Source organism: Varroa destructor, unplaced genomic scaffold, assembly GCF_002443255.2.
Source record: "Varroa destructor unplaced genomic scaffold, Vdes_3.0 BEIS01000001.1, whole genome shotgun sequence".
NCBI lineage: Eukaryota > Metazoa > Arthropoda > Arachnida > Mesostigmata > Varroidae > Varroa > Varroa destructor.
Window position 1 is genome coordinate 73063087 of NW_019211454.1, and position 144179 is coordinate 73207265.

At 42.2% G+C, this 144179-nt stretch overlaps 2 protein-coding genes and 4 long non-coding RNA genes across 9 annotated transcripts; 4 read left to right on the plus strand and 2 right to left on the minus strand.

Annotated features, from left to right (window-relative positions):
* Window positions 1-3737: 3737 nt before the first annotated feature.
* On the plus strand, window positions 3738-6768 carry LOC147759074 (uncharacterized). Its single transcript, XR_015329131.1, has 3 exons — window positions 3738-3817; window positions 5200-5735; window positions 6643-6768. It is a non-coding gene; the product is annotated as an uncharacterized LOC147759074 (long non-coding RNA).
* Window positions 6769-23280: 16512 nt separating this feature from the next.
* On the minus strand, window positions 23281-27234 carry LOC111243118 (uncharacterized). Its single transcript, XR_002670312.2, has 4 exons — window positions 26979-27234; window positions 26391-26622; window positions 24632-24996; window positions 23281-24376 (listed from the first exon to the last, which is right to left on the minus strand). It is a non-coding gene; the product is annotated as an uncharacterized LOC111243118 (long non-coding RNA).
* Window positions 27235-43259: 16025 nt separating this feature from the next.
* On the plus strand, window positions 43260-47319 carry LOC111243119 (uncharacterized). Its single transcript, XM_022788213.2, has 4 exons — window positions 43260-44520; window positions 45037-45260; window positions 45563-45701; window positions 45898-47319. The coding sequence occupies exons 1-4, from the start codon at window positions 44228-44230 to the stop codon at window positions 46409-46411; spliced, it is 1170 nt and encodes a 389-aa protein (XP_022643948.1). The 5' UTR covers window positions 43260-44227; the 3' UTR covers window positions 46412-47319.
* Window positions 47320-47622: 303 nt separating this feature from the next.
* On the plus strand, window positions 47623-93633 carry LOC147759075 (uncharacterized). 2 transcript variants are annotated; one of them, XR_015328541.1, is made up of 8 exons: window positions 47623-47843; window positions 55789-58869; window positions 59936-61643; window positions 61920-62052; window positions 66603-66659; window positions 83149-83606; window positions 83938-84471; window positions 93117-93633. It is a non-coding gene; the product is annotated as an uncharacterized LOC147759075 (long non-coding RNA). The 2 variants fall into 2 exon arrangements; XR_015328548.1 differs by lacking the exons at window positions 59936-61643; window positions 61920-62052.
* Window positions 93634-127354: 33721 nt separating this feature from the next.
* On the plus strand, window positions 127355-131255 carry LOC111242897 (uncharacterized). The gene is made up of 2 exons (XM_022787830.2): window positions 127355-129055; window positions 129702-131255. Exon 1 carries the CDS (start codon window positions 127472-127474, stop codon window positions 128930-128932), a length of 1461 nt encoding a protein of 486 aa, XP_022643565.1. The 5' UTR covers window positions 127355-127471; the 3' UTR covers window positions 128933-129055; window positions 129702-131255.
* Window positions 131256-137424: 6169 nt separating this feature from the next.
* LOC147759076 (uncharacterized) lies at window positions 137425-142335 on the minus strand. Of its 3 annotated transcripts, none has more exons than XR_015318953.1 (3): window positions 141707-142334; window positions 139723-139813; window positions 137425-139426 (listed from the first exon to the last, which is right to left on the minus strand). It is a non-coding gene; the product is annotated as an uncharacterized LOC147759076 (long non-coding RNA). The 3 variants fall into 3 exon arrangements; XR_015318951.1 differs by having other exon boundaries at window positions 137426-139426; window positions 139723-139846; window positions 141707-142333; XR_015318952.1 differs by lacking the exon at window positions 139723-139813 and having other exon boundaries at window positions 141707-142335.
* Between the last annotated feature and the right edge of the window lie 1844 nt (window positions 142336-144179).

The following is a 144179-nucleotide window of genomic DNA, read 5'->3' on the forward strand; positions in this document are numbered from 1 at the left end:
CATGCGGGAAGCGCAAAGCGACGTCGAATGTGGTGCCGCTCCAGTTTTTAGAGCTGAAGAAGCTATGAAACTTATGAGCCACAAACGGCGAGATCTTCAGCAGCTTAATGCATCCCAGGACGTCGTGTCCATTCATAACAGTCCCTTATGGCAGTGGACAGTTTTAGCAAAACTCTCCTAACCTTTTTTCGTTCAATATTTGTCTGAATCCCCATTCATATTTTTTAGAGTCCTCATAATAAGAAATTATCAGATAAATTTCGGCTGATTTTACTTTTGTCAAAAATAGCGTTTGTATTTATGTCGATAGTGTAACAAATTCCTAGCACGATCGCGCCTCGACGTAAATCTACAAAGCTCTGGATGTTCGTCGACGAAGTTTGTATCAAACTTGTTGTTTCGAGCTATCGGATTCTGAAAAACGTTAAACATGAAAAAAATGTTGGATTTTACTCGAACCTTTCTAATAGCGCCCTCCATGCAGAAGCAGACGGCTTCACGCCGTTAGCAGGGGAGATTATTTAGACTATTAGTGGGTCATAATGTGACGATATAAATGTTCCAGCAAAAACCGGCCCACTGTCAAGATGGATTCCAAAGCCATCTCCATTTCTGAACACGTCGAGTCTACCGCAGTCCGGTTGGAAATTTTTTTGCTCGATACTGAATAATCCTTGGCGTTTATTGTTTTTTGGCTTAAGCCAAACTTAGTGAGAATTTTCTTCACAGCGACGTCAATCCGTGATTGCACGAGATCGACTTCTGTGACCTTTTCCGCAGTTGTATACTCTACCTGAAGCCGAGCATTGACTTCAATGAAGTAATATTTGCCGTCTTCGTCCAGAAGAAGCAAAATTATGGCAGCATTCTTGTAACCAACGTGAGAACGTAGTTTTATAGTGTCGGCGTGCATTTCCTGCCGTACGCTCTATGGTGCATTCAGCGCGGGAGCGATTTCGATTAGTTTTTGATGCCTCCTCTGGACAGAGTAGTCTTGTTCGTATAAACGGACAACCAGGCCAGTTTTATCTTTTAGCAGCAGTATTATCATGTTCAATGAAGCGTTCGATAAGCATAGCTCTTCCACCGAATACGTTTTCAACTTTAAATACTAATTAGCTGAAGCTTTTTTAAACTCTCTCAAAATTTTTACAATGCCCATTGCTCAACCACCTCCGTTATAAGCCGCCTTTAACATGACGAGTAATGCCGTAAGTTTTAAAGAATTCGTTGGCTTGGACAGCATCCTTTACAGGCTGGTCTGTACCAGGTATTTTTAGATTCGATGGGGCATTTTCGCACTGTAATCTTGTCGGCCATTTATGCCCACACTGTCGCTTAAGTCCCGATAAAACGGATACCGTTCCTGATACACCCAACAGCAAAGTCAGGTCATCTTGATAAGCCATAGCCGAGGTGAATAGCGTCTACATCGTTCGTTTTAGCAATTCTGATATATTCGGGAATATTCAGGTACGCCTGAACAGGTAGAAGGTTTTGACCCATCAGATACGATCCATAGGCTTTTTGTCGATGTAGTTGCATTTTATCCTGTTCAGCAGTCAATCGGGTTTCCATCACCGAACACACAAAATACGCAAATAACAATTTCCCCACGGTTAACTATTAGGATTTCTTTAATAGCATGACTGAAGTCAAGAGTTGAACAAGTGCATATAAAAAGCTGTATGCGAATTACTATGCATACACAACTGCGTTATAATTGAACTATCATGACTGTTCGCTTTCTCTCACAAAGCGCCTCTCGTGCTTTAAACAGACTTCACGGAATAACTGTCGTCTTTGTAAAACCAGCCATTACTACACCTTAATTGCGTTAATCGTTGGTTGGGTTCACTTAACTTAGAACATATGTGACTAACTTAAACTTTCGACTAAAATCGACTACTGTGCCTGGCTAGGGATTCATAAGGTCTTCGGCTTTTTATGATACCCTTGGGATAGTCATTGATATTCAAAAGAGAGTGACTGGAGTCTTCAGTGATGTAGGCTATTTTCAGTTTGTCCTTTATGGCCTACGATCTAGTTTAGTATTTGATTTGACTAAGGGGATGCATTCGAGATTTGGTATATTCGCGGTCCAGCTGCATGTTAATGACACTCAAGTATTTTTAATACATCATTTATTAGCTGTCGAAGTTTGCATATTTGTTTAAATTTATGAACTTTACCTTAAACATCTGTGTACCCTTTGACGTTTCATATATGATAGAGCAAAATTTGTAATTTGTATTATGAAAAAAGAAACACACGTGTCTAAAGTATTACAATGATGTAGTTGGTTGTTTTATACGAACAAAAAGGGTTGTAAGAAGCGGCCGAATGATTCGTCTGATGGGAGTTCGGCCTTATAGATGACTTCAATAAAGATGGCGGATGTATAGAGCATGAGCCACATGAGATGCACATTCTACGTAGATCTCGTATCAATAAGGCTGAGCTAGGGATCTATTATGGGATTGCCTTCGTTTCCTGCTAAGTGGCTTATAATTTCTCTGAAACGTGAATTATAGGTCGTCACTGACAGCTCGGTTAAGGTAGCCAGCCACTCAGCGAAACGGTCAACGTGGACTGGTAAGACGGAAAAATACGTCCGCCAGAGTTGAATAATTAGCAGAGGCTTCCCGGAAGAAGGGCCAGATAATAAAAAGATTACCCGCAATTCACGAAGACTATGCATTTTAGTAGATGATATCTATATTTTACCAAACAATTCAACCAAAAAATGCAACATTAAGAAGTAACAACTTTACAAATTGTCAGGTCAACTACTTTATTGTATATAAGTTAAAATGGTTTTAATTTGACTTATTTATTGATTTTATATATTTATTTTAATTTGCCCCTTTTATGCAGAATCCTAAAGAGGCTCTACTCTTTTGTTGAGTTATGTCCGCAATTGTTGCCTGTGGTATCATTTAGAACATGTGCATTAATAATACAATTATGTCGCTTCGTTATAACGACGACCTGTTTGAAAGCAATAATCATACGTTGCCAACATACCTAATACAAATAACAGAAGGCCAGAATTTTGCGTCAGCCATAGCTCATATAACTATGTTAGTCCTGGCAGGTCAATTGTTCTTAGGTTCTAGTGACCTTTTCTGCTTATACGACTCGGTCAGTTACAGTTGAAGAAGGACGCTATAACGGCTCTTGGTATTGTTGCTTGATAGTCGTCCATGCATTACTTTAATGAATGAACGAATGAAAATACATAAACCACACAGGTTACGCGAGCACGCAAGCGGTCGTATCACATTGTTATTGTCCCATAATGCCTTAAGTCATAGATGCGTTTCTATATAAGTAAGTCAAACGTACGTGCGTTGACTGTTCATAAGTACACGCCCAACGCTAATTTTTATTATACACACCGCCAGTTAGTTGGGCAGCTCTATCTTGTTGCCCAATTGAGACCTTCCTATGCGCAGGCGGGGGGTGAGAATAGCAAAGTTCATTACAGAAGGAGATCATCGTCCAGCACAATAAAACAGGTTGGCTCGCCCGAACAAACGCTGGCAGTACACCTTTCTCAAACGACCCAATTGCTTATAACACACTTGCACGGTCCCTTCCTCAGGGAAGCAGTATAATATGCTGAATAATTGATACTAATTAGAACGTATAACAAACACATCGTCATGGAGTGGCTCAATGCTACGATGTTCACTAACAGTATTTGTTCTGTTTCTTTGGCCAAGGAAGCATTCGCGGCACATGTTGGATGGTCGCTCTCCTATATAAGAAAGAAGTTCGGATACGCTTGGCAAACTCTACGGCTACCTAAAAAGTAGGTGTTGACCTACTGAGAGCTGTTGTGCTCAACTGATTACTATCACCACCGAAAGCGGGTATTTTTTGATGACGATCTGACTGCCCATATCAGCGGTACATGTTTCGCTCACGAGAACTAGACATGAATAATACGCCATTGATATAGGATACACAGCCTGCTTGCATTAATGTGCACCATTCTGTACACGGATTCTGTACTAGAATTCCGACGTAGCCAGACCCTAATAAGCATAGGCCAATCAAGGCAGTCCGTCATTTTGTCCGTACCAGCAGAGCTCCTTAGACCTGTATATAGCAATTTTATTTGCATTATTACTATATTAGCATTTTATACTGTACCTAGATCATGCTCTTCAAATAATGGTCGTGCTTATTACTGTAAAGCGTTCAACCATGGAAAAGCCTTTTGTGTAGTACGTGCATAGTAAATGAGAGTTCATTGATGATACTGTTATGTATTTAGAGAATCTTATTTTTTATTAGGGTATTAATTTGCTCTTACAAGTTGGCTATTGTTTCCTGACGGGAAGCCCTTTGCGTGATGCTGCTACAACTCGACCCTTGAAATCCTAAATCTCAATTCTTTTAAATCGACCCAGGTGATAGCGTTATTAATTTAATTCCAGCATTTTTATTAGTAAAAACGATTAATACTAACTTTTTACGTTTTGCGTCAAAAATAATGTGTTTATATTGACTAATTATGTAGCATTTTCAGTAAGGACGTACTTGATCAATATGTTGCCACACCAACACTGGGATTTTATTTTTTTGCAAATTGGATTGCATCGCTGAAGTATTAGCTCGCATATCTTGTTAGACGAAATCATATGAGATCTCGTTCTAAGGTGCTTGCGAAGTTCTCCAACAATAGATGCTTCCTGGAACACTACAGAGTGAAGCCCGTACAAACACTCAGATTTAATTTATTCTTTAAGTTTATGAGATTGCTGCTGGAAAATTTCCTGTAAATACAGCACGAAATTGTTGCTGTATCTAGTCAATGTCTATCATGAAGATTTCTGGCCTTAAGTGATCGACTATTATTATTATCTTTAAACAAAGCTTAAACGATCTCTCACAAACTAGAGCAACGATAAACTCACATGCGTCCACTGTTATAAACCAGGTTGGGACACACATTTTTTAAGCATTCCGCCACTGTTCGTGCTACAAACTCCTTTTTAAAGAATAGATAATGATAGGCACCGTCTTTGCTTCAATATGATTAGTCATTATTATTGTTATTATTATTATTATTATTATTTAGCCTTATTCAGGAACTAGGCTACAAGTAGCGGCATGGCAACGCCAGCCGCCTTGAATTAGCTTCTCTTTGCCACTAATCCATCTCCAGGTGTTTCCCTCTAATTATAGGTGACGTCTGCGGCACGCTCATGGAGGCGGCACCACATTGTGAGATAGATGTTTTCCATGTACAACGCACGAAATGATGGCTGGAGCCCTGGTTTATGGTCACGCCAACACAACAATAAGTACTGATCATCTATGAACATGTGGTTTACATCGGAGTACCTTATATATTCTTCTGTCTCCTTCACCGCCTCGATCTCAGTCTTATATTGTTGAGTAGCAGCTCTACACCTGAGCGACGCGGGGATGTGTACGCCCCGACAATTCCTGCCTGATAGCTAAGGGAGATGAGGAAGCCTTCCAAAGTATAACTGCAGGGATGCCCGCCAGCAACAGGGTGTTATAGCGAACTGCTTCCTCTAGAATAGAAACACTGTATAAAAAAGCTCAGCGCATTAGATAGATTGGAACTGCACGGTTTCTAATTAGGATATGAACTCGATAGATTAGTATAGGATGTTTTTCAATAGTTGTAGATAGAGAGGAATAACGAAGTGTGATCTTATCTCGGAACGTAGCCACAGGGGCCGCCGTCGCAGGTACCTTTGGGAGAAACACGTTCAATTTTTCTTTACATGATAGAAAATGAGCAAGTATTATGATCTATAACTATATCGAGGTAGCAGGTAGAGGACTGACTGGTCCATGGGTTGCTTGTGTCTTACCGTAATTTATGTGAAGTCAAAATAAATATGTGCGTACACTTTATTAGGAAATTATCTGTACAAAGATCGTGTGCGAGACACAAGATTCCTGGTCGTGGTGAAATATCATATTGGATAGAAAAAAGTGCTATAGTAATTATAAAATAGAACGGAAAAATATCTGATACTGCTTTTCTCGTAATAATTAACCATGCGTAGTATATAGTGCCTTTATTTTCATTTTCATCAGCATTACTTTTGTTGATTTCTATTTACTAATGTTTGGAGCGGTAACGTACTTTACCTCTAAATTTGCGTTCGCAAAACGACGAGTGACTAATGAGCTTCATTGCGTCTGTTTCGTAAGCGCTTCCATACGTGTGGGAATTCACGCACACGTTGGTTTTAATGGTTTTTCTTCAGGGATTTGGTTATCCATCACACAATATGCGAAAAGACAAGTCTGAGCAATCAGAGGAAACTTGATAAAATCAACTTCCAAAACAAGTAAATGGCCAGTTGACTAGCTTAGACTAAAAACCCGGTTTCGTAATGACGCAAAGTTTTATCGGTAATAAAAGCAATGCTGCATGTGAAGTTGTTGATTGACATACAATTAATTTTTTTTATACTTTGCAATATATATAGATACATAGTATACTCTATGATGATCAAAAGCTCTTTTGCTTTTATGTAGACGTTGTAGTGCCTTCTGAAAAAGCAGATTTTTCACTCTAACTCGCGACTATGACAATTACCTGCCCAGACCAACTAGCTTGTTCCGTTTTGATGCATCCACTAGCGGCGTCATACATAGGATCGTGCACAATCCGACGACCAAGTTTACGCACTGTGACATGCACAAGGTTGTATTTCGCAGCCATGAATTACTTGCATCACAGCTACTGCTGTCTAAGGCCGTGAACTCTCAGGAAGTACAGGGAACGCACGCGAGAATATAAGGAATCGGGAGTAAGGAATGGATCGTAATGAAAGCACTAGAATCCGTACATTAGCATCTTTCTTCAGTACCGTATAACTTTGCTACGTATCCACTGTTCCCGTTTTCGCGTAAACTGCAAATGAAGGTCAGGTCCACAATACAGCATTATATTATTGGGTATAACGGTGGGTGTTTCTATGGGGCATAGTGCGTGCAAACACCAGGAAAAGTGGAAGGGTCCAGAAGGCACTACCACCACTAATTCTGCGTTCATTGCAATCATGAGTACGTACTTAGTGGCTGGGAGCTACCATGCGTTTGCTCGCTAGTAGGGCGGGGGTGGACGCATACAGGGACGAGGTGGGGGCAAACATTTATCATGCTGCTGAAGGAGCACTCAGTGCTAGCTTTGACAACGTCTCAATCGGTCCACCTTTATGTGGGTATGTTGTAAAAATAAAGTTTGTCACTAGGGTCATGGGGCATAATGACAAATGTATGTACAAGGATATATATATATATATATATATATATATATATAAAGATATCCAAGATAGGCAGGCTAAGTAGAGTTTTTAGCTTCACTGCGAAAGTGGACTTTGCCTAGAAACGTGCGTTTACGTGCAGCACTTGGATTCATATTAAGTATTACTCGAACACATCTGGGTTATATGGGCGTACGTGTACGTGAACTTTGACTCAATTGTATTTACCTGAATTCCTCTCAGCAACTTCTTTCACTTTATTTAGTGTTGTCGCCTTAAGGCAACATAATACTTAAGTTATTTTAATCGATTTATTAAGTTGAAGTTTGGAGGGATTAAACATACCTTTTGTTGAAAGGTACCCTCTAGCTTTTCGGATTCAGAAATAAGTCCAAAGTGGGAAATCTTCTACGGTCGATTTTAATCAATACAACGGTAAAAAGAACTGAATGATTACAAGCACTCGTTTGGTTAATATTTGCTACAAATTTTATTAGAAAATTATGCTTAAAGAAAGACGTTAGTTTCAAAGTTGCAGCTCATAGAGGACACATCTGCTTGGGCGGACCATTTAGCGCGTCTCTAGTAGAGTTCCCGAGACAAATATTACGCGCCTCGAAAGGTACGTTACGAATATACTTATTTCGTATAGATGCTTCGATCGTTAAGAATTATTATCTTCATCTAAACTCTAATATGTGGGTTATTTTAGTTCAAGATTATAGATCATTGCTATTTTTACTATTAGAGGCCTATTTACGCGTAGCATCGACACGTAGTCACTTAAGGGTTGCATAGATCAATTCTTGTTATAATTAGTCTCAGGATTTGGTTCACTAAGTTAATTTTTCATCTCCAATAATTATTTTACAAGCGATCAGTATGAATATTAATTTATTTGCTGTAGAGAGTACATGCGAGTAGTACTTTGATCTTTTTCCTGAGGCATCATAATCATATTTTCGTCATATGCCATCGACCTTTAATAGGTATTTGCGCTCACCTTATCTTTTAGATTCCTCTTTTTGTCACAAACAGTTTTATAGTCTTCCAGAGGACTTATGTACCCTCTTGATATTTCGCTCACCTATATCTGCTGTTCTACTGACAGATCCAAATTTGATCACCGATAGCGGCGCTAATGGCGGTGTATACACCTAGACCAGGATCGATCAGGAATGAACAGTCATCTTATCGTTGTAGAGTAGCAGACGGAGTGTTCAGACTACCTACTCAAAAATGTACCCTTCCGTTTGCCCCTTCCCCTCAGTTTGTGGTCCGCAAGAGACACAGTGGCTCCTCAGATCCAAGATTATATAGCGGTTGGTTATTATGGTCTCTGTTGCCGCTAGAGATCGTCTCCAGTTTGAAGTACTGCCGCATAGGTTCCTCTTTGTAGCCATACAGTTTTCAGCACAGATCAGCCCTAACACCCACTAGCCATATGACAGCATTCTCCAGTTTTCCCTATCTACAGTTCGCAGCAAATCCTTGCACTTTTGTCGTAGTCAAGAACCTAAGACTTCACTCGCCGAGCTTGTAAGGGTGGTAGTACTTGAGTCCCGTCTCTACCCTTTCGCAGGACCTTTTCTCTTGGTTGTCTTCTCTCTATGAGCTCCCCCTCCTCAGAGGGTAGAATCAATAAATAGCTAATCTTCAATGCACCCACCCGCTTCATCCTACAGTGTTTGGCGAGGTTTCTTTCGACCGCCTGTCTAGGGGAAGCGTACATGGGTTCCGTCTAAGTCTCCGCTCACCAAGAAAGCAAGCATCTGCGGGTATGAAACACGCGGATTAGGGTTTGACTCCACGATCCACCTTGCAAATCTTTATCCCTGCCCCGCGTTTTGTTTTCCATCATGTTAGCTTACAATCAGCCTACTCTACAAAACACGGAGCTCGATATAAGTAGGCGAACGAAGAGTTTCAGTCGTCTGTGTTCTGTGCGCCTTAACGAGGCTCTATCCGTTTGTAGTCAACTTTAGGGATATAACAGTGGCCTATGATAGGCCATAGCCAAGGCTCGATTGTGTTAAAAGAGCAATCGGAATTATGCTCCTACCAGGTAGAAAAATCTATTTGTAGGAAGAAACTGGATTTAGGAATAAGCGTAGAAGTCTTGGAAGCAACAGCAGGACAGAGACAGCGGAAAGAATGGAGAACCGACCTAATTGATCTTGGTTAATTATTGATTAGGGATGAGCTCCAATGCAGTATTGTAACAGTACATAAAGCTAATTGAGGTTTTGAGCCGTTAATCTAATTTTCGTGGTTCGAGAACGAAGGACTCAAACTAAGGTTTACGGTCATGGAATATGATCTCTTAGTGATATGTGAAAATTACAAGTTGTACCACATGCACGACCTGAGACTTATTCTTCTAGTTGGCCTATAATTGACCTATCAAAATGTCCTGGAATGCAATCACTGATCAGGGTCGGACCAGCGAACGCAACAATGCATCTGGATACTTTCTTTTTATAACGTTACCTTATGTGCCGATCGGTCGCTGTACGCGAGCGTAATTTTAGTCAAAGCCAACCGTATCGAACAATCACAGCAAGAAACGTCTAAGTACACCGCAGTTATTTTTCGTCTGGAGATATGGTCCTTTTTATATTATATATATTTATACCTAATCGAGTCTCCGTATCGAGTAATCGTTCTCGACGACAGACCAACGGAAGACGCCTCACTGGCTTTTAATAAGCACCTTCTGCTGGGAAACTTACCGACGGAAGTCAACAAGACAATTTATTTAAGCGAGCGATGTCAAAGCCGCAAATTTTTTTTTAAATAGATACAAATGGGAGCGGACAAATTAAGGGCGCAGCTACCCCCGTTTACATTTATAGCGGGATACGCCATAAATATGTTAGGGTAATTTCGCATTGGCTTTCTACAATTTGTAGGAATTTTCACATAAGAAGCGAAAACAGCATTAAAACTTACTTTAGTGATGTTTTTATATCTGCTCTATGAAATGGTTGTCATTACTGTGAACCATCAACAACATTAGAGAATCGAGGCTTGGTTAGATTTTCATAACCGTAGCGTCGTGCGCGTCTCCGTATCGATGATATCCCCATCCGCTTAGTTAGCCTGTAATAATAATGGGGCAGAACAAATATATTAGCTCGATGTGTGATTGTCGGCGTTAAGAAGAACGACGCTTTGTCGTATTCGTATGAAACGGCTCGCAATCTTTTGCACTACGTAAAAACGTTTCCTTTTTTTTTTTTTTTTTTTAGTTTTCTTAACAACGTACAGTATTCGATTAAACTATAGCGTTTTTCCTTTTATACGCCTTTTAGGATCATTATTGGCATAGAAATAGAGCCAGCACTAAACGATCGCTGGATAGATAAGGGTACCAAGAATGGAAATGACCGATGATTTGTTACATCGCAAACTTGTTCAAACGCACCGCGCTCCTAAATTACTATTACAATATAACGACCCAGATGAAGTGTCAGTCTTTTAATAGAAAAGCATACGATGTATTTCATACCATGCCTATATAAGAATTCTAAGCGAAAACTTCCCAGAAGCTCTCTGACCGTTTGGACTTGAAAAATCAGTGGTGTGAAAATCGATCGAAATATCAGATTCGTTGGCAAAGTAGCGCATACAAATTGAAATACCCCAAGATGATGTTGATTTGTCTACTGTCACGTTTAAACGGGGTTAATTCATTGTGCCGGTGCTTTAGACGATGGTTTTACTGGCTCAGCAAAGGCCCGGATCGGTAATCCAATATCTGTAATCAATGGTTTTCTACGCAGCATTTACGATGCCTTTATGTAGCTATATATATGTAGATAAATATTGGAAAAACCGTACCCGAGTTTCGACACAAACTCGATACAGCGTACACGATAAATAATCATAAAACTCTTTTTTTTTTTTGGATCTGTTCTGCCATGAACAGGAAAAAGTACAACAATTATAGGCAGTCATTTTGCGAACCTACGTAAAATCTACATTGAGTTTTCAAAAAGGAGTGACGGTTTTAAGTCGAAATTAAAACGAATAGTTTTTTTTTTTTATTTCAAAACAACATTACTGGACTATATGGGGGTCATTTCGATCGACGATTTTTTTGTTGCATTTCTGGTAACAACATAGCTTCATTACGGTAGAAAATCCGTGATTTTTTGGCCGAACAATGCTTATAACTAATTCTTGCGTCTCTCCATGGAAACTGAGTTAATACCATTAAGGGGTATTGCGGATCAAAAACAAATGATGATAGTCTGACGATACAAGATCCAGGCCATACGGCGGATGCCTTGATATTTCCTATCTAAATTTTTTCAGTATTCATTGTGGAAGACAACGACCCACTCGTTTATCCACAATTGCTTGTTGAAATATTGTTAGTCGTTAGCAGTGAAGGCTCGAGTTAATCATTCCGTTATGCGGCACTAGCTCATAATGCACGATTCCTCTTCAGTCCCACCAAACGGATGGTATCACGTCCTTTTTGGCATCAGTCCGGGTTTCGTCACAGTCGTTTTTCCTTGTTTTGACCACAATCTTTTTTTGTTGCACGTTATTATCACTGTATGGTCCCTTTTTATTAACCGTGGCCAACCGCTCGATTTCGGTACGCTTCTCTGGAGCTTCGCAGATGGAAGTGCGATCGATTGAATTGCGTCAATTCGTATGTCTCATTCAACCGTCGGGCTTTGCAGCCAGCTTCCTTTAAACGCGTTAATACTGTTTAGTAGTTCTCCTAGTGACAGCCTTCTCCGGCCTCTCTTATATTTCACAATAATTCTCTCAGCTTTTTTCGAAATTAGTCGACCACTACATCTCTTGTATTGACACCTCTAGAACGAAAACAGCGGGACCCCTTCCGATAACACACTTTGACAATAGATAGCACCTAAACAGCACCTATGGCTGTATCGTGATGAAGTTATACAAGAATTACGATCTCTTGCGTACCTACTATTGCTAAATGACACCGACGTTAACTTGAGGCGACTCATATTATCTGAAATACATAGCTTTAAAGCCATCTAGCTAGAAAAATCGTTCATACTTTTTCTATATATATATATATATATATACATATATACTCCGATCCGAAGCCTTTTCATTCGTGAAAATATCTAAACTATTTTCTGAAGCTTGCGAGTTTCACTGGGACCATGAGACGTAAAGCAACGATCTATTTTTTTTCCATCACAATTTTATTTCAATTAACGCAACTAAAATAAACTATATTAAAAGTCTCCGTGAAGATTCTGCTATGACTGGATAGAACGTATTGCAGCTTAGTGAATGCAAAGATGACTTTTCGCCAAATGTCGGTTACTGTTGATTAATTTTCGTTCTGTCCCGTTTTCACTGCTAAGTGATTTTGAGAAATGAGAATGATTAAAGCCGAAAAGTCAATTTTTTTTCATCTAGTTATTCTGCGCACTTCTGTTAGCTATACATTTCAATTAATATTTGTATTACGTTACCTAATAGTGGCTTAAAGTGATAACCCGTAACTGTGACGTTATAATATGCATGCAGTACTGTTACCCGTATCAGAAATACGGTAGCTAATAGCGTGCTTTTATGCGTCACGTCTGCCCGTGGTCAAATGACAAACTTAGCACACCATGATCCCTTTGAAAAACTTAAAGAACACGTGGTACTCCTTAAAGCTATAACTCTATAGCGGTACCCCCGGGTCTGTCACCGGCATTAGTGTGTCTAAAATTCACAGCTCCCAAATGGAGGTCAATTTGAAGCCTTCTGACCTGATACCTGGGTCAGTGGACCAGTTCAGACTACAGTAGTCTACTTGACTTCTATGTGAATTTTATTTCTTTAGCGTATTTTCCAATTGCCTTATGGATAGTTTACCAGGACTTTCAGTAAAAGAAATCTCTTTGCTTTCAAATATTAGTAAGTTAATGAAATACTAAAAATTACAGGCTGCATGCCGTTACGCAGGCATGCAGAAGCATACCTGCGTAACGGACCCGTAACTGAGGAATGATACTACATGCTCTTATCTTAACCTTGCTGAGTGGGACAGGTGGCTTATTATACTCAAGAACTCTGTTGTGACATTTTGGTTTTTACGAGTGTATAGGTGGCTAGATATGGCTCGCGACAGTCGTCCATTGATGTAATGGACCAAGGAAGATTCGAAGTGTTTTCTCTGTATTTTTCATTCTAGATTCACTAAAAGACTCTTGACTCTATTGTGGATCCATCACGTCGTGTTTGAAATCCTTCGTTCATTTTATAATAATCTGTGTTGAACAGGCGAATCGGTGTTGCGAAATAGGCAGTCACGATTGGAAGCCACTCATCTTAGGTTATAGCTGTTTACGCAGAGACCGACAACGATTACTACGATCTGTCGATTTCTATTATCTATCTCTTAGTTCCATCTGATCAACGTCAACGTGCAAGGGACGCACAAACAGTTTTGGCAAGAAACGTATTGAAACATCGTTTCTCTTTACTTCTGAAACGCAACCGTCGGAACCGTGTGACGCTCAGCATACGGCTATCGGTGAGCATCGACTGCTCATTCAACAGTGTTGACCTCAAGTCTGCAGCAAGCGTTGAGTGAACCGCCAATGACTTGACGTTTCCAGATCAGACGCTGACAGCTGACGACACTTGCCGTCACTATGACTAAAACCTGTATTGACTGAACGAAGAATATTTTGCTCACTATCGTTTGAGGCCGAATGACTAACCGTTTCTGTCAGAAGCATCATCGCTAAAATACACCGTCACCACCGCCATTCATTAGCAGAGGAACTGGGCAACAACTTCCCCAGCAGTAATGGCGGGAAAATTTGGCTATAAAAAAAATCAACGTGTCTGTCTATTTTGATAGATTAGTCAAAAGTTACGATCATTTAACCGATCGTGCATGTACACAAACGACTGGACTATTAAAGTTCGCATTAAACCTTAAAATCTGCAATCAATCAACAACGCGACGTTGTTGCTTGCCAGCGAATCGACATCAAGATCTTAGGTTGCCATACGACCGACAGCACTAACTGTGACCAATTAGGAGAGCAATATACGACGAAATCTTCACTTCGCTGGGCAGTCGAGATGAGTGATTCCCTAGGGACGCGAATGCGGAGAACCTGAAAAAAGTGTTTTAGCAGAACCTGCAGAGATCAATGAAATGGATTGAAAATTTAGTCCGAAACTTTTCTGTTCAGGCTTACAGCCCGCCTTGAGTGACGAAGAGCACAACGATTTTCAATTTCTCGAGCTTTTCTTGTCGGCGATTTTCAGTGCCGATATATGTCTTTCTTGTCTCCCTCGGGCTGTCGCGCCGAGGCGGCTTCGACACGGAGATTAAGTTGAGTTACTCAGGATATATATTGTCTGCTTCGCGGTGCTTTTCGTCAGCAGTAACGGGGCATCGAATTTCCCGCAAGATCCACTGTCAATCGGAAGGATTTCTGATTCATCATTCAGGTTATCCTAAAAATACAGGGAAAAACATTAACCCATGACATTCTAAGGAAAAATAAATATTTGACCATCTGAATACCTGTGACAAATGTAACGGTTGACAACTTGTGGCTCTCTTGAAAATCGATTTGCTCGAAGTGTCAGAAATAGATTTAGACCGTACGAATCTCTTCGGGTCAATACTCGACATTTGTTTATCCAATCGATGCAGCATTTGTGTGTTTTGATGGAAGGCATATTCTGCCGTAGTGTGGACACTGGACTATTTGATCGTTCCTAGATGGCTACTAGATCTCAGTAAATTTATTGCAACTGTACAATAATAACATGTTACTTTACTCTTGTTCCCCTTGGGCTTGTCACTCTAACACACGTTTATCCCGATTTAGGCGGAATCCTCGCTCTCATTGTTACGTATAAGATTAGAATAAAATGTTTTCATTATATGTTTGCATTATTATGCAACGACAGGTATTGCGGGCCTGCTAAAATACCCCCCCGTGCGCCCCCACAACAATCTATGCGTATGGCCCTTGCAGTTGTCTTGCTCAGCAATTTTATCCAAAGGTTAAGCTTACTCGTAACTTCAACTGCTAGTAAAATTGAAAGGCGACTCGGCTAAAAGCGTAGGACGTGAAAGGGTTAATTAACGCGTACTGGTTAGAGCCTAAAAGCTACGATTTTGTGAATATAGCTGTTAGAAACGACAGGATATGAGTATCCCACGCAATCTGTGCCCAGTTAACTACCCAATAGTAAGACTTGATTAAGAATGTCTTTTATAGCTGAAGCAGACTGACGAAGTGGCATTTTGCCAAGGTTCTATGGGAAGCAATCGCTGCAGAACAGTCAACTGAATACAAACTGTTCTCGTTCATAAAATCTACGCAATAAGTGTAGTGTTGTACATAGATGCTTTTACAACTACCCTAAAGTGTTGCAGACTAGCCAATGTGGCTTGCGTCTATAAAATTTCATTAGAAATCCCTACTGTGACGCGCTTACGTTAAATATTCGAAAATTTTTTGTTAATTCTAACCTGAACAGAGTAGCTCGAACGTTTTGTACCCTATGGCACATTTTTCCTAACCTGTCATATAAATATAGGCATGGCCATTGCCCTTGTGCGACAGTAGACTTCGTGTGCGAATATCGTTGGGTTGCCGTCGTCATTGAGGTCTCAGTGTTTGTGCTGGTGCTTTACGGCAACCGGCCGACTGTCATAATCGTCATAAATTCTATAAGCACGCTTTGATTAAGTGTGATCGCTAACTCTCCAAAGACTGAATTCTGGGTATATTTCGGAGTCGTCTATGTCGGTTCCTCCCACGCTGCCTCTTTGCAATTTGCCTCTCCCTTAGAACGTTTGTTGGGCGCCAAATCCGGACTAGGGGATGGATGTTGCATGAGGAACGCTTTGTGCTAGGAAAACAGTGCGTTAGTAGGAAACCTTGGTGAGAGAGGGCATAGCGAGGATGCTGAAGACGGGACCTGTTCCGTTTTGTAGCGGGCATGGTAGTGGGCGTACATTATGGATGCACTGCTTGCAAGCGGCCTATTCATTTAGTGTCTACCCTCCTACGCCAGATCCACTTTAACGTAACTCCTATTGGCAGCAGCGCTCACCTCGCTCGATCTTTAGCCTCGAACATGGATACATATCCCCCTTCCTCCTCATAGCCCCAGAGATCTACCGACAAGCCGTAGGCTCGGTCTCGTATGAGAAGGCGAGATACCGCGGGTGTATCCTTTGCTTCTCCCAGACCTTCCCCCTTCTCTTTTTCTCTGGTCGCCTGTCTGTTTCGCGCTTCACCGGATGGCAAGCACGATATGTGGTAACGTGGCAACGTACTGGCGCGTCTGCGTAAGGGTGACACGGAAACGCCCTCAAGGAGCAGGCTTACCCAACTCGGACATGCCCATAGGGAATAAAGGTTCATGTTTAAACACTTTACGATATGATTGCTTTGGCTGTTGTCCCTCTGGGATGAGCTATAAAGTATTATGGGTTTGTTCCGAAGGGGACGCTAAAGAAGTCTACTCGGCAAGCATGTAAGAGCCCAAAGCGGACGAAGCAGCCGAAGATGCGACGGGGTGGCCACATTCGGTAGTGACTACTGCCTGCTAGAGTAGATCGTACAGAAAGGTTTTGGCGGCCGAGCCACTGGTGACAATAGCTCAGACGGCAGTACTGATAGTTGTAATGGCGTGTGTAAGAATGCATGTCAGTGCTCCGTTAACGGATTTGAAGGGTACGGTTATGTAAGGGGGGAACTTAAAGTTTTTTGGTCACGAGACGCTCGCGGAAAGAGAACGTGCAGCTAAAGGAATATTTGTACGAAGCGAATGTGAACGTTAGCTATGTGTGTGTGAGAGAAATAGCACCGTTTGAGAGAACGAATGGTCAGTCACCGTGAAAAAGGTGACGGGTAAATACTGAATGAAAGAATGGCAGCAGTCTGTAAGAGTCGAACAAGAGGTTCTGACTATGTGGGGCCAGTTCTATGCATGCTAAATTAGTAAACAACTTGGAAAGGAAAGGGTAATCGAGAAAAGAAAAGCATACCACGGTAGTGAATAGCTCGTCCGCTCAGGGTCGAAACAAAGAGTTGCAGCTTGTGATTCCTGTAACTTTCTCTTGTGAGCCCACTTTACAGGTACACATGCTGTTCCGTTCGCCTTTCTCATGATTCAAATTCATCGCGCGCTGCAAGTGGGGTGTTAGCAATCTCACGCAAAACAAAAACGTCTGCGTAACAGTCTCATGCACGAACAAAAAGTAGGACCATCGGAGAAAAGGTTTTGACCGTACGCGTTGCCGATGCGTAACACAGCACGTCTCTCTACGTGCGGCCAATGGAATATGTACGGAACAAGTAAAGCAAACCTGTCACTTTGTCCGTAGAGCGCGAATGTTGTCTGGGAAGAGAACGAACAAGATTTCGACAGAAATTGAAGAAGAAAATACGTTTAGAGGCCAAACCAGAACTTGCTATTTTTTTTATGATTTAATATAACTAGTCAATGTGGAAAAAGCGGCAGGTATCGCTGTGCATACATGCATGTGTAGCTTCCAGGGATAAACCGCTGGCATATAATGTACGAAACCATATGCATGTACAAACACATCAATCGTCCAAAGCGCTATCGTTGTTAGGTACAGTTGCCAGTGTCAGAAACAGGTAAGAATACAGCGGCGTACACCTACCAAACAAAGAATAAAAAAAAAAAAGAAACGTCAGGAGAAGGATCAACAGAGTGAAGGTAGATACGTTCTACAGTTAGGACAAAGAGAGCAGGAAATGAAAATAAACGCGAAAGATAACCTACTCCTAGAGCAATTACCATTCAGGAGGCTAGGCCCAAGCGTTATATCTATATACGTTCGGTAGAAGACAAGCAATATAGAAAATAGGTCTGCATAGGAGATCTTTCTGGAAAAGAATTTGAAGCATATACAGTGAAGCTTTAGTTGTCGACCGACCAGAGTACACTTGGTTGAGCGATATATATATATATATGTATATCTTTTTTTCTACCAAGCTGCAATGAGCTCTCAGGGTGACAAACTCAGGTCCAGCTAACAGTAACGGGTTATCCTCTTCCAGTGGATTTGTGGATATCACAATGAACACGTTACCGATACATAGAACGCTCGTTACGTGAAAATAATGAGCTTCTTGGACAAACACATGCTTGAAGAAGCGAGAAAATCTGTTGCGTTTGTACTTCCTAGCTACTCTAATGTATTTTGTGCCCCTGCGGAATTCGAACTATCACGTACTGAAACGTGCATTTTGAGTTGTTATTTGTGCACTCATTGTAAGCGAGTAGCTAGGGGATCATAGATTCCGCTATATGGTGTCTCGGCAAGGTTCTAGTAAATTTTTTTAGAGCTATGTGACCTTATGACGCATTTAGCATTCTGGTTTCAGGCCCTAGAATCTCATCATACAAGAAACTAACGTAGTCGAATAGCTGGCATCAACTCAACATTGAAATGTACGAGAGAAAGGCAGATTTAGAGAAACTTTATAACGGGAGGCTGCTAATATTCATGAGAACCTCCACGGTCGAGTTCACGGGTGATGAGGTGGGGTGAGATGAGAGGGAAGGCACATTTAAACTAAACGAACGTCATCAATGTCCATAATATACAATCCACTAGAAGGTAAAGAAGTCTGCAGCTGATTTGAATTTATGAGGCTCGCCTCAAATCCCTTTTCTCTAGCTGTGGCAAGTAGTGCCCTATGGGACAAGTTTTTGTCTTTCGGCACGTCTCTAGGCTAAGCAACTAACAAAAGCATCTTGACAATTCAGCCTTTTGCTCTGTGTTTTGTTGCATAAGAAGAAGCTATGAATTGAGAGTTCTAAGCTATTTTAGTTGACCCCCTTGTATGTAGTAAAACTGCCAACAAGATTTTGAGAGTCAGTCATCCCCGATGTCCTTTCTCGATTCGAATCTATGATTACGATATATGGCCTAGACTTAAGTAGCGTTCGCTTCTGAATACGACCCAATGCTACCTCTTTAGAAGTCATTTGGTCGCCGATAGCAGTTCGAGCGGTTGAATACAATAACCTTCTATTTGGAATGCTAGCTTTTAGATGAGCAAATGCTGTAGAAGACTAAGGTTCTAGCGCTATTAAAGCAGATATAACTAGCAAATGTTAAACAAGGCTTATTTCTTTCAGAACTTTACACGAGGCAGATATACCATTGTCTAATAGCAATTTTATTTATGAAAAAGATACTTAATTACTTTCTTGTTTCCTTGGCCGCTACGCTAAAGTGAGCGGTTGGCTGACGGAATCAGTCAGCTAGCCTTTAGTAATGACTAACAGAACAATTCATTTCTCTCATAAAGAAATCTCTCATAAAGAAAAATAATTTTCGTCTGTACATAATAGGCAAATTGGTCTTCCAATGCCGTTCATAACCATAGAGTTTAAATTAGCCTACAGCATGCCCAACGAGAAGTTTTGCGGTTGATATATGCCCTGAATGAAGCATGGTGTGAGATTGTTGTTCTGAAATTAAGTCAAGACTTTGCCAGGAGAGAAAAAAAGGCTTGGGGTATGCTAGCAGACGGGAAATTAGACCACAAAGTGTCGACGATACGTCCCAATGTTTATTTACTTAGAGTATAAGTCCAACAAACATTTTTATGCGATTTGACTATTTCGAACTGTCAATAGCCAAAGCTTTATTGCCCACAGTTTAGACAAAATATGTAGCATATTAATAACAACTGCTTTTCATCCAATGGGTTAAGCCTGCTTCAGAAACGGTTACCACCTCGTCATCCTTCATTGACATTCGTCCTGTGTATACGTGCCTTCATAACAACCAATGTCTGCCAACGAAACGTGGCGTGTTGCTCTTACCCAGGACAGGAGAAGTTACCCGTTATGGTGGTGTACCCACTGTGATAACTTGACAAACGAGGAAATGGACAACAAATTAGTACGAGAACTGGGTTGGACAGATATGGCTAGTGACCATACAAAGCCTAGTTCGAAGTGGAGACACCATGCACTTCGCGTGCACAATGTATGTAAATGACAGTGACATCTGTGCGAGAGAACAAGTTCCGACATTCGTTCACTTTCACTCAGATCTGTCGCTCGGCCGCATCGTTTTTGGGGTTTCTGCTTGAGTGCTTTGCGGCTTTCGCAGTTGATTACTAGGTTCAATTCGAAATCTAGTAGTACATGTTACACTCTCTCGTCGTAAACCTATATCTATGCTTCTTTTGAGTAACAAGGAGTATCTCATGTGTACAGACGTCTGCCTCGGATTTTCCCTAGAATGAAGTAAAAAATTGGCGATCTTATATAGCACTTGCATCACTCAATCTAATCGTTGCCAGTGCGTCCCACGTGACTAGTCTATAGATGGGGTGGTTGCGGTCAGATGATATCGAGAATTCAGGATCAACCGTAGGTGGGCAGGTGAAAGAAGGACAAGATTATGCAGCGACAGGAATGGGTTTGTAAATCATTGGCGCACTCGCGATAAGGTCTGAATATAACTAATAGGTACGTATGAGATTTGAAACGATGTACATTTGGTGGGCCGAACTGTTGCAAGAGCTATCAAATTCAGAAGAAGGAAGCGAACTCCAGCTCACATCACTTGTTTTGCTTTTTTGACGCGCACTTAATTTCGCAGACTTTATCGAATAATCTATTAGTTTTCGTAGACCGTCATAGCCCATATTTCAGTAGGTATCGGCCTGCATTATGCGAAAACTTGAACGACGCTATATTTTATGAGCCATAAATTGCATTGGACTAGCGTAACGCTAGTCAGTAGCAGCGCAGCATCGACTGGATACGTGAAGACTATAAGCCAACATCAGTGAGCATTTCTAGTTAGAAGCGTATAGCAAACTGTAAGTGTTACTCTCAGTGCGTGCTACCACAAGAGCAGGTGCCTGTACATGTTGCGGATTTTTCGCCAAGAATGCAAGCTCATCCGTTTCCAAAAACCGAGGTCTAACTGTTCACGCAACGCCCGTTCATATACAGCAAGCATTACGCACGTACATATGTCGTGTTAGCGTGCGCTGTCGTGTCGTATCTCAACTCTTTCGCATCGTTCCTACCTCCCTCCCTCGATTCTGTGCGTCTTGCTTTTTGGCACGCGTCATAGCTAAACCATGTGTCGGAATGAACATCCTGGCGCAGATCAGTGTCTGTATCTGTGTATGTATGCGTAATGTGCCCCTTCTGCCCTTTCATACTTCATACCCATCGTGCCCCCTTTCATTTCCCGTGTACATACATCGCTACATGGCCGCTATACGTCCTACCAGATCCAGTTACCCTCAGCCTTTCGACGTGGCTGCTTCATGGAACATCACAAGCGGTACGGGCCAGTGTTTCGGTTCTGTTTGTGATACTAAGCAACCATGTGGTGGTAACAACGGTAGTGGTACATGCATGGCACCATCAGGGTCGGCAAGTCATCCCTCCACACACTCCGTATGGCTCCCGTAGGGGATTCGGAAGCACGTTCCAGCCTAACCTGCACCATACCAGATGGCTTTAAGAGGCAGCTCAGGGAGTTTGCTAGTGTTATCACATTGGAGAGCTTTGTTACCAAACCTTGCTGAAGCAAACGCAACAACAGCTGCAGGGATGGGTTAGCAGCCTCGCGCGGAAAGCGAGTCTCTACAACCGACGGTTACTCCGCATCGTTGAAGTGTGGGTTGCTATATTACCAGCGCACAGTAGTGCACCGTGCCGGACTGCACCGTCACTGTACTGGTAGCCATTGCATTGCCTGATCGTGATGCTACGGACGCCAACGATGAAAGGTTAGCTCCTCCCGAAAGAAAAAGCCTCACGGACTTGAGTCTCGGTGATCAGGGATCGGCGTATGTCTGCACTGCCAACGTGAAAGCTGCCGCTGCACCTTTTAGGGAATGCATTCGTTACTTGTGGCGTCTTACTGCTCAAAGTGGCCGTAGGGGACATGTTGCCTGACGTCTCTTAGCGACCCGCTGCTGTATGGCCGGTCATTCATTGCAACGGTGGCTACGACCTCCCTAGAATTCTCTTTCTATCTGGGACTGCTTCGGTTGCTTGTATTGGCCATGATACAAGAAAAAGATAGTTCTCTTCCGACGAACTCAAAGGCGAATGCCTATTGTTAGCATCGAAATATCTAAAATATGATCCTATAATTTTATCTGATCATTGATGCGTTACCTCTACTTAACATAGGTGTTCGTTACCTAGTACAGGGTGCTTTGCGTTTGAAACCATGAACTGCGCGTTGTTACTGATGTTCATGGTGCCACAATGTACAAATCTATCCTTGTGACAAACTACGAATACTGTTGAGTTTAGATAACAGAGCATATACACGTACTGCAAACTTCTCTATGAATAAAGCATAGCTAAGCAAGCTTTCAGATACAGCGGGCAACCCGCGCACTTTATGAAATTTACTAGGTCTCGTTGGTAAAGCAGATACAGTTAATGCTCGTTTAATGAATCTATGTGTTTGGATCTGTTAATTATATGTTAATCGTCCATTTTTTTTTGACAAATCTGTTAAGAACTACTTGCTAAATAAACATTACAGTCGGCAAAAGCTGATATAGACAGCATCTATTGATTTCAATCTGCAAAAACACTGATAGATTAACCTGTGTAAAATTTATTAAATCTAAATTTTATAAGATGACTTGACCAAATTGAATATATTATATTAACTTATAAGGTATTTCGATAACATCACCCCGATGACTGTTTGAGAAAAGCTAACACTTTTTGAAGCTTTCCAAAACGCGATCAACTCACAATGATGCGTAGAAGAGTTTCTTTTTGCGGAAACTAAAAATTTCCGATTGGGGTAATTGCGAGAGTTAACTACGACATTTACGACGATTAGAGGAGATCACGTTGAAAGCGGGATTCGTTCCACTCCCGGTGGTTATATAACACGTTTACAAATGACGGCAGTTCTTTAACATCCATTAAGTGTAATAATTGTATGTGAGCCAAAAAATGGACTCCGTTCATGCTTCCCTTTGTTCGCTGGTAGTTTTCCTAAAAGGGAGAACACCGAGAACCAAAATCAGTGCAGACAGTTTAGGGAGCAAACTGTCACAGGGAACAGCAGAATGCTTCCGTGCTCTAGTCCATCTATACAAGCGTCTCTTTACGTGCTTGCGCGTTTGTGTGCGAGGTTTCCATAGAGGAAGATGCTTATTTGAGGCGACCCCTAGTTCGCTTAGACATCGTATAGGTGAATGTACTCATTAATTATTTCGACGATCATTTATCACACTAGAATACTACCAGTGTTCTATGTATGCCCTTCAAATGTTCCATCTTTAACCGACATGGTGAGTGCTTCACGTCAGGGCACCAACGAAAAGAACATCAGGAGTTGCTATCCCACAGAAAACAAGAGAAGGATCGCCGAAGAGAGATCACCATAAGCAGCATTGCACATTTTCGCCGACTTTCTCCTTCCTCCTCAATAATACCACTTTTTCGGGAGCCATGGCTAGAAGGGGCACGATAGCCTGTCAGTTGCCCCAGTGCATTGATTGCGTCGTTATGAACATTTACCCCTCGCGCTCTCACAGCACAGCCGACACGACACTGGAGATTCGCTAGTTGTTCCTTCATTAATTCATTTATTACTAACAACAATAATCGTCACTTCGCCCCCAAAGTCTCACCGTGTTGCACATGCCGGTGAGCACGTGAAGTGCTGCTAAGGGAATACGCAAACGGTCCTTTAAAAGGAAGTCCGGTATGGGGCATGCAATTGCAAGGGACAGCTGCGGTGCCTGAGAGTGACTGCTGAACAACTAGGAAGCAGTTCTTCGAAAAAGTACGAAACTACAGAGGGGCTCCTGGCTATGATGGAGAGCAAGCCGTAATCGGGAACAATGAAGAGGCCTCATCGCCACTACCGTCGCCAACACTATTACCACGATCGCTACTAGCAGTAGCAGCAGCAGCAGCAGCCGCCGCATTATATCCACTTGTTGTCGGTGGGTCCGGAGCGACGACTCAGCCGATGACGGCTACGGGGACGATTGAAGAGCTTGTAGTATACCGTAGTCTGCTGGTGAGCATATCACATTGTGTTCGCGTCGGCTCCTGGCCTGGCCATGCTGGAACGGCATACAGGACCAAGTGAATAGGTAGCGATATAGGTTTAGACTGAGCGTACTGTGAACTGCCGAGAGGTGACCACTACGTGCAAATCAACCCTAAACATGAGATGCGTTCATTGTGGATTGTGTACTGCATGACAGAGCTAACGTAGTAATAAGAAAGACGTACGCCGCTAAATGTAGCAATAAGAAGAAATAGCTTTATTGACGATCCAACAGTTACTCGTTAAATATGTTCTTCAGTACACTTACGTTGAAAAACAAAAGGCAGAATGAACGCATCTTCTGCGAACGGCATCGCTGGTCTTTAACAAAGGCCATTGTTCGGGTAAGGCAGGAAATCATGGGTAAACGGAAAATGCGAAGATGGATCGGTCGACGTCACGGGATCATATCTAGCCAGTTCCTCCCCTGCCATTTGTCCTTCTTCTCACTGATCTCGTTTAACAGTAAATCGTTGCACCGGGGAACTTCTCTCCACTCGACAAGGCTGCTGTAGGTACAACAGGGTTTGGTTCGGTGTCCCACATTGCGTTCGCAATGGGTTGTACTATATTTGAGTTCCGGTCCTCATCCATCTGCATGTGACGCTCGGAGCCTATATGAAGCTTCATTTACTTGGTCACATCACAAAAGAGCTTTTTTTTAGACCATAAGCTCACCTCACTATTCATGGGACCTCATTATTCATGGCAAATTAACGCTTGCGACCTCTCCGAATTCTCCACTCTGTCCTAGAAAAGCAGTCCCTAAAGCAATAATGTTGACACTGGGTGTGCTTGCCCTCATGAAATAAAGACCTGTGCGATTTGTCCTACTAAGTGGAATGGTTGTATTTACAGCCCCAGGATGCACCAACCAATCATCATCGGTGATGTTTTCGATTTGCAGCCTTCCGAGATTCATAAACCGCTCGAATTATATCTCAGGCTAGTCAAACTGCACGCAGTACTGGCAGCTTTAGTATGTATGTACGTATGTACGTTTCATGCTATGTCACAAAACGAGTTTTTTCGATCGGCTAATTTTTATGCCTACAAGTGAAAAATAGAGCTGAATGGCAACAAATTGAAATACCTGTATTTCATTTTCATAAAATAACCTACGCATGTTTAATGCAGTAAGCTCAAATCTTCATCTAAATGCCCCATTTCGCAAAAAGATGTAAGATTTCCTTCATTAAATAAATCAGATAGGTGGTATTTGTTGTGCTCTTTGATAACCGATCTGACCGAGCCAAATACGTACGATGCAACCATTAATCTGATTGAAATATGGCAGTATCGAGCCTCATGGCAACTACTCTGCCATCGGCATCCTTCATTTCGGCCACTTTTACTGGCGTTACGAGAATATTTTGAACGATTTAAAGTCTATTGGCTGGGATCGTCAGTTCTAGCCCGAAGTGAAATGATAATTTTGCTCAAATGCGACTAGCGGCAGACAAGTCTAATAATGCGCGTTTTATAAAAACAGAGTTTTGCAGCAGAAAAAGCTTCAAGTTGAATCGAGAAGCTTTGTCACGGTTTAGAGTTTCTTGCAGGATACGCTACGTATCGAGGCATTTTTCCAAAAAGTTTCATACAGACATTAATACGAACTCGGTGACTTTTTGCTCTTTACGGACAAGTCTAGGGGATGTTCAAAAGAAAAGACAACTAAAAGTATCCTGTTTCTTACTTATTTGTAACTCACGTGCAAAATATGTTGCACAATATACCCTTCACTGGGTAATGCATAGGCTCTTATTTAGAAAATCATCCACCAATCAAAGGTAATCTGGAGATAAGTCAAAGCAGCTTCCAGCGTTGTTAAGGAAAAAAATATTTAGGATATCATGTAAAGCCGGGCATTTTGCAGACGAAATGTGAGAATAACGCAACACCCTATAATCCGAACGATTCTCATTACTTGAAGAAGATTATTATGATGAGGACACATGTACAGAATATATGCTCATGGATATCTTATGTAAAAAGAAATAGCCCATGTGCTATAAAAGAGCCCGTACACGGATATCTACACTTAGGCGTCCTGCATGGATGTGTGTGTCTGTCTTGTGTCGTCCCGCATTAGAACATTACGGTCGTGAAAATGCTTTTTCCTCTCCCGCGACTCCCAATTCTTGCTCCAGTTCTTTGTATCACGATGTGTTTGTCAGGCTCCTGTCATTCTCGCTTGTTTCGCCTTTCACTGTGGCCTTCCACATGGTCAACCATGACAGCCGATGGGGTCCGTCCTTTCTGGCAGGCACGAAGACATGATGATGGTTTGGTATTATATATATATATATACTTTTGTATAGCTGGGCAGAGTCACAGACGGGTAGTCGAGCATGTCGAGCTGATCTATCGGTAAGTGACATTTGATGGCGTCACATTGTAAGTTGCGACATAACAGTTCCAGGCGCAGTAGGAATGGTATAAAGAAGAAGGGAAGAAACCTAAGATAGCTGTCTCAACCTTATGTCATCCGACTTACTATCACATAGGTTACTCTCGTACATAGATGGTACTATTTTAGAAAACGATGAGATTCGATGGCCAGTTAAGTTGTACTCTACGAAATAAGCGCATACGAAACAAACCATATCACTCACCCAATAATGATAAGGAGACCCTGTGTTATAGAGGCAATAGCGCGTAATCAGTATTATGATGTTTGTTGTGTAATGAACAAGGTCATATAGTTTCAAATTTTCACTCTGCTTGCATACTTCTTTTAAAATATGCGCAACCGTTTTTTGTAACGTATTTATAGATGGCAGCCTACTTTTGTCGCTTCTCACCGCTCGTGCAGCGTTGTCTAGATAATGACTTCATTATTTCACTTTACAAGCAAACCATTAAGATCTATCAAATCATATCATAGATTCTACTAATTATGTCTTTATGTATTCACGCAACAACTTATATTTCCTGATATATAACTATTCTGATCTTGCTGCTTTCTATGGAACGCGAAAATATCAATGCTACGCACGCATCTGTACCCTTTGTGCAAATCTTTGCACATGTTTAAAGCTGTTAGAAGGATAAACTTGTGAAAATTAACACTGGGCGAAAAAGGCGAAATTGGTTGACCTAATAAGCGAGTGATAATCGCGAGCGCACAAAATTCAAATGGATCGCTAAAGCTCATTAACATTAGCTGAGACCCACTTCCTCCACTCATTCCCTTTCCCTGAACCGATATCCCTGCTATTTCCGCTTTAGCGCCCTTCCAGCTTCGAGCTGTTAAGACTATGCGGTGGCTTCGCTCCTGTTAAATGCCAGGTATTATTAGCTCACTCTGCTGCTGCTGCTGCTGCCATTGCCATTGCCCCATTTGGCTTTCCCTACTTTTTTGTTTTGGCTACCGGTTATATCATAGCTTGCCCCATCCAGCCCTATTATACTGGAAGCATGTCACGTCGTGCTAGGCTCGTCGTATTACAGTGTCTACGAACTGTCAACGGTCTGTTAATACCAAGTGCGACTATGGCCGCCGTCAACCATCACTAACCTATTTGGCGGCCTTGTCACGATGCCGACGTGTTATGCTAAACAAGATTAACTCTTCTGTGCATCGCGTCCAGCGACCAACTGAAGCATATGCACTTCAACTGTGTAGAACCAACCTAATGCATAGTCCTCCTACGCCTACCACCACCTTCTTTTACCCCCTACGTCCATAGGCTCGCTGGCAGCCCTCACGAACCCCGAACAGCGGACAAATATGCGTTACGATCCAGCAACGTCTCCTATCGTTCGATCTCGGATGCGGCCCATTAAATCAGAACGGCATCTGCCCTCGTATCCATGTATACTCATAAACGCTCATATACCAATCCTCCGGCCAAATTAATCACAACAAATACATACGGTAAACATATCGATAGTCCTACTAAGAACTGTTGTGCCTACTATGCCGTAGAAAGCAAACATGGCGTTGTTGTGCGGATGTTTATGTAGTTACGTATGCATAATCTGATATAAAAATATTTGGATTATAGTGGAAAAAGCGTCGGCAGTTTGGGTATAGGTGGCATAAGTAAAGAATGTGCATTAGCATAAGACAACTAAACGGAGCGAAATCAAAGCCAATTTTATATTTACTGAATATTCAAATACTTTATTTTAGAATTCACATTAAAACCCTAATGAGAGGCAACACGCAAATGTTCGTATACATATCACCATAGTAATTTTCTTTTTGTGCTCTTTCAATGAAGCACGACGTCTATGCTTCAAATACTGATGTTGAACAAATAAAAAATTGCTAGCTTTCTTTTGCTCTAAAAGTTTTTATCTACATGCTCGTAAACCGACAGACGTTTCAAACATGATCATGTCTGTTATGCTTTGGGTCCACTGGCAAGCAATGAAGGAAAACGCACAATCAGGCCTGCGTTACTTGTCAGACAGACAATGCCCTATCTCTAAACCTCATCTCTCTTCTTTTCAAACCTAACCCCCTTTGCTTTGGTAAATTTGGATGTACTAGACGGGGGCTCATGCAGTCCTCGCCTCAATTGATATCGCATTAGTCTTGCTTCTAGCTTCTTCTCATTCGGTGAAGGCGACTGAGAAACAACACAGTTGTCTTGACACTGTTTTGAGGTCCGGTCTATCCTATACTTGCACACAGGCACACTTGGTCCTAAAAACCTAAGGAAGTCCAGTATCTGCTAGTTGTGAACTTGGATTGCGGGCGTGCGCGTAAACCAAATCGTGTGACAGATACTTTGATTTCCTCGGGGAGTTGCTGCTGTTACCTTACCGTTGTTTCCGCCTTTCGATATCGTTGAGGAGGCACCATTCTTGTGCGAACGGAAGCTATACTAAGCAACAGAAAGTAACTTCGGAGTGTGGTGCTGGCCTTTTACTCCGCAGAGTAATTCAGCCCAACCGGTTGGCAATCGATGGACAGTCCATGGGTTGTGTTTGTTGTCAAATTTACCATCGCAGTCTCCCCGACACTTTGCCATTGTCTCCCGGTGGCTATCACTCTAAAATTGGGGAATTCCTGTGCCGCCAGGACACATTGTGTCCGAAACCCATGTTATAGAACAATCTTACCGCAATTCAAACGACTATCAGTATACTTTCCTTACCCCTGTTTATTCATTTCTTATTGTTGCGGACTCCTTGGTATATAGCACTAATTCCACCTGTGGTGTGTTATTAACTGGTCACAGCGACCCTCTCGAAAGCAGCTGGATTTCAAGAAACCCATGTTCCAAATAACACGAGGGAAGGATCAAGGCACTATCTGTGGTTTTTTACTGAGGCCTAGCCACTTATATAATAATGGTAATAACATTAGTAATAATGACCGAATAGATATCGTATTATTACTTGGAGAATAGTATCGGTATGAAGCCTCAAAAGAAATAGGTGAATCACTGTTTGTAAACTACCACATATTTTGTCGCATAGCATGTTGCCGTATATTCCACTGTATATCGCTACGGATTATTTTTTAGAAAGCGACATTGCAAATACAGCTTCTAAATTTACATTTCTTAATTGCGCTCTAAGTGGGCGAGCAGGCTCGAGAAACAAGGGATGGCTTGATGTGTTCTACTAAATTTTAGTATGTAGGGACCTTTAGATTACCAGTAGGACGCGATAAAAGGCTAGAGGCATCTATGCTGTTAAACACAGAGCGCTGCGAGGGAAACATTTGGTGCATTTCCTAGCGCGCCTGCGGTGCCCAAACACTCGAGCCGGTACGGGGCTTTCGTTTTAGGGCTCTCCATATAGAGGAAAGTTCTTTGGCATAAGTATGGTGAATACCGATAGGGCGACTGGCGTACCTAACCTAACGACACATGGTAAAATATTCAGCTTGGATAGTTAGCAATTATTTAAGAGATGCATGACGAATAAGTTACCGTATAGAGGCTTGGCTGTGGTAGACAGCATAAAACCGAGAAGCGTCTAATTGTTGAGGGATGAAGTTACTTTTTGACAGCGTCTGAGGATATGCAGCTGGCTTAATGTTCACACTGGATGGAAGTTTATAGACAGAGAGTCTGTATGCAAAATAGATGAACTGCACATAAAGAACACCGTTAAACGGTCTTGAATCGGCAAAGTCTTACAAAGGAACTACGCCAGAACAAAGGACACGTCACAACATGTTTGACGCTTACAGTATAAAACATTATACAGGATTGAATTCAACGCTGCCTGGTGAAATTATGTAGCAACAAGTTAGTTCCACTATTAACAACCTCGAAAGTACAACGACGCGCCTCAGAGATGTGTGCTTTATTTCAATATTATTACTGAGATCTTCTAAGAATGACTTTTACCTTATTTCCCATGTTCTATCGTACCGCTTTTTATCACCATGTAATATAAAGTCTAAATTTTAAATTAATTAGATTTAATCTTTAGCCTAAAGCTTTAACAGTTGGTATTCTCTAGCTCGATGCATAATTAGATTTTTATTAAGTGACTGATATGCTGCGGTATTACATGTTTCGGACATTAGGTTTACATCTTAAAAGGTGTACTTGCAGCAAAAAAAACGATGTTTTTTTTTCACTTTTCAAGGAAAGCCTTAGTTGTTTCGAAGGACGCGAAGGGTCGTTTAAGTCAGGCGGCTGAACGTGGCACAGATATAGGCGTAGGGTACAACTCCGCATACCTGCTTTTTTCCGGAGGACACTAACCAAGGTGTTAACAAATAAAAGCGGTACGAGTAAGTCTTTTATGTCGTACAAGGGCGGACAGATTGAGAGCTAGCTCCAAGACGTGACGGGTATATTATAAGAATTGGATTTTTAGGGACCCAAAAGATAAGATAACGGGAATCGATAGAAACAAATTTGATTACAGACCCCTGTCGTAAGGCTTTTCCCTTCAGCAAACGAGGAGATGAAATGAGTCTGTCAAGGCATTGTCTGCCGTAGGTGAAAAAGAAGAGATAGTGCAAAAATGCAAACAAAATTTCTCGTTGAGTAGAACACTGTCGTCATTTTTTGAAACGGAGGCAAATTTACGGAAGCCTTTTGCGGTATTCGTGTCTACCAGCGGTTCTGCAAAAGCTTTAATAGTACACAGACTGGTTGATAAAAAAGTTATCGTTTGTGAGGCTCCAACATTTTCTCTGTCCGTGCTCAAACAGATTAGAAGCAGTTCAGGGCGCGTCTGTCTGCAACTTCGATCATGGAACCGAACGTTTGTTGTGCAAAACACATCATCCACTGTATTCAATGATCACTAACGTTTTGGCTTGTCACTAATTTGTTGAACGAGAACGCGCATAAGCTTTGCGTTTTTCGATTTCAGTATTCAACCTGGCTAAAAAAAAAAAGTCACTTGAATAGTTAAAAAGCTACGAGCTATTATTAAAAATATTCCAGTCAATGAAACGCTACATTAGAAAGCAAGAACTGTTTCTACAACGGTGGATTCATGGGCAAACATCATTATTTAGCCATAAAAACACAACGGCAAGTGAATCCTGCAAGCTCTTAGCCACATTGTGCGAAAATGCTGATTAGGAGCCCATTCGTTCAGTTTTGTCAAAGCGTGACCAGCGAGTGGAACTATTTTCCGAGGCCGAGTAACGTTGATGGCTGAGCTATGCAAACGAAACGATGTGCTTTCAAGGTGTACTTTGAAGTAGGAGATGGGGCCCGGTCAGTGATTACCATTACCGTATTTGATCCCTGTCTCTCCCCCCGCTCCAAAGACGAGGTCGAAAGTGTTCGCATATGTGGTAAACACGGCTTTTCCGAGATACGATAGTCATCACCAGCAACACCACAAGCACTGCCGATGCTACTGCTGGCATAGCTGCCACCACCTCTGTTGAAGCCCAAGCCACAAAGGCGAGCTATTTGCATAATTCAACTTTGGCTGTCGGAAACGGTTCGTGGAGGACGTGAGGTGCTTCGTCAAATTCGAGATACGCTAGCTAGTTCCAACGCTACAAGCTCCCAGGCTTCGCCGGCGTCGTTGGAAACCGAACGCGACGAGATGGCTAAGATGAGACGGCGGCTTGGGCCCATCCCATTCTATGTGCCCCTCATACATGGGGGCATTGTACGTACATCAAGGAAAGGAGACCAGTGAGCCAATGGGCTGGTTGCTCGCGAAGCCGTAGGCTTCTTTCCAAACTGTAAACACACGATGGGTGACGTATTATGTATGAAGCGTGTTGACGGGCGGGGAGAGGCTAAAGGGACCACACAAACGAACGAACGAACGAGCTTTGCCTTGCGGCGTCGCGCCGGTAACGCTGCAGTCACAGCGACACGCATACAGACTCTTTCAATGCACTACCAACTGCCTGAACCACCGTCGTAGGCCGGCCAGTCAGGCAGTTTGGGCGATCACCATGACAACGAGGAGCACAATTTACGTCAGTCGGTCGACTACGCGTCCATGTTTCCATGCGAATCCGTATGCATGTGCCACGGGCATGTTCGCCCGACATGTTCGGTCTGCGTAAGTGTCTATGTATTTGCCCAAGGCTGTGTGAAGATCCTTCCCAGTGACGGACGTAGAGAGCTGCTAAGAAATGAAGAACGCAGTTCCTTTCCTCGCATGCAACTACACTAGAGGCAAGAGGACAGTCACATAGTTGAAATGGATGTGAAGTTCGTATTGACCATACTATAGCATTTTGCTCGGCGGGTTTGGATAACAATGAGCACAAAATTAGAATAACAAGCATTCAGTGCGTTAGTTTAGTCGGTTACCCATGGGTGAGCAAACTTTCTATTCGCTACGCGATACTTACACAAACTGTATCCAAAAGGGGGTTTGTAGCAAGTAGCTATGATATCAGCGTCAATTGTAGACTGGAAGATGGTCGGATTTGACTGTCAAAAACGAGCACCGCCACCATTTCGTACGAAACAATTTATAGACAACGTTAATAAATGTTTCAGTTACTGGCAGAAACAAACACAAGACTGGAGAGTTTGCTGCTTAGCTTATAGCTATTCCCACTTTTTCTCAAATATATAGATATACATATAGGTGTGTATATATGTAGGTTATCACATGCCGTTTCTGACAATAAATTGCAGTTGTCATCCGAAATATTGGAACAATGAAGGATCGTTGCTTTTTGATGTTTATCTAAATCCGTTGATTAATCGATAAGTGCTGTTACTTTGTGTTGGTAGTTCTACGGAACTGGGAACGCATTGTCGGAAGGTGAAATAGGGTGCGGTCAACAAAACAATCCTGTTGCACAATGACTATAACAGAAGCGGTGACGAACAATTCGTAATGCTCTCTCCGGGAAATTGTAGGAGTAGTGCTGTTTGCCCCCGATATAATCTCATTGGACATTATCATAGAGGGCAAAGCTAAACGCTACACCACAGTATGACGCGTAAGACACACATCGTCATCTAAGACTAGTGCCTTGCGAGCTGCTCTGCGTGTGAAAAATCAGTCGACAATTTACGCAAATTTGATTACCGCCTGATGACGCGTTGAGGGCCTGGCAGCGCAACGCCCTCCTAAAGGACCCAGAGGGCGGTATCCACAATGCTGTGGGTTCTGCTACTGAAATGCGTTCGTACTTCGGTTGGCCGAATGCACTCCGACCCACCCTGATCCATTGAAGAACCACTGAGCTGCAAGCTTCGTAGTGTGAAGCTGAAGCGAGGTGGCTGGCTTGCATCGATTGTGCGGTCGCGGTTCCTATTATATGTACATAGCTGAATGAGTGATTTATGCAAAAGGCAACTGAGAACATCCCAGCACAGTTATTGGTGTCTGAGGCCGATTGTGGCTTGCTGTCGCCAGGTGTTCGACAAAGATGCGCGACAAGTAACGGTTCAGTAGAATGAAGTAACAGGAGAGCAATGATTGAACCAGCGTCACGTAATGTCGGGTAATATGAGAGCCGGAAACCAGTTTTACGTTGTGCACGGGCTTGATTACGGACAACGATTATGATCCCGTCGCCGTTGATAATGAAAATGAAGGGAAATTTTTAGACTACGTCAGTGGCGCTTTCTTCTGCATCCACAGTCGCTGCTAGTGATTAGTCAACGTGCCCTCCAGCACGCCGCTGTCACGTTTTTGTTGTATTCTCCTCTAAGCAACAAGTTGCATTGGATAGATGGAGGCTACAACTAGAAGGCGTACGAAACGAAAGAAGGAAAGCAGTAGGAGAAAGAAGCGGATGGAAGTAAGGAGGTGAGATTCCCAACGCACGAGGCATCAGATCAAAAGGCTATACGAAAAAGCTTGTTGCAAGACAGACATGACACTCCCATACTCGCGTAGTCACACATGACCAGAACACAAACTGACAGACATTGGGGCAATGTAGCTAGGATGAGCAGCTGCGGCGAAGATACGCCCACCTGTCCAACCCAGAACTTGCCCGATACCGTCGACGACGGTGTTCCTGCTCTTGCTATCTGTTGGATTAAGAGAACGAGTAAACGGGGGGAGGGGATCACCGCGAGGCTTTAGGCAAGCCTCTGTACGAACAATTCTCGCCTCATGTACACTTTTTTTTATAACCCAATAATAAAGGAAACAGACAGAGTGGTGTTGCATACAGAGAGTTCTTTGCCTTTTGCTTTTGTGGGTGTTCATCAGAACGTTAACTCGAATGAACTCGGCCGTTCACGTCGTACGGCTTACTTGTTTTGTAAGCAGTGCTGGCGCTAAGTTTACAATATAACGGAGGTGCGGGTGGGCTTTTTCCATGAGCCCAAAACATACTGTTGTGGGCTGTGGCACGCATTGAAAGCCACTTTTGCTGCCTCTGCGAAGTTCAGTGCCTCTTAGCAGAGTTAGCCAAGGATCTGAACGCTGGTCCCAGACCTGTAGTTCCGCTGACTGATTCTGAGTGTACCGAAGGTCCCATTCCTAACAACTGTGGTAAACGAATAAAAATATTAAAAAAAATGCAAAATATTCATATCAATTTTATTGTCAATGAAAAACGACATCTATATGCTTTACATAACGTGATATCGAAATCAGTCTCGTTATGCGTTAGTAAGGAAACATAGAGAACAGTGTAAACAATTTAAGACACTCATTTCCAAATAGCAGGTCTGTGTCTCGATGATAAGCGCCTCCTTTCTATTATATTAAAATAAAATTCACGTTGAACTATATTGATGCTTTTTACGATAGTTACTGAAGTCACGCTGTATGAAACGTAGCTCATTAGAAAGACAGAGTAGGTATTTTGTGTACCAGGAAGAAAGTGTCACTCTGATGTGCTAAAGGTGTCGTCCTCAGATGAGTCCTGGACCTTTTTAGAAAGAGCAACACACAAACGTACCGCTCTAGCTTCTCCCGAGAGATACAACGTCTGCCACCTTGATTTTCATAGGCAGCTATGGGATTTCTGTACAGTGACTAATGTCAAGGAAAGCTGTACCTAGTTACGAGCAAAGAGGACTAGCTGAGGATTTGAGGTAACGGTGTGTATGATTATCGCCTATCCCGTCACAGCTAGTACACTCAAATGTGCAGGACGTAATAAGTGAGGAAGCCCTCGAGTAGAACCATGCTGTCTCTGGTTACGTTGTACATCTGCGATGAACGTGTCATGGGCCTTATATATTATAGTAGGTGTAAAGTCTCAATTTGGGTGCTCTCGTGAGAGACTCAGAGAAGCCGATAGGAGAATCTGAGAGGACGCTGTCAAGCGGTGAATTACGTAGTTCCTTCCAAGGTTGTGCTAAGCTTGGTCTGAAAAATATTTCCTTTCTATATCTCACTAAGGCTGTAGCATACTTGTAAAGTGCATAAAAGTATATTTATATATACAATACGGGAACGCTGTGCTCACCTAACGGCTGTACATGTTCCCACAGCAACCACACGGCGTATTTAACTTACGACACGAGCGTTTCACAAGCTCTTTTATGCGTGTGTGTATGCAAAGCACTCAGATCCGCCTACATATACTGGAACTGTTATTGCAATATAGAGGCGGATCACGCAGACTGTGTCTGATGCACACACTCAATGCCGGCCTCCGCGGCCATATTTTGTTCTGTCTGACAACCAATATGAAAAAAAACTGAAATTCAAACACTAAAAGAGCGAGTTCCTTGGTCTTCTTCCAACAAATAGATGCCGGTGAAACGAGTTGTTCAGCACCCATGCACAAGATGAGCAAGCAGAATTTTCAAAAACTTTGCCCTTCAATTGATCAGCGACGTCCGGCAAAAATTTCCGAATACCTGCACGCTGCTTCTAGTGCGGGTACGTGCACACAGAAGCACGCTACCTGAACTCCCCATCTCCGTAATTTTTCCCAAGTGCCTAACCTGCGTAAGAGTCGTGGTTTGGCACAAGCACCGATCGTCGCAGATATTCCTGCAACTGCTGCACGAACGATCTAGCAGGTTTCACCTGCAGATCTTACCCCGTGTTCGGTCTTCCCTCCCCTCCCGGATGTACTACGAATCCCACCACATATCGTAGATGCTTCAGCTGCTTGCGGTATTCGTAATGCTTCCTCTTGACGATGAGACGATTGTGTTGCTTATTTGGATGCTTGCCTACTGGTTCGCCACCGCTGCTATTGCGGGTAATGCCTGGTCAATCCACTACACGGTGGCATATCGTAGCTGTGGCCTTTCAACGATGAACCTACCGTGGTTAGTCTCGACTAGCGACGGTGGTCGGAAGCGGGAAGGTTGGGGGTGGGATCAGAGTTTGGGTCTGAGAGCAAGAAAAAGAGGAAGGCAGATGGACATCTAGCTATCTATATCGTATAGTAAAGTGAGGCGCAGTGAAGCCTAGCGCACAATCAGTTAGACCGAACACTATATGGCAGTGCTTGCTGGGAACTGGTGGCTGTTGGTTGCTACTGGCAATCTGGTAAGTGCATAGTATTTTCCTACACCACTACACTTCAGCAGTTGTAAGGCCGTACATTTGATCTCGTATAGAAAGTGGAGGGCTGGTTGAGGAGACTGCAGTCTAAAAAGTGGGGTACTAGCGAAGGCGGCCATGATATAGCACAGTAAGTAGCAGTTTAGTTCATTGCTCGCTCCTGCTGTATGTCTGCAACAGTAGAGGCTTCAAAGCTAGATATGCTGTGGCAGTAACATGCTATGGATCTAGCACAGACACAAACATATTTGCTCCTTCGCCAATGGGCGACTCCCATGCGTGCGAAATCTCATGTAGCGATTCTTCGATGCTAGTTGTGGCAACTAAATTACCTGGCGAGGACTGTTTAGCCACTCTAAGAGCTGCAACGCCTGAGGACCAAAGGAAAGGAGAGAACGCGGCCAATGTTTCGGTGAAGAAGCGAAGTCTGAGGAGAAGGAGGCAGAAGCGGTGGTAGCATGCGGTGGTCTTGTGAAGTGCTATCTATTAGTGTGTATGCTATAGTGCTCGAATTATGTTTGCTGCGTGATTACTAGCTATTACCGGTGGATGATTCCCGAATGATACAACAAAGCACACATGAGAGTAGCCAACTTATCCAGGCCGACACTCAGTTGAGCCCTGTGCGATGCACGCCGGCGCTTGCGACGTGAGCCGAGGCCACTCCTTAGTCCGATGTTTGACATAGGCCCTCTGAGGCAACTTTCAATGCGATACGCATTGAAGAGGAAAAACAGACGCTCACTTTCAAGCTTCCCTAAAGAACAATCAGTTTTATAAATCTACCTACACTAGGACTCCTCAGCGACCTCCATTGCATAACAATCTTCAGCAAGATTATAGTAACAGCAAATGAAACATTTGAATCAGCAAACAAGAAACTCGCTGATATTGCTGAACGGACTTTTTATACTTTATAAAGCCCCAATAGAATCAAATTGACATTGTTGTTCGGAAGTATCGATATGTTCCGCAGCTCTACTCATTTACGTCCTAATAGTACTCGACACTCCTATAAGCACTTTTCCTGCACTATAAGAGAATGTTATTTATGAGGCCATTTTGGTTACGATTTGCATAAGACCAATTTATATCAGCTGGAAAAAAAGCAGGCCGTTATCCCAAATACCACACGATTTGCGAGCTCTTCTTCTGGGCCGGGGGTTTGGGGATCGATAGAATTAAAATGTTCTTTCCATTTGTTAAAATAGCCGCCTACCGGATTTCGAGACAAATCGTGTCAGACGACGTCCATTTAGTCGATAATTTGTCGGGAACGAAATATTTTCAAGCAATCGATTTCTTTCTGCGCTCAATACAGCGTCTATTGCTCTAGCAACTTAGCGACTGGCTTGGTCCTCGTATCAGAAAGATGAATTGGCGCCGAGGCTACGTTGGTGAGCCTTTAAATTGAAACAATCGTTGGCTGTGAGCTTCCGAGGACTGTTTTTCATCCTCTTAGGACTGTAAAGTGCCCCAATTGTATAGGGCCATGTATGGCTGTACACGTGGTTTCCCCATCATTTGCAAGCACATTTGGATTTGAGTTCTTATCAATTGCATAGTTTGCTTCATCGGTTTATTCTTGCTACGACGAAAGCAAAAAGAGGAGGGTGCAAACCTGTTCCAACAACTGATGACGCCGCGCTGCATGCTTCGTTAGCCAGTTAACCGGAATGTTTTGGGCCATATTGAAATGGCCAATCCCAACGATGAAACAATTGAGACTGCCATGATTTCGGATAGAGCCCCTGCTTTTAGATTGTTGCGGTGGAGATAATATTCTGCTACAGATTGTTGCGATAACATTTACTGCGGAGCAACAAGGAAAGAGCTTATGTTCTGTTCACCTCTTCCACTGCCGCCGCCGCAGCTTTCACTCCTCAATGCACTCTCGCTTGCCCGAAGTGACAACGTCTCTCGATAGCTCAACGCGGAGTTTCAAATGGCACATGTGCTTCAAGCATATGGCAGTGACACCCCATACTGAGTGCGAATAAACGCTAGCTTGAACTCGGCTTCTCTCTATAGCTCGCAATACGCGCCTGATCATTACGCTATCGCTGATACACCACAGCCACTGTACAAGAATTATTATGTACTAAAAGCTGACTGACATCACTCGGCACCAGTCACTCACACGTATCCACTGGCTAACCGCCACTGTGATAGCAGTGACGTTAATCACGAATCCGACGGCTGAAATGCGTGGGGTTCCTATGGGAGCCAGTATGAGTTAAGGAAGAACAAAGGATAAGAAGAGCACACAGTAAAAGTTATGCCCGACGTATGTGTGCTGGATTGAACAAAAATGACGAAGTCAGTCGTGCGTGCTTGAAGGTAGCGCTGTAGAGTCACGGGGAGCCACGAGACGGCCGTTGGATCGGAAAAACCGACCATAGGTGAGAGGCGAGAGATGTGCAAGGAAAGGCGCGAAGAGCTGCTTGATAAGGAACAGCAAAGGAATAACACGCACTGGAGTCTGCACATCACATCGATGCCGCCGTATTGTAGAAAGCCAGGCGGATAATAGCAAAGAAGAGCGATGGCGCTGGCGTTTCGTGGCTGTTGTTGTTGCAAAGAAAAAGGCAAGACGGCACAGAAATGGGCCATGGGACAGCACGAACAGGATCGCAGAGGAACATACAAAGCGGCAGGGTGATGATTTCCATAAGGTGGTGCACCATAGGGCACAACTCAGTGAGGTATGAACGGATGTTCTCATGTATAATGGTGGTAATGGTCGTGTCGGTGTGGCTAGAAAGTGCCGCTAGCCTCCGCTGCAGGGTGAGCAAAGGTAGACGCAGGATGCATGCCTGGCTGAACCAGCGCCTCGCTTGCGGTGATGGTGAGAACGAGAACTGTAGAAGAGTGACAGGCACACGATCCGAGCGGAGCGAAGATGAGGACGCCGACGAGGCACATGTTGAAAGCATGAAAAAGAAAGACACGAACGGACAAAAGCAGAGAACGCAAACAACTATACATACGAACGGCTGGATACGGGCAAAAAATGAGTATTCGATTCGTCGTTGGCTCACGGGCTCGCGATTCAGATTTGAAGTTGTCGCAGGAAGTAGAAGTAGGTGCACCGTAGCGATGGGTGACTGAAAAAACACGATGCAAACCCGTGAAAGACTTCACATGAAACGATAAGGTGAAATAAAGAAACTTTGGCCAACAAAACATCTATAAAAATACTGAGAATAAACGAAAGAAGCCATAAAATGTCCCAATCACTTCTATATTTGAACAAAGTGAATCGTTCATTAACATTTTATTCCAGTGCATCGTATACATATTGTTGGGGACGTCGTAGGGATGAACGTATCTAAATGTCATTTATATTTTACCATTTCCCGTTGTCGGACAACAGCAAGATAATGACGTCCAAAAGAACGTCACAGTATTGCTTAAGCGTCATGTATGCTATTCCACTCAGAGACATTCCCTGTATGTATCCTCAATAGGAAATACATTCTGCGGACAACAGCTCACAAATGCATGACAAGTTGTGAACATATGGACGCGTTTATACACAGGTGTATAAACATCACGTGAATTTTGAAGCAACACGCGCTGATACGTTTACGCAAGATGGAGACTTTGATGTTGTCCTTCTTGGCTTCCGCCCAATATAACGTCCAGGCGCTAATTTTATACTAAAGCTAATACGATGGACAAGGTAGAAAATAAGTTAGTTAGTTTTGAAAAAGGCTATATCTAGATAAATAAACTGGGGTTTACTAGAAGATTATTTAAATAATCTTGCTTTTTTGCTGACACATATATGCGATGTGTTAAAAAAAGTATAGACAATTTGCCTTTGTACCGATCGCATATATCCAAATCGGGCTAATCGAACAGTTGTGCCCTTTGAAAAAATCTGTGTGGCGCGTGTACTTTCAACCATTCAGTCTGAATTTCCTGAATCGTCTCAATCATTTTTACTTTCAGGTGTTTTTTGAATTTCGGAGAGAAAACAAGGTTGCACGAGGAGGACGGCGTATGTGGCTCCTCGCGAGGGCGTTAAGGTTCTTCTGAGCTAGTTCTTCACGAATCTGAATTTGCCTGAAATATAGGTCTTTCATCTTCTAAAATGGCCTGGCATGATTCATGTCCACCGATAACACTTACCGTTGACTCAAAGCCTGATTCCAAAAGACATTCTCCAGCATTGACACAGACGCGTTCTTTAGTAGTCTGTGTTCGTTTTCTATGAAAACAGGGAAAGGCCCAAAAATTGCCTATTTTAAAACGCTTGCAAAATATAAAGCACACGTGCGTTTTCTGTAAGACACCGGCCACACTCCATGAGACTTCTTTGTTTAGGCCTGTTTTCTTTTATAAAGTGATACGTGCAGTTGATTTCAGCAGAGTTTCCTGTCAGTAATATCTGGCTAATTGATCCCCGGATGAGTGTCCCAGAACGATGGAAGTGGGCTCACGATGGCTGAAATCAGCAACCCCTTGACAGTAATAGAGCCACCTCTCTGCGGGAATATGTCTAAGTAGATTTATGTTATTCGGCTTTCCCCGACATCGTGCTTTTCCGTCACGGATATCTTTACGCTTGCAACTTCTGAACGCTCAACTTTTCAAGACAATTTTCTGGAGCCTCAAATCTCTGACGTGCAGTATTCAGCTTTCAGCAGCTGCTACACGACGAATCCGCAAACATCGCCGCTCCTTTCCGACCCGAAAATTTTTCTGCCTTCTTTCGTCCGCGCCAGGTTCACCTGCCGCAGCTGTTATTAGCGTCACTGCAAAAGGCTTCTTTGTTATGTTTGTCGCTGTTGTTGCTGCTGCTGGAATTGTTGCCACTACGAGATCCAAACTTTCTCCCAGCCACTTCATGAATATTGCCAATCAAAGCGTGTATTCCGGCACGTTGAATCGCAGACACTGACGTAGGAAAGAGACGGAGGCCTCTGTTGTTGCTCATCTAGGTAGTCTAGTGCTTCCGGTTTTATCTGCTACTTTTAATTACTACTAAGACTATGATGATCGTTGGCCCCTTAAACCGATGAAACTCCAATCAGGTAATAAGGAAATCAAATAACAGTGCTCACATATACAATCAGTCATACTCAGACATGACGATTTTTCAGCCGTTGATACGGGTCTTCTTCACTTTCATTAATGGTAACGGAGTTCAAGTGCCTCATAAAACTATTTGCTCTAATGAAAATACATAATTTTTTAAAATATCTCCACCCCGAGTAAAACTAGCACCGGCCTAATATTGCTTACCTTATCTTCTTCCGAGCTTTTCCTACCATACAATCCGGGTCTTGTTCTGACGTTTCGAATTATATCGAATAATATGTTGGAGTAATCACAAGCTCCGCTATTTTCACATGCGCAAAACTCGCAGAATACCCACAGCGACAGTAGGATATAATATACATGTTGAAATATTTTGTGCGAATCTATTTCATATCCGACGCGTATTCTCTTGTAAGCTATTTTGAGCCACCACTACGAATCGGATCCCTCGCGAAGTCTACGCGCGGCATAGGAGCGGCCAAAGAAATGTGTACACCCGTCGAATCGAACCCTCATTATCGTACAGTGGGCAAATTGAACAGGGCTGAAAGGAAGAGCGGCCGAATGAGGGGACGAACAAGTTCAGGTATAAACCCCGTCAACAAGTGGTAAGCAAGTGAACTGACCAAAGGATGAAGCATTAGATGTGTTAGGTGCGCATCGTCGATGCAATAACTAGGATTACTAATACATCAACAGAGTCTGGGATGGATTCCATATTTACCAATACGCCTAGAAAGCAAGGCAGGCTAGTGATGGTCTGCAAGATTACAAACTTCTTGAAGAACGAAATGACTCGTTCGTAAGTATGGAATATCGTTCTGCGGCTACGGGCTTAAACAATGACTATTTCCCGTCACTGACTGATCGAAGAACTCACTCACTAATCAAGGTTTGGCAACCAAAGGGAGCCGTTCGACACTGATGAGAACCTCGAACGAACGCTTTTACTCAGTGGCAATTTTTTTGGAGAATGACTCACGGAAAGGTATCGATGTCTTCTATACTCACAACTAACTCTACTTTGCTAACGGCGACCTTAGCTTAGCAATGACATCTTCCAAGTTAACTATCCTAACTTAGAGATCGATAGCAAACGTTGGATTGTTGTTGTGTCGATCAATCAGTGTATTTGAGATGTTAGATGATTTAGGTTATGCATGCAAAGCAGGATCGTGAGAACAGTATCGATGACAGACCTATCATCTCTGTCAAGTACGATGCATTTTCGACGAAAAGTACTAAAAGAAGTAAAATTTGCAAAGTTATTCATACCAGACAATAGAGAGCGTACGTATAAATCATAGCGTTTCAGTAAAATGTCCTATCAGAAGGGAGGCTGAACGCGCTCATCGTAGTATAGCACAATCAATGCTCGGAAATCTATTGGAATTCTGGATCTGCCCATTCCGGAAAATGAAGCGTGCTCATTAATTGCCTAAGTGCCCATTGATATCAAGCACACGTTCAGAACGGAGAGTTGGTGGTAACTGTCGAATATATGGAGGCTGAATTTTGAAAGCGCTCTTCATTGTCCTTTGTAAATTGTGTTCCTAGTTAGGGACATCGATAGCATGCCAAGGGTCTGTACAGACAGAGTAAACAGGTCAGACAAAGACCTATGTGATACATTTCGTACTATCTGGTTGAAAAACTGCTGGCTGAGTTACAGATATATACATCTGTAGCTCTCTGCGCGTTGTCTGCAACGCATAAAGTCTTGTAGGTGATTTACACTGGGGTTCGTCATTGTAAATTGTATAATATGCTCAAGCTACTGCAGACAATGGCGTAAATGCAAGTGCTGTGTCGATATACCCATCAGCCGTTGGCTGCTATCGAGACTACGCATTATTATGTTTACGATGCGAAAAGTAGCAGTCGACCGATGATGACTCCGTAGCCGAGATGAGACAATGAAGCCCGTGAGATATCTTGAGGTCGTTAGTACTAGCCACTCGAAATGAATAACTTGCGTCGAAGGTCAAGAGAACCGAAGCGTGTGTGTAGCTCAGCGGTCCTGCTGAAACGCAAGGGATCTGCGAATATCTTCAGCGTAGAGACCTCTGCGCCTGTAGAGGCCGTTTCTCCCGGGGCCGGTAGTCCACAAATAACTTACGCGATCTCTAAAACAAGTCACTTTGGTAATGAGAATATTTTCAGCTCTTCGCGCGAGGCAGGGAAAATCGTATCTGTTAGCTCGGACCAAAGGGGTCATCGTAAAGTTAAGCTTGCCCCATTGTGCTATTCGCTAAGGTACCTAGGACAACATTATGCTATGTTGTTAGCACATGTAAATGTGCGTCTCGTACGTAGCCATGGTCGAAGTGATTGTTATGTAGCATCCTTAGCCTAGTAAGCGCCGTCATGGCAATGCAGGGCGAGGCCGATTTGAGATAAACTGAAATTGTCGCAAACTTTTCAGGTAAATGTTTGCTTGATGTATTATTGATTTGCTCCATTAAGTGATACATGACATGTTGATCGTCTCGATTTCTATTCAGATTGTTTGACAGACCTTGTTGAAGTCCAGTGACGGTGCGCAAGGCTTTAAGTGAAATATAAAGCTAAGCTTTGCTCCATTAGATAACGTAACTTAGAATTTACTCAGCCATTGGTGACTACATAGGTGTTTTGAAGTGCAGTGTAACTGTGTTCTTACGCCCTCGTTAGCAGGCTTTACATTTGGGTAAACCACGATGAATATAACGAAGTGTGATAGATTCGTGAGTAATGCGTGAGTGCGTAAAACGAATATAATGTTCAACTCAGATGGACCTTCCGGCTGGTTTACCTGGTCGCATTGTTCGCTACGGCGTTGGCTGTTACCGTGGCGTGCATGCTACTGACGGTCGTCACGTCCTATTCGACTACCTGGCGTCTTCTCTATATTCCTATAATCGGAACGGCTACACTGTCGGTGGTCACCATCGTAGTATTCAAAGCAACACAACCTGACATCGAGGTGCAAAGTAGTTACCGAAAATGTATCTGCCGTATGTGTATTTATATAAATATGTATAGTTTAATATTTTCCTCCATTGAGCTCGTCGACAACTTTAGCGTCCACTTTTTCTTCGTTGCCACTGTTTAACAATGAGTATTTCTTTAGTATACAGTTGTCGCAAAAAGCGAGTTGTTTTTATTTGCTGAGAATGGGCCTGCACCAAGGTCAGACGTAAAATTCTGATATATATGAATCACCTCTGTTTAGCAGATCTGGCATCAGTTGAACTCGCTAGAGCCGGTATGGTAAGCTTTTGCACTTACCGCCCTCACCTGTCTGGTATCTAATTAGCCGCGATGATGACTCGCTCCGCACCGGACCTTCGCGGCGGACGACAACCGGAGTTCGTTCGTGATACCCCACCGCGAGTGTATCTCAACAACACCCGCCATCTTCAACCGCACATGAAGAAAATGAAATGCAAACACGGGTACGCGTTTTTTTCCATTGCTAGCCTAATGTAGGTCAGATAGTAACTGAATTGACGATCACTAATGATCTAGACAGCCCTTTTCTACGAAAGGACATTTTAGTTTTCAGTGGGGAATAAATTGTTTGTAAATTCCAATGACAATTAAGTATTCTGATGGCAAATTGAAAAAGATCCTTATGCCTTAACCTTGCAGTAGCAGATTTCATTGGTACACTCTTCCAAGACGCCGATGGTTGTTCGTTACGCACCGAAAAAGTAAATTTCAATGTACGCTACCGAGACCGCGTGTTCGAATGCGTTATGATGACAGAAAAGCTGACGCCATGTTTGTGCCACATTTAAATGATGCAATGATTAACAATTACTATCTGAATCGAGAGTTGCCGGAGCACCAGTTTTACCAAAGCAGCCTTTTTGGTGCGTCGCGAAGATCGCTCTACGGTCGCCGAAGCAGCATAATGAGTGACATGTCTCTTGTCAGCCAACGAAGGAGGATACAACGTCTTCGTTGGGAGATTAAAGCCTGCGAGATGTACGAAGAATTGCAACGTCGTAATGCTAAAACAGGATACACACCGCAGCAAAGTCCAACCGGCACCCCCTCAACGAGACTATCCCAACGATCGAAAATAATCAATGACGCAATTATCAAGTACTGGTTGAGTCCGTATGATCCCACTGAAGGAACCGTTGTATTACATGTTTAGCGGATCGGCCGTCTTTGGCTGTATATTATTAATGTAGATTTACTAGATTTGATTTTTTGTTTATGCATATTCACTTCTTTTTACATATACTATTTTATTCTGCTACGCGTGCGTCATGCTTAGAGAAAGCTATTCGAGCTCGTCTTAAAATATAAACTGTCGTCGTTCTTGACATGACAATATCGGAACTTTTCATTGTACTCATCATTATCACACTTCAGCTGAAATTTTGCCGGCTTCAGGAGGATTTGCCCCATTTGATTCAGCAAGCGTCCTCAACATATGAAGACCGCGAACGTGGACTTACGACGGTAGTTGGTCGCTTATATGATAGAGAGTGTATTGAATTAGTTTGGCAGAGATTGGCCTAGGTAAGGACCTGGTCCTGCATGCGTTAACTGTTTATCAACTTGTGGGAGGCTCTGTATAGTGATAACTTGATTTTGGGTCCTGCAATCACTCCCTTGTAAGCTTCTGCACCTTTGGTTTGTTGTTGTTGTTGTTGTTGTTGTTGTTGTTGTTGTGGGGGGGAGGGAGGAGAGGTGTATGTCCTAATTGAATTATGGCCCAGGTGGGCGTCTATTGTACTCTTTCATTTTGTCTTTCCCGAACGTAACGCCACCTGCCACCGAAACCAAAAATCACTGATGACAACTCATGAGTGATTCTGTACCTCAGTCAAGCAGCTCCAAGATGCCACTATACCCGTAGATACGCTTGGACGTATTTTTTGGGCAGTGGCCTAAACGGCGTGCGCACTGGTTGGCACCACTTCTTAATACTCATACTAGAGATAAAAGCACGGAATAAGTGATCGATAGTAATGAAATAAAGTTAGATACGAAAGAAATATTAGGTTTCCCTTTCAAGTGACTACAACGTCTAACGATTTCACGACAAAAGCGAATCAAACAGCCCCAAATTGGATGATTGAACTCAAATCATTTATTCTCCAATAAAGCTATACTTTTTTTTTTTTTTTTTTTTTTTACTCATAGTAGACGTTAATGCAATCAAAAAGATTATGAATAGTTACGACCATAAATCGAGGGAAACAACAAAGGGTTTCAAAGCTGTCTTGATGCCCACGACTACTACCAATAGACAACAGTTGAGGTATTTTCAATTGTGGAGTGTAATTTTTTGTTTGCATTATTACCCTTCTTAAATAATTAGAAATGTAATGCTTTCGCGCAGAAAACAGTTAGCTGAGAAACGCTTTGTCGACGTGCATATAGTTACGAGGCCTAACAGAGTTGAAGAAATTTATTTTTCTGCAGTACTGAAGCCAGTTGGCCATCGCCACTCAACACGTAAGCCGTCTTTCAGAACTAGGTAAGTGAAGTGTCCGAGCAAACGCATCTTTGCCACCAGCTGCTATACGATAGACATACCGCAAACCCTTGGAAACGACTGGCCATTTCTAAGAAAGGTAAAATATGTTTTTTCAAATTAGCATCACTTGAGTTTTTTTAATGAAGATCAGCCTAAGAATCACTAAGAATTTTCTATAGTATATCAAAAACTATATTCGAACTTCAATGTCTATAAATTACAAGTTTTTTTTAATAACTTCACCGAAAACCAAATGGGGAACGCGGTCATTCGATATAATAAGATAATCATAATTTGCGCTATTCATGTAAATATACAATGTGTTAAAAATTACCACATGTTGTAAAATACAGCTCTGTGCATGTATGAACGTGTTAAATTGGCTAGGCGTTAGAGTTTGCAGGTTGGGTAGATGAATTCACATGTGGCTGAATGAATAGAGGAAGTTACACTTGGTATGGGTATTATATTTACTCTTCTTAATGAACTTATTGGCAGTTGTTACTCTGATAATTAAATTGGGATCGCGTCTTAGCTGCCTTGCGGAACAGATGTCCCTTTAGCAAATAGCGACGCCGAAAAATGAAAAAATATTGCAAATTGTTGTACGATATTGGAAACTCATAAGCTTTTTCGTAGCGATAACGCGCATTCATCGGCGAAGCTTCTCCCTCGTTTCGTACCGTAGGTTTTCAGCGCTCACTCTCGGACGTCTTAAAGCCCTCGGGCCTTTACAGATTTGTGCCTTGCGACATAGCATAGATTTCCTCATTCGCTTAGTTTCCCCTGCTACAGCCGTTTCTACCTTTCCGCTTGCTTATCTATCGGCTCCACGCATAAACACTAAGACGGGAATTCTGCTGAATGAACTCTAGCGATTAGCTCCCTTTTACGAAAGTGGGTGGCCTCTATGAAAGGAGGGTTTGTTATAAGTAGGGCCTCTCCGGTGTTAGCACCAGTGATTGCTGGCAGTGGTGGTAGACATCAACGTTATGGTTTGTGGCTCTTACCCATTTGACAACATTGCATGATATACATGACAATAGCGCCTTATATATATACTTATACACATACGCTGTTATGAAGAAAAGGGAGACTGCCTGCCAAATGTTCGTGCTGAAATAGCAGGTCCGTACGTTATTGTATTGCGACTTTGTGCCGTTCCATTCCGTATCATAATCTCTAATAAGACGAGTGGAATGCAAGTAACCTGTATGCAGTACGTTGGAGTACAGGCGTGCAGAATGCGCCGCTGTTGGTGGCTCGAGCTAGCTACCGAACTAACCGATGCGGCGAATTTACTATACGGAAGCGGTTCTTTTTTGGCTCAAGTCGTGCCTCTTCGTTTACCGGGTAGTAACCACAACTCGCAGATCGGACGGTGAAAGGAAGATCCCGTGTACCCAAGCGCAGACCTGATGCACGAGCGTGGAGGATCGCATGCAGCATACCAAACGTCGTTTTGTCCGCAGTTTGCAGCCACGGAGAAGCCGACGCTGAACCAGCACTGGCCCACACATCACTATAGCGGTGTAGTGACCGCGCACAGTTGCAGAGATGTACGGGGGGTGCTTCTGGGGTGGCTCTGCAGCCTGCTCGGACCAACTATAGGTAGTCTTCGCCTTTGTTCGTAGAGGCTAGGCCCTGTAGTCGCGCAAGCGCTACAATACCGGCATCGAGTCTGGCCAGTGCGTCCGCGAGCTGGGTTCCTTCCTTTACTGTTGAATAATCGACTATCGTCCCCAACTGGGCAAACAGCAGTACAGTAGAGCACAAGACAGTTAACAACAGCATCAGCAACAACACCCCGAACGACGACGATAACAACATCTCCTTTTCATTTTTCACCTTCGTCGCTTGTGGGAAAATTAGCAGAGGATGGACGCATCAGAGGATGACGTATACACTTGTTGCTACTGTCGTTTCGTCGCCCAAAATAATGCTTCACATTACGGCGAATGCGTTCATCGTCAAACAGGCACCTGTGAGGAAACCTTATGAACTCTGGCTAAGTGAAATCATGATGAACGCATTTCTCTTGGTTTGTCTCGCATCTAATCGATACCATTGTTTCTTTATTACAACTGTATAACAGTTTCCTTCGATGTAAGCGTAGCCGTATGATGATGCACGTGAGTCGTGCTTGATTTTCGAACTGTTTGGGCTTGCGGGGTTTCTTTGCGTGGCTTTTACGGAAAGACCAGGAACGTCAATTAGTGATAGCGTTTGCATGTTATAGGTGCAATACGTCTGCAACACTGAATGCATACTAATATACTGCAAATAAACAAAAACAAAGGGACAATCGCGACCGTAAACGACGAGACAAAAGATCCACGTACATATACAATTTCTACAAGAAGATTCGATAGAAGTGAGCACGTGATGATGCATTAGATAAATTCGCCATCTAATATGATTCAGTTAACGCCATATCGTTTTTGTTATACTGTACGATAAGCCAAACCAGCGGTTATAGCCAATGCGCATCGTTACTTGCCATGGTCAAACATTTCAACAACGGTTCATTTAAAAAAAAAAACAACGATTTACCCAGATTTTTACGGTTGAGGAGATCAATCGTAATGGTAGCAAAATTATGTTCGTTTCTGGAAACCGCCTATGTCGTCCAGAAGAACAGCAAGTAAAATGGAAGTAGGTTAACCACAGAAGCGCATTGTACATCGTACGAAAGTGCAGCGAGAACACAAATATTGCCTCAGGGGGCTAAATAATTACAGTGAAAGTTCAGAATTTACGTTCAGACCGATCAGGCCTAAACTGAGCTTAGGTTAGATTCAGGAAAGGTAGCAGGATATAATTTAGCATCATCGGATGTGTCCGGGCAGTGCAGATTATGTACGAGTAATGGATGAGTAATTTAAAAATTTTTAATCGAATCATCCGAAAGATCTGGGAAAAACGGGTGATGGTGCGGGTCACCGTTTCAATCGTTTCCAGCCGTTATTCATTCTCGAGGTGTTATGTATATATTAAATATGATGAAGAATGATGAGTGAAGACGAAACGCCCTCCAGACATATTATGAGAAGAACATCATTAAAAAATCTGGTAAATGACAGATGATTAAAAGTCAGCAGTATGGAAACATATGCGAGAACGCAAGGAACAGGTAAGCCTTGCGGGATTATTGCGCAAAAATCAGTTAGTGACAAGGAGCAGCAAGTGGTGTAATGTATCTGAAAAGGGGTGACGGGTTATTTATATTAATATGTGATATGAGCTGCTTTTCTACGAGTGTAAGCGTATAGCAAATAATCTTGGGACTTTCGATTTCGCACAACAATTCAACAGGATTGTCCTCTTATTTCCATCACCAATAGGTTTAGTATAAAAACCGGGTCCAATTACCATGAGGGGCGATGGCCATCGGTCATAATGCTATATATATATAGATAAATTTTGAAGTCAGACTGAAATTACATGCGTTATCTTCTCTTAAATATCGTCATTGAGTGGATACCTAAGGCAGTCACAGCAACGCATCTTCTTCAATCCGTAAACATTCTCTTCTGTGGACGTTGTATTACCATTATTTCTGATCAGCAAATGCATATTTATCTGCACGATTGGTAAATTCCCGCAAATTGGACAAATTCTTTCTAAATAGCACATAGATAGGTACACACCCATGTGCGTCCATATAGCTCCCTATGGAATTGAGCAAATCTGGCGTCGTTTTCACATCGGCTTCGCGACGTTTTTTGCAGTTCACTTTCAATGACAGCTGCGACAACGACGTCACCGATGATGATGACCATGGCCCTTCGCTTAACGACATCGCATTCCTCTGCTCCGGGTCTAGCTGGTGCGACAAGTCCTCTACCCTGTGGTCATCTCTTCAGTTGACAGAACTGCGAGATAATACAATGAGTCTGGTCGGCATGGGTGGGCTCCAGCGTCCAGACCCGTTAAATTTTCAAACCCGCAATGATAATAAAGATCATTAAATACCATTTCCTTCTAAACGATAAAAATGAAAACAGCGCCGTGTTCTACCTCGGTCCCTCTCATCCAACTGTTCTGTTCCCTCTCTACCGGTCATCACTGTTGAAATAAACGAATGAATCCTCTTTCCGGGATAGGGACCTCTGGACGAAGGAGGGAATCTAACAGCAGGGAATTGCGGGTGGAGGAAACGCAACGCAGTGCAGTTAAAATGGGTGAGGGAGATCCCAGCCTCGTCGACCGGTTCGAGTACGAAGCTTGCGCTTCTGCGGGAGACGGCGTCACCCTCTTACTCGTTCAAAGCGCAATATTGATAACGCGTTTTCACCAATAAATTACCTCGATATGTCGAGCAACGTGGGTGAAAGGGGCACCAAATGCATCGCAGTACTCACACCCACATCGTATCCTGCCCTCGTTTCACCAATCCACCCAATTACTTCAACCATTCCCTTAACCAACAGCCTTTTAACCACCACAGGCTTCATGCGTTAGAAAATAAAAACCTTTCAATATCACTGCCGGCACAAAGAACAGTCAACTGAAACGAGGAAGATTAGTGCTATAGTAAAGTATAAATACACCGCAATGGATTGAATATGCACGTATTAATTAACGTGTAAATGTACAGACTTGAGGGTAAGAATGGCCGAGTGCGCACGTTGAATCGGTAGACTATATACTATATATATCGACAAAGCTGAGTAGACCAATCATGGATTGTTTTATTCTTCACCGTCAATGCAAGCTACGAAACTACTTACGATTCTTAAACAGATAACAAATTAAATTTTGAGTGCTAACGAGCATTTTTTCTTTTTAGATTTAAGTTAAATAATTTGGGCGACACCGCCATGTGACAACGAGTTTATACTATTCTAACGTTGGTGACGATACTATTTCATATACTAAATCACTTGCCTAGCTATCCGCGTCGTCGTACGCAAAATTATGAACCATTTTTTAGTTAGACACCTTTGAGTCTCAAGTGATATGTACTGTGTTATCACTACAGTGACCCCAGGCATCAGTGTATGGCTCGAAAGCTGGAAGATAGGCGCCTTCTTATTCCAGCAACGCACCTTAGACTATTGCAGTCCATATGAAGTACGACTCGTATTTCAGCGAGCAGGCCGAGGCCTTCTAACTGCATCAGGGCCATTCAAGTTCACAGAAAACTGTTCGTCGTCTGATGGCACAGTATTTAGGCTAAGACACGTGCGTGTGTACGCGGGTGCGGCCGCGTCAACTTACGATAAGAAGGCTGTAGAAGTACATCCCTTTCGACTCTATAGACAACGGATCCGCAAATCCGCCCACGGAAAAGGCGAGACCAGCTTTATCTGGCAGAGGAAACAGCCGAGATCACTGAGTACTACCGCAACGATGGGATATACATGAGGGCGACGGAAGATTCCGCTGTGTGGGTGCTACGGTGCCGATTTGTGCCATCGGAAGCCGGAGGTTGTGCAACGCGCTGCTCGGCTTTGGAAACAAAGTAATTCTGTCCGAGGCACACACGAGGAGATGACGTGATTGGCTTCGACAGCGCAGTCTACGCAAGAGGATGTGAAATGAAAGCATCCTGCGGGATATATTACGTATTGGCCGTTTCTCTAGTAAGACGGCTCGAAAGTCAAATATCTGAGGTGATGTAAGCTATGTTTATGTTGAAATCGTTTAGAAGCTGAGATTTGGTAGCAGTATATGAGCTGAAATTATTGGAATATCTGTATTCAGACACCAGATAGAACGACGCGAAACTGAACGAGATTTTCGCAAAAATTCGCTTTATTTTGTTAAACAACTCTGTTGAAGTAAATGCTGCCCAGGCCTACAAACAACTGGGCCAAGATGGGTTATTGGAGGAAACGGCCCAAGGATAGTTTTGTCGCTTTCGTGCTGGAGGACGCGTGAAAGGTGTTCTCTAAGCTGTCGGTCAGTTAGGCAAAAAGTTGAATTTATTGCGAAAGATTGATAGCTAGTAGCCACGATATAGTTGAAGAACTAGAGATCGATCATCGAACAGTTTTAAACCACTTAAAGGCAGTTGGCTTTAAAAAATCAATATTTCGGTGCCACAAACAAGAAACCCAGAGAATTTATTCGATCGTATTTTGGAACTGCGAAACTTCATAGAAACACGATAAAATCTAACCGGTTCTGGGGCGGCATATCACGAATGATGAAAAGTGGATCACATACGACAATAAAAACGTGCTCGACAATTCGTAGCAAAGCTCAGACTGAGATTAGGAGTAAAAAGGAATCACACATTATAAGCTTCTGTCAGCTGGTAGAACCGTTCATTCGTAGCTATACGGTCAACAGGTATCAAGACTAAAGCAATCACAAATTGACAGAAATCTCGTCTTTTATTTTGCCAGTGCCGGACTACGTTACGTCTTTAGCGACCCACCAAAAAAATTGAGAGAACTTAGATAACAAAGATGTGGCACTTTCTTACTATTACTATTCGTATCGGTCTCTGTAGAACTCATTGTTAATGGTCATACCTAACTATGTTTGAATGGCAAAACTTAAGTTTCAATGGAGAAATGCAAAACCCACTTGTTATAGTTTTTTACTCAGAAACCACAGAAGTTCTATAGTGTTACCGCCAAAAAGCAGACGACAATCGATCAAAATAGTGCATATTTAATTTGACGATACTGTTTCAAAATATAAATAATATTAGCTTGAATTGTTGGTATGAAAACGGTCAGTACTTCTTCGATAATCCAATATATGTAACACTAATATGAGTTACAACTAGAAAATAGTAGCCTTTTTAGTAGAAGGAAATCATAACTACCGCTGATATGCAGAATTGCGTACAACTCTTACATAAGAGTAAATTTATGGGGCATCATATGTGACAACGGATGATCATTGGCTTTATTCTTCTGATTCTGAAACGAACTTTTAATTGTGGCCTTAAATATCGCCAATTGCGTCGAATACTTGGAATCGATTCTTGGGAAAATTCTGTTTCGGACTTTAGATTCCGCAAATCTGTATCCTTCGGTTTTTGAAAACTTTTGTAGAAACTCTTCATTGTAAAAGCGTTGTTGCCTAACACAACCAACCACTTTTTCTAATATGGACGATCTCGCTCTGGAAACAGAAACTTCAGCTTTAAGGTTCCTATTTTACGTATGCGTGTAACAAGTCGATCGATTAAAATATCTCCCTCTTATACAGGCGTATTTCTGGCAGGACAAGGGATGTAATGCTTTGTAGTGACTTGGACTTTTCTTTACCTCTGATCAAGTTCATTTCAAAATTTGGCTAAAGGCTCAAAGTTAAACCCATCTCTAAACTGCTTCTGTGCACATTTTTTGTCGTGGCTAGTTTTCGATTCTTCACTGCGCCATTACTATAAGCTTGTAGCACACTCAGTTCTATAATGGTCCCCTAGTGAACCTAACGGATATTCGTAAACGATTTGGATTTTCTTTTTAAAGTATAGTTGAACGTGATCCGCAAGCCGAATCGCGCTTTCGGTACACTTCCAAATTTCGGACAATACAGGAGTCCGTCAGATTCAGAGACTCTGTTGTCAACTCGTCACTAATTACGGGATCATTGAAATATATTAATTAGCTGAGACCTATTTATAATGAAAATAATTTTCACAATACTAAATTATCAAGCACAGTTATTGATATCCATTTATTTTGACATCAGAAAACCGCCATTTTTCAAAATTTGGTATTTAGTTCAGCTCAATGATCTTCGCTTTTGCCGACGTATTAATCGAATTAAATATTTATCGTGATAATGTCGCGATAAATACGCCAAACGATATATACTGAAGCCCTGACAAAACGTATCGAAACATGGTGCATCGTACGCTCTGCAATATATTGACCAATTACTTTAAAAGCAAATGAAAAGCGGCTTCTTTTCAGATTGCTGATAAACCTCAAAGCGTCGTCGAGCATAATTGATCAATTTTACTTAAAAGCTGAATTCCAAATCAGTTTGCTGAGCGCGGAAATAAATGAGGACGGAGATAACCGTCATAACTGTGCTGTATAACTTAATCTTCCATTTCTTAAACTTTTCAGCCTGGATTTTCTACATATATATGCTCCTGCTAGTAGAATCCCGTTGCCGAAGAAGGCTTCTGCCGAAGTGGTACAACTAAGCTAAAAATTAGCACAGGAGATTTACGAGGTGTATACGAAGAACCACTTACGTTTAAGTTTTTGCTTATGGCCTTAAGATGCGGACGGCATTTAATGACGGTGCGATACTGGTCCTAAATGACTCCGGTAAGCTCCATTGAAGCAATATGGGAGCTTGTTGCTTGCGTACTGGCTTTAGGGAATGCAATGACTAGTTTGATAATGATTGAATGGTTCGTTTTGAAATTCGGGGCAACACTCTCTATCATAGGTCTCTGGGATGCGACAAATTCATCCACGCGCTATGTCCATGTAAATATATCCTGTAATGCACTTGTACTATACAGGCATATAAATTGACGACGCATGATCAAATAAAGTACAGGTCCTGTTTTTCTTGTCCACTTTGCACCATCGATAGAGGTTCATCTTGCGACTCCTTCTTGCATGACGAACCTTACCGATGTCCGTTGGGGAGTTTAACATCGGACTACCGGACTGTGCCAAGCTAACAGGGCCTGTGCAGCTCAATGGTGTAATAAGGAGCCTTGTGTCGTGGATTGAATCGAACCAGCACGATGCGCAGTAGGGGGTGAACGGTGGAGTGTTCTAACTCGTAAGGTTTCATTCGCCGCCTTCTTTTCTCTTCGTCCCCTCCCCCTGCTCCTCGCATTGCCGAAGAACGCCCTCGAGCATCAACCATCCTAAATCCGTTGGGGTCATAGTAATATCCTTGTATACATTTGAAGCTCTCAAGCCCTTCGGGTGTTTGCTCTAAGACGGGCCTTTTCAAAAAGTTAGATATTGCTTTATTGCTTAACGCTTATGGTGCTGCACAAGCGGTAGGTTTCCGAAGGAGGCCGCTCTTCAAAGCCGGTAACGACGAAAATGACGGCATCCCTCTCACTCGGCCAGTCAGTCACTTACTGTGGCTTCGTTTGCCCTATATGTTCCTTCCGCCAAACATCGTTATGTATCTCGTCTACTCCGGAAGGAAGAGTAGGAAAGAAAGAAAGAAAGAACGTGTTCGAAAAGAACAAAATGACGACAATGCGTACGACGCTGTCGTATCCGCGGAGAGCCTCGTCGTGGCATAGCCAAATAAAAACTTTTATTATTTGTGGCTGGTTACGAGTATCTACAGAAGGTTAAACTTGAGTCACCCGAGGCAAAGAAGTCAAATATATACACAGATATATTAACAAACGATTAAAAAATGTATACAAGGGCAAATGTAGTGTAGATAGTGTACATATAAAGACAGATACGCTCACAGGTATGATATTGTCACATGTCGCTTCTCCTCTTTCTTCAGGCTTCTTTCTCCAAGATCCAGGCCGTTGTACAATCCTTATTTTTTCTAATCGCATTGCTCTTTGCTGAACTCTTTACTGAAACTGGGAAAAATGATAAAATGATGCCCCGACAGCTTCAGATATCTAAAGTCGCCGTCATCGTCAAATACATTCTCATTATCATCATCGTTGGGCTAGAATAAATCATGAAAATGTTCTGGAAAAACTGTGTTCGTAGAGTACTAAGTTATTCGAAACTGCTCTTTTTCTGCACGAAGGCGCTGCTCCTTTTAGATTCCCCGGTCCGATTTTTTTGTCGTTGAATCACACTGTTTATCATATAGCCTTATGTTTACTATCTTCTACACGTGAGGAAATCAAGCGGCGGATAGCAACCGGAAATCACAATACCCTTACTGTTTCCTGATGGTTGGCGATCTATAGAGAAGCTTGATGGGGCTATCAAGGGCTCGATGGGAAAAGGTCAATGTTAGGCGTTTCTCACCAGTGAGACGCAGGCTGCTGGATTGCCGTTCCACAGGATACAGCGGAAGGGAGGGTATACTCCGTGTTGGGTCGGCGGAAATACACAAACCGTCCCGTCTATTTTTCGACTCTGTGACCTACGCTATACGATGGATAGTACTTTCGATCGTACGTCTAAAAAGCACCGTTACGCTCAGTAATCAAAACGTGGCTAAGACCATATACTACAGCCGTGGTGTATAACCAAGGGATCAGGGTCATTTGCGTAACCCATGGAATTCCTGGCCAATATCGGCTGGGCAAGAGGTCCTGCGAGATATCCTGCAGGGGCCATATCTCTCAGCTAGCTAAATTGTTGGCCATATACGAAGAATACTGTACAACTTACCTTATTTGTAAGTGAGTGGTAAGGACCCCCCCTGGTTTAGCTGCTGTATTCATGACGTGGCTTCAATCATTCATTTATCAAATTTTACATTATTCATATTCATGCACCATAAGCAATAGTCATTGATGCACGACCTTTTTCATTGCATCGTCAGGGGATTTGGGTAGCCAATTAAAAATTGCATCCAGCCGTTGAAAAAGCCGCTTACATACCACCGGACGAATGAGCGCGCAACGTCTTTGCATATTCATGAGTTTCCATCACTAATCGCTAACTTCGCATTATAAATTTTTCCATCAGCCTTTACTTCTCATACAGGGGTCGTACAAGGATAGTTGGATGTTGCTGGAATGAAAATGTGCGCGCATTGGTAAAGTTCAGAACTTAGACTCAGGCAGTTTCTATCTAGTACTCATTTTTAGGTTTGTTAACAAGTATTTTCCAATGTGTTTTACACTATCAGAATTCAATTAGCCGTAACGAATCAACATTGATGATTAATGGTATGAGTTATTTCTCTAAAAGGTATAGCCCAAGCTTGGTTTGAACAGCCCTTAGAAACAATTTGTATGAAGTGCGTTATTAACAGTTTCCATTTCTTCTAGATTGACACTTTTTTTTTAGTAACACCACATTTTTTATTCCTGTGACAATGAGTTATTGTATTATGTACTTTTAGTCACGGTTTTCCCTGTCTCTCTAGCAGGTGGTGTGTACCGCCTCACCAAAAGGTAGCAGGTTTCGCCTCGGAAAAGTTTGCCAACCGCGTTTCGGTCCTCAATCCGTGTCGGAGGTATAACAACGAAAGTAATTCCCCAGTGAACGAAACAGATGAAAATCAATTGGCGAAAGGTTAGTATCACACGGAGTGTAGATGAAAACTTTTTTCTCTTTTAGAGCCACCTATTGCAATGTGTGGTTTATGTTAATGTATTGACAGCACTTCCCAGCATCGGTGACGATTCCATGCAAAAAATCAATCATTACGACCTCATGACGCGGGTGCCGGAAGAGACGTTGGGATGCAGAGTTAAACCGTAATCTATTGTTGGATTCAGAAAGTTCATCAGGTACACACGCTCCAAATTTCTGTCTAAAACCCAAGAGACATAAATGATTAACGACAATCGCGTGGCTGTAGACCAGCACTTGTTTGTCTGACCAGCTCGAGTTATGTGTCAGCTGTCTTCCTTTGGAAGGACCTTCAGATAGTTGGCATTAGCATTAAACAATCGGTCAAGGCGGGGGGCATCTGTTAGGTTCCAGTTAGTGTTTTCAAACTTGACAAACTATTTTTTAATAGTCTTTTAACGATAGCATACAAAGCAAATTTACCGAGCTGATACGGCCTCGACGAAATACATAGTCTCGTAGAAGGGTCATAGAAGGGTCGAAAATGCCCTCTTCCCACTTAAAACATTCATCTTTGAGAGCTTTTTCAGTCGAAATCACACTCGCAGCGCGATGCCATCGCACCATGTCGTTCAATTTTATACCAGAGTAAACAACAAATAAGGAAAAAATGAAAAAAAAAGGAGCCTTAAAAAAGCACAGAAATTTTATCTCCTACCCGACGCATCTTATGCCTAATTAATTAAGACCCCTGACTTATCATTAGGGTGGAAAGCTCCTGGATAATGTATTGAGTTAACCTGAATTCTGAAACAAATTGGTTTTTCCAGAACTAAGATATTATTCATAGTACAACGAAAGTTAACCGGTGTGCTATTTTCTATTTTTACTCTGTAATATACGCGATTAAGCCCCACCGTGTCACGGGAATAAACCGCTAGCATTGCTATTGGCTTTGAGATGTTTAGTTCTGCGTACGTATTTATTAAGTTTCTCTTAGGCGCTCCCACTTCTCATATCTTCCTTATGCATTTTATGTGTCGTTCTTGACGCACCACTGATTCAGATCGCATGATGAGGATGCTGATGATGATACCGATAGACTGAGCTCCTGTTACTCGTGTACAGTACACCAAACAGCAGATTCGATGAAATTGTGCCCCGCTGCTAATGGCGTCCCGTCGGCTTTTCTCAACGTATAGTTTCACCCAATCGCTGGGCTCACCGACCGATCGGTGGTCCAATGTTGAATGTCAACGTCGTTACGGTCTGCCAGGGCGCTAAGGAGCATTCGCCTGAGCGAAGTCATCACGACTAATATTGATGGTTAAGTCCGTCGCCTCAGGCTACTGAAAGGAGGAACTCTATGGGATGCATTCATTACGCTAGTCTTTCGGCACCAGGGAAAAACGTTGAGAAGACGTATAGGCTGGTGAGGACGGAGCTTAAAGGGGTAATGCGAAGCCGCATAGGGTGCGTTACTAGACAGCATTGAGAAAGGAAGGGCCGAGGGGCTATTGGTTCGAGATAATGTCGTCGATTATCGTTTCTTCATCCTGGAACGTTTTCGGTTTTCCTTTGGGCCTTTATGCACAACCATATGATGATATGGTTAAGATAGAACTAAACAGATGGCCCAACAAGAGATTTTGAGGATAAAAACGTCATTGTAACGATACCTTCATCGTGAGACTCGAAGTAGCACTTGTATATAGGTCTAGATGTATCTAGCCGTTTATTTAGTCTTCAAAGACTGTATATTTAGGTAATTCGATTATTTGCCTTCACTACTATCTTCGTTAGTACACCAATTACTAGCTATTTCATGGTCTTTTATCTAGAATGAACATAACGAGAAGGTATACGCTAATTGTATTGATAAATACTGAATCTTATCCAAGGCTCTATAGAATATTTACAAGGTTCCACCTCAGGCTCTAAAACGTTCACTAGTATTTTACACTAGAGGTTTACCACTAGAATTATTTTACAACAATTAAAACAATCATACAAAGCCTAGAATCTACGAAATTCCGCATTCAAATAAATGCGACTCATTGTGTAAGAACCTGCTGTATTGAAATGGGTTTGTTGATCACCTTGGACTCTTTCCGGTCCGATATAGTCCTAACAAAATTTCACAGTTAACCAATTATTTACCCAGCTGTATTTTTTGTGGATAAAACCAATAACTGAGCTACGTAAAAGGAAAATTGAGTACGTAATTGTCAAAGACAAAGATGGCACTAAAAAGAATTTCTGCGTATGATTAAATAGGCAGGTTAGCCTGCACCATGTGTAATTGTATTTATGGCCTGAATATTTGAAATGTTAAACGTGGAGCCTTTGATCCATACGGAAGGCTACAAAAACGCTTGATTGTCATTGGAAGATCCGTGTAGCAGAACTCTTTATATATATCCAAATTATTTCAGGTTTCACTACCACTCCTTGCAGTCAAGCAGAGGTTACTTGGATAATTTAGTTTTATCGCGTTCGAAAGCTGTAATTAATATTTATGATTTTATATTGTATTCAAGGATAACAAACATTGGTTTTGCTATATTCTTCACGAATATGGCTACACAGATATGTATATACAGTAAGCCACATACATGTTTCACATCGGATGAGACCTTCTCTCAACACTGCTGGTATGTAACGATAACAGCTCAGACCCCTTGGTCGCTGGGAGCCGCTTGAAAGTGATGTCCCTTCCCGTGAACATGTTCCTCGTCTACCCATCACCATCCGTAGCGTCTTCCAGCGAAGCGGTAAGCAACCCTTCGTGTCTGCCGCTTGATGACCACGTTCACAGCTCTAACGTTTCTTCCAGTGACCCTGAACGTCATGTAGAAACACCCTCACTCGCCGCCGTCCTCGTTTTTCCTTTCCTTTAAGGGCTTTTTCCATATATCTGACGCCGCATGTGTGGTTGGCCCGAAGGCCCCCAACATGAACTAATTTCCATATTTATTCAATTACGTCGTCGTTTTTCTACGAACCTCTTAACCTGTAGGTACGATCTCAACCCTCGACGATGTTTACAGGCGAAGGCCAAGAGCATTCTAAGGACATTGCCGAGCGAACCAAAATAAAGGAGAGACCAATGGCTCGTTGGTTGAACTGTTCCTATGGACAGAAAAAGCACATGGAGATCACATGATCGCAGGACTCATTTGAGTAAGCCAGATTAAGGTCCGATTCTACCAAATGTTTTTGTTGAGAAAAGTCTGCTAAAAAAGCTTCGTGAGCAAGAACCGACATTTCTACAGGTGTCTTATTAACACATACACTGAGCTTCTAAACAACGCATATGTGTATACGTGCCTGCACCCAAGTCTAGATAGACAAAAAAATATTTTACCCAAGCTGCAACCGGTGTGTGTAACGAACGCTGCAGATATGTTTGTTCTCTTTTGGTTTCTGACTATTAGAGCATTATTAGACGTTTTCGGACGGTTCAAGCTTGCCAAGCTCGGTTTTACCATATCGTTAGGTGATCCCAATTGATTGCGCAGTAACCGATAAATGTAAGATGATCAGGAAGGACAGATGCAATGTGCCCTTGTACAACGAAGTCTGTTTTGCCCAAAAAAAGCTTCGTGACAAATAATTAGATATCGATCAAAGATTGCTCAATTCATTGTTTATCATGTTTTTCACTCTTCTCATTGTACTTCTTATGGAACATCACAAGGCTTCCTTGAGCTGGCGTTCCCAGAGCAAACAGGAAACTGACGCTTCATAGGCCTACATAATGTATTGACCTATAAAGCCTTAATAGACTAGCGTTCGTGTAACCGCAATTTTCACTTTATTCCATTCACAAAACATCGTCAAGTGTAGCTCAGTGGTTTGATAAAATTCAATATGAATATTTAAATCTATTGTTTTACAGAAACCAAAATGATTTCTCGTCCGTCCTAGCGGTAATCAAATCCATCCACTTAATCAACTGTGTAATTAAAAATAATTTTTAAGACCAGCGCCCGATCAGAGTCCATGCTTCACGTAATTCCTTATGTCTAAAGCAAAGGCTATCAGAAACAAGGCTTATTTCAGAAGCATGCTTCCGCAAAACCCTTTGCATACATAGCCATTACATGAGCCTATAAATGGCCATAAGTTTTCGCCAGTTGATTAATTCGTATTGGATGCCGCGGTTGTTTTCTCGAAGCCGCTACGTAGATGCCCTAAGAGGCCGGAAGTGAGCACGCGGGCTAAGGGCTCCGCCATTGGCTAGGCCATATTTCACACTCAAATATTTCCTTACCATTACTATGACAATTATTGTAATTATTATTAATTTTAAAAACGGTCAGCGTGTTGAGCGACCAGGAGTGAGCACCCACACGGGATATACCGACGCTGAGCATCTAGAACTATGTTGAATGCTCTAGGCCATCGCGATGCATGAATATCCCATACAAAAAATTTCAGCGTTCTTTGGTTTCGCCACTGTACTAGGACAATGCAGCGCCAGAACGCCGTTACACAGAGCGCGTGCATTGAGAACCGTATGTATGGGCCTATTTCACTACTTATCGCTATCTACATTTTATAGAGCTTATGACATTGCGTCTGCAGCTGTTTCATTAATAGATCAATCATGGGTTGAAACGACTCGTTAGTGTCGAATTTTCCATATTTTCGTGTAAAACAGATATGACAGCACATAATACACGACAAATGTGATTAGATAAAGAAACAATAATTAAAGAGGTATATGCGGCCAGGGCCCTTTGGTGTGAGAGCGGCACAAAGGCTGATTGCTGCTCTAATATAGATTTTTTCGTTAAAAACAAATCAACGGACACGTGCTGAGTAGTTTATCTCAGCCAGTTAAAGGAACAGCTTAAGATATTAGACATAAAGCGATAGAATCTATTCGTGTTACACTTTATCTATACCAGAGTTTCCAAGGCAATGGTATATTATTGTTTACGATATGATTTTTAAAGTGTTTGCTAAACGTCTCCCTGCGATAAAATTAGAATACCAGACATGTTAGGGAAGTAACACCTGAATGATTCTAATCTTCCTATAAGAAAAACCGGAAAGATCACATTCCATTAACGTGACTAATTAAAGTACGTATAACTAAATTATCAAGATAAAAAAAGTTGGAAAACACACCAATCTATTCTTTTCTTACTTCAAGCGGCTGTTCTGTTTGTGTAGCAACTGCACCTACTTCAGGTGCATCGCTAAACTCTCTCGAAAGCCCCTAGATGTATGCGTCGCATTCGAGACGGACAGCTACAGATAGATATAGAATTCCTGTACCACTATCACGGTAAGGCACAGTTATGAATAAGTTAATCCAATCATTGTAGGAATTTAAACTGCAGCAAAGTTAGATGTCTCGTATTCACGTATCCCGGGATAAATCTAATGCAGCGTCTCCCCTGAGAGAACGCGGATCCTTTGCGAGAACTCCCTGGTAGCGATTATAAAAGTGGAACTTCAGGATGCTCGTTCGAGTGGGTTCGTTTTTCAGAGCTCTGTTAGTCGGAGGCAGTCGGTTGCGGGCAGACGCCATTGGGAGGCGTAGAAAGCTCCCATCGGTACATTCCTGTCGGCGATCAGTTTCGTACACTCGTCGTTGGGTTAGTGTCGACCCGAACGAACAAACGGAGTATAAAAACATACTAAGTCAATTCATAGAAACGCTGCGACAGGGCCTCGTTCAGCCCAGTGCCATCGTCAAGTTGGCCACGTCGTGGCATTTCATATTCCACTAGTATGCGAGTTTGCATGAGCTCATGCCCTAACTGCTGCTTCCTCGCTTTCGCGCTTCTTCTTCATATCGGCCCAGAACAAAGGCCATTATTATTGTTATTAACAACGAATGCATGAGGGGTTGGCGGACACGGCAGTCTTCCGAAAAGCGCCGAGGGCCTTCCTATCTGGTATCTTTACAAAAATACGTTGCATCCCCCACCTCTTTGCTGTTCATCCGTTCTCATTGAACTTCCCACGTTCGTTGATGCTACTTTACTTCGTCAGACTGTTAGGTTGGGAGAATGGCTCAGGATGACGGCACCGAGGGAATGAGCTAACAGGGTGGGCATACACGCAAAAATCCTGAAGTCTTGAACTTCCCTCTTCTCTTTACTCGTGTTCGCAAGAGATCCGTGTCTACAAAGGAACGAAACCATCATACGGGCTACTGCTTCCGTTAGTTTTGACGGTCCTTTTGGAGAGTATGTTGGGTGAGATCTTCTTGTCTTGATTCCTACTCTCCATCGCTGTCTTTCGTATTGTTGACGACCTAACGGTAAAAACGTCCAAAGGCGACAACACGCCACTAAAAGAATTGCCGGTGACCATAGCCAGTATCGCACTTCCGTAACGGATCCCTTTCTATGCTTGCCGTTCTTCTTTTTTCTTTTAAGCCAGGCGTCTCTTCCATATTTTCTCCTTTTTTTCAGCAGTACACCAAAGCCTACTGCAGGTGCTCCCCAGAGTTGGCAGGCGTTGACGCGTGTCTCTAAAGGTCACAGGATCAGTGTCAGTAATTGCGTCTCGACGCAGTTGTCGTCCATTGGCCAGATAAACTTTCTTATCCTATCCTTGTTGGGCTTTTTTTTTTTGATGTCTTATTGCTTTACCTCTCATCCTCCGTGCCGTGCACGCTGCGCGCTCAAGCTCTTTTCCGCTATCCGTCTTCAGTAGTGGGAACGTTTCACATTTCAGCGGAAGTCGCCGGCCATCAGCAGGCAAGCAAGAGCCCAAAAAGACTGGAATGTTAATAGTGATTTTTGATAGTATAATTGTTTTCCCGATGTTGAGGACGCTACGAGCATATGAGACATGAGCAATGTAACGGGAAAGAGATGACGAGTAGGTTCACCATTTAAAATTATCCAGTCATGACTTCGTCGCGTAATGAATGTGAAATGGAAGCATTTAGAAAAGGCCAGGAGAGCTAGTAGCCGGGTTGAAAAAAATCCTGACGCAAGCAGTGAGGGACCAGAGCGGGTAATAATGAGAAGTACGAACTTAAGTGCCATACAAAAATCTTCGTTTAAACGAAACTGGTGCGCCACATAGAATGAGTCATTGAGAGATATCCAATTAGAAAATTAAAACTAGAGCACGTTACTGCGTTTTCCACAAATTATCTCTTTACACTCTTCTGCATACACCGAGCATAAGGCACCAATCAATTGGGAGAAACTTTGACGTTCAGGTAAGGCTTACCTGAGCTGTTTTCGGATCAGTTATATCGCCTAGTTGAAAAAAATGTTTTACTTCATACGATCAAGTTCGAAATATAAATAGTTCTGAACAAACATTATTTAGACGTAATTCTGTCGCTTGTAATGCATATTAAAGACCAAGTTGGCATATCTCGCTAATGATTATAAAATTTAATTCATAGGCAGAGTTATATATACATACATAGTGTAGTAATAACCATTGCGATAGGTAGCTCAAGGCTATGAGGTAGTAAAGCCATTAGCAGCAATTGGCTGGAACAGCATATGTCTGACTCAGTCTTTGTCCTTTGAGATGGGCTAATCCGCATATCGCATTTGGTCTTCGAGTATCTCAAGTAACTATCGAAAGCACAGTCAGACTAAATCAGGTAGAGTCGATGGTCCGAAGGCAGAGGATATGGAGTGGGAAAGATTTACGGTTCTAGACATTTACCAAAGAGAGTGCTGAACGTGCTGATTAATTTTGCCAATAAATAAATCGTTTTCTTCATTCTACCTTTGAAGGCCCAACGACTGATGCCGCAATTTTGCTCGACCCTCACCTCTAATCGATAACCTCGAGTAAGTGGCGTAAGTTATTCATGTTCAGTAGCGTCTCTATGTAGTAGTTCTAACGAGTAGAAAACATCGCTTATATATTTTTTTTGCATCGCTTGTATATTTTCATATATTGTATACGTTTCCATGTGGTAAGATTGTAATATTTGTAAGGCATAGGTGTTTTTTTTTGTTTAGTTTCCTAATTTGATTATGCTACAATAGTTATAAGCAAGGCATTTTGTTTGTACGATTTTAGATAACATCAGTTGGTGCTAGAACCGCCTTCTACATTATACATACACTGGAAAACCAACGGGGACTTTGCGTACGCCCTCACAACTGTTGGGCCCAAAAAAAAACTAAATAAAGGATATTCTAGTTAGGAAAACCCAGTGATGCAGAACATTGACCTTGAAATAATGGCTTGCGGCTATCTCAAAAAGCAGGGACGATCTTTCCGGTCGACCATTGAGCTAAATCTAATATTATATATTAGCTATTACCGTTCAAATAACCATAACAGCATTACATCGCGCAAAGCCAAGAGGAAGCTTGTTATGAGTAGTAAGCTTTACAGACGCACTAAGCGACCAGATCTTACATAAAATCTAGATAAAATTATGTCTTTTACATTATCTTAGTAAGGTGGTAAAAAGTCACCAAGCGGTAATTTGTGCCGGCGTTAGAGGATTACTCTACAAGATCTGTAAAGTGTTTTACCCAGAGTTTCTTTGCATTTGTTTAACAGATTAGCCATATATGTCCGGCGCGTTATAAGCGCATAAACCTTCTGAAGTGCTAGCAAGGCGCCTTTAATCGACAACTTCTATTGCGTCAGCCTTTCAGCTTAAGTTGGCTTTTAATAACTTTGTTAAATCTAACATTGGAGTCCATGTACCGAAAAAAAATTATGAACAAGCTGAATGGATTAGATGGGAAGATCTATATCTTTGCGGGATATCATCTTGTTATTCAAATACAGGTAGAATTTTGCTGTTTAGCCTGGCGTCTCCCATCATCGGCGGGGTCTTTGTTTTGAACTATAACTTAAGTTGAAGGGACAATCACTCGTTTTTCGATGGCCCATTCGCTTAGACTACCGCTGGGAGGTAAGCCCATTGCTCGAAGACATAAGTCCTAAGTCTCGCACCGAGCACCAGGCGACAGGTGAAGCACCTCAACAATTCCCTGCGGGAAACTTCACATTCATCCACATGTCCGCATCTGCTTCGGAACTATATACCTTCATTGAGATCTCGGTGGACGAAGGTGAATACCTTTCCATGTGTAGTACAACCTATGCAAGCCTAGTTTTATGTGAGATACGACACATGAGTCCACGTGCTGCGTGTATATAAAGTGGACACAGCGCAGAGCTCGCTTGTAGATGGTGACAACAGCTACGAATCCATATCCATCTTGATTCTAGCCAGACTGATCCAAAGCTCCAAGATTAAAAAAGCATTCATCACAGAAGGTGAAAGAGCTTCTAGGTTGTATCTAGGCCAGTAACCTTAGCTTTCACGTCGACTTCAATATACATACGAGCACCACAGACACGACTGTCGGGTTCTGTCTACGAAAAAAAAAAGAGGAATGTTATTAATTAGTGAAATAGTTGAATCTTGATGGCACAGCGTGGAAAGCCGAGGTTTTATTGAAAAATTAAGCGATTCCGCCGACTATTCTGTCACCAATAAGGACGTTTATAGAGAAGCTTTTTCTCGATAGTGATCTGTTGTCGTTACTTCGTCGCATTCGCTTGATCGCAGATATACTTCGGTCAAGTGCTGTGAACCTTGTCGCGGCAAATTCTTACACGAACTCTTCGCTTTCCATCCGGCCATGGAACACGTGTTTACATATAGTTTATTGGAGCATATCCTGTATTTCTGGGGCCCTATGTTCAAGTGAAATCTCAGAGGAGTGCGTTTATATGTGACGTGTAGACTAGCGAGGGTAAAACGGCTCGCCTATGCAAGAGGAGGCTCGTCGAAGAACGGTGGAGTAGCTTGTAGGCTGGTGACACTATGATTAATGACGGCGTCCTCATAGACATCAATGCCTTTCTCTCGAGATGCACAAAGTTGATAACGACAAAATGATCATTCACATAGTTAATTTGATTGAAAACAACCACTTGAGTGAATGTAACCGTGGAACCAGCAGTAAGCTGTCAACTTAAATAAAACTGTAGCAACATAGTAAGTACTGGCACTATAAATATCATTATTCGCCCTATATCTGACCTAATGCTAACTATAAGCCTGTTAAATGTGAAGTTTATAATCAGGCACAATCTTAAAAACTTTATGAAGGGCCTCTCTTTTCTGTGACCTATGTCTATTATCCGTTTAAGTATTCAACTTGATATATGCGGAATAGATGCGGAACCAATCTAAGATAACTATTGTATAACGAATTCAGATCTATCTGTAGGACACTCGAGAGTGGCCCAAATAGGTATTAACATGCATGTTACTTGAAAAATGTATAATATAAAAATGGGGATTGTATTACTGTGTATAATATCTGAAAGCAAATTCTAGGAAAACTTTGAAATAGTCATATTATGTCAACCCGTATATTAATCATCGTAAGAACTGCCTAGACAACTCAATGTTAGCCATTCCAGTAAACTGTCGCATACGTATATATATATATATACTCATTAACACTGCTCGAGGCAGGTATTGTTTTCTTGATGGATAATATCTAAGGCAACTTGGCATGCAGGAACGATATTTCCAGCTCAATGTGCTTGCATCAGGCTCATTCTCTTCTGTCCTTAGCTCAACCGTACGAAAAACTCATGACCTGAACTTACGTGTCCGTCCCGCTTAAAAAATCTCATATTGTTCACAGTTGACGCGCACGACAACCACGCAATGTATTCTGTGGCTACTTAAGCTGGCTGGTTATCGCGAAGAATGAAACACTGCGGCACAAGCCAGCGGGCAACCGAACACCGAGTAAGCAAAATACGAAGCCGACCACCAGGAGCAAAAGTTTCGATGGAAAATTAATTCCCTAAAGCCGCGTTAAACAACATCGAGTCACTTGGGTTTAAATGCGGCCCTGGACGTGTATTAGAGAAGGAGATAAATTATATTGAGAGAGAGGACCAGAGAAAGGTGGGGTCTGGGGGAAGAAAACACTAGAAAGATGGAGGTGTGCTACTATCGCTCATGCGCAAATATGCCGCTTTTCGATGGCTTAAATGCTAAAAAAAGAATGGCAAACTAACATCAATTCTCTTGCGGATGCTGTCGATAGCAACTCAGTAGCCAAATAAAGTAGAGGCCATCCGGTAGTGCTAGCGCAAGCCAAAACAGCGCAGGTTTTTCCGTCTTCCGACATCACGGGGACGGCTAAGTGCTCCATCACTGTCCTTCAGCCTCCCCCTTCCCCTTGCTATCCCCGGTTACCTCATACACGAAAAGAGAGAGAGAGAGAGAGAGAGAGAGAGAGAGAGAGAGAAAGTCAGAGATCGATGGCGCAAGGCATTCAAGAGTGCATAGACAAAGGACATCGAGCGTAGTTTCCTGTCGATTGCCACCGCACTCGCATTCAGGCCCCGCAGCACAGCACTAGGCCCAAACAGTCCTGATGTTGCTGGCAACACAATTAGAATTAACGAATAGATAGGACAATAAACTCGAAATTGAAACTAATATATGTATTTATATTGTGTCTGTGTTACAAATAGGTACATATAATACGCAATACCTGATCAAATTTTGCTACAACTCGAGCGTCGATGTTGACTAACACCTGTTCAGAGTAGTGCGACCAGGCAAAGTACAGGTAGAGAAGCTACACCATGTCGAGCTTCCTATCAATGACATTTGTAGCAGGCACCTCTACTGTAGTATTAGTGGGTAGGCTATAGCCGGAATGCGTCCCACACACGAAAGCTGATATGAGCCGGAGGGTCGAAAGGGAGCCAATCGAACGTCCAACTAATTTTTCATCCATTTGTGATCGCGACGGCGTCACTGTAGCCGCTTACTGCAGCTCCTGGCCACGCAATACGCTTCTTTTGGCGGACGTGGGCCGCTGCGTTTAGTAACGCTAGATAGAGACTAATAATAAGCAACAAAAACCACATATTTTGTTTCGTAGCGGAGATATACAAACCTAGATGTTACGCTCCGGCAGCGCTGTAGTTGACCGCCCTAGTAATTTTCTAGTAGACAAGAATTGTATATAAGCTCAATGGGATGAGTAAATAGCATATGTTCTGGATACTGTTAAGGACCAATACGTGAGCATGAATAGTAAATGTCTTGAATAAGGCCAGAGATTATTTATATTCATTTGACTATTATCTTGATAAATTCATTTCGACTTGACATAACATCTTTATGGCATGGTCGAAATTTGAAACAAGCTGGATTTACGATTTATGCAAAAATGCAAGCTCCAAGAAGTTATAGTTGAATGTAAGTAGAATCACATTGGAGACCGCAGGTGTTCACGTGGCGACGCAGTCTTATTAGTGGCTACTCATAACTTGACATGTTCTAATACAGGGTATTGTTTAGCTAATTGGTAACGTACGTCTCTAAAAATCGGCCCAAAGCTAATTTAGAAATCGTCTAAGTTCGGTTTGTCTGCTTTGTTTTGAAACACACTGAAAATCGGAAATTGTAGTTATAAGATATGTTAGAAAGAATCACTCAATAATAATTTGTTACCTTGTAATATCTTACGTATTGCCCTGCGTATTGAAAAATTGGATGTTGATATCGCATACACCTTATCATTCACGTAATTCCAAAGGAAGCGATTTCGGTCGTTGGGTCACAGGAGCCCGCTAGGATAAGTTTTCTTTGCGAGTCGTATGACCAGCGGAATCAACTACTACTCAATTGCGGCTTGTACCGATAATAGTAAAGGTATAAAAGCCAGATTTGGTATTGGCTTGGCTTACAAAGCAGCGACTCCTGTGCACTATCTCAAATCGAGCTGGCCATTTGTTGGTCCGTGCACCCTCAAACAGTGTTGATGTCTTTTCTCTTTAAAGGAATATAGGTTCTCTTTGTTATGGCTTGTCACGCACGAGACCGGTTTCCCGAAGTCTTCTCACTAGCGTCAACAGGTAGTCTGAAAAAGCAACGTAGACTTTCCGTAAGGCTTGGGCGCGAAATGAGTTGTTATCGTAGAACGCTTCGACTAGCGTAGCTTGTTTTGTCATTGTAAATCGCTTCATTATTGAATCAAATTGGCGTCCGTTGACGTCAAGGAAGTGACTCTTCCCGCTCACTATAGAAGCTTCGCGTTCCGATACTCCGATACCGAGAAGATACTCCGAACATATGTTAGACTTCATCGATTATATGACCGCTACCGAAACTCCTAAAATCGACCAAGTATAGATTGTATAGTATTTGCGTTAAATGCTAATTGCGTAGACTTCATTTCAATAATATCATGTTAAATGAAACAGTTAATGAGTAGTTACATACTCAAATTATGTAAACAGCATACTATTTACTATGGTAGCAACATTAAAATAAACTGGAAGGCTGCTGCAGGCTGATTAACCTCAGTCTCGTTCTCCTTATGAAGTGAGGTTACGGAAATGTCGCTCGGCTATCCTGTCCTTTTCGGACAGGGCTTTCTTTTTCCTAGTAGACAGGCGAGATTCTAATAACGGCGAACTGCTACTCTATATACAGTATCTCTACCACTTTGTAGATGAGTGACGTTGTTGGGCCGTCATATCATGGGGAATCATTGTCAAACAATCCATACTGAGCAGAGTCAGATTAGGCTGTCAGTTTATCAATCGTATCCTGTTAGCCTGGGTCAATGGCATTGGTTCTCCGTGACCGTCGGATTATTCCCAGTGAGGCTAAATTTTTAATAAACGATCGCGAACTCATACTACCTTATCTTGAGGCTTATCAAGGCTCATGTGAGAGTTTGTGGCAGAAACGAGAATATGTTTGTACAGCCACCGAGTAACTGCGTGCACTTGCTTAAAGCCAACCGCAATTGAATTTCACTACGCGATGATGAGCTAGTATCGAGGGCTATTCGACATCAATAAATGAGGCACTTGGAGGAAACGCTTCGCCACGTTGGGTTTTCAGAGTGCCCAATGAGTAAAGCACCCCAGTAAAAGGCATTGAAATAGAATGTAATATTGGTTACTATCGGCACGGTAGTATTGGTATTTGAAAAACAAATACAGGTTCCTCCGTCTATCTCAAATCGAGTGAAACGCTAGTACGAATAGTGATACAGAAGAAAACTCATTGATTTCATTATACAATATTTGATGGCGGGTATTTATAGCTAATTAACCAACGAAAGTAGACAAGTCGCGAAATGCGAAAACTATTTGTGTCAAGTTCGGCGTCCGGAATCGCTATTATGTATAGCATAAGACCCAATACCGAACCCTGACTAAAATGATTCGCTCTTTCAACTATTATTATTTATTAATACTACTATTATTAATTTTCTTCGATGATGATTATAACTGTTTTTATTCGGATTAATTATATCGTATATGTATATAATATGTTGTTGGCCGTAAATCTCCAGCCGTCCCTGATAGCTGACAATTATAGACTTAGCCGGCCGCGTCGACAACGAAAATCACGATGATTTTTATATTAAAAAGTAGAAACTAGCTACGTCGTCGCTTTCACGGAGACCCGGAAAGCTTTCTTTGTGACAGTGACGCACGTATGCTTAAAGACAGATATGCTATCTACTGTTTTATGATTATTTGCGCAGCGTACAGGAGGTTTTCGATGATAGCAAGTTACTGATACACCGATTTGTAACTTTCAACTTCTTACTGTGAACCCTGCTATTTGGCTCGAGCATTGCTGTTCGCAAATTAATACGTTTGAGTGATGTCGAATCTATGAATAATTGATAAAACCTCTTAGTGACATTTGAAAGCAGCGCGTTTTGCGCATGCGCTCTCACCCTTACTAAGCTTTACGCATCTTTTTTTAAACTTGGATACCATCTGGGTGCTGCATGTGCCATGAGCGGCTCAACGTACATCTTCAATAGCCTGATATACAACGCTGGGCCTCTTTGGACAAATGAACGTAAAGGCCAGTTAGATTAGCATATTGCATGGAGAACTGTATCTAGCAAGTGTTCTGTGCATTATAGGGTAATTGCCGTGACAACCCCTATTACGCATAGCTCGTATTGCCACTGAAATACACATGACTTCCATGCCGAAGATATAGAACGACGCGTTTTCAACCGAAAGTTTGATTGATCTATTGGTCCACTCTAAAAACATGCTTAGGGTATCTTGTAGCATCGAACCGCCATCGTCTTTATGACTTCTACCTATGTTCTTACATCATCTGCATACACTTTCTCAAATACTTACGGGCGTAATATGTACATTATTAAATGCATACACAAAATATATGAGAAATGCTTGTATTGTATCTTCCGTATAACCCCAGATGGCTTTGATGTATCCGGGTCCTTCCCACCGACTCTAACATGGAAAGCACAGTCTTGAAAAAATTTTAACTCCACTTCACCAGTCGATCACCCACACCGAGGCAAAAAAAGGCATCTCTAAGAGTTTGGAATGAGTTACTCGCTCGACCGATGGTTTGAAGTCTAAACATACCACGTAAAAACCCTGGGACATGTTAATGAACCTCGCTCGCTTCAAATTGTGTTTCCAACAGCTGCAGATCAACGCTTCCTCCCATTTTATGGGTGCATTAAGAATCAGATATCAATCCTTACTGGTTAGCGTTTTTTTTGCCACTTGGATGATGCTTTCTAAAGTTTTGCATGCTATTTCAGTTAATTATAATGCCTTTATAACCTCAGATCCCTTTCTGTGTAGCCAGCGCACCATTCGGCTGAACACTTGCGCGCTTTGGATAGACTGCCTATCCATTGTACAGACGAGCTTTTCCAATACGTGTGACGGAAGCTTGCCTGAGCTTTCACTAATTTCAAGCTAGAGTTTTCTCCGATGGTCGAATATCTTTACTGAACAAAGTAGTGGAAAATCCAATCGCAGCAACTCCACTCTTAATGTTCCATCCAGATGCTTAATAGAGCTTAGCGCATTTTGCACATATTTATTCTTTTGTGGAGACAATTATGAATTGGATAAATAAAAATAAAAGAAATACTTTTTTTAAAGCAGATTAAGCCTAACCTAACCTAACCCAACGTGACCTAACCTAACCTAAATTGGAGGTGTCGCAATTTAGAAACTGCGCCGTTTAAGCAATATGAGTATCAAAATAACGATGTCCCCATGCGTCATCAGCAATTATAATATACGCGAATAAACAATTTTACTAGAAGAAAAATGGTCAATAGCATGTGCTTTGCTCTGAGAATGCAAAACAAGTTTCTATTCAAATCCTTCAACCTGCTTTTCCGGGCACAAGAGGCTAACTCGCACGTTATAGAGACACGTCGACCCACTGAACTCTCTAGTGGCTCTCTTTCACGCTATAGTTATACAAACAAAAATTAGCTTGTTTTTCGAGAACATAAATCTTTTCTGTTTCAGTGTTAATATCACTCACTATCTGAGTGTGTACCGATGAAACGAAAGATTGAAACGAATTTCATCAAACATTACGTTTGCAACTATCAAGCTTCGATTCTATATAGAGTGTTGACAAGTAGCTGATATCCTTTTGATATCATTAAAAGAACATTATATTTCTAAACGTGTCTCCCGAGTAATGATCAATGTGAACGCTCTTGTAAATGCTACTCTGAATAATGAGGTTTAAGCACTCTCTTGTACAACACGATTTTAGGCTCTTTTCCATGCGTCTAGTTCTCGTTGCGATAACCCGTACAGGATAAGCACATTAACATTCTATATTATGTGATTGTGTCAATATATTTTTTTCTTTTTGCTATCGGATCAAATAGCATTCCTGGAGAAATTTAAGAATGCCAAAACGCTTTGTTTGTATGCCATATACACATACACATATATGGCATACGGACATATATTCACTAAGCAGTAAACTTGGTAAGTTGGCTGATCGTCTGTGACCTTGCTTGTGCGAATATTTGTACTGCCCTGTCTTACACGTTCTTAATGTGCATTATCGTTCCCGACCTTCATTTAAAGGAGAATGACTGTTTACCTTTAGTAGGCAAGCCATATTTCTTTTACAATATGACCCTGTCATCAAGCGACCTTAAGCCTAAATCGTCCACACGGTCAAAAGCAAACACTAAAAATGAGAAGCTGCTCTAAAACAATAATATTTGAGGAGATAGATAGCTAAAATCATCATCGGAATCCTTTAGGATATAGTAAGACGTACCATTTATTGTTAGTTGTACTAATAGCTTAAATATAGCTGAAGATGTAACCTTCCAAAAGAGCAAAACAAATACGCGAATCTAAGCCCATCGAGCTTCATATGGGTATGTGACCACTACCAAACCACAAATTATCTTCAAGTTCGGTCACGCTTAATCTATGCACTGACGTAACTCCTGAGGCTTTAGCGATTCACTGACCCCGCAAGCTGGGCGGTAGAAATGAGCGCTTTTCACAGGAACAACAGGGTATCTCAACGCCATATCACTTAAAGAAGATGCTAGCTAGTAGCTAACAAAGTCATGGCCATTTGCCTACCCTCAGGCTTGCGGGCCTTCCATTTGCAAAGGCGAGAGACAATTGAAATAAATTGTCAGTCTCAAATTGTTCCTATCTGTTGCTAGTTGGTGCTATTATAAACCTACTGAGCTCTCATGCGGCACATTATAACGTCGTAGAGAAGAATTGTATTTGAATCGTTTGTTAAGATCCCCGTTGAACTCGATACATCGCAATACCTTCGGTGTGAACCTTTCAGTTGACGTTACGTTAATTAAGAGGGCTGTTCAGATAACGTAATGATCACTATCGTGATCTGTCCTCGATCTTTCTGTTAGTTTTCGCGCATATTATTCAGTACAGATACAAGCGTTATCTGTAAAACGAGCTTTGGCAACGAATCCCATAGGGGTCGCAGCGTTGCGAATGCCCAAAGTGTTCTAACGAAAGTAAAATGTTCTGATGATCGGGATAGCTGATGACACTCAAGGCATCGCAGTAGAAGCATCTGACTGAAATACGAGGGCAACGATTTTACGAGCTGTTTCGCCCGCAGTGTCTTTGACCAAAGACTGGGAAATGGAAAATACGAGTTCAAAAAAATATGGATCCGCGACCATGAGCTCGCTCACTAAAAACAATAAAGGAAGACACGGCCAAAGGTAAAGAGTTCTTGCGCGGTGCTCACGATTCCAGGTGTTGCTGACGAGAGCAGATGGTCAGAATCTTTATCGGCCTTACAAAACTGATGTGAGCAATCCGTATAGCAGCAACAGAACATGAACAATATTGAAATGCGCAGTGCATGAAAAAGACGGTCGTCTTCACTTTTGTTGCGGTCGATGTTGAGAAATCAAAACAACGCTATCGTGACCTAAATGGCCTAAGTATAGAAAGCTAGCTAGAGACCTTCCCTACGATGGCCGGGCTAATGCGCTACTTAGACAAAAGGAAACCATTGCGAACCGGGCCAATATCAAGTGTTATAATGTAGAAGATTTGTCGACACGTTATCTTCAGCGTCTGTGTGAACTTTTTTTGGCGCAGTATCGCCATGTTCGTTTCAGAGACGTTCATTCGATTCGTATCTGCCAACTTGGGTCGAGTTGATATCTATTGGGCGAATGATCTGTGCTAACGTACGGCCAGGCGGACAAGCTTGAACCAGTACTACCAGTACTGGTTCGTACTATACGGTCGTATGCTGGTCTCATGGTTGATCGCACCTTTCATACGAAGCAGAAAATCCAACTCTGCTCATACTAGCAGCAGTCCAGCCATTCCATGAATATAAATTGGGTGTCACTTTAATTGAATGTTGAGACGTTGGCCGAATATTCCGCGACCATTGCGCGAGACCCGTTCTTAGTGCTGCCATTCTTTTTGCTATTGCTAAGCTACGAAAAGCTGACGCTGAGTGGTTCAAGTTTGTTCGCGCGTCGAGTTGAGCTTATGCGCATTTCGTACAAGTCAGGGAATAGCTGGCCAGAACAAACGACGTCGAGTCAAATTGCATTTTTAAATACGTGAAAGGCAGCTCTGCGTGTGTCGCTGTCGAGACCCGCGTATAATCCTCTGCCAGCACGATTTCGGTGGCAACACGCAGAACAGAAAAAAAAAATACATATGATCTGGCTTTTGCATGCATGGAATGCGAGGACACTTTCGTAGCGCGTCTCTCTCCTGCTTCGTTGTACAACAGACCAGTCTTTTTCCTATTTTGTCCTGGCCGTCGCTTTAGTTCTTCGTTCATTCTGCTCCACAAGCTTCTGGGATTACATTGTAATTACACCTGAGTTAGCTTCATGAAACGGCGAGCGTTGGTTTATTTGTCGGTCGGCGGGACGATGCTGAGGCTGAGGCTCATGGCTGCCTGCTATTGTAGCTGACTTAGAACGAGCGTGGCGAGGAGAAAGTGTTTCGAACAGCGTAACTAACCAGCTCACTGCTCTGTTTTCTTCGTCCAATTTAAGCCCCCGTGAGACTATTCCAAGTTAGTAGAGGACGTCCTAGATGCACAAATGAATAAGCTTACTTTATCGAAGCCATGAACAACCAGCTGCTGACGTGTGCCTGCGATTTTGCATGTCCTCTAGTAGAATACAGGTAGGGCGTAAACATTGGTTTACAGTCATGATGAAAAATAATCACTACAATTTTCTTATCTGTATGCCAACGGTGGACCCATTTTTTTTAACTACCGGCGTACCTGCCTCTAGTCGCAAACTATAAGTGGTCAAAGCGATCCTGAGCGAGAGTCCTGCAACGCCACTGAAAACCAACTACCATATATTTCGAAAAAAAACACTTTTAGCACCAATAGTCATCCATGCGTACTTAGTTTTTTGCCACACACTCGAACGACGCGTCCAATAGGTCTTGTTGGCTGCTCACGGTGGCGGCTGATACGTACATAAGGTCGCTCTAAGCGAATTATTCAGCCGGTCGCAACCGTTGCGCCGCACGCTGATTTGCTCCGTCGACAGTACGGAGATGACAAAATAATCAAATCTCAATGGTGGCAAATACCTACTTTTCATTACCAACTTCATTAAAGACAACGATGCATCGGCTACGGTCGTCCAGGTGTTGCGGAAGTCCCTGGAGGCCACCCTCTATTGCTGGCCAGCACATATATCAACATACCAAGCCTCAATGGATGATCAGAGATTACTGACGAAACTCGCTTTCGATTGCCGTTTTTGTCGCCTGTTTCTCTGCTACAGGAATGAGACACCAATGACAGCATACAGCCGGTTGGATGTCGCCGCTCGGTCTTCTCGTTCGGCCAAGTCAAGATAAGAGAATGAAATGACTTATATTTAAGGCTGGAGACGATCGAACAAAACGCTCTTTGCCGTCGAGATGGACGTCAAAGTGAGGTCAGCCCTCCACCGGGGGTATTCACGAAAAAATGATGGCTACCCGGTCGTTCATTTGTCGTCTTCTCTAATTGACGAAGCACTTAAGGCCACTCAACGAACGAAGAACGAAGCGAAGCAACGAGGAAGCTTTTTGCTCGACTCGTGCCTTTGCTGCTGCTGTTATTCGCTGCTTCTGTCCGTCATCGTTCTAATCAGTCGTGGACCTAGGGTTTGGTCTTGGCGCCGTCCTATCTGGGCTCTGCCAGCGAACGGCCGCAACGGGATCATCTCGAGAGCAGTTCTCTATTCGTCGGGTACCGAACGCTCACTCACTCACTCACTCACTGGGTTTCGAGTAAGCTTGCTTGTGCAGAAGGAACGCAGGAGTGCGAAGCGAAGGACACTCAGGGGCACTTTGGATTAATTTTGCATGACCGATGAATGGATGAGCAAGGCCGACATCCCGCCCCCGCTCTCTTTTCCCCCTAAAATCATCTGGACACTCGCTCAATCTTCTGTCGTTTTCCATCATTCCGGCCTCCCTCAGTCGCTGTCTATTTTCTGTCAGTGTTTACGGGACTAGTATTAACGCCTGCTGGTCCAGTGTCATGATAGGCTCTTCTACCAAAATGCTTGGGCTGTCAGAAACAAGTCCGCAGTGGGTAGCCATAACTACTGTAGATATGTGTAAGTAATTACATATACTGTACATATTATCATCACTCAGGTCTATGTAAGTTATGTCAACTACTGCTGACCGTATTCGCTTTAATCACATTTAAGGAACAGCTAGAATTTTCACAATAATTTACCTATTGAGTTTCTTTCTGTAATACTCCGTCATGTTTTCCCACTCATCACATGATATTCTCAGCGTTCTTGAGTGCACAGAGAGTTCTGAGAGTATTTTTGCCGTATTATCATAAAGCAAACGGCATCACACAGTGAATAACTAAACTACATTATAAATTTAAAAAATCTAGAACTTACCCCAATGATATTTTATTAAGACTTGCTTACAGTCTATATTACAACTATTTTTTCATTTTTTTAGTTCCTTCCATACTTCACGGCGTTACTGCTGCTCTTAACCATTCCACTTTCGGTAACAAATAGCACAACTCGATGTCACAAATGAATACTAACTAGGAAGATTAGAGGTAGATCGTAGCCTAACGATTAGCTTGTAAAGGTGGAAATCCTTTAGCAATTTATAGACGTTCCAAAAGTCCATTAAGCATGAGCAGAAGCTTTGTATGAAGATCTGCTGTATTTACGTACTATCGAACCGCAGAAATGTTGAATCGCTATACGGCCAACTAATTAGGCAAAAGATTCCCGTCGGGCACAAAATGTGTGTCGGCTTCATAATTTAAGATAGGAATTTTATTTTCAAATTAAAAAATATCAATACAAAGAAAAAATTGAAACTTTCAATTAGGGATAATTTAAACTATATATATTTTAAAATATAAAATAAGGACTTAGTTTGTACATGCAGATGTTATGTCCAGATGCAATAGTTATGAGACTATTTTTGTTCCCCTAGATACATATATAGGACTCAGTGCCTTTTAGACATGAGTTTTGAAGTAATTAACTACTAGCAATTAACTAACTTCTAAGTTTCGATATTGAACCACTATAAATGCGCTTAGGTATTTCTGCCTTTAATCTGTTTCATTACAAAAAACATCATAAAATCATCCTTATTATTGATCGCTCTCGATTAAATGAGGAATTAGCAAGAGACATCCACGATGGACATTACAAGAAAGGCAACATTATAAGACAAAAAGAAGAAGACGAAGAGTAAGAGATCAGCGACCTCGTTGACCGTCCTCGTGAGCTGGTTGGCAGTCGACCAGAGTAGAGATAGCAGTTTTGGGGGTCTCTCGGGGCCTCTCATGTCTCGGGGCCAATCGCCCGTGTCTAGGGGCCAATTTAGTGGACATGCCACAGGTAAGACCGAAGCCACCCTGCCTCTTCATTTTGTCCTAGCTGAGGAGGCCCGAAGTGTGTCGTCAGCCGGATGGCCACACAGGGACAAATTTTCGATGGAGAGCACGGGAACAAAAAGCCCCAACAACAAGCGGCTCTCAGAGGGCGGAGTACCCAGTGCCGCTACACGACGTCGTGCTAATTTTGGACTCAGCCTACATATATTAGAAGCGTACTAAAAGAAGGCACGGGTTGCCACCCCATAGCTTTGCCAAACTCTAAGGATAATCTTAAGGCTCTGGTCGTTATGCCCATATATCATATATAGAAGCATCAGAACGAAGGTGGGTAACTATCGTATATTTTCCTGCGCTTAGCCCTGGCGCTGGCCATTGGCGCAGGCTTGACGACTGATGATGTCAAAGCATGGATGCAAGGAATCTATCCGCCTTTTTGCTCCGTTGTCGTTTTTCGAAGAGGATGAGACTTCTAGCTGAGTCGCTACATCCTAGCTACAGCGCGGCCAGTCACTTCACCTTATGCCGAGTAGCCCGATCGCGCAAAATCGTCGAGGCCGTTCTTTCCTTACGGGTTCTCAGTTTCGTCTCCTTGTGCCGGCCTAGAACGATAGCAATGGCAGAAGCGGTCGCGACAGCTGCGGCCGTAGTCGCCCCGAAAGAAGACGACATCTTCCTTAAAAACATGCGGTAAAGTCAATCTGGCTCATAAAAATCTTCAACGAATAGGAAATTGGCCATAAAACGTGCGAGCATCAAACCGGCGAAGCGAAGAAGAAGGAGGTCCACTTTGCTGCGCGGATGGAGAGATGATCGCCCGGGGGCAAAGTTCTCACGTATCAATGAGAAGTGCTCAAGGGCCGAACATTTATGAGACTCAAGGACTTTCTCAGTATGCTACGATAGAATATCGCAGATACAATACAGACGTATATACACATTACAATACTACTTATAGAGTACGACATCCAAGGACAGAGGTGTGTGGTTGATTCGTACAATCACACAGGATTCGGGTGTATTATATATATATATATATATATATATGGTTATGTAGAAATCTACCTAAAATTGGAAAGTAGTAAACTGAAATTGACTACTAACGCACATATTGATGGTTGCCAATCAATTTTCTAATTGCATACCGGTTATTATTAACTCAGGCCTTTTATATCCATTAGATGATAGGAGGTACGTATAAAATACTTGTTAGAATCCGCGTAAAGATCACCTGACGCTTACTTATTTCGTTAACTGCTATCGTTTCGGAGTAGTTTGCTCTATCGCTATGGTGTGTAATATGTCTGTGCATTATTCGTTTTGTCCAAATCGCGGCACAACGCAGCTAATTTAAATCAGAGTAAATGCGTTCTCTTACTGTAGCAATCATAGGGGGGTGACCCAGTCAAGTGTACCGTTCTTATTCTACATAATGAATGTATAAAATAAAGTCTTCTTGAAACCTTTGTATTACATACCTTTTCGGGACCGAACAATGTTGATCTTTACCCTAAGTAGGAACGTTACTGATATAATATGTGGTACAAATTAGTCTGTACTTATTTTACCCAGATGCACTTGGCGTATGTTCTAAGTCACGCACGTTATTACGTCTTGTCCTTATAGAGACGTTAAATATTTACCTTTCCGTTAACATTTCCAGCTAACCCAGGTGATTCCACCTGACAGCATGTTTAGAAACCGAGATCCATAAGTCGTTATGCTATCCTTCAGGTAACACAATCGTAATTGTCAGAATTAACTCTATAATTAGTGACATTTTTTGCCATTATATTAAGCTATCAGATGACGGGTACGAAATAGATTATGTGGTGGTATGGGGTGGGCATATGACGACGATTACCCTATTGACACGTACGATAGTTGAATGTCAAGATTGGATTGTTGGGACACGTAAAGGGAGCAGATTCAATAGTAACAAATGACGCTTACTATACATTAAACAACGGTTCCGAGCAGCGGAACTGTTTCTAATGATGGTGTCAAATATGACCTATGGCACAGTATCGCCCGTTCCGTATGTAGTTTGTCACAGGCGCACCATTCATGATCACATAATTTATGTCTTGTTTCAGCTTACGTGCACCTATCCGGAACGGACGTACGATCTTAAGCCTCTGGTTGCTGCCGATAGCACGCAGGAATATGATCACAAGCATAGATTCGAAAGAACTGACTAATCGCATAGTCAAAACGAACTTGCTAGTTGTTGACCGATCGAAAAGGACGAAAATTATACTCGAACCTTTTTCATAACAGAAATAACCAAGGCACTTACGGCCTGAAAAAACAGAATTGTTTATTCGACTAGGTGCTGTTTCGAGAAACGTCTTCGCGTTGCCAAAAATTGCCTCGACAGGCGGTCCAACAGTTTGCAATTGGGTTAAATGCTGGGAACGTAAATTAAGGGCCGCGAACATATTGCCTTCACGCTGTACGTACGAGGTTTTCATCGGATCACGATCAACGTAACCTCAGTCACAACCGGCAAAGCGAAGCCATCATCACGTGAATGATTATCTCAACAGTCAAGGTACGGGTACGGCTATAACTACATGCGAAATTACATATATATTTATATAGATAGGAATATTACGACAGATAACTATAAATGTAGACGAAACACTAGATGAAATATAGAACAACGTCGTTACTTTGCTCTGCTTCAAGACAAACACTGGACCCCTGCGACACATCGTATCGCTAGTAGGCATAATTTCTTTTCCAAGTAACGTATGGCTAGTTTTAGTCGAATTAGGTGAAACATTCGATGGAGTTTCTATATGTTCTTCATTTGCTGATCGATGTGGGTCTAATAACAGCCATCTCTTATCTCACTTTGATATATGTACGATACGACGTAGCAGCAGCAGCAGCGGCGTAAATAGCGGTGCGTCTCACTCTTTCCCTCTTTTTTGACCCGACAACGACGAGGTTTGTCGACTACTGCCTGTGTGGTCCTCCATACCATCTAGGCACTCATGTGTACCTCAGCTTGAGAATGGACAGAGCCATTCTGTAGCCGGGGGCCGGGCGAAGAAGGATCGCTGTCCAGGTACCGCAAGGACGACTACTACAATTGCTACTAGCTCGCCGCGACGACTGCTGGCCATCACCGTCGCTGTGTGAGCGAATACAGTCCCTATTGGTAATAATACATCGAAGGTTTGGATCCGTTCCGTGCGTAGCCAACAGCCAAGGCTATTGAATAGGGCTATAACGATGGCGGGGACGGCGGCTTCGTGATCTTTTTTGTCATTGTTTCTGCAGGCATTGGGGTACATTTGTATTCAGAAGCCATCTTCAACTATTGGCCTTCAAACTAACCTATTGCGGCTGCGTTTGCGGCACCAATGAGCGTTACCACTACTTCAACTCAGCGTCCTCATCTAAGTTGGGTATGTATTCGTATATCATGCACAACTCCTTTTTGCGTGCACAAAAAACTGCACGACACCGTCGGGTTAACTGCTTATTTTAGAGACATATTTATTTGGAGACTTGAACACAATCGTAAACTGTAAGTAGATATAACAGCAGTTTATACAAATTAACTGGGTCCAGAAGCAGAAAAAACTTTTTTTTTAGGGTATTTTTATACAGTAAAACATTTCTCATTCTATAAATAGCGCGCATATTTTAAACGTGTACGTAAACAGCATTTTCGAAGTTAAGCCAAACATAATTGTCACAATTACATTGTGGCATTATTGGTTCTCAGCATCAGATTCTGTTATTCTTCTCCGTGCCGATAGTTATCTTCGAAACTCGGCGCACCTCTGGCAAGTTGGCGGAGAATACCGCCGTTCTGTAGCGGCGAACGATAGGTCCATATACGTTTCTAGATCCACATTACATATCCATATTGTGTAGATAGGCTTCCATCTGGTGCTGTTTATATCCTTTTGCAATCTGTTCTTCGGCCTATAACATAGTACAGAGCTTCGATAGCAGTAGACGCGGTGTTATGCTGCAATGGAAAGGCGCGCAAACGTTGCTGCCTAGTTGATATTTAATAACTTCCCATACATCAACTCCTAAACTCGCTGATATGCGGTGAGTTAGGCGGATGAACGATCAATCGGGCAGACGCGACGCACGTAGCTCAACGTCGAGCTGCGTATATATAGCTTACTGGATACAGGGTGCTCGATACGTGAGCGAATGCGCCTGTGTAGGACGACGATGTTCGCCGAAGCTGTAACTGCCCACAAACGGCTCACGGATATGGGGCTATGGCAGTATAGGAAGATACGGTGAATTTTGTTTGGACGGGTGTTACCGTATAACGTGTTTTGGGAAGTGCTGCTAAAAGCAACTCTTGGCCTAAACGCTAAGGGATAGAGTGTAGCGGTGCTCGTCGAGGAATGATGTCGGCCGCATGACGAAGGAGAGGGCCGATATGTTTCGGATAGGGGAAGACGAACCGAACGCACCTTCTGATGATAAATCAAATATATTCGACGTGAAAGGACGCAATGAGATATTAAATGCGAGATAAGTGTCGACGGCACTGGCAGGCGTAGCGATACCACAGTGGAACTGGTGAACAAACAGTGTTGGCAAGGTCGCTTATGGAAGCACGAACGAATGAAAGGACATCGCGCAAGGCCCGAAACGGGTACGGACCGACGAGTACGCAAAGATAAATTGAAAATATGCTATATAATCTAGCACACGATATCAATTAGCCATGTCAATAGTTAATTGTAGAAATGTATCGAAAAAAATGTGATCTTCATTAGAGCCTGCGTTAAACTAGCGCAAAATTACGGAGGCGCAGCGAATACATACAAGACTATCCATCTATACAGTATCAATAGATGGGATTATTTTTTGCAACGATCATCCAATGAACACGTATTTAAAGCAACCCTGTAAACCTATCAGCCATTAGGTCGGCCTACAGAAAATGACGTGATTTATTTATAACACTGATGAAATTGCCTTTGTATAAAAGCTAATTTAGTTTTTAGAGGCTGTTCCCTAATGCCTAATAGTACATTTCCAATCTTCCGCTCAGAAGAGTGACATAGTACTGCTTTCTAGTTATTTTGAATATCTGCACAATTTTTAATTGAAATTACGTACACATGGTACATTCTTACGTTAATCAGGTTACTGCAAGCAAACCTGTCTAGGCCGTCTAAACCATTAACTTGCAACAATTCAATAGTGCTTGCATTTAGTTCGTAAATTAAAAAGTGCCAAGTATCTAGCTGAATAAAAGCTAGCAAATAGTTACTATGAGAATTTCGAAGTAACTAATTTAGAAGGTATAATTATTGACCCCACTACGATGGTACTCAGGTCCGAACCGAATATTTGTCTTGTCTGATCTTGTTTTCAACGGTAATTAGATTTTTTTTAATCTAAATTGTGGAAGTTATTTGGGAAGAAAGAAATTTCTTATTGTCACTATCTATCTGCCATCAATGCTAGGTTTAAAATATGCGACCGAGAAATCAAAAACGTCTCAATGCATCATTTTTTTTTATCCTGCTTAATAGCGTAGATGAGAATGTTCGCGAAATTCAGAGTACCTTATTTCTGTATTAAAAAACATAAATTTGACAGTGAATTTTCAATAGTCATAAAATGTTATATAAATGTGTTTTTGTAGATATGCAAAACGAACGTGAGCTTAATAGATAACATGGATGACTTCGGCCATAGTTACATGTACTTCCGGCTTTATGCTGCGCCTGAAATCGTAAACAGAGGAAAAGAGGAGCGCCTTTTCTTCACAGCAAGAAAGAAGGGTGCGCAGAAACGGGAAGGTACTTCCCGTAATCCTGTGCAAGGGCTTCTAACCCCACATCTGCGTTCCCCAATTGCCTTCAAGGCGTTGAAAGCTTTCGTGCGCTCTGCAGCATAAGCAGATGCCAGCTTCCTTACGCGTATTTTAACTCCGTTTTTCAGCCCAACTCGATGGTCGTCCGTTGCTCTGCCTGCTAGTAGTATTCTGCTACAACTGCTATCTCTGCTAGTTTCTGCGGCACTACTGCTGAAGGTGATGGTATACTCATCTCAGTCGAACTGCCGGCAGTAGGTGGGTCGCCCTGACCCATTCTCAGGGGATTCCCCTCAAACGCGCGTACACATTTGCGCGGTGTTAGGGGGGTCAAGTAAGTTCAGTACGAATCGCTCTAAAGCCGCCTTGAACCTCGAATAGACGGCGATAGGTGCCGCTTCTATACCATGTGCCTGTTGGTACTTCTGCCTAAGTGTTCTCACTAGTAGCAATGCAGACTGTAGCGAGCAGCGTAAGGTAGACCAAACGGCCCTAGCACTTCCAAGGCAAACTACTACCGCTAATGCTACGGCCCCGTCGTTCACTGGGGAAGCTTAGGATTTAGTTGCTTTGCTGACGGCGGCATTAAATGGATTACGAGCGAATCCTAAACTTCAATCGATACTAGCGTTTGCAGTGGCGACGGTGGTGCATGGCACCATGACCACCTACTTACCTATAATACACGTATATACAGGTATACAAAGTAAGGCGCCTAAATTAGGACATGCTTTGGCGAGCTATTTGTCGTAAGGCCATCCATAATACTAAAGGAAAGCCGGTTTCCTTTAAAGAACAAGCAGTAAGCTCGTTGAGGTGAATAATGATACATCATTTTCGTAAGATGAGTTATTATTCAGTCTCTTCTAGCTGGACGATTCCATCAAGATCAAAAATGTCCCTTTTTGCAAAAATTGGTTATTACCTGTTTTCATGGGTCTTTCCTAAAAATCCGAAGAAGATTTTTAAACGGCGAACCGAAAGATTCCTCACAGGTTTCAGACTAAAGGTACTCAAAATGCCCTCTTCGTATTTTTTGGGCTCTTACATTTTTGGCCTCCTATCAACACAAAATATAATTTCGCTGGAATTTTTGTATATAGCGCATTTAAGAAACACTTTAGTGGGTTTATACCTTCCAGTATTATTTGACGGACGATAACTATTGAACAATTATTTGCGGATTAAAGAAAAAATGTTCTGAAACGTCTCGTGTCGGTGGATGGTAGCTATATGAAATAAATATGACTGACCAGGTACAAAAAATTTCGTTTAGATGTCTGCTTTTGTTTAGATACAATCTAGAAACAAAGCATTTTTCAATTTAGGGGCCATACCCTTTACATACATAAAGGGAGAGAGAGAGAGAGAGAGAGAGAGAGAGAGAGAGAGAGAGAACGTCAGAAGTACCTGTTATCTCTCTCAGTAAAGGCAGAGAGTGCGATGGGAAGTTTGTGTAAGCAAACCACTTGATGATGGGAGCACGAATGAGAGGAGCAGGGATTATATAGGGACACATAGTAGAACCAGTAGCTCATTATGCCAACGAATGGCCTGTCGATCTCCCCTGCTCGACGCGCTGCTCCTGGAATAGTTAGATAGAAAGTGTTTTGCTTGTGCTGTGTACTCAGCAAATTATTATTTAGGACAATAATTATTTCAGCTATAAATTAAAGCCAGCGGACCGGCAAATTGAGAAAAATTACTCACACGGATTGAACGGAGAAGGTTCGTATCATACATCGAATAATTGTCGTAGATGAAGATTACAGTGTGATGTTTTCACTTTATATAGATCACTATATATACTACATTCGTTCTAGATGAGGAAACGCCAATTTTATATTACAGAAATTCTGTAATAGTACATTTAAAACATACAATAATTGTTTTGAGGGAAAACAAAGTTTAACCGGTACTTATAAATAATTAGGCAAATTAATTTTGACATCGTCTTACACGATAGACAACAGCTTACACGATAACTATTTTCCAAGTACTAACGCTGCAGTTCCCTTTGAGAGTTCCAGTTCTTCTTAGCAAGGCGTCGACACCATTAAGGAACGGCCTTTTCGCTAACTGTTAGAAGCTGCTTTCCATCTTAGAAATTATCAGCTGCTTCGCATGGCCTCATGGCCAAACCCCGCCTAATAATATACCTCCGTCGCTAAACGTATAACGTAGCTATACCCCCACCCATCCCGACGCGTGTCCCCCAAAAGCTACGTAACCCCGTCAGCCTTTTGCCATTTCATCGCCTGCCCGAGGTAGTAGGGTCCAGATACTCGAACGTCGTCGAGGTCTGCCTGTGAGTTGGCTCGACCCAACATACTAGGTAAGAAACCAGCAGCGGGGTGTTTTTGTGACGTTGGCAGTTCGCTAGCGGCCCGAGGGTCTCTTGGCCTCGGCCATCGCTGACGCCCCAGTGGTTTTTGCTCTGCCCAACAGAAGCAGCACTAGCAACACCACACCAGCATGACCATCTCTTTCTCCATTGCGCGCTCTTGATGAAACCATTAGCCGAATGCCATCTTAATGGTAGGCAACTCTACACCACTGCGCTATCCTATCCCTTTTCTCCTCTACCAACGGGATTAGTTGTTATACACCCCGTGCTTTGCGCAGCCATAGCGAGTAGTCGGCAACATCAGTACCATTGGCTCTCCGCGCTGGGAGGGGTCGACCTGACTTGTTACGTTCTTCTTCCTACTACCACAAGCGCCCTAACCTGTCGGGTGTGCGTGGCAAGATCTACAACTTGTACAACAACAACAACAACAGTATCGCTGAGCCTAAATAACGATAATGACTACTGCATTCCAACCATAACCACTAGAAAAGGCGTTTGCGCCAAAACATCATAGCGACTCACGGAACGCACGGCCGCGGATGCCATGCGCTTGTTCTTCCAAGGAAGGACACGGCTTATTTTCGGTTCGTTAGCCTATAGGAAAAACGAAGCGAACACGGCCCTTACGCGAACACTGCCGAATGTTAAAAGCGTGCAAATATACTATGATTTATTTTTGGACAATCATGCGTCATTATGCAGGCGCGTCCTGTAGGTCCAGATCACACTCGTCAAGCTTGCATTAGCAAAAGGTACGAGGAGCACAGACCTACATATACTCAAATAGAGATGTCCTGTGTGATGTCCGTGTTGTCGGAAGGTTCCACGAACTTCTCAGGAAAAAATCGAAAGTAAACAATGGGGCAAGCTTTTCCTTTTCTGCTTAGTTTTAATTGGTTTCCTTCAATAAAGAACCACCATTGTATCTTCCACCCAAAAAAGACATCCATTGCCCTGAGTTCGATCAGTGACGTTGTAATAGTTTGTGCTTAGCTAAAAACTAGTTAAACAATTGCTATAGTACGGCAGCTGCTCGGAGATTACAGTCATTATCGGGCTGGCCGAACACCCCGACTCATCTTTAAAACGAGCTTAATGCCATTAGAGGCTTTAGCCAGTGACTTTGACGCAACCTGTGTCCATCTGAAGAACCTAGTGGTGCTTTGCTTAGTGACCCTTATTTCAGTTTGGCTACCAATCCACCCATTGCATACAAGTGTCCTTTAGAGTAAAAATGGTCTTAAGAATCACAATTAAAATCATAGTCCCTTGTTCCTACATTGTCGATGCATGGCTCGGTTTATCGGTACATTTAGTTAACAACTACCAAGACTGAAGGCTTAACTTTAGTGGCTAGCTTATTAATTGCCAATATAATTGCTAACGTATAAGTAACTTCACCATATCACGGGATAATGGCGTTAATATATAGTTGTACCCACCGCTCTCAATCAACGGCTACATAGATATGTATATAGATGGTTTTTCTAACAAGGACTAATGTATACTGGAAAGTTAGTTAGTTTTTCCGGCGGAAATCTTTGGCACAGGGGGGCCAGGTAGGCATTGCCTGATTGAGTAATGAACATGCTTTGGCTGAACTAGCTGATATTCACTTGTTGTCTGACTATCGGTCCCCGTAACCTGTACTTCCCGTGTACATCTAAGGCTGGTCGAAGCCATGATTTAGCCGTGAAGTAAGTGATAAAAATTTATTGCTACACGAGCCCCCGCTGTTTTGCGCGCTGACCCTAGTTTGTGCTGCCAGCTGTGAATAAAACTATAAAAATATTACGAGGGCAGCCATGTAACGTGCCCTACTGAGCTCTCTTGTAAGCGATTACTGGCATACGTGTCTGCTACGAAACGCCATCGCTCTGTCTAAAGCAGATGAAAACACATCACATTAAAAAAACGACCATTAGTTTTGAAATATTTTTTTCATAACTAAACACGTATTTTATAACTGGACACTGAATCAAGCATCTGGTTAAGATTTATAATTAATAACATAATTCTATATATAAGCATGACATCACTGTATTTTGTGCGATGAAGCAAACAGCATTGGCCTCATCCCGATAGCCATGCTTGGTAGCAGTAACTTTCTGTTGAAATGTAAGTGATTTCAGAGTTAAAAATTACAAAGTGACTTTCTCAGGTTGTCAAAGTTTCTCAAAACGATAGACAATTATTCTAGTGTCTTGTTCGCTGACCAGGCTCGTTGTTTCACTTTACGTTTCGTATTCATGTAAAAGTCTGGTCGTGTGAACGACCCAACTTTCGCGAAGTGTCTTCTGTATTTCGAGCGTGGAGGGCGAGAGATAGTGAACTTCTGTGTTTCTTTTAAGTAGAAGTGGGCACGCACCGCTTCGGCCTACCGTCCTTCACTGATTCTTTCACTTTGGTTGTCTGCCGCCCGTATGAGAGTTGCCCGTTGTTATTTCCTTCTGTATTTAGGATAGCTGGAAGGGCCCTCAGCAGCGGACCCGCTGTTCTTGGGAGCAGTGTGTTGGGGACTCCTAGCTGCCATTCATGCAGCCAGTAGTTTCCCAGCAGCGGCACGCGAGAACAGGGATGAAACCGGTTGCAGATGGGATGTGCGGAGCATTCTACGTGTGTGTGCGTGCGTGGGGTATCTGGGCACGAAAAGTCTCTGAAGAGACAGACCGAGAGAAAGAAAGAGCAACCAAGAAAGACTGTGCTTTGCGTGGCTGCAGGCAGCAGCAAATGAGGCAGTAGCTGTGTATAGCAGCAGCTGATCTGTTTGAAAAGTAGGGAGACGGGATGGGGATGTAGCTACTCTTTATCGAGAAGGAAGGACTACGCGGATAAAGGATCTAAACTGTGCTACGGTGGTGTTAGTCGGCAATCGAATTGAACAACACCTGGCAAAACTCCGTCAGACGCCCCAAACCGGCAGAGCAGGATGGTAGACGAAAAAAGGGGCTAGAGAATTCTGGGGTTATGTTAGGGCCGGAGACAAAAGAAGAAACTCTGGGGCATATGGTCTAACCCGCAGTAGGGAAGGACTGCCCATTCAACAGGAATGCGACTGACGCGTATATTTTACAGGGTAGGCTTCGCATCGCACACTCCAAGAATATTTCCCTAGCTTCGTGTCGTCCTCGGATCGAGAAGTAGCGTGTTTCGGCGTATGTGCTTGTAGTCATCTGTATTGGTAGGTGAAAACCACACCTATCGGATCCCTCTAATTTACTGTTCGAAGTTTGCGTTGGACAAGGAAGCCGGTCAGCGGGGTTTGTGTGCGCTAATTCCGTCCTATGGAGTGAATCAACTTGGCAATGGTCTGGGCCCTGTGCCGCGAAAGAACAGCCGGGTTTTCCCCCACCTTTCCATCTCAATAGTCCCTTTGGCGGCCCCGTGAGAAGCGGTACAGCGTTGCCGATCTTGGATACAGCCACGAGTACATCGACAGTACATACACATGCGCCAATTGGATGCGTTGTTCGCTGACAATTGCACATGTCATCCATTGATTCCTATCTGGTTTATTATAACCATAATCAGCAATACCAATAGCAACAGCGGGAATACAACAAGCAGAGTCAGAGGCTGGTAGGGTTGGTGGGGTTTATTGTAGTACAGAAGAGACGACATTGGTAAAATCTCGCCGTTGTGATATTTACAACAAGTCCTTCGAGAGGGGAAGAAAGCACATATGATAGCTGAAATGAAATAAAGGACATATTAATCTGGACGAATACGTAAATACGTTTTTCATTTATAAAGAATATTATAACAAAGGAACAGGCAACAAAGTATGGCTGTTTACTACCTTAAAGCACTTCCTATAATGGTACACAGCAATCCTTGATAAATAGCTCACAATATATTGACGTGGCAACTGACGGAACAACGTATAAAATTATTTTCAGGTCAAAACCCCACGTAAATACAATGTGGAAATTGTCTGTCTTTGATATTGAAAAGATGTGATCTTAATGTTACGCCATATGAGCACGTACATATATATATTTTTGTATAATTTGTAAATAAAATGTAATAATTCGTCAGTATAAATAATTGTCTGCTGTTAATCAAAGGCAGTTATAAAAAAGGAGACCAAAGTGTATTTTGTTATTTCGTCGAATTTGTTATTCTATGCTTAGAACAGAGGTCGGTGTCCAGATGCTTTTGAGAAAGCAACAAAAACGCTAAATACGTTAAATTTTTTAAAACGCTATTTATAAATTTTTTTAATAAATTTAAAAGGCTCTGTAAAAAAAAAGAAGTTCCAGAACGGTGATGTCAACCGAATGCCAGAAAGACAAACGAGTAGCAAGAATATAGGTTTTAAGAAAGTAGCCTCGAATGATTCACTTTAAAAAGTTCAAAGAGTTTTTTTTTGTTTAAAATGGTATAATATACGAGTCGTTTATATCTATATGATGATCATTTATATGACGTTGTATGATGAATATAACTTCGATCATTTTCAAGATTTATTAAACGTTCAGTAATAAACGTATTTTTACATTTGATGATCTAGGCTTAATTGATATGTGAATTGTTTCTTTTTTCTAAGTTACTGCTCGGACAGGTCGTGATGATGTCTTATAAAGACGGCGTCTAATAGACTCCGAAAGCCCTGAACTGAACCTTCCTAGATAAGACTCAGTTTAGTTGATATGTCCAATATCGAACATATCCTCTCAAGTAATGGATGAAACAGAAAAGAAGGTTGCATTCCCGACACAACCGTGGGACTGGAAGCTTTTCCAAGAGAAAAAAAGGCTTTTATTCATATAAATATGCGTCGTTAAGACTGTAAATGGTAAGTAAGCTTTACGCTAGAGGACTCGTTTGATATTGGTGACTATTTTTTACGTTACGTTACAAGACTGCGTTTCCGCTTCAGAATGTGTGTATTTTCTTGACATTGTCTAGTGGAAAAATCGGGCATCACTGTTTTGGCCGACATCTAAAGAAACAAAGCTAAAAACGGAACTTCCGAAGTAGCATAAACGACAAAAACGCCCGCGACTTAGCCATTGAACGCGGCAAAAATTACTTCGCGGGGCTACCTTTTCAAGTGAGAGTGCTGCAATATTTACAGAGAAGCCTTAAGAAAGTATGTTCTGGCCGCAAAAACAGGCTTTCGCTATTGAACACTCTGAAGCCTCTTGCGCGTCTGCTTTCTCTAAAAAGGAGAGTTCTCCAAGTCCCTTGTTTGTGACCGAGATACCAATGTATGTTAGCTTCGAAAGGAAGAGCGAACCGAAAGCGTCAGTCTGAGTGCCAGGAAAAGCAGCTTCACTTGCTTAAACACCTTACCTCGTTCTGTTGAGGCTTTTCCTTTAGAAGTAACCTCAAAACATTTCTTGGGACATCTCTTCGGATGCCTTTGCGCACTCTTTTTGTGCCAAGGTCATATCTTCGACCAGTATAAAACAGGCGGGCCAGTAAGGTTTTTGTGTTTCCCGCGCCTGATAGGGCCTTTATTTTTCAACCTATACTACTGTTGGGCTATTCGACATAGGTCTCGCTGGATTATTTCAAGAACATCAAATGGCGGCGACAGCGCTAGAAGCTTTTTCGATCAGAGCGATTCATGATTACTTTGTCAAGCGTAGACGCCTGACTAGTTCTTCTAAACGCATAAAAGATAGTGGTCTTGACAGTCTCCTATTGTCTTAGAGCTCTGCGTCTGACGTATCTTTTGGTCGATCATAATTAGGATAAGAAAAAGAAGGAGAAAAAAGGACGTCAATAATAGTAATAGTGTTTATAATACTGGTGGCAATTAACGTTAATCACAATAGCGGCACTGATCATGTTAGCAGCATTATCCCGAACGGCACACATGATGGTACCTGCAACGCTATCTGAGTTGCGAAAAAGTCAACGCGATTGCAAAAAAGAAAGGTAGTCTTCGATGGTTTACGACCTCAAATAAAGTGCTCAGCGTTTTCCACATTTATCTAGCTAAAACGATTTATTGAAATGCCAAGTATAGATAAACTCGAGTCTTGGTCGATTTGCACAGTGCGGGAACATGTTGTGCGTTTGCCGCACGTACATACCGTGTCGTGCTTCGGATACCTACTTCTACTTCTTTTGCTATACCCTCAACACCTTGCGGCGTGATGAACTTCACATATGAGCTTGAATGTGTCTTTGGCAGATGCAAAAATAGTTATCTGAACAAACATCCATATAGTTACGTCTAGTATGGTCAAAACCTATTTTTAGTCATAGAACAATGGCTAAGTCAGTATGAATTCTATGTAGATATTAAAAGCGTAGAAGTTTTTACTCCGGTCAAGCGTTGAAAACATCGTTTTCGAATACCTCTAGGTGCCCAAGATCGCAACTATCCATTGATTTTTATACATTAACGCTAAAGATGGCGGCTGAAAACAGACGTTCATAGCTATCGGTAGTGTATACACATAATTAGACTTTATCTTTCAAAAACAAGAGAAAGTAAATAAATATAATAATCCTATAGATAATCAATTTATTCTAAAATATAATGAAGTACTAGGATCAAAAATTGAAAATAAATTTAATATTATTTCTCTTTACCTCTTCTTTATTTATTGTAATTTATTTACTTAAATATAAAATAATAATAAATTATTATTATATAATAATTCAATATTAGCGGAATTATATATTTGTTTACTGCCATAATGCAATTGCATTGTTCGGGCACGTAACCCGCACCACTACTGGCCCAGGTTTCGAGAAGTGTTCATGTTGTTGTACATAGAAAAAATATATGGGCAAATGTCCGATCTTACCCTGCATTTTTTAGTTACATTTTTGATATTACGGTCAACGCCATTGTTCCAAAATATAGAGACACTACAAGCAAACGGAATACAAAATGTGTCAGCAAATTAAAAAACAAATCATCAGTTGATGTCATTGCATTTACTTTTCACCTAGAAATACCCCAAATAGGTTCCATGTAGTCATAGGGATTAGCCGTATAAATCTTTACACGTGGTTTTCTGTGATGACTTGGTAAGGTGGCTTGTGTCGGTTCAATTGGACTTGGATTGTACCTTCCGGTGCGGCACCAATGTCTATGCTAAAAATTTCTTTGACGCAAAGGAGGCTCATATGATCGATATTATGCCAAGCAGATTCTTCGGCGATTCTTAGAGTTTTGTAGGAGGCAAAGTTCGAATTGTCGCGCGTCCTCGATATGAGCACTGTATATATATATATATATATATATATATATAAATGTAAAAGTAAAGAAGTTTTCAAGAGGCCATTTTACTGTGTGTCTTCGATTGAGTCATAAAAAGCTTGTTTAAAATTTTAATTCAACCTCCATCTTGGACATTTCTTGCGGCTTCGTAGAACGCGCAAGTTACTACGCCAATACATACCGTAGACATTTTTTCCTGTCTAGAGAAGCCAGAAGACAACTGGGGTGTCCTAGTAGAATACCAAAGGCAGTGAATGTTTGCGCACAAATACACTATGTGATCGCTGAGTGACAGTGCAGAGAGAGCATGGTGTGAAAATAATGTAGGGGCAATATGCGCAAGTAAACTGAGAGCTGGACGATGTCAACGGTATAAGTTAGTATCATAAACAAACGAAAACCCGTTAGCATCGCGAGGAAAGTCGCCGAATCTTGGATTGCTCATGCGCGACTCAAGCTAAAGAGTGACCAGCTAACTGAAACCATTACCTGGGTGACGAAAGCTGAAAAGGACAGCCATATTCCCATTTACTAGTACATACAGACTACTTTATATATAGTATACTAGCAAAACACCTATCGGGCTACGAACGAAATATTGTCCAAAATCCCGTTGGCAGAATGCTGTGTGAATCTGATAAAGGGAGCGTGCCACATATTCTATCATGACTCATTTTAAATGAGTGGCCAGGGTGAGTGGGTAGACATTTCTCATAGGTATAAAACTGTCAAGGTACTCATTAATCTCAAGATTCTAAATATTGCAAAATCACACAATCGAAGCCCATTTCTTATCGTATCGCTTCTACGTTACGGCAGTTATTTTTGACAAAACTCACACAAACTATACGAAGGCTGATCCTGCTACTGTTGTAAACAGTGGGATAATGCAGAATTAATCATAATTTTTACTATATATTTTGTTACTATCAATATATCATCAATATTTTGTTACTACCGTGAATAGTCCAGTCTTTATATATTACGCAATTTTTCCCAGATGTGAGTCTGCATCTACAACTCTAAAAGAAACAAATATATTGTTTTGCAGAGGAAAACCCCAACTGCTATTCTTAGCGAGCAATAATTTCCAAAGCGGCTGGAATACTACAATATAATACGAGGTATATATATATATATACAGAGCTAGCTACATGCGTATAACGTAGCGAAATTTTTTCGGCCATTATTTAACTGTAATGTTATGAGAATCATAGGCGATAGCTGCCAGTTGAAGTGCAATACATTCATTTACTTCGATCTAAACTGACCCCGCGACTCACAACGTATTACTAAGGAAAATATGATACATTGGTTTCATATAGGTGTCTATTTTTTTCATTTATTTTTTAGCCTAAAAACACTGTCTTGTTATGAATCTATTGTGCTCCCTCTCTCATCTCAAATGAGAAGATGTTTTAGCTATGTATACTTTCGCTGGACACGGAGGTAAATGTACATAATGTACCGTACTAGAATAGACCCACTGAGCTATTTAATTGGCCCCATATTTATTGGCTTTTTAGGGATAGCCATTCTCTCTACCGTGTCCTATATAGGGATAAAAATACGATTCAGTTATTGGTGCATGTTTAGCGAGGCTAAACCGACCTAGTTTGGCCAGAAAGGGCGACACGTTGGCCACTTCGGATAAGTTAGACGAATGGATATACTTTACTGCCGCTAAACTCTTTCGGAAACGAAGCGATCTCTCTAGTTTCTTCAGCTTCCTCATCGGTTTTCGTGCCGTTACACCGATCCTGACTCAAAGCCCATTAAGGCAAGACGTCAACGTCGACATAAATTTATCTCACTGATTACTACGTCAATTCCCTAACGCTGCCGTCGATGAGTACGTTGTGACGTGTTCCTGTCGCCTCACCAGACGGCGCGGATCAGGCGGAAGATACAAGGCTATTGCCATTAACGTTAACTCAACGGCTCCCTAGCGCCATCGTCATGGAGATTAGGTCTCGGTCAAGCCCTTATTGACTAGCGACATCAGCTGGAACAATATTTCAAACAAGCACACAGCTTTGCAAGGCTCTACGGAGACGCCGTACGTTTCCGAAAACTCACAAAAGCTCTGTGAAGGTTATCAATTAGGTTGTGTATGCTAAGATTAACAAATGCTTTTCGTTTTGGGATAATGCATATAAAAATGTTATGTTTTGAGAAATGAAGTCTAATCAAAGAATGCCGGACTTTAAAGCAAAGGGTTGAAAAAACCCAATTCTGGGCCAAAAACCTGGTCATATATTTAAAAAGTACTTTATTTCGACTTTATTCACAGCCTTAGTTTGCCCTAATAATGTTACGCGTTCAAGCTTCGAGAATCATGGAGTGTTTGGCTTTTGACGAACGGTATGATGCACATGATGCCTTTTTGTTTCGAAATACAGCACACTGCCGTCCGTTATTCTGTACTATCTTATGGCACGTAGCGATCCTACCTACTCTTAGCTCGGTAGCTCGTAATTGTCTTTCTCTTGTAACCGATGCCTTTATGGAAATTAGGGTTAATCCTCTCCAGCTTAATAAATGTTTCCTTGTGCCAGTAAAATTTTCGGCACTGATATTGAGTGTACATTGCAATTTTATAATCACTTACCGTCATATTTTCTTTGCGAATTGCGGCATTTCGCCGCATTGTGTACGGTATCGTGAGAGCGGTCACTCACTAGAGCTCTGTTGTAAAAACGTAAAAAGTGTATTCGAACCTAAGGATATGCCGCACTAAGCCGGACAAAAAGGGACTGGGGTCTCCGCTATTCGAGAAGGAGATACTTGAGATTGCCCCGGAAGTAACGGCCTCGGCGGATGAGATTCCCAAGCAAATTCATATTTTATTGCCCCCTTCCTGAAAGCAGGAGGGAGAGACACCGCTCAAATAGTTCTCGCAAGCATCGTTCGCTCATGCAGGCAGAGGTTAGCGGCATTTGCTTGGATGGATGCCTTGCTTGGATGTGTAGAATACTACGTTGATATACAGGAGGATGTGGAAGCTTGCCTTGATGGAAAAGATCTGCCTCGGACGTGCATATTGCTCTGGGAAAAGTTAAAAAGCTTTGGAGCTGCCCACGTAAGGCATAACGTTATTGCGTAGACTAAAAGATGCGGCCAATGTGGAAGGATAAGGGTCATCATAATAACAATACGTTTCAAACGAAGTAACACATTGGATAAATGTGTGTAATGTATGATTGCAGTTTACGTAATCTTGATATCAAGAAGTCTTGAATTTGTGTACTTGTAGATAATCTAATAACGAGCATGGAGTTGGAGATGAAAAACCTGATCCAAGATAATCTTGTGATCGGCCTGATATTATTGGTAATGGTCATCAATCGTTAACAGCGCCTTCCCCAACATCCATGTATCTTTCCCAACAAATTAAAATATATCGTAATCGATTGTGTTCCGTCCGTTTTGCTTTTTACCAAAAAGCATTAGGTAAAAAAGAGATAACCTCTTCCGTTATACGAAGGTAGAGTCAACAGCGTAGCTCATTGGGTACGAAAATGAACCCAGATGTATCTCCACCCACTTACGACATCTACGTTATTAGAAATGGCGCAAAAGTTGGTAAGCCAACTATATTGACGTACCTTTTCTAAGGACAGATACCGACGCCTGACCAACGAAAAACAGCTTCGAAACTCCAGGTGGCTATAACCACAAAATTTGACTCCGGTCCTTTCCGGCAGTGGTTGGTTAGCAGAAAATAGAATGCGGTTTTTGAGACTGCTCTGGAGTAACCACAGCAAATTCAGCTAATAGCTTTTTCGTTCCATCGTAACAGACGCGTTCACTGCCTGGCCACCGGAAAATCCAAGGAGATAGGAGGAAAAGAAACACGTAACAGACACAATCCAATTCCCTGGTCTGCACCACTAATAGTAGCGGGTGTCTGCAAGCAGGTGAATCGTGGAGGGCGCAGCTTGGGCGGCAACCTGCCATCTCTACTACCGCATTGATTTTGTCTTGAGCTACCTCTGATAGCCTTCTGCCGGTTTGCGGGCCAATAGTGTTAAGGATAAGTGGTGAAGCGTGGAGAAAGGAGAACTTAAAATAGGTCTGTTCGGATGTCGGAGCCTAGATTGCCAATATAACAAAGCGCTCTCGTCGAATAAACTGCTCCAAATGTGTTTTTGCCGGCGATAGGGTTCTTCCTCATCCAGAGAATCGAGACATTTTACTTCTCTCGCTGGAGTCTGCTCGAGCGTTACATGTTTTTTTCTATAGATAAACTAGTAACTGCCATTACCACATATACTAATAGACGCAAGATCTTCCTTGATTAATAGATCGTTGACTATTCTAAAGTTTACTAAATATATATTAAGTGGGAGAGAACGTTTCACGCCTTAAAAGCTGTTCTTTCACAATTGCTCTCATTTGTTGTTTTCTTCTTCTTCTTCTTATATATCGTTCAAAAGTGTTCTTTTTGTCCTATGAGCTTGCTCATATGATATTCGGTTGCGAGTGCAATTTCAGCTTGAAAGATGCCCTCAAAAATAGACATTCCTCGTGGAGAAAAAATAGTTTTTCCCAGCCATTCTGTGCTGTTTATTTCGTCAAGGCTAAAACGCTGCTGGAACAGGCCGAGACATTTGTCCTGAGTATGGTGACGATTCCGCCGCCAAAAAGGCTGTTTTAGAGTATTTTGCCTAGTTTGAAAATGGCATCTGGAGTCTAAAGGATGTACCGCCCTGGTTAACCATTTGACTTTGGTGACGACCATCTAAAGGTAATTTCAAAGCAAGACGACTGTTAAACAACGTAGGAATTGGCCGAAAAGATGGGCTACAGCCGTATAACCGTCGTTAACGGCCTCAACTTCCTTGGGCCTTCATAGAAACTTGGAGCTTGGATACCTCATGAATCCAGTCCAATAAAAAAACTGCGCTTTAATGCTGCATCTCAGCATCTTGCTCACTACTGAGCGTCATACGGTCACTGCGATTAATTTTTGTACAGAAGTAACACCGATGATTAGAAGGACCTCATTTACTACGCATTGCTTCCTACCCGAAAATTAATTTGTACCTTTATTTGGTCCTGTTGCATCGAGTTAACCAGGCCCTTCAAGAGAAAGAAAAAAACTCTTCAAGGAAAGTCAGCTTATCTTACTAGGACAATTCGAGATCAAACGAGGTAAATATGCTAAAAGCTGCTCTCCCGGACTTCGAATGAAAGGTTTCGCTACACCTGCTATGATCCCTGCATCTTGTGTCGACGGATTTTTACGTTCTTTGCGTACTAAGCGATCGTTTCTTTCGAAGCTAACTCTAGAATTCAAAACGTGACTAAAAGGCTTCTTCAGGACTAAATTTCTATATATATATATATATATAAAGTCAAGCAAGATGGGTTATGAAGCAACGTTTGACGACAGTACCTGATGTCAAAGTAGAGATATTCAATTTTTTGTTCAAAGCTTGTACTGAATCGTTCTATAGCAGTGTTGATTCGTGGTATATGATTTCTAAAATATAAAGCAATCCTATTTTTATTACACAGTTATCTGTTTAATTTTTGCACATTGAGAGCTACGCGTTCATTTAGCAGAACAAGGTTTGGTATTTTAAAAGTTCAGATAATATAGCTACCACTATTTAGATAAGATGTACATAGCTGAATTGTAGTTATAAAGCCACGCGCTTTGCCCGCTTTGCTTTTTTTTTTTTAATCCGATAATTGTTCCAACTTGCTTTACTCCATTTGTTGAAAGTTTAAGTTTCGATTAAAAATTTTATTAATTATGTGAAACTTCACCGTACGATGACCTTCGCACGAATGTAAAACAAATTTTATTACAGTATATGGCTAGAGTTGTTGCTTCCTGAGCCTGCAATGTCGCCGTATTGATCGTAAAATCCATAATAGGCTTATCAATGCATTGTCATCGGTATTTACGGGAATGCTCACTTTCCAGTCTTGTGCCACTTTAGATATGTACATTTTGCTTGTATTGAATTTGCAAAATCAATGTATGCTATTATGTTACAATACTCGATTTGCGAATTCACGGCTACAGCAAAACAAGGATCTAAAAATGAGTGCCTCAGATACCTATTTTGTTCCCTTGCTTCGTTTCGGAACTACATAGTTAACAAAAAGATTCGTAGTGTGCTCGAGCGACCTCAACACCCTTAACCTTTGTACAGACAGAAAAGTTACCTCGAAAATGCTACGAAGGCATAGATGGATGCAACGGCAGAAGGAAGCCGGTCGCCGGACAAGCAATCAAGCGCGGCGCGGTATCAAATCCCCAATTAGGGGCCTCATTGTGGATACTCTCCCATGGCTGCATCCTGTGCGCACTGGACTCTTTTTTTGCGACACACCGTACGCAAGTTAACGTTGAACACAGTAGCGGAACCACAGTGCTTCCAATGAGAACGGGTTACGCACACACAAAAAACAGCACAAAAAACACATATATATATACATCGTATCCTTTGCTTGAATATGGCGCTCTTGTATGAAATGAATGTCCGCGCGGCCTTCTGACCGCAGTCAGCGGTAGGACTCCTTGCAGCAGCCATGAACGGCACCCATAGCAGAAACAGCTAACTCTATGGTCCCTAGTTATACTCGCCAGGTTGGGCGTCTTCTACGGTCGGTGACAACGGTCGACCGGGACGTCATTAACTTTCAGAAGCCTCATATGACACCATCTCTGCCATCATAGCCATCGTGGAGGCCAGGCCATACGGTCGTGGCGGCAGACCAAAGGGTCTCCGCTGCAGCTGCAGCGATTTCTCAGGCTTTCTCGTAACACTGATCTCTACTCACTCCTCTGTCCTCGATATAGCTCCTTGCCTTCTGCGTTGCCTCATTCCCTGTATCGCCGCATGCGATGCTCTGCCATGTTACGTACTCGCCTATTTAAACACTTTTACCGTGAGTCAGGCTCACCTCCCCTCCCCTCCCCTCAATATCCGTTTTTGAAGCCGATATCCTACACTCGCTCTGCTGCAGTTCCCGTCACCTCAACAGTGATAATTGCTGTTTTTATTCTAAGAGTATGATCATGGGGAGGTGCTATTTTCATACGAATAGAACTAGAGATAGTGCCAGAGAAGAGCTTGTGGCTTGAGTAGTGCCAGAAGTGAAACTGTTTCACGTTTACAAGTGGTTTAGTCCTGCCATTTGGCGGCCTACAGAGGTGTCACTACCGTGGTTACTGTTATGCATGCTAATATATCGAAGTGCAGCATAGGCACTTAAAAGTCGTTTAGGGGAGAAAGATACCGAGCACTTTGTTAGCTACATCATACGTATGACCTTAGGTTAACGATTTTGCTCAATATGTCTGCTAAGAAATGTCCATTATGTTCAAATATTTACAAATTCTAGGATAAGGTGATTAGATAAATAAATATCTGGTGCGTTCCCGTCCGCAGAACTCCGCTTCAATGGCACACGTTTTAGAACAGGGTTCTCTCAAAGGCGTTGAGCTGTTTCTTTCTTGGGAAACTCATACCTACTTAAATTAATTCGATAAATATCTGAAAAGTTCCCCTATGTTTAGAGTGATGTCGTTGAGTGAAAGGTCCACAATTTTCTTAACGCCATAAAAAGTATATATTTTTAAATGTATAGATTATCTATTTGCTTTTCTTATATTACTACAGATGAATAAAATGTCTACAATGAGTAAACCGCACCTTCTGACGAGTGTTTTTCTATTGGCAAAACATGCTATGGTTTGTTTCTGTGTATTGTTTAATAAAGAAAATGCAAAACTATAGATTTATCATTTTCAAATTATTAACATGACTTCTATAATGATGACGTATCTAGTGATGTATTATACAGTCAGCAGCAATTGGTTTTATATTCTTGAGTAGCTGGGCCATCGACTATCCTCGATGGGATTTCATAGAAAAATACCCATAGTAATTTAAGTTCATATACTGTCACTTGGGATGTCCAGATCTGTTTTGATGCCCAATTACAAATTAATGTGAAGTAATAATAATAATATTAGTATCATTGGACTGATATCTAGATGTACGTGTGAAGCAGTAGTGTACATGCGTACATCGAACGCGTCTGCGAACCGTATGTGCCCACTTCAAGGAGAGCAATCGCGTTTACGGCATTGAGCGGGCTATTATAATTAGAACAAAGAAAAACCACGTTTTAATCTGTAGGCAAAACGCCAAACCTGTTGTAAGTGGAGGCCTAATCATAGATCGATATAGCTTCAAGTTATAAATTTCAGGGTGTTAAAAATCTTGTTCCATTAATGGATACTGAGCAAAGTTTATATTTATATTAATTCCAATTAACACATTTGTTTAAATTAATGAAGATTTGTTTATTCGCTTGCCTCATTTTTAGATCTCTATGTTTCAAGTTTTATGACCAGTATCGCGGTTAGGCATACCATCAGACGGCTAGCTCTCAACACAAAACGAAGTCTGTCTATGCCCCGGTTCGAACATAGACCACAACATATTCCTAAGGTCACCAGGCAAATACGTCACCCAGTAAACTATAATTTCTTAGACCTATGCTTATGTAACATAGTTGGTGTAGCCCTTCTCGGTAAAATAGTTGGGACAAGGAAAATAATAGGTACTCAAGGATCTAACCCCAAGGAGGGATAGTCGAGGTAGCAATGAGCCACGAATTAGCTTTTTTTCTCGAATAAGCTTGTCTATTAGGTGTCTTCCTTACATCAGACAACTAGAGGATAGCGATATTAATAGCGGTATTTTTCTACGGCAGCTTAGTCATTTGTTCAACAAAGTTGACAGTATTCGTTTCTACGATTCTTAATAACACATTTGAAAATCCGCTTATCGAGCAGAACTCGCAGACCCAGCCTCATAACGATCTGCCATTTTGCATCGCAAAAAGACTGTTTCGTTACAGCAGTTTTTTAATGAAGTTAACAAAGTTGTCTTTGTTTCCGTTGAATCACTTGTTTTACGTTCTACCATTCCGAACGACGGATTCCACTATACATCAGTTAACCATTCGGTTAATGACTGTAGTTAGCACTCACTTGAGCCGACTTCCGAAGGTAGTGTGGCATTTTAAGTTAGCTACTTAACGAAACTTAACAGTACAAATGTGCCCTAATCTTAGACATAACTTTCGAGTAAAAGGAGTACCGATTTTGAGCATTACCTCTCAAATTAGCCTGCTTCTCTAACAAGAAGAGCAAAGCAATCGTAGCTATATTTTTCGTCGTGATTAAAAAATGAACGAAGGTAAGAATTCAGGTGATGTAGATAGCACGTGCATCCAGTAAACGAGCACCGGAGCAATTGCTAGACTCAGCGTTGGTGGTAAACGATAAGGCGGTAATGGCGTTTATTTCCAATTGAATTGGCGCAATAGTTGAGTTACCATCTGTCACTCGAGAGTCAGCCAGCCAGCCAGCCACCCACGTGTCAAACACAGTCCCAGTCCAGTCGACCGCCGCCGACGAATGCGTCAGAAAGTGGGCTTCAAAGTATCAAATGCAAGTTCTGCAAAAGGATTACAAAGACGATGGCCAAACGCGTACTTGGACGAACGCATAAAGCAGTTTAGGCCTGACGCTGTCACTCGCTAACATCCAACGCGTCGGCTATAGGAATAGTTCAGAGTAAGGGAGTTGAGCTTAATAAGTACATGGCAATTGATTGCTGTGTTGCTTAATGTGCAATGGGATCGTTGCTTTGGTACGAACTTTTCCTGTTCTTACAAATTCTGCCATTCGACTTTTATGCTTATTTATACTAATATCTATAGCGATAAGCACTCGTTACCTGACGACGACGCAAGGACGTTCCTTCAACCCGTAAATATTTTTGCCGGCATTCTGAAGGGAAGTATTTCGTCGTCATTCCTCACATTGTTAAGGACAGCTAGGAATAATGATAGAAGTTAGAGCAGAATAGGCCAACTGTTCGCTCTAAAACTAGATAGATTATTCATTGAGATACTCAAAGTTACTAGATTTTCTCTAAACCGTTGACGGTGTGCGACGTACATAGCTCCCATTTAGCAGAGAAAACTTAATGTGTTACTAATGTTCAACTTCTACGAGCAGTTGCGATAACAGAGGCACATCTGCTGTTAATCCAAGGCTTCGCATGAGGAAGTAATTTCGCATGCTTATTTCTCACGTGGAGCCATTTTTTTCGTACATCTGCTTTCATTTCTGGAACAGCACGGATACTTTTATAATCGCCCAGCGTCCGCGGATTGATGAGCCCATAATACCAATCGAGCGGAGTTATGCCACAAGGTCAAGGAGGCCATTCGACGTCATCTTACCTCATCTTCAGATGAGCTTCTCAGCAAAAAAAAAAAGGATCCTTGAATAATGCAATTACATTATTAATGACGCGGAGGGGTAGGTCATCGTGTTGACACTGCATGCCTTGCCGATTCTTCTCAATGATTTAGTGATCAGTAAAGCCTAGAATGATTTTCTGATAACGAACAAAATGTATAGTTTCGTCGAAAAAAAAAGGCTAACGATGCCCCCGTCCATCGGCCTTCCAAAACAGCCTTCGTTTTAGAATGCGAACCCAATTCCTGCGTGAATATCCCGACCAGTCTCAGCCTGCGACAAACTATGGACCTGAACAGGCTTAAAGGAAACATTGGTGCTGGCATTTTAATGCATGCCAAGAAGTGGCCAAAAATTGGATGAAACGAACAGTTGCCAGGTAGAAAATCAAGGGATTTATAGAAACTCCACAAGCTCTTTTATCATCAAAACTTCTATTTGTACGTGCAGGTGATTATTTTATATTACTAATAGTCCGTTTATTATGCCGCAAGAACTACGTTCAATGCCTGTATTTCTTACATACAGCATAACTTGGCCACCAGTATCAAATCAGCAATTAAAATAAATGTTAGAGTGAATCTAAAATGAATAAAAACGCCAGAGGGAGTAAGAGCATATTCACACGTGTCTCTTAATACACTTTGCTACTTATAACCAGCTCTCCGTACATTAGATCGTGCTGTTGAAGCTAATACGAGTGCAGGTTTGCCGATTTATAAATTCGTTTGAGTTTCCAGTTCTAGAATTGTCCTCTGCTATTTCCCACGGCTAGAGCTGTCGCTCTTTTCCCGCAATCAGCTTACTCGCCTCATCGTCAAGATCTGCAGTAGGCCTTATCGGTTGCCTGTCTCTTTTCTATTAGCGAGCAAAGCGTACTGGCAAAGAACTAAGGTACGTCTGCTTGTACGAGTCATGTACAGGTCACTGCTCATAGGAAGTCTTGAGGAGTTTATATCGGTAGGCTCTTTCATGAAAACTGCTAGCTACCGGCGAGTGAGTAAAGCCCAGAAGGTCTAAGTACTAAGCTCTAACAATTATCAAATTAGGACAATGGAGAAAAAACTTATTGCACCTGTTCACCACCTTCACCTTTTCGCTGGCGAAATGGTGGTGGCATAATGCAAGCAGTAGTTCCTGTCTGTGCCTCTTTTTCAGGCGTGTGTTGGTACTCGTCCGCAGCTCAGCGCTCCCCTCGGGACCAAAAGTAACTGAGCTAGTCTTTCTGTCTCGGGGGACAAAGGAGGAACGCGATTGCGCCGCCTAGGAGCCACCTAACCTGGGAAGCTGCAACTAGGCTATAGAAGCATGACTCAGTAACACGACCATGGGCTCAGGGGTCGCCTGCTCTATGCTTGGTACTTATACGTTTGAATATGTGCATAGATCTGGCATTTATATGCGCATTGCCTTACATTGGCATGGACACATATGGGAATGTTAGCTAGCTGATGCTTGCCTCTTGAAGGCTATATGTGACTTATGTGCATGAAACGGAGAACCGAATATCCAAAGGCACATTCCAGGCACGACACATCAGCGAGGAATTCCCAGTCCGCCAATAATTGATCACCCCCTCTAGCCTTAGGTAGCCTCAAAGTTGCGCCCCCATTGACTCTGTATCCAACAATGTGGTCTGCCACCCCGATGAGACAAGCGCGATATGACGCGAGTTTGTTTCTTTCTCGGTGACGACACCTTCATCACCATGAATAGAGAGAGGACGGTTTAACTAAATGAACGAAGAGAATCGAACATTTACCACGATTCTGATTGCTGCGAAAAATCAAGCGTTCGTTTATGTCAGGGCAGAATTGTCTAGAATATAGTTACTGTAGCAAAACTGTAAAATATACGGGGAAGTATACTCTACATATTGAAATGGATGTTTCGCTTAAAACATGAAATCAAAGTTTTACGTCATTGTGGCCGAATCATGGAAATTATTGAGCGAAACATGCATAGGTTTAGACCAGTGGCAATATTTATCTGCTATACTATATATATGACATTATGCACAAATATACCCGTCGCAGCAGTAAATTCATTGACTGTGAAGTCCGGCTGCAAAACTGATCCCAATCGAGCCGTAAAACATGTAACCCCAATGAACTCCAAGCTCACATATTTAAGTAACATAGTATTATATCTCAATCATATGATTGATATATTATTCTAAATGATAATATAATATAAGTCGTATGTTTAGAACTTACATAGTGCACTGTTTACTCAATCCTCGCAGTATTGACTTCGCGAATACCTTAAGCAGGCTGTATCGTGAGTACTGATCGTTGTATGTTACCCTAACATCTCAGTACGCGCGCTTTTCACACGTACTAGTAATTAAGTTAATCAATATAATTAAACGTACTGTGAATATAGTATAGGGCTATACAATATGACGAACATTAACACTCAAGTCAAAACTGGACAGCTTGGTCCGAAGGATTATCTGAGTCGTGAACAATAATCTTGTAAATGTGATGCATGCTGTACTATCGCAAAGGAGGTTCATTGCTACCTAATGACTAGTCGTTTCCGATCCTGTCGTTCGAAGGATCCCGGATTAGGCGCAAGGGCCCGATTGTTCGAAACCAGAAGTCGACCCATGTCTAGGTGGTAAGGGGCGTAGAGCGTCAAGGAAATTTAATCAACACGAGGCCTATGAAGCGTCGCCCAGCTGGGTGGCTGTGTAATATATGGAAGTAAAACACTAATGGATTCCGAGGTCTCAAAGGAATTATCACCTGGAAGACTGGCGTATCTTGAGCCCTGATTAGGTGGGCAATAGGGTGAACAGCCTAAGGATCCCAGGCTAAGTTAGACTGCCTGTCTGTATGGTCACGATAAACTGGGAAAACCAGGAGGAAAAGTGCTCGAGGGGTTTTTTTTCTAGAATCCTATTGGGAAGCAAAAGGGGTCAGGAAGTGGCGGAGAACTGTGGATAGAGATCGAGATTGGATCCACGTCGAGCGTAGGTCTCTGACTCTTTGATCGGATGAAGCCTTAACTAGTGCCGCTGCTGCTACTGCCGCTTTTCTAACACCCGATTGAAATTTCCACATTCTCCTGGGAGCTCACAGGCGACGTTGCTGCTACACTTTCTTTGCTGCCGTTGTTTCTGCGAACCTTTGCAAGTTCCTTCATCTGCTGCCACCGCTGCTATCGATGTAAAATGAACAGAAAAAACGATCTACATCTAGACCATGTACCCTAACAAAACGTGCCGCGGTAACATATATGGGTATTATTTAGTTTTGTTTTGGACCAACGACGATTCGGATCGCCAGAAAACTAAAGCAAAAACTGTGCATGTCGAATAGAAGTGATAACCAAATTCGAAAAGTAAAGGTTATATTTACTTTATCCAATCGATATTAACGTTGAGCTAAGAGAAATAATACTAAACATCTTAATGGAACGCGTCCGTACCACTCGCCACCGACTTTTCTCTTTGATCAAATCAGTAAGCTAGATCGAGAGAATGAATGAGAAAAAGAAAGAGGTGAGTGGACCGGTTGTTTTGTTGGGTGAGCCCCTCCGTAATCGTGCGTAACCCCCGGGGATGTGGTTGGTCTCTGCTTAACTGCACAGACACGATACAGCTATGGAAAAGAACAACTGAAGTTGCTCGACAAGTCTGGGAAGTTGGCTGCGTCTGCTGGGAATGGAAAACTAAATGCATGCACTATCAGTACCACTGGATAGATGATACCGCGACTACGATGGATCAGGAAGAGGAAATGCAATACACTCTATTGGAGCATCGCGGAACACCGACGCACACCAAGTGTGGCGGAGGGTGGATGGACGAAAGTGAAGATCCACGTAGGACTCCGGGGTAGCCCGAAGTCACTCGACAGAGACTTGCTGCACTTATTCAGAGACGCACGGACTCGTTGGGCTAGTAGAAACGAGAACGGACGATAGGTCTGGTAAGCAGTCAATGCAGCAAATCGACCATAAACTCAATGGGACACAACGTAAGGCGCTATGTCCTGTAAAGGATCACTTGCGAGCGGCCACCAGCAAAGTAATCCGAAGTCAAGCTTGGATATATGAGGATTTTCGTTTCTGATTCTTGGCCCTCAAGTGTGTTCCGGTGGGACACGATTCCGGGCCCGCAGGAGATGCAAGCGCCAATTGTGAATTCACAGCAGGTGCGTCAAAGGGAAAGTGGAACAACCCAAAGCCTAGAGCTTACATTTAAACGCTTGCGTAACTTAGAAAAGATGACATTGGGTTGGGAGATTTTCTTAGGAACTACAGCGCAATACGCTTTCATAAAAAGGCATGCTTAACTTCCTGACCTCTATATGTCAGTCCAGCTGGTATTACGCTTGCATACTGCGGCCCAGCCTGAAGCCCCCGTTTGTAAACAACCACATAGCTCAAGCAATTATCCTTTCATATCGTTCAATATAAACTTAGAAGGTATTCATATCGGCAGCTGTTACCAAGCAATCCGTCTTCGTTATCCTCGATTTCTCTGTTTGAAGACTAAGAAAGACTGGAACTTGCAGTGGTTATACTGTTTCGCCACATACTGCTATATTTGAGTAACTAAATGTGACAAATAACGTCCCTCGAGGCGTATATTAGCTTGTGTTTATACTGCTTACCCGAATGATCTTATTCACTAACGAAAAGTTCGTTGCCTTAAGTTACCGACACTTTAGAAAACTAATGAACTTTTTGTCAAACTATCAAGTTTTGTTTGGACATCCACCTAAACGGACATTACGTCCAGCTATCTGTTGCTGTTGCTGCCTGGTCATTAGTTGTTGCTCACTTGACAATCACAATGAAACAGTCACACGAGCAACATGCCGAACTCCACTTTTCACTTACTCGTGCATACATTCTTGTATTGCGTGGCAATGACGACTCGCCGTTTGGTTACCACCACCCCTTAGCCCTATCAGGCCCCCACCAATACCATGCAGGCTCGCGGGACGTCCGATTCTTGCAGCCCGTTCTAAGCCCGCCGCTGTCATCACTGTTACTATAAGGTTTGTAAAGGGGAAGGAAAGGAGTGTAAGCTTCGAAGCACGTCTCTTAGTCAGTCGGACGGGTGAACCCGCAACTCGGCCACCAAACGTTCGCTCTTTACCCCGTTCCTTGCTTCTGAGTGAGCAGACTGTCCTCTTCTGCCAAGTCACTACGCGTCGCTGACGCTGACGACGATGGCAACGATGGAAGAAGAGGAAAAGAAGGACATTACGGGTGGCCGATGCGTCTCACAGAAACAGGGCCTGATCGAGGCGGAAAGGAGAAACACGTCAGGATACAGGAAGAGGAACATGGACACGAGGCAACGGCGGGCATCGCCTAACGTTGCGGACGTCTTATCTCAGCCGAACACTCACTTCTCAGCATGGAAGTCATTCAGGACTGCTGTGATCAGCTCGACACTCAAATGGCCCGACGAAAGTGAGACGACAGGGCTGACAGAAACTTAGTCCCCTATGACTATTACAACTAAAACCAAGCTTTCTATAGACATAGCCTACAGCATCGCCACAGCAGGAAAGACCTGTTCTTGCTTCCTGGCACAGAACTGGCTTCAGCACGTAACACCGTGCGCACCTCAGCCCAGCCGTTGCGAATATCACAACAATAATGGCGACTTTGAGGATGTAATAAGTTCCATTGCCTAAATGTGACCACATCACATAGCCGGAAAGGTATGCTTATTCCAGTAGTCAAATGCAGATCGGGGCCACTAATAATCCTCGAAAGCTTTTGCACGAAATGATGCGGATGTAAACAAAGAAAAAAGTCATATAATGTTTTATGATGACGAGCAGTAATCCGAATCAGCACATCCGACTTGCAATTACCTGTGAAAGCGAAAGTAGCCTAAAACCTATCTAGAGAGAAATATAAAATGCAGTGGAATAAATAAGCAACGGTAGAGCATTGTCTGTACTACACTCCAAATCGTTATTTCGGAATAACCATGTACCGTAGCGAACTTCACAAAAGTTGTGCATGTTAGTGTTTCCCACAAGCTGGTTTATATGTGCGGTTCCAATTCTTCACGTTATTCTCGATGTCCTTTAACGTGTCGTATTGCTTTGCTTCAACAAGCAGCCTTTCGTTCCTCTTCCCTTCTACAGGTCTAAATGGCCATAGCATCGCGGATTCGGAAACATGCGAGGCGACCCACCCACATCTGGCGAGCGTTTCCTTAGAAAACTTTTCCATTTTGGAAACCCTGCACGGAGCAGGCAAAGCTGCTTTTTGCTCGAAGGCTGGCGAACGTGAAAGCAGAAGTTCATTTTAGTAATTTCTAGGAGCGTGTTTGTGTGCAACTGGCTATCTAGTTCTATTGTTTTTTTTTTTTCGTTTTGCTTGAATATCACTATCTAGAATAGAATATATAACCTGCTGCTCCAGGTGTTGAAGCAAAGATCGCATCACCATATGTATGGGAAGGATGCAAGGTACGCTCTTTTATAGACGCTTATTTGATGCGAGCTAGCGAAACGCTTTCTTGTACCACGAACAATTCAGGAAGATGTAAATATAGAGTGCGTTAGGGGAAGCCAATAAACCCTTCGTTATTACTATCGATGTCCTGTAACAAATAGCGTTACTATGGAGATGAGCAGACGTGAAGCACGCGGCCTACTGTATCGTTGCATGTAGGCTAGGCAGGCCACATCGAAATTAGTTTCGAAAAAATCCGCAAAATGCAGAGCCCCTTTATATCTCTTAATATACGATATGGTATTGTGTGTGCTTAGTGGAGCTGTTCCAGTATATTATATAATTTAGGGTAATCATTGGCGAAAAACATATTCTTCCGAATAGTCGAAACACGTTAGAATACGGTACAGAGAGACGTAGATGGTGGAACTTCTATCGCAGTTACCAACCAAACGACTCCTGCCCTTTGAAATCCTGAAACAAACGCAAGAGTGTATGAGGATTCGTGTACCAAAACAGCATTATGTATATTTCCTTTAAAAATATATATATTTTTAAAGGAAATACACATAATATATTCAATCTCTATTCAATATATCGGGGAACTTCGCTATTAAAACTTACGCGCAAAACCAAAGTCTGGCTGCAACATCGATGTGCATCTAAAAACTCTAATGATACATTATTATTGCTAATAACATATTCGACATTGCTGACGGTACTAAGAAATAAAATATAGCCGATTTTAGCACGCAAATGAATATAGACGTACGTTTTTAATGCTCAAGTGAGTAACAGAAACACTTCTGGTCAATGCTCGCGCCCTGATAAGGACACAAAATTTCTTTACTCCCCACCACTTCTGTTTATTTTTAGGTATTTTATACAACTCCGGCTCATTTTTTCATGTTGGCATAAGTTTGCGTAGCGAACAACGTTATATAAGTGTCGTAAACTGTGTGGGCGCGTATCTAACAGCAGTGTCATTTCTGTCGCCGGTCGGATCAAAGTAAGCGAGGCACTGAATGGTCGGTGTGGTGGATTCACGTGCCGGGCTGTCCGTCAGCCCGCTAACGCATATGAGGCCGTGTGCCAACTACAGTAAAAAGGTTGTTCCTAACGGATGGGGCGGTGGGATTGAGAGTCGGTCGATGAAAAGATGAGAAAAGCCTAAATCTCGTCGTGTACCGCAATATGCAGACCATTGGGCACTCTATAGGCATGTATACACATGCACAGATATATATATGCATTCATGTATGTATGAGCTCTCGAGCTGATGCTGGTGGACTAGGTGAGTGAGTGAGCGGGCGGGCGTGTCGACTTATCGCTAACTCAGACGATCGCAGTTGGCTAGCGAACGAACAGCGGTGGTAGTGAGCAGGACACGGCTTAGGCTACCAGTGGGCTGTATAGGCAACAGTAGCAGCACCACGCGCAGAGATAAGTAACGCTCTCTTCTTCCCATTCTAAGGCCGGTGGCCGGTTATGGCGTAGTTATGTTACGAGGCACATGGCTGGGTGGTTTGTGTTGTTTAAGCTCTTTATGCCGCCAGTTGGGTCGCATTTGTTCGCTTGTCGCAGCCCTAACAGAGTAAAAGCCGGCAGAAAAGGAAAGCTAGAATGAGAGATATCACCGCCGCCATATCTCCTAACGGGGACGAGTAGAAACGACGAAGGCGGACGAAGAATGGAGACAGATCTTTACCAACATAACTAGTAGAGGTGGTCGAGAAGAGTGGTGTTTATGGAAACGACCAGTGGACGAGATAAACGTAACAGTAGTAATCATGCGACTGCTGATGCTGCCGTTGCTGTGACAAACCGCAGTGTGAAATAAACGAAGACGCAGAATAGCTCTCGGTTTTGTATTTTTATGTCCTCTCAGCAAAGAGAGAAAACGAATAGGGTGCTATGACGAAACTAAAAAAATCGTCTACCGTAGAGTCGAGTTTAACGTAGGTTTTTGGGGCTTTTGGCTGGCACGTAGGGCCAACAAGTGGACAAACTGACAGACTTATAGATGCAGAGTTCTTATTTATGTCCATTCCTATTTACTATGCATTTTACATCAGATTAGTCTACAAGTTGTAGTATAAGAGCTTGCAAGCGAAGCTTACACATTAATAACTCGGCCTTCTAAAGCGCCCCTCAAAATGCAAAGAGAAGCGACCAGACTTTTCCTATCGAGGGCCACCTATCTACCGACATTTCATACATCAGTTAATAAGTGAACTATCGACCCATCTTTTCTAAAATTATAACAGCTATAAGCTGACCTTTTGGATCTATAAACAACGATAGTCTTTTATTTCGCTATCCTGCCACGCGGCATCCAGTCACTAGCATACATACTTCCGGCAAAAATGTATGTGCCATTTGTCATACGCGTACATGGTTGGAATGATGGTTACAGTTCTCACTCGTATATACGTACTTTGTTGTACTAGGCAAGTAGCCAAGGTGGCAGACCCGGAAAGGAGATTCGATCCTGATGGGGGCAGCTTGTGTCACTCGCTTTCACAAAAGCCTTGTCGAATAGAGTAGGTAGTTCCATTGCCTTAATTCTGATCCTTCCTGGTAGTTCTTTGTTTAGAGTTTTTACACCTACACGAAGACCGAATACAAACAACTTTGATCCCGGCATTCGCCCCGATGGACGCCTACTCCCAGGATTTGTGTACCAGTGGTTTTTCGAACACACTACCTTCACTGACATATCACAGGTTAAACTAAGTTTTGCTATGTAATGTTTCGACAGACAAATCGGATGGTAAAGTAGCGGACAGGGAGCAAAGCAACACAGCAAACGTGAAAGATAAAAGTGGTAGAACACAGAGTTCACTGAGGAACAATTAAATCAAGCAGATGTTTATCGACATGCTCCCACGATCGACGGGGTTAAACACAGCTGTTCTAACGACGAAGAGATTTAACTATTCATCTTCAAAGCTTTCATCTTGTTTTTAATCAATTCTAGGGACGAAACTAAATTTGCTCTTAGTCGGCTGTAGACGAGAAATAATAGAGATGATGGTGGTAAAGTATCCGAAGGTGGCTCTGCGGCCTCGGCCAAGAGAGCGATGACAAAAAACAAACGAAAAGTAGGTCGTCGTGAGCAGCGTGCAGGTTTCGCCCTTGATCAGGTACTGGCTCTGGGTGGTATTAATAGGATATACAAAGATAAAACAGCAGCGATACATAGTAGGTTTATGCCGGTTGAAGAATCGTGGGCAACATAATTAAAAATAAACAGATACTTTCACAAATGTATGTGGTGATTCCTAATTTTCAACTGGTGCAGTAAGTACCTGGCTACCAGTAAGTATGGAAGGGTAACATGAAGGCAAATAGAGTTAAAAGTAAAATTTAGAGAAACCAGGCTAAACTCACTATTGTAAATTCCCTATAAATCGCTACTGCCATGATTAAGCAACGGCTGTCTAACGTTATACGACTTCGTTCCCCAGACCAGAAATCGACATGGTGTATAGCAACATTTGCGAGACGGCGCATACTCTGTCTTAAGGACGGTTATTGAAAGTGAGTGCCAAATGAAGATGCAGGAATCTGTCCGGTTAGTAGAGTCATTTGTTGGCTCATTATAAGTCTTAGGCTGACAAACTGCACATCATATTATATACAATAAACAACATATAATATATCATATGATAAACAAAAGTTTCTTCGGAAACATCCGTATCGTAAACGATTTTCCTTCTGTAAACCTCAGGTTTTCACTAAGAACGACACCTGTGAAAAGGAAAGGTCAAATAATCGGATCTTTCGAAAAAATTAAAACACAAACATCTTTCCGCCTTGCCAGCACTACGATTTTGTGAGAAATAACGAAAAATTAAATAAAGCTGTGGTCAGCTGATACATACAGTTGTATAGATTCATATTCAAAATGAGACCTTTGATCTAGGTAGCAACGATTGTTAGCGCTTAGATAACACTCTATTGATTAACTCATAACATTTGGTACTCCCCCTACAATATATGTGACGTTCCTATTATACTGTATAGTAACTAATATTATACTGTGCTTTTCACTTACTCAAATATAGATCTGCTTGGCTGTACATTTCATCATGCGCACACGCGTACAGACCCACATGTATACGTATATAGAAAGAGAGAAAGAAGTGGGGAAATAGTTTTTTTTTTTTTTTTTTTTTATATATTAGGCGTACATAAAGGAGGGAGCGCATAGCAGTACCGCGGCTGGGTATCACTATGGAGGTACTTAGATAAATACTATACAGGTTGTTTCTGTTGAGATAAAGGTTTAACTGCATGGAATAGACAAGCCGAAAGGAATTATTAAAGATGAAATAATAGCGCCGTATCGCACCGATCACGTATCACGCCAGGAAGAATCCGGTAAGGCACAAGCACGGATCATGGCGTTTATGTAGCAGCCAGAATCTACATCAAATGATCTCACTTTTTTAATTTTCCCAGAGCCGGCATTCTTCGGAGAACACCTTTCTCATGTATGCATTATGATTGAAACTCCGCCATATCGACGATGGGGCGAAATTTGTAGGGGCACTAAAGGACAACATGATAAATTCCGCCAAACGCGGATACAGGGCCGCATATATAAAGAGAAGACTGCGTTGCGGTATCAGTGACGCAGAGTACTGACGCGCTACTGAATGAAGGCGTTTTCCTTCGGCCCACTCAATTATTAGCTCGGTTTATTACTAAACAAACACGACAGGAAAAGGACAACATCAACAATCTCTCTGTGCCACGAGAAATCGACAGAGGACTCGTTTTCCGAACTTCGCTTCTCGCTCCATTCAAACTATACAAACATACAAAATCTCTCTTGCTCTTTCTTCGATGTCTGCACAACTTGATGTTTTTGCGTTGTAAGAGTATGGAAAATAAAGAACACCTATCAGCTTATCTATATTCTTCGGCAAAGGCTCAGCCATGTTTTGTTCTAGAGGTCTAAGCGCTTGGAAAGAAAAAAATACGGGTAAGTTAAAAAAAAAAACTAGTGTGAGCGGTGGCCCAGCCTAGCTATCTAGGCTTATCAAAACAGATCTGATTGGATTTTAGCTCAAAAATGAGAATCATACTCCTCGATTGGATATACCGAGAGAAGTACAGAGAATTTTTGCAGGGAAAAGAAAAGTAGTTGATAGGGCTTTGGATAAATGGGAGTAAGGCAGAAAGGGGCATACAAAATAGTAGAGAAGTGAATAAACTCTTTCTGCAATTCATTCGAAAATCGAAAAATACCGAACTACGAGACAGAGGAAGTAGTACGCAGCGCAGAGAGAGGTTCGACGTGACGTTGAAAAAGATTAGAAACGTAATATTTTATCAGGAAACTGAAGCAGGCAGGTGAAAATCAAACATTTTTACATGGTTGTTTACGTTTTTGGATCACCGCGTCTACGCATGATCCAAAAACGTAAAGATACAGACGAAAGGGAACCAGTGATCTCTTACACTTCCCTGAGGTTTCTATACTCCGTCAGCTGGGCCATGAGTATTAAAGATTAAGGCAGATAGTCATTTTCAAGGGCACGAATACGCTCATTATGCTTATGTAAGGTGGAGCATTCAAATTCTTTGTTAAGCTGTTTAGCGGCGAATATGCATTCACTCACTATTCTTCGCATTAGAAAGAAGCCAGTTCCTTCTAGAACTGTACAATAAACCGTGCGTCATTTTTAAACTTTAAGCGAAGTTAAGGTTTGTTATCAGATTTTTATTGAAATTAAAAAAAATCTTTTTACCCAAAATCGATATTTATCTTACAGCCTAAAAAGCCATCTGTGATACCTGAACATTCATCTGGAACCTTTATATAGAAGATAATGGCAGTCTTGGAGTGTAGAATAACTATCAACTAGGTTGTCCAGGTAAGTTTCAGCACTGAGTTTTTGCGAGAATATGCGCACTTCTTAAACCCTTTGGCCTTCTTGAGCCGTTGCATTTTTGTGTTCTTTGCCTGGTGTTCATCAAAAATTTGAGTGACGCATTAACAAGTTTATACATATTATCACTTGACGCGTGCTTGCTATTAAAAATTAGTAGCCCAGGACCTAAATTGAAGCTGTAATGGTAGTGGATGATGGTCATATAAACATGATCGTCGGGAACAACACTTATAGCACATATGAAAAAAGAATGCTGAACGATCTATTTTTGCCTAGCTCTTAGCAACGACATCTCAGAAAAGGTACGAGTTTGGGTGCCTCACGCTTTGCGGGGGTATCCTTTCCGATCGTCTAATGCTTCTGTTGTTGTTTAAACAACGTTATAAAGCATTCAGGGTATTTTTACTTAAGAAATAAAAAAGACGGGGCAGGCAACCGGAAGCTAGCGAACGAGCCGTTGAACCTTTTTTGCAAGGTATAGAGATAGAGGTCGCATAGTTACCCACTCGGAACTTTCCTGATAAGCCGCTTGTGAATGGCGGTATATGGCCGGTAAAGGAAGATGTACAAGGAAGATCGTCCACTACGAAGCGACTACTCGGCTTTACATCCGTAGTTACATTATCGTTCGTTTGTGCTATGGACCACCAGACGAAATTGCAGAGGAATCACCCTCCATTGCGGGTCACCACTACTGCGGCAATACCACTTGAAGGAATTGGATCGTCGGGAACCATTGCTGATACGCAATCCGAGGATGTCTATATGTAAAAAGCGCATCCGGAAGAAAAATTTTCATGGGAAGAAGACGGAAAGACGATGACTGCTGGTAGGAGTCTTAAAGTCGGTGAATACACAGGATCACAAAACTATACAAGGGAATAGGCCTGTTGTAGGAGCTGCGAGTCACCAAAAAGGTTGTGCCCCACCCTAGCAACGAAAACTAAAGTAAATGTCTGGAGAGAAACGGAGAGCTTGTGAGAGCTAGAAGAGCCGTAAAGCTCCGATTTACTTTTCCATATGCTAGAAAAGGAAGATGCGCTTAACTGGACAAAGGGGCGTTCAGCAGCCCGTCACGTTCCTCTGAAATCCGACCTACCGACCTCATAGTAGTGGCGGTGGCAACGGTGATGGTGAGCTAGTAGAAGCAAAAGGAGAGCGCGGTACGGATAGTTAGAAAGATCTAGCTGGTGGAAGTTTTAGGCACGCATAGGGCAAAGAATATCGTTCCGTTGAGGGGTTGGGCAAGTTCCTAAAAACCGTCATCTCATCTTGCGTTATTGTCGTCGTCTTCTTCATCTTCGCGGCTATCGTCCTAGAGGACTTTTGCAAATTCCTTTTGTCGTTTGCTCTTCTGGTTTGCCCTGCTCCTTCACTTGTGCTTCACTTAACGCCCACCCCAACTCGCTTTGGCCCCTTATATTTGGCAATACCACATACTGGTCGCTTCTCTTTCTCTCTACATTTTTATCTTCCACATACTAGCACACACATACATTGGCAGACACGCAAGCTGAAGCAAAAGAGGCACATGGTCGTCTGAGAAGGAAAACGTGCTGAAGAAGGCGCACTGAAAAGGACAGTCACTATTCGCCAACCATCCTAACCCCCTTTGTCGTTCCCAGTTTCAACAAGGCGTACTGGAGGTGGTTGCAGTGCAGGCAACAACGATTCAGAGTGTGCATATTAAAATTGAGCTGAAATTTTAAAGCAAGAAAAAATGAATATGAGAGGCTCTACTCCTACGACTACTACTTCCGTCGCTGCTGCAACGATTTTTGCTGCCTCGGCGTGTCCGCTCGATAGCTCTTCGGCATACAGGACAGAACAGCCAACATTGTTGAGTGGAACCTGGAGCCTAGGAAGCCAAGACTAGCTGCACCTTACAGGCCGGGGCCAGGGACCTTAGCGGTCCGTTCCGGTTCGGAAACCGACAAGGGAGATGGAGGTATTCATGCAAGATGATGTAATTATTAAGAAATAAGAGGAATATTGCAAATATGCGTGCCCCTATTACTAGGAAACCCCAACTGCGTAAGAAAAAGTCCCGAGAAAGGAAAGCGGAAGCTAGGCTAAGTTAAAGCAGGTGGAGAAAACGAGGATAAAGAAGAACAAGCTGTTGAAAACTAGGCAAACGGGCAGGAATTCTTGTCCGTCGGTTGAGCCGACCTCTCAGCAAAGGGCAAGAGGTCCCTGGCTTCGTGGTACTGGGTTACTTTGGGTGTGGGTCAGTTTCAGACGCAAGGAAAGGAACAAGGTGCTGTATTCCTTTCTCATATGGTGTGCTCCGGGTTCGCCGTTCTCCCCAGATCAGAACTGGGGTGCTTTGAAAGAGATATTAAGTAAGGCCACGATGAACGTCAGACCAATCAACAGGCAGAACCGTCGTTAACACAGCTTTCTCATATCTGAAACTCCTACCGTGTATGTTACTGCAGCAGAGACAAGAGCAGTGAAAAACATTACGCCGTGTAATATCCGTGTGATAGGTTGCGTTCCACCGTTCCTGTTACTTTCTTTTTCATTCATCAGTGGGCAGATAGGACTGCGTTAATCATAATCGAAACGATTCTAAATTGGTTAGCAAAAGACCATCATGAACTGCACCTATTCGCAGGCTATACTTAGATAGTGCTGGTGTAAAACATGGGAGCGGCTTTTACAAAGTCGACGATTATTGTCTTTGCGCAGGTATTAGGTCGAGTAAACAGGTACGTGATAGTACTCACTTAGCCTTTTAGCCGTAAGCAGGATTCTAATAATGCCCCTTCTTATTCTATGTAGGATAGCAAATTCTGCAATGGGCATAGTAGGCTTGTATTGACGAACTGTGAATTTTTTTGCAGTGAAGACAGGTACACTAACTGGCTCTGATAACAGTGAACGCTAGGCACTGTGAAGTAATATTACAATATTTCTTCAGTAATTGACTTAGCTGGGTTTGACACTTCTGTTTATTATAGTTGCTTGAATGCTACAGGGAACTGAGCACGCCAGATACTACCGTACTGCTTCTTGAGCAGCAGGGCAGTATCTGAATCGTGTGGTGGAGTTGGGCGAGCTGAGTTGTGCTAGCCCGACGGTAAACTGTTTAGGCTCTTTTCAGCATCGTCGGCTGTACTCATACCCGAGGTCGCACTACATCCGTCATCAGTTCTTCGCTCGTTTGTACACAGCGAGACCCGCGAAAAGCTTGCCTCGAGGGCCATGCGCTTTTTCCTTACTCCCGGAGCAGTTGCTGGAACAGGGGGGCATAGAGGAAACGTTGCTTCTATTGACGAAACTCTTGACTCTAAGGCCCAACATGTGCTTTCTGCTATATTCTGATAAGCGTACAAACGAGTGATGATAGGAGTAAGGTAACAAAAGACCGAAGTCGAGGAACGCAGAAAGCAGTGCGAAGTCTGAAGGACCGTCTTCTGAACAGGCAGCTACACCAGGCGGAACGCTCTTGGTAGAAAGAATGAACGCCAACAATACGAAACAGAAGTCCAATGATGTTACGGAGTTGAAGAAGCCCGTCCATGCGTGGGTGTTCGTTTGTACCCAACAGATATGAATGGTGACTATACGGTGACAGAATAAATAATTGAAATCGATTCAAACTGTTTAGGTAATATATACAAACAAACAAGGCATGCGGGTCGAACGCATACGTAAATAAAGTCTGCTCGAATATGATTGTTTCCGTTTCTTGTTAACCATATTTACTAATAAACCGCAAAAAAACTGCTAACTCTTGAACTGTGTTTCTACGCACTCACCCAACAATGCATACGGTCTGTCAATAGTTTGTTTCCAGCTTCCTCAGTGTTATTACGACACAGAACTACACCTTAAACGTTCTGCGTCGAACAACGCCATGCTATGAGGAGCAACAGAAGCCTCGAAAGGCAAAAGGTAAAACGAATAAGAACAAGTTGAAGTTGAAAATATCGATTATCCGATAAAATTTGAGGGCACGCTGCGGGTGTAGAAGGAACAGACAGACATGAGTTTTGCGCTGGTGTATGGCTTCATAGAGCTTGGTAATTCGTTGGGTTCTCTGTTTAGACTGAGTTGGTCGGAAGCTATTGGGAGGAAAGAGAGAGGGCGGTTGAGGCAGACTCTTAGGCTATCGAGGTCGAGCTGCGAAGCGCAGGTGGCGCTGAGCATTCGGGCTTGGGGAATTTAAAGTACAATCGTTTGGTGTCGATATAGAAGGAGCAATACGGCGTATGTTCGAATGTAAGCGGGAAAAGGAACATGGCTCTCATACACGGAATCCAGAACATACACATACAAATTTAAATATACACACACACGCCCTAGGCTAACCCAAAAATACCCTGTGCTTCTGTGTTGCCCGGCCCACTGGAAAGCGCCAGGCGAAACAACGAAGTACTTCCATCTAAAAACGCGCACTCTGTGCGTGGCTCGAAACCCAGTTCGTGGCCGATCGCGTTTGAAGGAAGAAAGGGCAGAGATGAAAGTGAGGGAAAAAAGAAAGACTTGAAAGGCGGCGAACACATTTGAAACCCGGGTCGGATGCGTTAGAACCAGTCTACTTGACTTTATTTTTGCTTCAACTTTGGATTTGATGCAAGGCGGCGGCGGCGAATAGTCCGATTCGTCGAGGACAAAGCCATGCGCAGGAAATTGGCGCAAAAACTGGATGGCTCCACTTCTTGTCAAGCCGCTGACTTGCCTTGTAACGTTTCCGGGAATGCTTCTGCTTCAAGCAAATGCAAAAGCCTGACGGGGGAACTTCAGCAGAGGTTCACTTTCCGAAGAACTCCAGCTCCAGTGATATGGATGATGTCAGACGGTAGGAGCTAATTATGTTTGTCGTCAATTACTATTAAAAAATTTCGTTAATACGTTGTGTTACTGAGAACTTACTTATTAGCTAACTACGGAAAAAGGTGAGGGAAGATGAAACAAGAATTATAAGTGAAAAAAACGCTACTTCTTAAGCAACAGCTTAACTAAAAATGAGTGGACATGCTTATTTTTTTTATCTCAGTTTACCGTACAAATACCAAATAGTATTTATTGTCTACATCTATTCCCCTTACGTGTAAAAGATATTGCACACATATATTATATTACAATACTTCGTATAGGGGAGACCGTGGTTTTTTGAAGGGAACAAAACCAATGCCATTATTTCTTACTCTGCGATGACGGATGCTTTTAAACTCAGTTGACCGTGCTCGAGTTCAGCGGCTCGACATAAGCTAACAAAACTACCACAGAAACATATTGGGACTACTTAATTGCTATCGGTCGTCTAGACACATGTACATATATCTGCACAAAATTTAGTACGGATTTTGCCCATTGTCTTAAACTAGTTCGTTTAAATTTGCCAAACAAATGGGCATTCAGAAAGCGGAAATTTTCAAGTAGCATTTTCGTACCTATGGGGCACGATCGGTGTGCTTATAATAAATGGGTACGTCTTTATGCAAAGTAAAACAAACATTCTGAAATATATACTACAACATTTTTCTGAGCGTAACGTTTGGATATTTATTATTCCACCATCATGTTCCGCTTTTCTGAACCTATACGTTCATTCATGAGATCCAGCTTTGTGCACACCAAGTTGCACATATCATCACGAGTAGGGTAACGTCTATTAATTCCTCTGCACATTAGGATAATAGGGAGATTCGATCTCTTCTGTCTTTTAATTATTTCTTTTAGTCATTCTGCGTTCGTCGAAAGATCTGCTCTTATCTTATAATATTACACAACAATGGCCAAGAATATCTAAGTTTTTTTTATAAAGAGTCTGCAGCCTTCGTGCTACTAAAGCTAGCAAAAGTGACATTTCAAAACGCAACAAAAAAAAACAATAACAAGGCTAGGGAGGGGGGTCTAGAAGAATTTCCTCTGTAACGGCAAGCTGCCTAATAGAAATGTTGATAATAATTTTTCAGTTAACTGGCTGCTGTTGGGTTATTGTACTTATTTCTCTCGTTCCGTCCTTATAAGCGGTAACTTCTACGAACCGTTAGCAGTAGTAGCAAACGTCGACATCATGGTCCACTTTTTTCTTTAGATGGTACTGACAACAATGGCAATCCATTTAGGGTACGTTGCAATCAACTCTGTACCACAACACAAGGCTTTGTTCCAACTGAACTTACCAACCCGAAGCACGATCCATAATCGGGTTTATAACGGTTTAAAAACTCGTGGAACAAAGGTTTCTATAACATACTTTTTCAAGGTATATGCGCTTCGCGTATTTGAAACGGCCGCCGTTGCCCGCGTCAATTAATGATGAATCAGATAACTTTCGCGTTCGACCTAATCCATGAACTTTTTAACCGATTCCCTGTTCGATTGGCGGATTAGCGCATGTTTCGTCAAATTGAGGATCTATCAGGTAATCGAATCAATACACCGGAGTTTCATACGAATCGAATAGCAGTAGAGTAATTTTTAAGATAGTTGAAATGTACTTTGTGCTGGAACGTATCTTGTTTTTGTCTCAGCGGCTTATAGACTGCCGCGTCATCCGATGACAAATTCGTGCTAAGCAGGCACGTATTACTGTATATACTCTCTTGTAAAGGTAAAACGAACTCATGAAGAAGCGAATGATATGTCTAGAACGCTGACAAGCTCCCAAAACACGTTGCATTGATTAATATCGACATGTTTAGGGCGTTCGGAATGTAACGCGCGCTCAGTTTGCCTCCTTTTTTTTATTGTTTTTTTCTTTGTATTTGAAGATCCTCTATATTTTGGAATAAAAGAAGAAAAATCAAGAAGCTCGAAATGTTTTTTGAGAAGAGGGTAAAATGATTAGGATTGCACAAGCTCTTCGAGCATAGAATGGGGTCGAAAAGAGACCTTTTGGAATATATTCGAAAACTTGTTGTAGTCAAATTGTTATGGCTAACTAAAGTGGATGTACTTATCTGCGAAAGCACGGAATGAACGGTCTACCATCGGAGCAATATAGATGTTTGGACATTTTCAATATAATATTTAGAAAGTTCTATCGTAATTATTTTAGCCAGGGGCCAATGGTGATTACGCGCGGTGCTTAATCACGGTACACGTTGTTTATTGGACGATAGATAAGCTCTATAAAGGATTACTATTTAATAGCGGTAGCGGCTGCGCTCAGCTAGCGCCCCTTGCGTGCATTTGCTTTGAACTTTTATTAGAAACGACTTGTGAATAAAGTATTTTTCCGTTTTTATTTCTCTACTGGACAGTTCATTTTGTGTGTCACACAAATAATACACATGGCACAAGCTAACCTAACCCCACTGCCAAATATGACTCTGCTGTATTTTGCTTTTTACATCAGACGAAACGATCACGCCATATAAACTATATTCCCAATCCTTAAAAATCTCTTTCGACCCAATGAAGAACGGAAAAGCATTACTCACTACCTTTGAAAGATATCCAGCAGAGTAAACCATCGTTCAAAGAAGGAATCAAAAAGCGATACATCATATAGATGTATCGCTTTTTGATTCAAGCGGCAAGGAGAAATATTTGCTGTGCTTCGCGGTGGGTGTGTGTGTGTGTGTTTGTGTACTTTAAAGGCTCTCGCCGTTTGGCTTGTCAGCAACATGTTACACGTTCTATCAGCCTGTTTATCTACTTATTGTAGCATGTAGATAGAAGCCGTTATGTGGACCACTCTTGGACTTCGTTTATAAACGCAGATTGTCGTGTTGCTGTCCTGGATGCCGTCGGCTCGACTGCCAACAGCATGCTTTACTGCGAGAAAGCTCCTTCAGTAAGTTGTTATTAATTAATCTATATGCGCGTCTGTATCTATACGTCCTCTATCGTGAGGCGCAAATGAGGCTGTGCGTGGGTGTGTGTATGTGTTTGTATTTGTACGAATAGAATGATTCATTGCCTGCCTGCCTGCCTGCCTGCCTGCCTGTCTGTCTGTCTGTCTGTCTGTCTGTCTGTCTGTCTGTCTGTCTGTCTGTCTGTCTGTCTGTCTGTTTGTCATGCTAAAGTGTCATCGTTTTGCCCTGCCGACGGTTTCTTTCCTTCTCTCCATTACCTTTGGACGTTATGTGTACGCAAGCAGGCTAGCAAGCGAACGCATGTCTCGTATCGTTTCATGCAGCCATCTTCTAGCCGTTGGGGAAGCCTCGTAAATGACGTCTTTGCGGTTTGTTGCTGAACTGCCTCTGCATAGGGCCCATGTCTAGTGGTTTTGTTGCTGCCGCTGTGTGCAGCGGCGGATGAGGCGGAGAGTGAGAAACGACATGACGTCGTGGACTCCCTAGTGGACGCCCTTTCCCGTTTCAGCCGACGCTGCCACTGCGATTGAACGAACTGGCCACACCGCCGTTCACGGCACAGCAAGATCATCAGGTCTTCAGTTACCGCAACCACCATATTGAATGGGAACTTGAGACGCAAACAAACTAACACACGATGGCGTTCCAACCGCAACTACATTACAAAAACGATGATCTCGTGCGACGAAAGCTTAACCCCGTGCCCAAAGCACTCCGATGGACCCTCAAGCAAGAGTGTATCGAGCAAGTAAAGCTGCATTTACTCCATTGGGCGCGAAGTGACCCAATTAGTGCACAAGCTCTGCCACCGTATAACTTGCGCAGCTGTCCAGCGACTCTGCTGCAGGACATACTAGTGTCAGTTCTGGAGGATGAAAGTAATTCTCAGCCACTCAAAAAGGTCGCTGAACAGTTACTGGTTGACGGCCTCGAGGAGTTTGATTTCAAGTGCATTAACGACATACCTTTTAATCAGCTGGGGCAAATTTTTGCACTGGTGAAACTCAACGGGAACAACTTCAAATGCATTCACTTGGTTGGCCTGTGGACGTACTCACCGGAAGCACCCGGTATGGTCCGAGATATCCTCCAGAGGTGTCCGAATCTAGAGCGATTAGTTCTTCAAGAAGCCCATTACGAAGAATTTTTGTACGTGGCTCAACGCTGCCCGAAACTAGTAAAGCTGGATGTGCTCCACCCATCACTAAGTATACTCGATTTCCATATGTTGCAGAATGTTGACGACCGAAAAAGGTTCCCTTTACGGGGCTCGCTCCGCAGCCTGGCCTTGCCGGCCTCGATCGACGGCGAAAGTCTTTTGGATTTGCTCAATTATTTTAGAGAGGTCGTAGACCTGACATGCGTTAATGTGGAAGGCCTAATGAACGCCGCCTCGGAAGCTAAAGGACACGCTTTGACGCGTTGTGCCGAGATGTTATCGCTCCGTGTGACGAACGTCATGGGCAAGAACAGTATTGAAACTCTAGTCAAAATGTTCCCCAACCTCCAGAGACTTTCGTTGAAATCTCAAAAAATTATGAATATCCAGCATTTATTGAAGCTGAAAAAGCTGACAGCCTTACGTCTGGAGAACAGTCAAGTTACACCATCATCATATACCGAAGATATTCTCCCACTGCTTAAGGTGATGGGCCATCGTCTGGTCCACTTGAGCCTTGTACACTTCGACGTCATCGAATTGCCTAAGACGCACTTGTTTTGTCCAAATCTACTTTCATTTGATCTACAACAGTTTGTTCTTCTTGGCTGTACCTCGGATAGGCTGCATTGGCTGCAGTTCGGAGGCACCGGGCGATCCTTTGAGAAACTGCGCACTCTGCACATGCGACCTCGGCAAGGCAAGTGCGTGCCTCAGGAAGCCTGCCTATTGCTACTAAAGTATTGTCGTCAACTTAGCTACCTTGAACTCCATGAGGCGTATGGGATGACGGATGCATTAGCCAGCGAACTCGTTCAACACAACGGTTTCAGTGAACTCATTCGAATCCGTTTGCGAGGAGGCCATAACCTGTCTCGTCTTGGTATAGAAACGTTACTCAGCCGGGCTACTCAACTAAAACACTGCCATATTCGATAAGGCGAGCCTCTAGTGCGAACAGCTATTGGTGCCGTATAGGAAAAGGTCTCAGATAAAAGCTTCGAGTGCTAAAGCATGGGATCGCCAATAATACAATCAAGCTGCTCGATTGATCAGTAATACGTTCGTAACATTAAGACACGCTAACATCTGCTCACTACACAGTATGGGTTACATTAAACAGATAAATTTAATAAACGAAAACGAAGTTTCTCTTATGGTTTGTGTACCACGGCCGTTGTACTTTATTCTGTGTAATTACTAATTTGTGACTTTTCACAGAATAAGCTATTGTTAGTTAGCAATATAAGTTAATTTTGGCCGCAATCGAAATCATAAATTAAGTAATATCACTTTGTAAATCTATCACCTTAAATATAGTTTGACCTAAGGCAGTGGACGGTACTTGCTAGGATTTAGCAATCCAATCTCATTGCGGCTAAGACTACAAATAGCTCGCTTCCTTCTCTAGTGGCAAAATATACAGACACCTAAATCACATAATAATATGATTTGCTTTTGAAGACTGAAAAATTATTTTCCCTTCAGTGAGGTTTTAGCAGTAACTGGCTAATTTTCATATTCCCGTACTATTGCAATATTTTTACATAATAGATTTTCTTATCAGCTAATTAGAGGCTATATTTAACAACAGACATTCGTGTGTTCAGGTGTTCAAAGTCACGGTCCGTTTAGTATATGCAGCAGTCATAGAATATCAGCAATGCAATCAAACATTAACCATATTTCTTTTACTATTATCTTATAGGTGGCTGGAAAATACTACGTTAACATGAAATCGTTATGGGAACAGGTGGACGTCAACATCCGGTTCCACAAGATACATTTCACGTCTTTCCCTTCTTCCTGCTTTCCGCGGAAATCTAATAGTTTTTTTTTCGAAATAAACTGGTTTGCAATAAAGGCCTAGGCCGAACCTTGTGAGGTTAGCCAGTATTTTCTATATCATCAAGAAGTTGGCCTCAAAACAGCACATCGCATACTGTGAAAGTGACAGCTGAAAGGTCCGAAAAGGTGTTACTTCATTACAAGGACGCTAAATTCTATGATAGAAAAAAATCTACGTAAGATGGGAAGCGGGATTGTTCCTTTCGTCGAACGATAGCCGAACGCAACGTACAATGTACCATCCTTGTTCATACTTCAAGCTGATATTTAGACGAAAGCATTACACTGACGCCTGATGACTATGCATTTCAGGAATTATCTTAAAATTGTCCTCAATCTTCAGCTTTCCTATAATAATAATATACCGCCTTCGCAAACTTAGCGACCCCTTTCTCTGAACGTGCTTCTGACAGTTTGCTCTTAAATCAATGAGCGATCCTAGCGAACGCTTTGTAATATAACGTTGGTGCGACACGTGCGTTCTATATCTTAGACCCCTAGTTAAATTCAGAACTACTTGGTATCTGTAAAACTGTGGGTCTGATATGCTATTCGGTTCGTGTCAATCGCCTTCGTCGTCTGATCGTGTTCGTAAACACGTTAAGATACGTCTTCTACTTATCAGTTATGTTGATTTTAGCTTTATTCGCTCAGCATCTGACAAGAGCCATTTATTGTATAACCGGTAGCACTGTGAGCGCAGCGACGGCTCAGCTTGCACAAAACTATTTTACAACACGTCAATCGTATCCTTATATACGTCAAATTCCTATAACGTTGCTACGTTTGCCCTTAGCGGCAAACATGCTTACCTATATACCTATCTTCCTTGCAGTGCTTAAAAACTCATCCACGTTTTAAAACGATAGCAGGTGAAGTTGCGACTACAAAGACTATCAATTGGTCTACAAAATAAATCCTGCATAGTGATACAGTATAAGCTTGGCCCCACTATACGACCATGTTTCGTAAAGCTTTCGGTTCTCGTAAAGAATCTACCGGAATAGCAATTGTTTCTTTATGGAAAGCGTTAACTTATGTAGAATTTCACGATGAAATAACTGCGCACAGCAAATCGTGTCCGCCAGAGAGAAATGAAAAAAAAAGACAATAGATAAATATTGGAAAAGCTGTCCGTTATCCAGACAGCTGTTTTATCCGTTGGTCAGCTCGACACGTTAATCGTATTGCCGCAAGGGAGAGTTAACGTTCTAAGTAATAAGTAGTTCGAATGGTTGCCGCCGAGATTGCTCGCTCCGTTTAGAAAGTAACGAAGACTTCATGGCCCAGATACGGTGCAGTATATTGTCAAAAAGCTATACCTACAAATCGCCTGTAAAAGAAGAGAAGTTATTTTGTACGGTACAATGTCGCCTGCAACAATAAAGAAAGCCTTTATTTAAGGCATAATTTATCGGTGTCCATGACCATATGGTATATTTATAATGATATGACTTTCTGTTACTAGGCTTGTAAACGATGTCACAATCAATTGAACGTCAGCTGGCTTTAATACGCTACGCGTAATTGTCCTGTAAACCTTCGAGTGGTAACACATAGGAGCGTTAGATACGATGAAGGAGGTAGTACTCTTTTTCGTTAAGCAAAACGGCGAAGATTTGTATTTTCAGGCGACCATACATTCGAAAAAGATCATTAGCCTTAGTTTACAGCCATGCAAACTAAAGTTACCTCCTGTCTTTTAGTATATCTTGAGCGAGCTTATACGGCAGACCTTGCCCTGAAGCTGAGAACTAACATATCGATATGGCTAATAGTAGACGTTCCATCGAATATCACAGAATAACACCCTCGTTTTTTGCGAACGGTCCTTCACTCGGAGTGCCTTAGGCCTTTTTGGCCTTGGACTTCTTCGGAGAGAAAACAACTAAGTCGTGCTTTAAAAGACTAAGTTGCATTTTCCAGCGTAGTTTTCCTCGCAGCTAGGTGGCAGTGCAGGCCTTTCATTACAAATGCGTCTTATAATCAAGTGATTTATTATCTTCGGGTCTCAAAATACAAGATCTTTTGTTAATATAATGGCCTATACAAAATAGTAGAAACAACAGGTCTCGAGCCATAAAAAGACAGCCCATCTTTTCTTCAGTGAAGCAGGCCTAAAGACTGAAAAGAGAATGCGGATGGGTCTTGAAAACCGCTTCTGCTTATGGTATAATGATGTGATTACAAAGTACACGATGAATTTTAAGACATTCAAGTTAAGCTCCTGCCATAAATAAGACAATACAGACGAATATATTCTACCTTGTCTCAGATAAGTTCGTTCAAAGGTCACCCATTAAATTACCGTTTCGACTGCGGCACCTAACTACTTGTAGAATTGTAGCATACTGTCCAGCTACGATCTGTGCATATTCGAGCTATGCACGTCATAAAAAAAGTACCTCTAACATTCAGCTACTGCTATCTCTTCCGCGGATTGTTAAAATTTCACTTCGTGATGATCTATTGCTTGGTCGATTCTAAAGTAAAACCTGCGGGGCGTTCATTACAGTTATGCTAGAACCTTGGTTACAGCCATGGAAACTGGGTGCGAAAAATAGACTTAAAGATAAGCGCTTATTACTAATTTTAAGGACCATTTATCACTTTGAAAATTTCTCAGTAGAGCAATGAAAGTCAGTTGTGGACCAATCTACAACACATTAACGATATGTTTGTTCTGTTGGATCTCCCAGAGGGCTCCAGTGGAACATTGGTCTTGTATCCAAAGCAGCAAAATTCGTTTGTACTTTGCCACTACATAAACTGGTATTATTGAATGCTTCAACTTCACACAAACCCTCAGCATGCCACAAAAACGTATAACTCACGTACGATATGCTAGTAATTTTATTCCGCCGAATTTCGATAGGTCGGACCTTAAACTAAAGTGCCCCTTCAAACAGATATATATTTTAATAACATGCCCCATGTTCAGTACGAAGTACAAATCGTGCTCGTTTGCATTCGTTACAAACAAAGTGCACGTAAAGGATGTTCTCTGTCAGACAGTAATTTATCCAGTAATGACCTAATAGCCATCGGATGCGCACTTATTGCGGGTAAATTAAATGGCAAATTAATAAAAAAAAAAAAATTCATTGCGTGCGTTCAGTTTCGTCCGTAAAAAAGGGGCAATGGGGGGGGGGGGGTAATGCTACCACTGTCCCGAATTGTTCGTACCGAAGAAAATTTTACGAGCATATACGAAAAGCAATACCGCATGTACCGCTTTAAAGCGGAGATCAAATATTGAGCGATAAAGTCACCAAACATATTGGAAGTCTTTGTAATGAATGAAAAAAAAAGAGCAAATTTTAGAAGCTGGCGACGAAACACGAGCATGAGCTAGTGTAACTTGAGGAGGTTCATTCTAGCTTATTTCCTGTTTAGCTATATGTATGTCTAGCTACGCCTGACACGTACGATAGGCTTGCTAATACTTCTGTGTATTTAAGATCTGCAACAAGTTTAATCTTCTGGCTTTTCCAGGTAAATGCGGCACAGACGTTCGTTGTCCATTTACGTCAGTTCAGACGGAAATCTCTCTGCGATAGTGCCGTCCATATGTTATTTTCATTCATTTTCTATAGTTACCATCTTAACAAAATGTTAATATCGAGATGGCCTCCTATAATGTATCGTTCGATATAACACACTGAGTGGCTACTCAGAACATGCGCTGTACTAGAAACGAACGTAAATTCCTATACTTAGGTAGCAAGCTGATCTATATAAGATCATTTTGTATGTATAAGACTACATAGGCAAAATAGCATTCAATTATGATTGGCCGCAACAAGCAGTAAGTTGAAAAACGTTGTGATGTACCTTTGACAAACTAAAGCATTGCCGATTTCTCCGTAAATCGCGAACTTCTATACACCATAGCAAGTACATGTATTCTGAAACGTTAAGCGGATGATCTATCAAAAAGATATAAATGAGATCGACCAACATCCTTCCCATCCTTTGAACAAGAGCGGTGGTTACGGCGATAACTAATTGCATCTGACAATCTCAACAGTTTAAACAATCAGTTACCTTATACTAGCGTTTTTTTTTAAAGCACAGAGCGGCGCAGTTACGCGGCGAACGATAGTTGGCACTAAAGAAACAACTTTTTCCCTTAAATTTTAAGTAGTAACACAAATTGTTTTTAAGCTGAATTTTTACTCCTACCCGACAATTTATTTTATGACGTTCTTTTAGGTTAGTTCAATTTTTTTTTTCACTGTTATGTTATAATAGGAACGTCAGACTTGTATTGCATGTTGGAGAATAGTACAGGATTAATTGGCCAAAAAGTCCTGCCCTGATAGTAGGCTTTATATGACAAATATGCTAAAAGGAGCAAAATGACTGGCAACAATCCTCTGAAATAATATTTTTACGTTGACGGTACCATATGCAACTATTCGGTAAGGCTGCGTCAATCGGACTACATACTGTTGAGAAAAAATGTAAAAACATTAGATTAATGATGTTATATTATTATATATATATATTAATGATATTGGGGTCCCACGTTTAGGCCGGAAGTCACATAAAAATATTTTCTAAAATAATGTCGAAACATTAAAACAAACTAAACAAAAGTTAGTCGGTGGTTTGATAGCAACTATGTACCTTAAAGTTAGATATGAAGAAACACTTAGCCAGTTATCAGTTGCTACGATACTGACGGATCGCAACTTTGAAGGCTAAGGCATATGGAGTATCCTGCATTAGAAAGTAGCGGGTCAGCCATTGGTACCAGCACTCGTCAATGTTATCTATCTATAGTGCTCTATCTTATCAAGGGCCACTTTGGGCGAAAGTGGAATAGCGCGTTTGCCGACGATACAAACTGAGCGCCGTTGTACAGCGAAAACAATGGGAGAAAATCGTATAAAATCGATGTTTGACAAGCCAAGCTAGAGCGCTTGACTCACACATATATAAGTTGTATGCTAATAAATGAAAGTACCGCAAACATCATTTTTTTTTTTTTTTTTTTTTTATAGTCATTTTGTTCATACGCAGATGGACTTTGTCCTCTCGATTCGCGCGACAGCCTGCGTTCAACTGTCTGCGAAGATGGCGCCACTGTAGCAGCAGACATAGAAAAATAACTGGATTGTAGTTTACTGGGAAGTATAATCTTAGGTTCGTCACGTATCACAGTCTTATTTGCGGTTCAGGTACACCTCTCCGAAATCTACATCGTTTGATCGTAGATAAAGCAGAATACTCATGCCATTTGTTGCTCTAGCGTCGGGTTATCACGGGCTAAGCGAATCCCTCTATGCGCTTCAAGCTGGAAAGTTATCGATGTTAAACTGTTATCAATTAACTGATTCAATCAGTCCATAATTAGACGCACACGATTTGAAGTCGTACAGCCTTTTCAGCACTGACCAGCACAACGAACGCTGCTACGTTCATTCTAGAGATCGTGTAAGATAGATGACAGGCTTATATCTGTTGCTGTAGTTGCCGCGCTATCTTTCAAACAGTGTTACTCGTATCAATGACTCAATGCGAATTTCAAAACTCGCCGCCTGTCAACAAAGCTGCATTTGAAATAATTCCGTATCCCCCGAAAAAAAAATAATGCTACAGTAAAAACAAACTATTCCGCTTAAATGTGTACGATTGTTAAATATGCTAATCAAATCAACGAATGAAATGAATAGATTAAACATAATATTACGGATTCCCGATACATCCCCTGCTATTTTTCGGAGTTCCCATACCGCAATTCAAATCCCACACACTCATCATCGTAGTCTCAATGCACATAAAGAAATGGCACGTTAACCTGTATATGCGCTGTTATAATGGCATATTCAGCGCCGAAGATCTATAAATGGCGTACTTCGATTGCGCAACCCGTGGTAAAAGGTGGAATGGGCGAATATGGTGTCTGACTCATAACGGCGTAGGCCAAAGTTTAATTTCTGCCTGACACCCAGTCACGTTTCTGACTAACTACGATTCTGACCGGCAACTCATTACGTAATCACGCTCGACCATCGGCGTTGAAAACGTCCAATTCTCTACCCGCAATAAATACAATTCAATAGCCATTATAGCGCAAGCAATAATAGGTGTAAGTGTCATTTTTTACGCAATGATGAGAGAATATGCTGCCGAAGCGTACCGTACCTATTTACCATGCCCACTGTTAATCACTATAAGAGCTGGTGCCCATAATGCGATTGCTGATATACCTACAAGCCGGCTGTACAAAAAAACAAAGGGTGGTTGAGTTTAACGATATATATATAAGTTAGCTACTTCAGTAGTCGTCGTCGTCGTCCGTAACGACTGTATTATAGTTTCACTCTAGAATATTTACGAACGTCTGGGCAGAGCTACATTTACCGTTGTGAAGTGGCCTTAGGGCATAGTGGAGCTTCTGCAGCGACACAGGAAATGATTATAAATTGAGTGAATCTGGAAATTGTTACAAATGCGAATAAAATGTCAGCATTTAACCGTCTGGTTGACTATAATGTTAACTTCACTGAATGAAGCTGAAGGTGATTTTATGAAGTTATATGCTTATGTTCGCTACCTTTTCATTTCCCCCCTTTCCCCTTCCTCATCTTGGGCAAAAAACAACTAACCAGCCAAACGAGGCTTGACACAAGCATAAAAACGCTAAGTTACTGCGCAGCGCTTTTGTTAAACTTGGCGATTTCCATTAACTCTTTTCCCACAAACCGATATTATTCCTTTGACCTTAGATAGATCAAAAGACAACATCTAAGAAACACCCCGCTGGCTATGTCAGTGCGTTCCACGATTTTCGCATCTGCGATTCGATAAGTAATTTTACAGTTCCAAGTAAAATTCAACTGAGTTCTTGAGCTTAGACTAAGTCTTTAAAGCTTGCTGGTTCTGCTAATTGTACAGTTTTATGAGAGCCAGCCAATTCACATTGTCATAGTTAATACAACTTACTAATTATACAAGTACGAACGAGTCTGAACTAATTTCATCATATACATTTCACCAACTGTTCCATGCGTAAAGCCAGCACCGTAGTCCTTAAAACTCGATTTTGAATTTTTGTTTACTTAAACTTAGCAAAATATCCCAGCGGCTCAGCAGGTTGTACGTCCGGAACGACTAACTCGTGTGAATTAACCTAATTATGTCGATACGTCAATCAGGAGCAGCACGAATGCATGTCCTGCCCTATCCTGAATGAAAAACGATGCTTTGTCTCTTCGATATCCTCTGCGCCAATATAACCGTTACTATCAATGATTTGATACTTGTTTCTATGATGGTTAAGCATTAACTTTCAACTTTAACTTCTATACATTGATGCTTTTTCATGCAGTGTATGTAACTTATTCGTTCGTTAGGAAAATGAATGCTGTCTTATCTCGAAACACGAGATAGAGATTCCTGCTACTCATTAGCTACGGAGAGACTCATTCACAATAGATTCGTCGCGATTGTTGTGTAGAGCTGGTCATATATGGATTGAGGCACTTACTCATCAATTTTCGTTGATGAGCCTTGAAAACTTGAGCTTATCACTTAAATACGAAACTATCCTAAAGATAGAAAAGGTCAATAATTTTTATTATTCTCTAGATAGTATTCTTTCCGTTGTTTAGGTAGACAGTAGGTAATTACTAGGTATGTCGTCATCAGAACATTAGCGATCTTTTTGCCATTTTTTTGACTAACAAACGGTTAACGACAGTGGATGCAGGACACGCAAACGACATATGCTACACGCCCAGTGTGTAATTAAATGAAAAGACAAACAATATCAAAAAAAAAAAACACCAACGTTACAAAAATCGTTTCGCTATCTTTCGTTAGCATAACCTGAAGCAATAACTCTAAATTCGTTTCATCTAAATGCTTGGTCCACCAAGCCATGTTGATATATTTCTGTAATAATAATAATAATATCTTAAAAACATTATATGCAAAGATGCGACATCGGAGCGATCATCACTCGGGGCATTTTCTCAAGGATACACAAAAAAAAAAAGCAACTAGTGCTTGACAAAATTTATCGGTAGAAACTGCTAACTAAAGTGACGTTAGGCGTTTTTACCAACTGCTAGCCCAACAAAATAAGGTTGTTTTAGTGGTAAATCAATACGCGTTTTATATACTCGACATATATAAGATGTTGTCAATCGACCAACATTGCAACATTGTGCTTAATATTAACGTCGAATAGAGATGCTGAAGACAGAGCATTTCGAGCGAGTAAAAGTTACCACCTAGAAAAACTGTGATCATATGCTTTAAAAAACGTTACCTATAGAAAAACTAGCCGGAAGGTTTGACTGATGCAAAATTTTATCGCATTCATTAGATCCGAAGATGATCCGAACTGACCCCCCGCCCCCCCATCACAAGCTTTTTTCCCTGTCGTTTGCCATGCTGCTCTATTTCTCCATGGTCATTGGCAATGCATTGAAGCAAACAGCCTTCTCTCTATCTGAAAAGCTTTCGAATCAATTATAACTGTATATGGCGGTAAAACTACACCGTGTGGTTAAAGGCATACGAATTAATAGCAGCGTATGAATTAGAAAAGCGCGCCGCTGCAATCGTTATCATGTCAAATGCCACGTTGACAAACATTGATACAGGGAAATATGTTTATAATTCAGTCATATTCATGTAATTCTGTAAACGTTCGATAAAGCGTTTTTCCTAATTTTTCAATAACATGTTTTTTTTCTAGATGGCGATTTCGAAAACGTACTCTTGTTCTAGAGACTTCGGTATGCCTATGTCACAATGCCATAGTTCAGTGCGGTTCTTCGCAGCGCAGCTTCCTACTTTAACGTTCCCGTACGATCTATTCATCGCCCACTTCGAGAATGGCTTCTTGTATGTCACTCGGTAGGGAACTACGCTCTTAGACAATTCATATTTAACGATATCTCATGCCCTCTTCGTACCGGCGCAATCATACGTAGTACAGACATTCTAGTAAATGTCCCCTGGAATGCCTAGCTTAAAATAGGTACAATATGCGAGTTAGAAAGGAACGTGCCTTAGCACGTATCTCCAGAGATGTTCTAAAACTCATTATTTGCATTGTAACAACAGAGAATATAAATTGTGGAAGTAAAAACATTTTAATCTTTTACCATTTAATCAGTTACCTATCAAGCAAGCTAAATTAAATTGTTTATCATTTCAAGTCAGCTTCCTCAAGGACACTGATGGCGCCGTCGAAAATTCTCCTGTCGCAGCGAAAGACGCTGATTAAACGGTTCTGAGGAAATGGGTGCGTCGTTCGAGTGAGGGCTGTTCCATCTTGTAGAAATGATTAATTGGTCAGTGTGTCCTTGATATAGAAAAGCATGGGTTGATTCTGCTGATAAGACAGACAGCGCGACCTATATAGTATGTTTCACGGTCGCTTGCGTCGGAAGCTTTTGTCATTTTCCTACATCGGCCAATACATCTACACAAATACAGGTGGTAATAGATCATGTACGTAACTTCGACAAAGTTGCAGATACAGCCATAGAGTGTCGCTCAACGCTGTCTAGTATAACGTTTCCTAGCAAGGCCTCTACGTGTTCCTGGTCAACCTGTGCACTGTAAAGAATCCAAAGGGTAAAAACTAGGAATTGTTCATCTAATGATTCCTCTTTTGGGGTAGATCCTAATGCACCAAAGAAATGCCCCGCCATTCTGCTAGTTTACCAATTCTGTCATTATTGAAGTTACTGCTGACAAAAGTTTATTAGCTGCGTAGCCTGGCTCTTTTACCTAACGCATTGCTTTCCTGCTCGATTGCCCTCCTGACCTTTTTTCTCCCGGAAACAAAATAGAATTGTTGCTTTTGTATCCATAAGTTGCAAGGTGGGCAAGCATCGATACTTGCAACTCACCACAAACTGTCTGGCTGTTGCGACATTATGAAGAGCTTCACTTGAAATTCCGTCGCGGCGCATTCAGTTCCGCTTACGATTCAGGCAAAATCTGGAAAGAGCAGATGGCGTGGCTGGGGCATCTCTGGGAAATAACCGATAGAGGTAAAGTGATCAGCGAGCCGTAGCATTGAGTTAATCAGGATTGCACAAACGAGTAAATTTTTTTCCAGCGTATCTAATTATACACAAAATAGTCATAATATTGATATCGGATTTTATTTTTATCGCTGCCCTATGTGCGAGGCGTTTGGCCTGCAAGCGAATAGTTCTCCAATAAATAGGTAGTGATTTTCCGAAAATTATACATTGCGTTAAAATATCCAGAGCAAATCTAGCGTGCTGCTGTTACGGATATTCCGTCAACTGTTAGCATAGCAACGTGCATCTGAGACAGTTTCGAAGGTAGCCCTCTCTTCATCTATAGATCTATGGTAAAATAAGCGCTGTGCTATAAACATAAATTTGCATTTTCGATACAAGTATATCTGATTCGTTTTAAAGGGGTCAAAACATAAACAAGAGGCGTTTTGGAGTAGGCTGCTCTATATTATGTATTACTCTAGCTTGGGAAGAAAGCCTGAATTGAGTCATGGTATAGTTTTATAGGTATTAGTTCTCGGTTAAATGCTAATGAAAATGGCTAAATGGCGTTCCTCGAGATTAGTGCAATTACCACTATAGTGTCTATCCAGTACAATGATAAAGCTTCCCTGGGTTTTAAGCCTATTTTGACGTAGTCTAAAACCAATATCTCAAGGACAAGGCTTTTGTTATTTTTATATTGCCAGTCTAGGTTTAGTAGAAACCAAAAACATTCGCTAAAGCGGAGTGTTTGAGCGGCACGCTCAGCTTATGGAGGGTGCCCTACATAAATTAAAATTAACCAGATATTGCGAAGTACTTTGGACCAGGAGAATTTTTAGCTAAAAGTAGGTAGACAATATCGTTGTTCCAAATACTTTATGTCCGTCTCTTACCAATTTAATTCCCCTTTTGCACAGTAGAGACCCACATTATAATCGGATTGCTAACTATTTTCGAAAGCAATAAACTAGATACCGTGAACATTTACGATCTAATTGTTTTGATACACGATTCTGCCCTACGTTTCTCTCTCGGCTTCTTTATCTATCCCGTTTTCTCTTCATAGAAAGTATTTTCCGATACAAGTAGTTGGGCCAGCGGCTGTGGCAATATCATCACCATAACTGCCGTGAATAGTTTTTGCGGGAACAAGATTCTTTCACCCCAGTAGCTAACACACCGCTATTTAGACTTCACATTGTAGGGGGGTGAGGCGCAGGTGCTGAATGGTCTTTTGTGCCCCCCCACTGAGCAAAGCGACACATTTTACGAAAAACGCTTTTTGTCGCGTTTCTAGCACAAAGCAGATCGACTGCACTTCGTCTCTCAACCCATGGCGACAGCGATGCTTTTTTTTTGTTGTATCCCCTTCCTACTGGCCCTTTGCCAGTCTAGTTTCTTTGTTTCACATCGTCCAAAGGATGTCCTAAGAGCAATGAGCTAAACTAAAACATATTCCCCTAGTTTTTCAGGCACTTGCACTCTCCTTCAGACTGAGTCAGTCTTCCTTGAAGCAGAGAATACTACCGTCCCTTTGCCACTATGGTGCTCCTTTTTGTTACATGTATATAGCCGATTGCAGGAGCTTACTGACGCCAACTCATATATATATATATATATATATATATATATATATATATACATATATATATATATGCGGTAAACGCCAAACAGTGCACTTGAGCCTTTTGCATAGGCAAGCCAGCTCCACACTCATAACATAACATAACACAGACCATCAGACCCACACACACTCATAGAAAGCGTACACCGTGACCACTAGTACAACTTTTAGCTACGTACTTCCACGATTATCTTAGAGCGACATACTCACTGTTTGAGAGTGTGGCATACCTACCTTTTATTCCTACCTCGACGGCTATACAATAATCAAAAGGGGACGGGGATCCACCTTGCGCGTGGCGAACCTCTGCGCCCGTCTGCTTAAGTCTCTTGCCGTCTTTGCTGGCAGCGCTGATGACAGTAGCGAAGGCCATCTAGAGGATGCAGGCATTTCGCTTTCGTTTAGCTAAGCCAGGCGAAAAGCAAGCACTAGACGGTTAGGAGAGTCGAAGGAGTCGATAGTCGGTAGCGGGATAGGAAGGCAAATTGTAAGCGCTGCGGCCGTATGGCCTAGGCAGTGAGAGAAAACGCGATTAGTTCCAGGCCAACACGAAACTGTGCGATGAGTATAGACGAAGCTGCGCTCCTACGAACTGGGCCTGTTAGGCCGTCAGATAGACGCGCTACCCCACGATGAAGAGAAATAGGGGGGAAGGTTTGCTCGGTTCGCGGTAGTTCATAGCGGCGCTGGTGGTGATGATGCCGAAGGAAAGCAGGTCTGCGATAATTCATGCGGAATTCAATAAAGAAAGGAAGAACACACGCGTGGCCAAACAGCTCCACCGCCCATATGGCTGCCGGTGAACTAGGTAGAGAGCGTGACTGTATAAGAGTCTGTCCGACATATTTCTTCTAACTCGGCTAGCAGCTTTTCTACTTAGATACGGTACTGCTGTTGCCACCCGAAGAGAGAAAGAAGTGAAACAGTATGTTATAATATCGAAAATAGCCCACGAGGCGCCCAGATACAGAAGCAATGGCAACTCGATGAGAACGGAAGGTATAATGGCTGGCGTTGGTATATTCGACTAATCTACAACAAGAGCATACGCACGAGCAGATTCACTTAAATGAAGCAATATCCTGCGAGCAACTGCCATGCGATTCACTCGTTTTTACCTTTTGTACTGAAAGGACGCGCTGCATTTTAGAGGCAACCGACAAACACGGCTATATTTATATCGTTGTCTTTTGGCAGATTCTACCAGTGAATCGTCCTAAACAGTAGTGCTTTGTTTTTTGTTAGCTTGATCAAAAAGCACCTCATAATACCATTGTGAATAGATTTTGAGCGCCGAAGGGCTTATCAATTTATGGGAGTTAAAAAAAAGTCAGAACCACAAACCAAAAGTATATAGCTGGCGAAGTGCCGAACGCTTTTCCTACGTATATACAGAAAAATAGTATGGTTGTTTGTGTTAATACGTCATGACAAATAAAATTCGAATATTAGTATATGGAAAATCGGAATCATAACTGTCATAAACTTTTCTTCGCCCCTACGTCCAGACCGTGATATAGCCAAATACTAGGAATAGGATGTACCATTACTATCCTATATACTAGCTGAAATGTCATTGGGTCACTGACAAAAGCCAGGACTACCAAGTGCCAGTAAGGATCGTTTGGCTTAAGGTTTGTTGAATGCCACCCGAGACCCAGACCTTCAAACATTCACGAAGATTGGAAGCGTACAAGGGGAAGGGAAAGAATAAGCTAGCGGCGTTTTCATGTGCCCTCAACTACGCCTCTACTACTTCTTCTTTTTTTTTGGCTAATCCCGTTAGTCCCGTCACACTCTGGTATATCCATCGCTCGGCTCCCTTTTTTTCGCCTTTTCTATCACACGCTTCACTCCTCCACATAGGTCGTCTCTACGTAATACTAGATATGTGTGCATGTGTTATTATTATATGTTCGATCCTGCTAGAGGCCGAGTGCGAGGCACCTGCGTTTCTGCCTTGCTAGCGGCAACTATTTCGATCCCGAGGCCGCCTTCTGACTCTAACTCGATCTACTCTTGGCCATAACTCATTTAAGAGCTTTGGCTAAAATATATGATTTTATTATAACACGAGGCCTTGAGGTTCTCCACGAGCCAGGTTTTGGTGGACATGAATACGTACACAAACTTGAATGGGACTGATACTGCTGCTGCAAACGGGATTTTTGTTAACACGGAATATATGATGAGTTTGCGCTAGCGCCCCAGGCGGCTCCAGGAGAATGCTGCTGTTCTGGGCTACGATCATGGTTAGAAATGAAAGCAGGTCTTGGGGCAACAGTTATAGATAAATAGTTTAATTTATTAGGAAGACTGCCAAGGACGGCAAGCATATATATTCTATCGCCTTCTTTTTCTTCCGCTTTTTTCAAAGTCAAAGGAGATGATGGCGCAATCATTTTAGATAACCTTTTCCATAACGTTAACAGTCTTACCTCTGTTTTTCTGCGAACATATCAGTCGAGCTTTCTACACCTGTTTTTGCTTCCATATATTTTGCTTCTGAGTCTCTAAATCTGTATCTATCGATGTGCAACCCCCAATAAGGACAGACAGAAAACGCCAAGAAATATATAACGAAAGAATCGAATTATATAATCTTAGACGGTAAAATTGTCAGTATTTTGTATGAATAGTTTAACTTTGTTAGGCGTCACATCCATGAGGGAAATCCCGTGCTCAGTTTCAAGACGAGCGTAACGAA

What these genes read in the sequence shown, in the direction of transcription:
- LOC111243119 (XM_022788213.2), top strand. Translation starts at nt 44,228, where the DNA reads ATGAATAACTTGCGTCGAAGGTCAAGAGAACCGAAGCGTGTGTGTAGC. An exon ending in CCATTGTGCTATTCGCTAAG is followed by an intron (nt 44,521 to 45,036) that starts GTACCTAGGACA and finishes TGTTCAACTCAG; the next exon opens with ATGGACCTTCCGGCTGGTTT. An exon ending in TTACCGAAAATGTATCTGCC is followed by an intron (nt 45,261 to 45,562) that starts GTATGTGTATTT and finishes GTATCTAATTAG; the next exon opens with CCGCGATGATGACTCGCTCC.
- LOC111242897 (XM_022787830.2), top strand. Translation starts at nt 127,472, where the DNA reads ATGGCGTTCCAACCGCAACTACATTACAAAAACGATGATCTCGTGCGA.